This window comes from Anser cygnoides, chromosome 1 (assembly GCF_040182565.1).
Source record: "Anser cygnoides isolate HZ-2024a breed goose chromosome 1, Taihu_goose_T2T_genome, whole genome shotgun sequence".
Taxonomy (NCBI): domain Eukaryota; kingdom Metazoa; phylum Chordata; class Aves; order Anseriformes; family Anatidae; genus Anser; species Anser cygnoides.
In genome coordinates this window covers 32,844,536-32,988,714 of record NC_089873.1, presented here as the reverse complement: position 1 = coordinate 32,988,714, position 144,179 = coordinate 32,844,536, and the positions used below count along the sequence as shown (strand labels likewise).

General features: G+C 38.4%; 1 protein-coding gene, 1 long non-coding RNA gene and 1 other non-coding gene across 10 annotated transcripts in view; 2 read left to right on the top strand and 1 right to left on the bottom strand.

Annotated features, from left to right (window-relative positions):
* Positions 1-26,060: 26,060 nt before the first annotated feature.
* TRNAH-GUG (transfer RNA histidin (anticodon GUG)) lies at positions 26,061-26,132 on the bottom strand. Its single transcript has one exon. It is a non-coding gene; the product is annotated as a tRNA-His (tRNA).
* Positions 26,133-32,666: 6,534 nt separating this feature from the next.
* ADAMTS20 (ADAM metallopeptidase with thrombospondin type 1 motif 20) lies at positions 32,667-129,330 on the top strand. Of its 8 annotated transcripts, none has more exons than XR_010829265.1 (39): positions 32,675-33,040; positions 33,221-33,567; positions 46,794-46,956; positions 52,187-52,449; positions 63,037-63,120; positions 63,821-63,945; positions 64,829-64,869; positions 65,175-65,280; positions 66,330-66,476; positions 67,120-67,261; positions 68,457-68,561; positions 74,903-75,048; positions 76,444-76,625; positions 76,725-76,861; positions 78,104-78,221; positions 82,095-82,190; positions 83,403-83,569; positions 83,685-83,814; positions 84,893-85,019; positions 85,693-85,903; positions 86,444-86,608; positions 87,274-87,438; positions 89,214-89,336; positions 90,687-90,794; positions 92,006-92,170; positions 92,367-92,657; positions 92,976-93,137; positions 94,489-94,665; positions 114,176-114,343; positions 117,502-117,675; positions 121,539-121,709; positions 122,570-122,770; positions 122,903-123,032; positions 123,186-123,280; positions 123,368-123,462; positions 123,883-124,016; positions 124,666-124,734; positions 126,810-126,914; positions 127,583-129,330. XR_010829265.1 is itself a non-coding variant. In XM_048065929.2 (39 exons), exons 1-39 carry the CDS (start codon positions 32,950-32,952, stop codon positions 127,670-127,672), a joined length of 5,715 nt encoding a protein of 1,904 aa, XP_047921886.2. In that variant the 5' UTR covers positions 32,676-32,949; the 3' UTR covers positions 127,673-129,330. The 8 variants fall into 8 exon arrangements, 5 of the variants coding, with proteins under 5 accessions (XP_066848157.1, XP_066848140.1, XP_047921886.2 ...); XM_048065929.2 differs by having other exon boundaries at positions 32,676-33,040; positions 78,104-78,197; positions 124,643-124,734; XM_048065928.2 differs by having other exon boundaries at positions 32,677-33,040; positions 124,643-124,734.
* Positions 129,331-143,498: 14,168 nt separating this feature from the next.
* The window catches only part of LOC106045638 (uncharacterized), a 4,913-nt gene continuing 4,232 nt past the window's right edge, over positions 143,499-144,179 (top strand). The window contains exon 1 of the long non-coding RNA XR_001212896.3: positions 143,499-144,100. This is a non-coding gene — a long non-coding RNA (uncharacterized lncRNA). The remainder of the gene's footprint in view (positions 144,101-144,179) is intronic.

The following is a 144,179-nucleotide window of genomic DNA, read 5'->3' as shown; positions in this document are numbered from 1 at the left end:
AGATTAAGAACATCAGGGTACCACCTGCCTTATGCTGAACCAACAGAATGCCTTAATAAAACATTAGGAGATGTGGAGGCACTTTCCAAAGGGAAGTGACCATCTTTTGTTCTTCTCCTGCTTTAGGTTATCAAAGAGCTTAAAAACTCAGGCTTGTCCATTCTCTTCCTCCAAGGCTTCCAATCTTGTGATTAATCTAGACACCATGTAGGGAGGACCAAGCAGGTCAGGTAGCCAGAACAATAATGGTGTTCTTTATGATTATGGATCATGCTGGAAACAAATATGTGACTTGGTGATAATGTGATGGAGTCTTAAGGAGACCAGTAAGAGCTGTGAGGGTATGACCCGAAGAGCTCCTTACCTTGGCACAAGGTACCAGCAGAATTACACAATTTATAGTTTCAGATAAAAAAATATCCGTGGCCAGATATTCTTCCCATTACACTGCAGAAAACCACGTAAAACTGGTGAAATTACAGCAGATAAAGTGAAGTTCCCTGTCCTGATACGTGTGTTAGTGGAATAAATGAAACCTTTCCATATTTAAGAAGACACTAAACAGTGAAATCAAATATTGTTACAAATACTGAATTTCAGAGAGATCAGAACAGCTAAGTGTAATGATAGAAGTTAAAGATGTAGATTCACCCCTTGGTCTGGTAAGTGTTACAAAGGCCATTAAGTTCATTTTAGGAAATTACTAAATACCAAGGCTAAATAACAAGAGTTTGACTGCGCTTCTTGAATATTATATAAGATGGATCTGAGGACAGATTCCAGGACATTGAAAGTACAAAAGAAGAATCCACTAAGAGGAAGACAGCTGTCCTCAAAGCAGGAATGACTGCCTGTTGGACAGGTGGAAGGCAGCTGAAGGCTCTCAGCATCACAGATGCAGAGGCAATTTTAATGTCAGAGTTTGAGCTCAGTTGATTGCATCTTCAGAAGAAGGTTGGAAGCCCATTAAAAGTGAAACCCATCACTGTCAAAGGGATCAATATAATCACATATTGCTTTCAATGCATTGTAGAGTACCTTATAGATATTTTTGAAGACACAAAACAGGAATGTTTAAAAGAGAAATGAAACCAACGATTTTCCAAATTAATTACATGAAAGTTGAAAGTCTTTAGCTTTCAAGAGTAAGCAAAAAAAAGTTTTAAGTTAGAACAAAGTTAAAAATGCTGAGATTGGGCTTCTTTTTAAAGCAGCCAAACCCAAATATTGTTACTTTGGAGTCTGGTTTCTTTGCTTATCAGAAGTTGCTTCCTGAGCAAGTTTTGCAACGCAGAGTGACTTTGTATGCAACTTTGTCCTTAGAAGAGAAGCCATGACTCTAGTCATGGGAGTGGAGTCCTCCCACTAGTGGGAGGAGTCCTTTATGGATTAATTACATGGAATGTACTACTTTATAGGAAAAAGAGCTGTCTTATACTGTTGGCCTTATAATAACCATTGCTAAACATAATACTGTACACTACAGCACACTGTAGAAATACTAATGAAAAGTTTAATACAGTGGCTTTGGATTTTCACTAATTCACATTCGTTTGTTATTTTTAATTCACTAGCAGGAGGAGCCACCATGAAAAAAAATTAGCTTTCAGAAAGAAAGTTTTTCTGTCAATGCACAGCAGTAAAAAGATTCAGAGAATGAGGATTTTCAGATAGCACAGTAAATCTCTTGAGTTCAATAAATTAAATATCTCAACTGAAGGAGTCATGCAAAGCTTGTGTTGTAAACATTTCCAATACAATTAAAGAATTTATCTTATAAAAATTTAGTTGATGAACTTGATGAAGAGTTAAACATAGAGAAATATGTTATAAAAGTCAGGGAAAAGACAACAAAATGGTGTAGTGGGTTGCTCCATGAAATGTGCTGTAACGTATAAATAAGCGATGTACAGAGCCTTTCTGCGTGTTTATCAAAGCCCTTCAAAGCACCCAGAATAAAGAGCAAGCCTAAACAGTTTCTGGAAATTGAAATCCCCTTGTATAATGATCTGACTTGCCATCAGATGCTACAGAAGCCCAGCCAAAAAAAAGAGTAGATTCTTATGTTTATATTGTTCGGTATCTCTTTGACTTCACTATGAATTAGTTCTCATTTTTTACTTCCAGAGCAAGTCAGCTCAGCTATGCTCAGAGAGTAATGTGAACCATATTGAGGGCAAAACCTGCATGGATTTAACAAGCATTGGAGCTATCTAGGCAGCTTGGAGCCCTGAATTAAAACCAAGTTCAGTACATCATACATAATTTCCTTGATTTATTTGAACTCTATTGTTACTGTTAATAGTGCTCCTTTGAATGCTAAACTGCTTGCTTGCTAATGACAAAAATATAAATTGTACATTAGGGAGGGATGTGGCACTAATAAAACATCCTAATTTCTTCCCTATGTGATGTTGTTTCAGTATTTGAATTATTTGCTATTTATATGCCTTTGAAAATGCCTTAGCAAAACCTACAGGTATTGAACTAACGTTGTGTTTTGCTGGCAGGAATTGCTGAAAGCTCCTGTGGATGCTCTCTGGTAATGGCAACATTGCTTCTTCTGGCATCTAGCTCACCAGGCTGCTGCTTTTAAAACGTTATCTGCTGAATTACAGCAATGTGGAGGCAAAAGCCCGAACAGTTGCCCATTTATGGAAATATCAACAGAGAATTGGTTGGAATCAGAGATTTTTTTGAACCTGGACAGTAGAAGAAAGAGTCTAAAGTCTCATGTGCTAGAGTATGGGAGTTTGGGAATATCCTGCAGGAGACAGAAAGAGCAGCTGAGGATAAAATGAAGGAGTTGGAGGAGAGAAAGAAGGAGTAGAGAAGAAATTTCTCAGAACAAAGCGGGCAGGAAGATGCTAAGCTTGGGGACGGTCAGAAATGACCAGGAGGTTCGGTATCATTCTTCAGTCAGCCCTTTCTCAACAACACGGTTCCCCTAAATCCTCTCCCGAAGATCACCAAGAGGTATGTTATGCAAAAGTAGATGTTTTTGTTTTATCATGTTGTGAGAACTGCTTCCTCAGCTCTGCCTCACCCTTCCCCGTGCAGATAGCCCTGGTTGCCCTTCCAGGAGGGAGGACTCGTGGAGTTTGGTGACCAAATGCAAAGAGAGCTCAATGAATGCAAAGCCTCACCATTCCTCAGTTTAGCCTCTCTGACAGAACAAGACAATCTCTGTACCAGTAGACAATTTAGGTCGAATCCTGGCCTTGCTGAAATGACAGAATCCCTGGTGAATTTATGGAGCCAGAATTTTTCATCCTTGTGTTCTCTTACAGGACTGTTATATAAGGAGAATTAACTTACTGCCACAGAGGTCAGAGTAGGTCTCAGTGTGAAACAAGTTAAATTTAATAAGTAAAAGGAATAGGAAATCTTCCTTATTTATTTATTTATTTATTTAGTTAGTTAGTTAGTTAGTTAGTTATTTTGCTCATGTTTTTAAAAGGTCTGGCAATTTAATAAAAAAATTCATTTTGATTTAAGAAACAAATCTGTTCTACATAATAGCTCATCCTGTTTCTTAATAATAAATTGTATAATTTACTGTCAGAAGACACTAAAAATATGCTGTAAGCACGGTCAAATAGAATGACCCAAAATTCCAGAGGTCTGGAAACTGTTGTTAGCATAAAGAGCTGTGTTCATTAAAGTACTTTTTTATACTTGCCCAGAGTACTAGTATATATAATACCCATCCATGGAACAATATAGAATTTAATTAACAGCTTTTGTTAAATTGAAACAACGTGTATATAAAAAATCACTCATTCAAGGAAATACAAATATCCATTTCCAGAAACTGGCATTTGAGTCATACATGGAGCTTAAAATTTGGAAATTGTTCCATGAATCTTATCTGCAATGCTGTTCCCTGCCAGTAGTTCCGATCTGCTTTATTTCAGTAGATCTGCTCACGGTGAAGAACTGATTCCTAATTATTTCAGCTAGCTACAGAATACATGAAGCAAGGGAGTGCTGAACGTGAATCGCATCAGCAGAATCAGATCAATATTTGAAAGCAGACTATGGTGTAAAGGATGGAAACTAATTACTGCAGGCAGCATATTTTGCTATTTCATTGTAGGCAGCTGTGTACCCTTTTTCTGTTTTCTTTGAAAATTTGGTAAAATCATAAAGAATATGGGAAAAATCCTTTCTTCCCTGTTTCCCATTAAAAAAACTTGTCCGTGAAAATATAATAAAATAAAAATTAAAAGAAACCCGAGTGTAAAAAAGTTAAAAGGGAGGTTTTGTCAGGGTAGATCAAACCCTGTTGCGCCTTACTCCATGTACAAGGCCCGTTCAGTGAAAGCTGCTGTCTTTAAAGTTATAGCTCTCTGTTACTCTAACCCTCTCACAGACTTTGGTTTATAACCAAAATCTTGGCACACAATTTGGCAAAAGTTAACACTGTGTAATCTGTCGCTATTTATAGCGCTTGCTGTCCTGCTGTCTCACTGATTGTAGCCTATTGTGATGCTTACATACATTTCTTACTTTGTGATATGTAAGGGAACACCAAAACACTGCAAAGAGTGAGCACCTCAGAAGAGCTGTGCGTACTTCCCACTTGCAGGAGACAATGGAACGGTTCTGCCAAGCCATCACCTCCCTTTCTTTTAAACCCACTCCAGAAGGGTTTCTTCAACTAAAATGCGACATAGCACTAACAGATGACAACCACAAACAAAAATTCTAGTCAAATCCTCCTGGTTCACCTGTTCTATGTTTTCTGAAGGCAATAAACTCTTGCAGGAGAAGCACGTAGGTTGTTTGGGGCCTTCTCTGAGCATACTGTTACCAGTTAATAATTGCAGAAAACAACAGAGGAAAATTCTATCAGAGATGAACTGCTGAGCTTGCAAAACTGAATGACACTAAAGTTGTGAAGTTCAGAAATCCCCATGAAAATAAAACAGCTCTCAGGAAGCAATAAGTTCTCTTTCCAGAAATTAGTGATGCTAGACTAGGCCAAGAGAACAGCAATCTAGGCTCCATTAGGTCTGCGATAAACAAGAGACCAGCCCCTAGAATAAATCAAAATAACGTCAGCAGAACAGAAACTAATGTCAACAGAAGCAGAGTATGAGCATTTCTTGAAACTGCAGAGATCTGTAAGGACTGGGAAAAAGAATGACATTTTCCTGGAAATAGCAAGCATATAGAGAGCTACAGCCAAGTGTGAGTAGATTATTTAACCTGTCAGGAATGGGACTCTGCTCTACCCCCTGATTTTCTTCGCAAGCCACATGGCAGTGTGTTGGATCAAGGTCTGTGCCATGCTGTAGCTTCACTCACCCAGAAACGTGAGGGTCACTTCTGTGCTGGTACAAACCCAGCTACTATGGAGCCAAAAGCTGCTCTAAAGCCTGAGAGCTTCCAAAAGATTTTCAGCATCAAGGGTAGCTGCATCAAAATGTCTCCTCCTCTGTCAACAACATGGGTCCAGCTATGTGATTGAGCTCAGTTTGAAATTCAGAAACCTAAATACGGTTTGGAATAGGCACCAGTCTTTCTGTACATCTAGACTGCTCAAAAAGATGCAACTTTCTTTTGCTAAAGCATTGCATCAGTGAATAAATGATCCCAGAATAAAAAGGAAGGAAGCAATGATGATGTCTTCTGCACACATGTCTCTCCCATCAAAAATGACAAACTCGTTTTTGTTCATTTCTGCAGAGCTTCAGCTTCTGCACTTATGCTTTCAATTATTTACATTTTTTTCACCATGCTTTCAAATATTTATTATCATTTAAGCTTTTTCAGCTAAAGAGTTAAAAGATTGTTTTCACTCTTCTAATGCAACTTAATTCCTGTATTGATCTTGCCTTGACAACCCTGAAGAATGGAGTCTGCTCATCCCCGGAACAGGTACAACACAGGCAAAACCACTGCATTTATTTCCACATTGCCCTCCCAATACATCACAGCTGTTGCTCGAAGAGAGTACTTCTAGGAGTGAAACAACAGTTTAATCTCCATGTCCATTCAATTTCTGCCCTCTGTAAAGAGACTGCCAAAAAAGTTGCCAATTAGTGCTAATTGTAGGGGAGGTTTTTGTGATGTGCTCCCTTGTCCACTGAAAATTGGATTACAACCATCAACCTCATTTCCTATGCTGCCGATACGCTTAATTCAGGTCACCAGCACTTCTCCAGTTAGCCTTTTTTAAAATGTTGCCTGATCATACATGAAGAGAACAGAGGTTGAAGACTCATTGTTATCTTCACTCTCTTTTCTCCCAATGTGTTAGATTTATCTGGGGGGGTTATGTTCGTTGAATTTTCTCAACCACAATGCATGAAAACAAAATAAGACTTCAAGAGCCTTTCGGTTCTCATGTGGTTATGTAATAATACATTAATATAAAGGATTTCCATTTTTAGACATCAAACCCCTGACAGATGTTTTTGGATCTAGTTGCCTTTAGTTAGTCTCCATTATTATGGCACACTTTGATCTGGAGCATTCCTTGTCTGTGATCAAATGCAAAATGAATTCAGATTCATTCCCTTTCATCTCATGTGAGCAAGACGTGTGAACCATTTACTTAGCTCTGCGACTCTGTATGATGAGTATTGTCTTTTCCACTGGTTCCTGGTGGGATTTTTTTCTTTTTTTTCTTTTTTTTTGGTAGATGAACCAGCTCCTTTATATGATCTTACAAAAGACACTGGCAGAATGTCACTTCACATTTGTCAAGAGCAAGCCCCACAATCTCTTTAACAAGTGATGTTTTACAATGTCTTGCAGGAGATTTTTGAGAACTGATGTTAATTAGCCTAGGGAAAAAAAAAAAAGGAAAAAAAAAAAAAGATAGCAATTAAGGCATCAAAACTGTCTTCAGAAAATCTGAAAGGTGTTACCCAACCCCAGAGAGGTAGACATTACAAAGTCTAACACTACAAAAGACTCCTTAACTCATCTCCATGTAACAAAGCATTGTAGTAATCAGACAAGAAGGATTGCCCCCGCTTAGCACTCCTAAGGCTCAACAAAGTGTGCTGAAAGAGATATTCAGTAATACTAGTTTCTATGTTTTCTCAGGTTTACACTATATCAATATCATAGCTGTACGCATTTCTTACACCTTGATATTGTTTCTACAAGGAACATGGGAAAGAGAAGTACGTAGAACAAAAATTGTGTTGGGCATCATGTCAACCATTTAAATTCCGAGCTTTCAGTGTCTGTAATATCTTCTGTAACCCATCAGAACAACTAAGTAATGTTCATACAAGTTTTGAAGAACAGGTTCCTACGTATGTATTTTGTACGTATGATTTTTTATACGTGTATTTGTAAATTATAACTGACTCCTATGTTTTACGCTCACATACTTGAAAGCAAAATACTGCCATGGACTACAATCCCACAGCATATAAGTGTGCATTTAACTTCAGCAATTTAAACAGTCTTACAAACATAAGAGATGTCTGCTCAGCACTCACAGCAAAGATATATTTAGCCAGAATGGGATAGTTTTAAACCTGTGGGCCTGGGTGCTGCTAGCAGTTCAACCTCTGCAGAAATTTGTCTCAATAACCAAAATCAGCCTAGGGCTCTGCAACTCCTCTGTCCTTGTAAACTAGAAATGGAGAAGGGTAATATGGCAAATAACAGTATCAAAATGGATTCTAATTACTTCAAAACATGTAATAAAATCCACTGACCTTCTTGCTAACAATGACAATTATTTACTTAACAATTCTTTACTTGAACATCTGTGTGATGCTTAATTTAACTCCCAAGTGGTACTGATGATATCACAAGTTGTTTTTATTGTCAGCCTAGTGCTTTGAAACTGCTTCTTCAGAGAAAGCTTCTTTAATGCCATATCACATAGTAGGTTAGAAAGGAGGAGCAAAGTTTATGAAATTTTGTGGAAAGATCAGTGACATTGATCGTTGCTGAACTGACTCAGTACACAAAGTCTGCGTAAGACTATCTTCATCTTTTCAGCCTCTCTTATGTCCATGTGGCAGCTGCTTTTGCAAGGACAGAGAAATTTCTGGTCAGTCTTTTGGAGTGAAAGGAATTAAAAAGCAAGTGCAGCAGCTGGCTGGATGTAAGAGCAGAGGCAGGGCTGGGGCTGGGCGCTCTGTGGGGATGAGCTGCAGTCCTCCTGCAGAAGCAGTTTCTGCACATAGGTTACTCAATAGCAAATAGTGAGTTTAGTGTCATAAGCAGAAGCATAAAACTTTTATAAACTATCTATTGTTGTCCTTTTGGGCAGCATTTTAGCAGATGGATGCTTGGAAAGCACAAATGTAATTTCCAATGTATGTGAAAAGGGACAATAAATATGGAGAATTATGTAAACTTTTGAAAATTCACAGGTTTTCAAAATAGATGGTTGAAAGTATAATGTGAACGAGCTGATAATATAACCTTTTCCCACCTGCCATGGTCCAAGAGTGTGCACTCTGAGCATTACTGTTGTGTAGCTGATGTGGACATCTATCAAGCAGTGGTGGCAGCGCCCTTACAAATGCGTGGGCAGTCCAGGGCATTTCCAAGGCAAAACTCTATTTTCACTTTCTTACTGCTTTGTAAAACTTTCTTCTGTTTTGGCAGAAATTCAGCTCAGTGGAGTTTTCTCTCCAAGTTAAGCTTTTGGAGGGGACACTGAACAATAAAAGTATATGTTGGGGTAGTATGCAGATATTACGAATGGGAATACCTAAAGATATAAAGAAATAAAAAGATCCATGTGGAATGACCAGTAACTCTTATTGGCACTTGTTTGAAATACTTTTCATAATCTTTTTTTTCCCCTCAGTCATGTAGACTAGTATAAATCCCAAATTTATGCTGGTGAAATCTTAACATCACACAACCTTTAATCTTATTTCAGAATTTATTATTGTCATTTTAGTTATTGGTGGTTGGGATGCAAAGTCAGTGCATGCAACACCTGCCATCATTTCTGTCTGCTTTACTGATGGCTGAAAGTCCTTTGCTGATTTTATTCTTCCAACTTTTTCTGCTTCTGGTGTGATGCATACACATAATTATTATTAATATTGGTTCTATATTGCCTCTGGATGGCAGTAAAGAGACTGATGTTAGAGAGATTATTTTTTCACACAGGGTATTTGTAGGCTGCATTGTGCTGTACGCTATGCCAGGCACTTTGAGTTCCCAAATGTTACAGTTCTGGGATAATAGGAAGGCAGTGAATCTTAGTCCCAAACTGAAGCATTCCAGGCTTCAAGAAACGTTTGTGACCTCAATTTTCTTTCAGTAAATCCCAACCTTTCTGGCTTGTGCACAATCCTGCAGGTTACGGCCACATAACTTAATGCCTTTTGAAATCATTTAAATGTCATGCATGCTTTCTCCAGCAGTACGCACACAGAATAAATTGAAACAGTCTGAAAATTAGCTCCTGCAAAGGTGCATGAGCCTACACCATCTTATTTCTTAGGCAACTGATGGAATGCTTCGACAGTCGAACAAATGGTCCAAAAGATGCCATCATTTAAAAATTCTGTATTTTGAACAGCGTTACATCCTGGAGAAATGAATACACAAAAGCTACTTTGCAGCTGTGGAAAAGATTGCAAATAGTTTTGTTCTGCCAACAACTGCCAGCCAGAAAGGGCACGCAGCGTCACAGTTTGCCGTTCTGTGTGGCCACGGTTATGTTTTCTGTATGCAACAGAAAAAGCGTTATGCACTTGTAGGCAAATTTCACTCAAAATAGTAGGGTTCACAGAGGGCCCATAGTTTCATCCCATGAAGGGTGATAAAAAGAGCTGTAAACCAGGCAGACAAGGGGCCTTTTGGTGCTCATGAGCGTACCGGAATTAGTTTGCTATTTTCTTCCAGGATGTTGGGCTTTCCCCTTCCTCACATTCAGAGGGCAGAAAGGAATTCAGTGGATGTCAAATATTACCAGCGCAACCAAAAGAAACCTCCAAGGGACTGGCAGGGGGATCAGCCTGTTAGCAGATGTGTGCAGCACACTTGGAGATGCCCTCCAGAAGCAGTGCCACAGATCCTTCCCCATGGCCTCTCCAGCATCCCCTGAAGCTCACGGTGTGCCTGAAGAGGCTGCAGCAGCAGGCAAGAATTTCGTATTTCTGTGTTATAAATCTCTAAGGCCAATCCTTCATTTCCATCAGGTACTGCCAGTGAGTATTTCCCTGATGGCATTGCATATCCCTGTTTCTACACAGCGTGGTGACCCCAAAAGCAGCTTGGGCTCAAGTGTAGAAGTCATTTCTACTCAGGACTGTCTGTAACCTGCCTGCTGAGCTTGAACTCACCTAAAGAAAACATCTAAGAGAAACTTCACATTGGGTGTCAGTGCAGACAGAACTAGATATCTCGTCTACCTAAAATTACTTCTAGACTAGACTTATGTTTTTCTGGCTGTTGGCTTTGTAAGAGCTTGTCTTTTTGAAGAAACTCAAACCTGCAGTGACCAAACCAGGGAGAAATACAGGTAAACTAATGGAATCCTGAGAGAATCCTTTCTGCAGCTCCATTTTTGTTTCTGTTTAATTCCCAGCAGCCATTTTTTTTCAGAATCTTCGTGAGGAAGTCCTACAAAAACAGAATATAGTCCCTGTCTTCTTAAGGCCTGGACTATATCCATCTGAAAACTTTTCCTCTGTTAAATGTGCCATATCCATCAACAAATTTGGAGCCCTTCACTTTGGCTCACAGTGGAATTAATCTTCTGGCTCTGGTACTCGTACACAAAACTTTTTCTACTTGTGATTTTTTTTTCAATGCTATATAGTAAGCATGTTCTTTATAGTCACCTCTGAAAATTTGCTAACTGGTTTTCAGTGTCAGCAGGTAGGAAAAGTTGGGGAAATGTTTTTGTCTGTCTACTTGATGACCTGCAAATCTATCAATAGCAGCTTCTGACAAAAATAAAAGTAAAATGCCTTTTACACCAAAGTTGAGAGAAGATGGTTGTTGGACTACCCAGAGATACCACTTTAAACCATGATGATTTTTGTAGTCCCTGTATATAATGTCATACAGTGAATCAAACACATGCCAATGTATCAGAGAGCTGATCAACTTTCTGAGTTTCTTTCCTGCTGCAAACTTGAACAGGTGTCTTGGACAACACGTCTTTCAAGTGTTGTTGGAGTGGGATCATTAACTTACATTAGGATATTAGGTTATCAGGATTTTAGGATATTAGGAAAAGGTTCTTCACCAAGAGGGTGGTTGGGCACAGGAACAGGCTCCCCATGGTAGTGGTCATGGCACCTGCTGGAGTTCAAGAAGCATTTCGGCAACACTCCCAGACATAGGGTCTGAGTTTTGTGTGGTCCTGTGTGGAGCCAGGAGTTGCGCTCAACAATCCTTGTGGGCCCCTTCAAGCTCGGGATATTCTATGGTTCTATGATACATTCAGTATAACATACTTTGGCTATTCCTTTTTATTTTTTCTGCTGCCACAATGTGGGCAGCAAGATGTCTTTTGTATTGATGCCTCACTGCAGGAAGAGGAAAAACAAGCACATATCAGTGCCTTCTTGTCGATCATTTAAAATAATGGTACAGGAAAGGTATGACAAGAAACATTGACATTTGTATGGGCAAGTTTGTTTTTATCATTGCTATGCTAAAATGGTGAAAGTTCTACCAGAGTTCCACTAGTTTGTCCATTTTTCATAAACTTTTAGCCTGCTGCATTTCAGTCCTTAACATTCAGAGTCTTCTAAGGTTTTTCCTTCCTTTACAGAAGCTATTTCTCTGAGAACTGAATTCAGACAGGTTTACTGTGCAGACTCCTGGGACTGGAAACTCAAACTTGTTCTGAAAGCCTCTGAGTAAAACACAACATCTCAGGGTCTGGTAAGTCGATGCTTTTATCACTTATGTCTGTCTCTAAGCAAAGAGAAGTGCACTGATATTCAGGAGAGAAAAAAGTAGCACACTATGATTCCTACATGTGTTTACCAAGCATGACAATTAGGCTAATCTTGGGTATTTTTCAGCTGTCAGAGAAACACTCCAGGATTAAAAGAGATGTCTTGCTAAAATTTTTATCTACCACATTTGGAAGGGAGGGGAAGTGGAGGACATAACTAACTTCGTATTGTTATACTGGAACACAGAAACACAGCCATTGAAATGAATGTTTTGGATCTTGGTTAAACACATTCCTCCTGACAGTGCATGCCTCACATAACCTTTAGTGCCTCCAAGGAGGAGTGTGAAAGTGGTCTCTCTCAGATTGGAAGTACAAACTAATATAGCACTCTAAAGAATGTAAAGCCACATACTTAACTCTCTCTTCACTTTAATACCATTTATGAGATCCTTGCATACTATGCTAAGTGATATAATAACAAGGTGTTGATGATTTAGTTAAAGACATTTGTGGGAAAGTTATATTCATCTTGTGTTCAGACAAAGTCTCCAGCTACGTTAACAGGGTTTTATTGTGGGTCACAGTATACGAATGGTAAGACTTTAAACTGAGAATTTAAATTAAGTTTGAAGTTCTGGACAAAGATCAAATACAAAGGCATGTTGCATTGAAGTGTAAGACTTTAGACTGAGAGTTTAAAATGTGAGGTCCTCATATCTGGACATGTTTCATGGCTCTGCTACAGATTTCTTGAGTGAAGCTAGCAAGTCATTTAAATCACGATGTGTTGCAGTGTTTTGATCTCTGAAATGAGGACAATGACAACTGTTCATCAGGAATGTCATGATGACTAATATCCCATCGAAGCATTTTGAAGGCTCTGGATGGAAGTTGCTCTACAAATATACAGTATTACTATTGTAACTGGGTAATTTACTCTCAGAGGTTGCTACAGTTATAATATAGATATCACTTTATGTCTTAAGTCTTTGTTTGCTGTGGTTATTTTTTGGTTATTTTAGGCTGCAAACTTATATATCCACCTTATCCCAGAAGCCTGAAGGAAAGCCATTCAGCTGTTAACAGAATATTTTAAAAAATGATTTCTTTCAGCTGTTAAAGAAATTGAGCAGGAGTATTTGGCACTTGGCTTCTAATATGCATGTGTGGTAATCGCCACAATGAACTGCTGCTTTGTTAAAAATAGTTTGAGATCCAAATTCAGTTATCTGCTTCATAAAGAAGAAGCATATTCTTCTTAACTAAGGAGATGGAAAATATAACACACACGCGCACGTATTTGAATAACTAAAAACACATTGGCAGCTCCTATGGGAATATATGAAAAACGTAAGGGTAACTGAAATAAATAAAGTACAAGTAAGACAAGCTAAATCTTTTATACCGTGGATTCCAAACTACAGCTGTTGTGAGAGCCAGCAGCCCTAAATCTTCATCCCCTGGCTGCTTTGCACCAGCCTATCCATGGAGTGTGCTTCGCTCGGGATTTTCTTTATGGAGCGAGAATCTCTCCTGGCATTACGATAATTGTGCTCCAGCTTTCTGGAAGTGGAAAGGAAGAGGTTAGAGCAGGGCTATGCATCCTTAAATTATGTTTTTGCAGGCAATGACAACTTTGCCTAAAGCACAAGACTTCTGAGTCTGGTATCGGTTCTGCCAAGGACCAAGCGTTGCCCCACTCCTCCCCAGCATTGTGCAGCTCAGAGAGGAGCATGCCATTATTTTGGCTCTCATCCCCTTGCCTTGTCTCCTGAGCTGCTTACCTGCACCAGAGTCTTGTTTCCATAAACTGTTGTCTCAAAATATAGTGAGGATAATACTCTCTGTGGATACAGTCACATAGTCCTGAATTAAGGAGAATTGTATCTCTATGCCATTGACACGGCTGACCCATAGTTTTCCTCCATTTAAGCTGATAAGATTATGCCAGTTTATCCAGCTGGAGTCTGAGCCAATGAGTTGAAAAATATTCTCCACCCCTGTGACTGATCGTATCTGATTTCTTTTTGTTAATCAAAGACATCCAGACTAACGTTAGTGTAAATGAAATCAGAATGGCATTCAAGACTCCAATTTTTGTTTTAACCAGTTACTACACAGAAACGTAGTATGCTTACTGCCCAAGTATTGCTGAATGTGACTGCTGTAAACCAGATGAGATTTACATACCGACAGGTGGGATTCGAGCCACGTACTCTAAAGCTGAATTTGGGCAGAAGTCTGACTCCCAGCTGTATAGACAAAGATAAATGTGCCCCCTTAGCTTGCTTGTTTTAAAGTCTGCATATTTTCAAATAAGGATATTTTTACCATGAATATCTACATTTATATATACACAAACTCATGCACACATACACGCACATTTTTTTGCTTGTATTCACAAGTGGTTTCCACATCTCAGGCTATAACAACATGAATTTCTCACTAGCACAGTCTTTTGTTCATACATCCTACCTGTACTCCGCTGCCTTGGCAGCTTGTTTTGAAGAACCCAGGCCTTAGCAGACGAAGATCAGTCTCAGCAGTCAGACAGAGCACTGACACTGATGTGCGCAGCTTTTCTGTGTCTCGATCTTGACAGATCACGTCAGTCTCTTGGTCTGTGGAGATAAAAAAAAGACAGGTCTGGCTTTTATGTCCTTTTGTAAGAAGCGGGGAAGAGCCAGCTAGCACATGTTTAACAAAATCATGCAGAAAGCCATGTCTGTTTTTCCTAAAGCCCCTATTAGTATAAAGATCCAAAGTATGAAATATTTATTTACTTACTTTCTGCTAACATAAGTAGCCATGGTAGATAAGACTTGTATGATTGCTTAGAATTAAGACTGTCGAAGGCAAATTTTACTGGATCCTGTTTTCATTGCTCATTACTTTACCAGACCTTGGATTGATTATGTTTGCAAAAATTCAGATAAGACATTGTAGCCATCTCTGATTACTAGATTACATGAAAATAAAGTTGTTTTGTACTCGCTGAAAAAAATGCTGTTTACTTAAAAGTTTCTTGGAGGAGAGATATGCTATATATAATAGTTTATTGGCCTTCGCATTCTCACAGGCTTGGCAAATTATAAAGCTCTGAAAATTCAGATTGCAGTAGAGATTTACATGGTTAAAGAGCTCAGTTCCTTATAGGTTCTGTCCACATGGAATTTGCTTTGTTCCCTTGCAGCCCCTGTGCTGATCAGACTGCATATATAGCATCCTCAACTTGCTATAAGTGAGCAAGCTGTGGAACACCAGATGAGATGTTCTGGCACTGGGTTTATTACTGTGCAAAACAATAAGCTGCAAAAAGCTAAATTTAACCAGAAAAAAAAAATCAACAACAACAACAACAACAAAAACAGATCTGCCAGGAGCCACCAGCATAAGCTGAGATGTCTGCAAGGAATTCTGTCTTTGCCATGGGGACCTTTTTCCCCAGCTGAGACCTCCTGCGGGCTCAGTTCATGATACAGACAAAGGTGCCTATGGCCATGCACTGCTAGGGATGGTAAAACCAGCCAGAGACACCCCGCTTGTGTTAGAGGACCTGAAAACAGGCATTGGGGCAGAGGAGACAGCGGCTATGAATTGGCAAAGAAGCAGTCCCCTAACGGTAGTGTGATTCCCTGTCCCCCGCTGGCAACACCTGGTGCAGAAATCCTGGCTCCCTGGAGCTCTTTCTCTGGCTCTCCAGTGAAATTCCTCCTTCTTCCCCTTTCCTCCTTTTTCTCTCCTGAGACACAAGTGAACTTTCTCCTAACTTCATTTTTTTCAGGCAGCAAAATTTAGTTTTGCTTCCCATGCTGAGAAGCTTTGAGCTGTTTTTGACTTCACTGCAGGAGAATCAGGAAAATGATGAAAGAAAGCAGATCAGAATAAAGCACTTTCCACTAATTAAATATTTAGCCACACTTTAAAAAGCAGGATACTTGTAATGAATTCTGTTGTACTTTTATCTTGGCATATTTTAACACTACTACAGGTTCATGAAAACTAGCTTTAATATATTGAGTGGTCATAATTAAAAAAAAAAAAGAAAAGAAAACAGGTTGTATAATTTCATCTTTCTTACGCCGCTGCAAGTAATTTTGTATATTATATAACCTTTTATTGTCAATCAAACTGACTACAAAAAGCTCTTTTTAAAGAAGAGATATACTTTAATAATCAGCTACATGGTGGCATCTCTTGTAGCAGCTTTGGAAGCACATTTTAAGCAAGTGTAAAGTTATATTCTGGCATTTCTTCAGGACCCTGTTTCTTCCTGACAACGTTTTATTTTACAGAAGTGTAAAAGAAGTGACAGGTTATTGTGTATGTAATCATGGTTACTTTTTAACTTCAAAAACTGCTCTCTGATCTTAAAAGCTTTTAATTTGTTCATAGGCACAGGTTTGTACAAGCCCTGTGCAACATCTGTGCGCTGTTTTAATGATTAGGTGTAGTGGTAACTTGCTCCCAATCCAAAAAAGTTTAATTAGATTTGAAAAGTGGGTTAAGCTCTTGCCTGACTTTGACATGGACGTTCACACTTTGAACCTGGTACTGAAAGGTGCTATGGTTTTCATGGAAAAATGTCCCTTCCCAAATCCTGCTGAGACTGGTGGGTTTCAAGGTGCTCGGCATCTCTGAAGACACGGTCAGTGACTTGTTGAACTTCACTCAGCATACATGGGATAAATATCTGGGAACTCTGTAGTTCAAGTTCTCTGTAGTACAAGTCTCGCGTGCACTTTGGTAAGGTTAGGAATTTTCAGTGAAGATGCTCAAATATGTACCTGATCCTTCAATGATATTAGGGGTCAAGAAAATAGAAAACATAACTGTGTAGGCCCATGTTCCCAAATATACATTCTCCACTACTCCAACATGCACTATATCACAAATACTCCTCTTTAAGAGGTATTTTATTTAAAAAGACCTAAACTCTGTGACTAACAGCATCACAAACATCATCACAGTTAAAATACAATGTTTACGTATTGTCGTGTGCACAAAAATTTACATTTCATTCAACAGATGACTAAATACAACTAAAACTAATAATATTCATCAGTAATATTTTTAACTTTGTAGTCAGTCCAATGGCATTTAAGGAAGCCTATATGTACTTCAAAATAACTTAAAATTAGTTAAAGTGTTTCCTTTTCTGAAATTCATATCAATTTCCATTCATTCAAAAAATCTTGAAATAATTAAGCTTGTTCTCTGCATTTAATACTTAAGTAAGTAGAATGTCTTTAAATAGTTCTTGATATACATTTCTTTAAGAATTATGGCTATTTCCTAATAACCAATTTAACATCTTTGTAAGAGCCTGAAACACCTCTACGTTTTTAATTTGTAGTAGAAGTAAATGTCGGATAGTTAGGAAGGATGGAATTAATTTTTAAACAATGACCAAAATTTGCTGCTTTGGTAGAGCTATATCTATTTATGTAACCGGAACATTTGATACTCTTTGTGTTCAAGCAAAAATACATTATTATTCTGAAAAATACACAGGTGCCCTTAGGGTCATTTCACACTTCAGTCATTCCCTTGTCCTCAACATTAGTTGCAGAAGTCCCGCTGATGTTGCCAGGAGCTGCACTGACCCCGTAAAATTTCTTCTTGTGCAGCTGGATCCGGCCTACTATCCAAAATCCAGAGCAAGGGGTGAGGTTTACGGTAACACCTATTTATAATTCCTGCTTGCTCCAGAAAGCACGAGCAGGGAGTGAAATGGGATATGTCTGCCCAGTTAGGTGATCTGAAGCCCTCAGGCGGGTGAGCGCTTCTGGGCTTTAGAGGACAGACATGGTATGACCTGGGTCTGTGACCAAAATGCAGTCCTCTGCCACCCTTGTAGGTGTCACTTGCAGTTTCACGTTTAGTCTTCTTTGCTTTGGGCTCACTTAGTGCATGGCATAGTTTGCTAAAAAGTTTAATTCCTAACATTCATCTTTCAGCTGCTCTTATTCAGGTGCCTTTTGGCATACCCCAGCAGGAGCAGATTTGAACTGCAGGTCAGACTTGGATGCAGCTGAAGCTAGAGCAACCAAGGTAATCTCCCTCCCTGCACTAAAATGGCTAGATGAAAGGAGATATTAATAAAGCAGAGGTTTAATATCAACATTCAGAAATAACAGGCTGTTTGCTCTGCATTTCTATTTTTTATGATGTAGCTCTCTTTAAGGATTAAGGTTTTAAAATTTAAATTAAAAAAAAAAACTAACCTACAACAGCAGTGATGTAGGAAAATATATCTATTCGCATTGCGTGGAGATCATCTGGTCAGTATTTCTACCAGAGGGTGCTGAGAATAGCCCGTTGTTGCTGGATGTGTCCTGCAGAGAGCCTGGGAGCAACGTGAGGACTTCTTCAATGGTGCCATGAGTCCCGGCTGCTACGTGCCCCCTAACCCAGCACAGCCCCCTCTGGCTGGGTCTCAGAGCTGCTGCTCACTCTCACTCTTAGCTGGCCCTGCAGCTTCACGTCCATGCACCAAAGCCTTTCTGAGAGGTGTGTGCCACACAGCGCTCGCTCTGGTTGCTGCTCTCCGGTCACCCCGTGTGAGGGTTTTCCCTCTCTGCTTCTGGGCACACAGGAGAGGTACGAGAGGACAACAGGGAGTGCTTGGGTCTGGCAGGGAATCAGCTGCTCCTGGTGTACACGGTCACACGTCCCTTCTCTGTGTTGGTCTCTAAGCACAGCAAGCTTTCAAAATGCCAGGAGATTTTCACTGCAGAAATACCTCTGAGTATTCATTTACATGAGCGTCCGTAGCTCCTCGGCTCCACACAAACGCTTTCACCTCCAGAAGCTTACCTTTCTGAGTATTTGCCAGCAACAAACCCGGCAAGCTCCAAATACTAACACAGCACAGGTCTATGTTTTAAGTCCCCGGGAATTAGGAAAGAGATGCTTGCTGTGCTTAGCCCGCTCGGCCTGCCAGTAAGGGCAAGGCAAGTGTCCTGTGGCCGTGCTTGGAGTCCTGCCCTCCGGCCCGTGACATGAATGGCTGGTGGCTCTTTGCCTCTTGTCACCTCCACCCTGGTGTCACCCTACCTCACTCGGCTTTCTGTCAGATCACTGGGCCAAATGCTGCAGGAGGAGATCTTCCCTTTCATCTCCTGCTGGGCTCTTTCCTTGGCCAGGACCCTGTTTGGATGTGTGACATTCAGTCCACTTCTACTTTTAAACCCTTCTTGTAAAAGGATGTTATTTTCTAATTCTCTAGCTTTAGGGTCTTTCATTTAAATTTGAAGCCTTCTGCTGCTCCCTCCGTTTTTATGACATCCACCAATATGACAAAAAGTCAAAAGTATATAAGCTAAAGCCCACAGAGTACTTAACACAATAATACTACCTGCAGAAATTACAGTCTAAAAAAGAAATCCAACATCATTTTTTCATAAAGGTTTTTCAAAAAGACCATGAAAAATCTACCTAATATATTCAGATTTAGTATGTCAGGCAAGGAATATATCTGTTGCCCTGTAGGATTTTTTTTCTATGGTTATGCAGATCAAGTTTTAGATATTTTATCACCTATCTGAAAGGAATGAAGGGTCAGGTAGATTCTGGTTGTCTAACAGTTCGCCATAGTCGGTCATTGCTGCTAATTGTTTTCATCTTTAAAAAAACAGTAGGAAAGACACAGGTAATTGTATTTTACTGTCCCTCTGCAAGGTATTACATGTCTGCCTATACACTGCAACAAACAAACTGGTATCAGACAAATTCAATAAGCAAGCATACTGCAGTGCACGGGAAAGTTTGGTATTCACTAAGTGTGGAAGCAGATAATCATTTTCCAACAAGGAATGAGATACAGTAATAATAGTAGTATTGTGTAAGCAACACGGGTTAGTTTCTACTTCCAGACACATAATGTGCTGGCCATATTTCTGAGCGAGCCTTTTACTGCGCCTGCAGTATTATATAACGCGTTACTGCGTGCACACAAGAGCATATTGTTGGGGCATTCACTCATGCAAGCGGCGTGTGTCAAAGCCGGCTGCTGAAAGCTGTAGAAATTTCCATGTATTATCAGTAGTTATCTCGTAGCAAATCGAGAACGTAATCTTCCCTAGCATGCTTTCGAGAAAATTGGATGTAAAGTGTTTCAAAACCAGAAAGACTGTATTCAATGACCACAAGCTATGAGTATTAAAAACTATTTAACACTACGCATAGTGTACAGCCTAGAGTCAGCTGTGAGAACAGTGTGTGTGTGCATGAATACATTTGTTAAAAAAAGAGTACATTTAGCAGCAAAATCCTCTAGAAACAGAAGTTTAAGGGAACTTGACTATTGAAAACAAAGCTATATTTCTTAGAAAATGCATTATGCATAAAGAACTGTTACAGGTATACCTGCTGCATTTTTAAAATCTATTTCTCTGTGAGGATATTTACTGAATGGGTGGCCCAGTAAATGAACTGAAAGGAAGTTAGGAGAAAAAAAAATCATAAACTGTATAAATGAAAATATTGTTTAGAAAAGGGGAATAACAGAGCACATGACATTACCTCACCAAAGAAATATGATTGCATATTTTAAAGTAACATTTTCTTATTGATGGCCTGGAGTGCAATGAATGTAGGAAGAGGAGTGTAACCAGGACATCATTGCTGACCCGGTGGGAGCAGAGAAGTTTGCAGGCACTTTGCAGACTGTGTGCAGACAGATCCACTGAGTAAAAAGACAGAGGGATCATGGAGTAATGGAGACTTCACAGTATCTTTGCACTCATTTTGAAATGCAAATAGTAGAATCAGTATCAAAACTAAAACCCCAAAATAAACAAACAATACTGATATGTATACTGACTTAATTGTATTAATTAAGACAGCTCCCGCATTTCTTACATGCTTCTGATTTACTGCAACTGGTTGAAATACTTGTGAAATGAATCAGTAACGCATATTAAGGAGGTATGGTGTTTTTCTCTGTTGTTAATCTTCCTGATGAGGCTGATTTGTTTTTTATTAAAAGTCTGAGTGATGCCACCACCTGCTGACTTGGGATCACTGTATCAGATAAGGCACTATTTCCTTCTACCACCTGCTGGATGGGATACAGCTGGAATTCAGCTGATGTTTTTGGATACTGGTGACAACATTATAACTCCTTCTGTAACCAGTATTTTAATCTAGGTGTTTCCCCAGGATTCTTCTGTTAATTTTAGCTAGTTCAAAAGGCTGCATTGAATAAAAAATTTGGACTCTGATGATCCAGATTTTAAGAATTATGCTTTCCTATCTCTTAATTTACTTTGGTTCCCTACCAAATCCAAGTATTGAATTTACTTTAGATCTTCTACTTTTTTTTTTTTTTTTTTAATCAGTTGGTACTTGTTTTGCATTGGGTTACTTGGCTACAAGATGTCAAGCCACAGAGGATGGCACAGTACCTGTAATAATAAAATCTCATTATTTATAAAGTAGGATGTAGACTGTCCAGGTATTCCAGAAATAGAAGTAGGGTAGCCATTTAGAAATTACCATAACTACTCTTTTTGTCTGAATAGTTTACAAGAACGCAAACGTGACATACCTCCACATGCACACTGATTTGACGTGGCCAGTCTTAGAGAACGGCTGATTTACAGGTAACTCTCTATTTAAACATAGAGGTAGTTTTGTGTCCAGAAGGAAGTGTGCATTTCAGCAAAGCAATTTTCCCTGTAAATGGTTTACATGCAGTTGGATAATTCTGTGAGTTGTATTACACAATGCACAGATCTGTATGTCAGCATATCTCCATTGCAACTTTTAAGAAAACCTTATTTTATTAATATTGAAAAGCCTTTTCTCAGTAGGATAAACCAGAAGTAGAAAACATGCAGTTTGTCTATAAACATTTAATTCACGTTTTCTGTGCACATAAATGGCGCATCGTCTTCTGCAGTTTGAGATGATCAGAGGATGGGGTAGTAGTAAAGATCTTGACTGATATCTCTATGCTAGGATATGTTTTCAAGAATAACTAGCACTAAACAAAGTTTCAAGAGTATCTAACAAATTTCATAAGTTTCAAGAATAGGCAATTAGCCAAAGGCACAGTTGCTCTTGTTTGGCAAAGGTGCAACTTAACAGTTTTATTTCTGTAGGCAGTCAAATTCACAATAAGAAATGCTCTCAGACTTTTATTATCTGTTGAATAAGGCTGCTCATAATTGTTTAAAAGTGTCATGAAAGAGCTTATCATTATGCATGTGTGGGAGAGTAATGCTAAAATCACAGTGGAACTACCTGGGGTTTCTAATTCTTTAATAACAAATACATCATTGAGTACAGAAACTTAATATATCTTTGGTTTTAGAAATGAAAATGTTTAAAAGAAGAGGGAACTAGTCTTAGGAAGGAAAAAAAGAGGGAGTGAAAGTGTCTTGTTGCTAGATAGCTCAAATTCAAAGTGGTTTACAACTGACCCAAATATTGTCCATTTCGTGACTCTCCAAGTTCTTAAATCAAATGTTCTGATGATTCTGCCTCAGGGCTTAGCAAACAGGATCTACAACACAAACCCCTTTGTTTGGCAGGAAAGTTAGGCCATCAGTAATAGGTATTTGGATTTTGCTAGTCACTAATGTTAAAGTTTGTGTCCTAGTTACAGAAGCACAAACACTCTCTCTGAACACTGGTTTTAGTGAAATGCCCTGGCTTTGTACCTCTCACTTGTTGGAAGTGACTTTAAAAGTCTTACATCAAGTTGAACAGTGGCATCTCAGAAAAATAACATAAGCTCTTAATAAATCACTTTTTGAAGCACTGAGGAAAGTATCCTTGTACCAAAATACCAAAATACCCAAATCCCATCATTTAAACATTTTTTGCACTTTGTGACCTGTCCATCCTCAAATCTGTTCACAAATGTAAACATTAAAGGAAAATATTTCAGGTCCTGTGTGGCAGTATACAAAAAAATTAGCTTTTTGTTCAGGGGCTGAAACAAATTTTTATTTTAATTCCTTTGTTCAGACCTGATCTAAATATTTTCCTGACATTCTTGACTAGAAAATGTGAAAGGGAAATCTGGAAAAGCTTCTATTTTGATGCCATTTCTTTCAAGCTTTCAGAAGTAAAGCAGGGGACTCCAGCTATAAGGAAAGAAGTTCTACTCCATAACCCAGGCTTACAGACCTCAACAAGAATGATGCAGGATCCTGGAGTTTATTTTCTGTCGCTGCCATAACGAGATATGAAACCATGCAACAGAAAGCTGATCTAACTGCTATACTGTAACAGATTTTCCACTAGCGAAATGGAAAGTATGTGGAAAATACATAGTGGAACATCATCAAGAAAATGGGTTACAAGCATGCCCAGCTTACTCTACTGCATAGCTAATGGAAACATCAGATCAAATCTCCTTTGGATGAAATAGGATTAAACATGGGCTTTCCCTTAGATCAATTCTGCAACTGATGGCTGGGATAAAAAAGCTCTCATCCTTCATTAGTTTTGTAAATCTAAAACTAAATTCAGCAAAATCATCTAGTGAACAGAAATTTGTTTATCAAAATAAAAATCTCAGTGTATTCTCCTTGAATTTGTAATCAATTAGTCCAGTTGGGGCATCACTGCTTTCTGCAAAGACAGCACATACAACCTGACTACTGGGAGATAACCCTTCATATTTAATAAAGACAGAGATACAATATTTCCAAGCCTTACAAAATAATGGGTTCCAAACCAGGGTGACTGAAGTAACTGAAATTAATTGATTTTGGTAAGTGTCTTAGTGTACATACTGGAGAAAATGTCTTAGTATACATAATGGAGAAAAACAACAACAACAACAACAACAACAACAACAACAAACACGACAAACTATTAAATGCACATGTGATGTTTCTATCAAGGAAAAACACTCCTTTTATAAAAGGAGGGTTCCTGTACCCATAATTCAGCTTTGAATATTGAGTGTGTACAGACCAGATACAATAAACACAGTTCCACACATACAGTTTTTTATTGCTTTGCCACTGGAGCCCTCATCCATTCTTTGTCCTGGTAGCCAGTTTTTCTTGTGACTCTTCAACTCGGAAAAATAGCGTATGAGGAGAGGTTAAAAAATCATGTATCTGAATGAACAGAATAAAGATGGTAGCTGGTGGTGTGCCAATTCAGTGACTGTCACCTGGCAGAGAGCTAACAACTCTGTTCCTAGAAGTTTCTTGCAAGGCGTGAAGCACATACTGTCTCCATGAATGGTCTGTTAATGCTATAGAAAATTTCACCCTCCCTTTGTCTTCAGCAATTACGTATTCAGAATTATATATTCTAATATACGAATGGTATTCTAATATTGAATGATAACATCTTGCCCAGCAACATACAACTAAGGCCCATGAATCTGGGATGTTGCTGTAATATAACGTCAGAACAGTGAAGTTAGTGCAAAATAAGCTCACACCCTGTCAGAACTGCAACACAGTGATATGAGGCGGTCTGATGATGCTCTTGTAGCCCTAGTGATATGCTCTTACTAACCTTTTTTATTTCTCTGTACAGCCATAGTAGCACAGTGAATTCACTTCAGATGTTTCTGAATCTTTCTCTTTGTGCAGCTCTCTCATGTTGACTTTAACACAAATTTTTGACTTTGAGGAGTCTAATTCCTACTAAAGACAGCATTTCTAGAGGGTGCGGAATAACACTGCAGGATAACACATGCAAGCACTGGTTTGAATTACCACAATGAGGAGCTTTTTCACTTGCTATTAGCAATTTGATGTTCACATGGTAGTGTCTTGCAGTATTAAAGCTACATTCTCTTGTGGAGTAATTTTAGGGTGCTGCCCAGAGTGAGACTCTGGAAAAGGCTTGGTAGCTAGGAGAGTGCTATGTGAGCCAAATTATCCCTTGCATAACTAACAGGGTTGATACAAGAGATGAATTGGGCGCTATGTCTCCTTAGTGTAGGAATACTTTCTCTCGAGCCAAAGTAACAGCTGCAGTGTTCTTGTGACTGAAAAAAAAATAAAAAAACTTGTATTTTTGGCAGAGTGAGTGCACATGCTTTTGTCTTCACACTACAGAAATGCTTATTTTTCTGAATGATTTGTGTGGGGTCACTTGTGAACCTCAGGTTGGAAGTTTTTTTTCTTATGCACTCACCTCCATGAGTACGCGGTGACCTACACTTGTCTGCCCTGGAAAGCTGAAATTCCTCCGGCTGATAGTGACAGGTGCACTGTGCTGACGGAGCTCCAAGACGGGGTGAAGTTCAGAGCAGGATTCCTGCCCCGGGGTTAGCAGAAAGCACAGAGCACTCTGCCAGCTCCTGTCCCAGGACACTGAGCCCGTGTACTTCCACGGTGATTGCACAACCCAGGGTGTGATACCATGTAGCTGGCACACGCTTCTTCACTTTCCTTTCCAGCTCATTTGTAATGATATCAAACTGCCTGTCTTCACCTGTAATACAAAGAACCTATTTGAATCAATCCTTAAATTAGTAGCTATGACTGTCTGGCATATATTTTATTATTTGCAAATAATAATTTTACCAGTAAGACAGCATTTCATTTTCTCAAATTGTCAAAAGACAATACTGCAAAATTATTCCCATCAAAAGTAATGCAAAATCCCAATAAAAGCTATGGGAAACCAGTTCCAATTACACAGTATGGTATGTCTTATCACTATGGCAGTCACTATGTAAGCCTGTATTTCACAAGATGAAACTTGGCAAAAGGCTGCATGTTAAATAACATAAGAGTAATGCACTTCCACTTACCTTTGATTAAGGGAAGAGTAAATGTGCAGACATTAACCTTGGAGTAAGTGATCACTGTTGCACAACTATTATACATTGTTAACATGGATAATAACAGAAATGCATACATACCATAGGGCAAACCCCACCATCTGAAAATCTTTTGAATCATGCTAAGAATGAAACAGATTATTGCATCAATCTGTTGAAATAATTTGTAATATTGTTCAAAACCCCTATAAATTTCTACTGGACTCTATAAAATTTCATTGATTTCACAGAATCATCTAGGTTGGAAGAGACCTCCAAGGTCACCCAGTCCAACCTCTGCCCTAACACCAACAAGTCCTCCACTAAACCATATCACTAAGCTCTACATCTAAACGTCTTTCAAAGACCTCCAGGGATGGTGACTCAACCACTTCCCTGGGCAAAAACTGTCAGAGCCCGTGTGCCGTGGTACCGCCAGGGCGATGCCGTGACTCGGATTCGAACCGAGGTTGCTGCGGCCACAACGCAGAGTACTAACCACTATACGATCACGGCACGCTACCGGGGCTCTCGTTTCTCTCCTGTTAAATTCTCTGGGTTTGTGGGCTCATCTACACACTCACACTGAATTGCTCCTCAGTACCCTGGTGTCCTCAGCACCCGCACCGCACACAGGGTAGTGCCCTCCTGGGTTGCCAGGCTGGTGGAAGTCACAGTCCCTCCAGGGAGGGAGGATCAGACCATGCCAGGGTAAGCCCCCTGACTTACCTAAGAGCTTCTCCAGCAGCACCCCTGCTGTCCTCACACCCTCACCCATATTTATACACTGCTTGAATCTCACAGACCTTGGCATCCTGCTCCCAAGACCAGAGAAGACCCTAGAGCTCTGCTATCCAGGCCACATTTTTAATAAACTTAGGCCCTTTATTAAGACCCCAAGGCAATTAAGCCTCTATTTTACTTGCATCAGTGGCAATAATTCATTGTGACCTTTGTGCTGTCCTCCTGTACCGTGGGGTCTCCTAGACAGATGCCCTCGCGCAGCCCTGGAGCTGCAGCTGGGCTGGTGGGTGGGCAGCCCTCTGCAAGGGGTCAGCAGGGCTGGGCACGATGGCATGGCATGTGCCTAAGGAGGAGAAAGCAGGGTGGAGAATCAGACTAACGTGGGCTTAAAGTTATTTGGAGCGCGCCCAGAGACCTTGCTAAATGGCTCTGATGGTGTTCTGATGGATGATACTGCCAGCTCCAAGTCTCACTGGAGAAGCCAAAGCTGCCTGCAGTGGCAGTGGCTGGGCACACAGAAGAGCCCAGCTGTCACCACGCACAAGTCACCTGCATGAATCCATCCAGACAGACGTCTCCATCCAACTGGGCACAGCAGAGCTGTGGCACCGAGCAGCGCTCCCTTCGGTGCTGAGTGTCTGGGCACAGCCAGCCCGCTCCCGGTGACAGTGGCCTCAGCGGCCTCAAGCAACGGGGACTCAAGCCACTCCTGAGCTGGTGCCAGGGATCGGGTGCCTCCATGGTGTATGTCCCATCACAGTACAAATATAACCTCTGGGACTTCTCAGGACAAGCATCAGTCAAGGTGATGAACACAAGAAGTGACTGAGCAGATTTGTGCAACGGGCTTTGTCTCTTGACAAGAATGGTAAATAAAAAGCCTGGAGGATTGATTTAAATTGTACTTCATGAGACAGAAAAATGCCAAGGTATAGTAATGAGGATGTAGAATACATACTTCATATAGTCTCCTTCTCCAAATAAAACTTGTTCATCTATCTTGTTTTTAATAACAATTTCACTTAAATGCGGCCTTCGCCTTTTCTAAACAACTGGCTTTTATCCTGCTACTATCTCCCACTTTATGACTTTCAGTCAAACCGCTTACAAAAGACCACTTTAAAAAAGCGGAGGCAAGGACAGCCAGAATGATTTAATAGCTAATCTGTGGTAGAATGTGCTGGAGCTAAGGAGGAAATTCATTAACCACTAAATGTGCATTTTTACAAATCCCACTCTTTTATCTGGAAAGCCTTATCTGCTGCAGTGCGTTAAGTGTACACTGCAAATATTTGAATAATCATGACATAATTGCGATTCAGTTGGTCCACGCAGTCCCACTGAAACCCAGAGGAAAGCAAGTGGTTTCAGCGAGCACACAATATTCTTGTATTTCATTCATTTGCAAAGTAATTGGCACAACGTGCTTCATTCCAAACATTTCCACTGAAAGAGATAAGTGAAAAGAATAAACAGTGTAAATAGATGGATTTATTTCACTGATGTAGGAGGCATTTTAAAGGCAACTGTTCAATAGCAAGCTTTAATGTCAGTGCAGATTTAATTAAGTCGGAATACATTACATCTCTGAGGACTGTGTTTGCAGTTGTAAACCAGCACAGTCCCATGGCCTTAGCTGGAGCTTTACCCATCTGCAACTTCCAGCCTTGATAACATGCCAAATATTTTCAGTTGCTTCTCCTTTCTATTTGTTCCATTTCTTTGTAGCTTTTCTCCTGCTTTTTTCCCTCATATCTCTGTTCTTTCAATAGGGCTGATGATTCTCTTTTCCCGAAGTGAAGGCACTTTGGTCTCTATGGATTTCTCCAGGATCCTTTTAAATGTGTTTAATAGAATCAAAGATTAATTTGGGCAGGAAGGAGCCTCTGGTGGTCATCTAGCCCAAGGTCCTGCTCAAAGCTAATTTCAAAGTCAGATCAAGTTGCCTGGTGACTTCTTGTCCCGCTGAATTTCAAGTATCTACAAGGATGGAGATTGCACCGCCTCTCTGGGTCCTTGTTCCAGCACTCAACCCCTCATTTATAGCTTTTTTTTTTTTTCCACATATCCAGTTGGAACTTCCCTTGCTGTAACTTCTGAACATTGCTTTTTAATTGTTTAAGTGTGCATCTGTGAGAAGCACCTGGCTCTGTCTTCCCTATACCTCTCCATCAGGTGCTTGACACAACTAGATACTCCTTAGCCTTCTCCTTTCCAGGCAAAGCAAACTTCATTCCTCTGCTTGTTTCAGTTCCAGCCAAGCTTGGGCCTTCTTAATTTTGTGTGCCTGGCTGGTGCTTCCATATTCGCTAGGGGTAGTTCGTTGTGACTTTCTGTAGGCTTTCATTTATTTATTTATTTGCCTTTGAGTTCAGTCAGGACGTCCCCATCAGCCACGCTGGCAGCCTGCTAAACCTGCCTGTTTTCTTTATAGACAGGGATGAATAGTTCTTGTGCTTTGAGAAGTTGTTCTTGCCCATTGAACAGCTTTTCTGGTCTTCTTTGCCAGGGAGGGCAACCTAGATCCCACCTGCCTGGTTTTTGAACAAAATGAAGGTTTTTCTCCTGAAGTCTCCTTTTTTCCAGGCTCTCCCCAGTATCCAAAGCCTCCATCTGCAGCCAAGGTTGCTGTAGCGTAGGCTGCCATTGACTGCCCGGCCCCTCATCGGTTCTTTCTTTTGCAGACAGTAGATCCAGTAGGGCTGTCACCAATTATTCTAAAACCAATGCTATTTTTCAACTCACTCTTTCATTATGTATTTCTGCAGTTGTTCCTTAAAAAAGCTTCTGTAATTCTCCAACTTTGTTTCATCCTCATGCCTCACCATTATACCCCTTAATGTCATAGCAAACACACTATGTCTATGCCTTGTGAATTTTCTGACGCACTTATGTTTCCTCTTAATAAAAATATACCCCTTCCTTTGATATACAGGGTTATATTTACTTGTCACAAGACTCAAACTGATGCCATATGGGCAGAGGTCAGGTTGAATGACCGCAGCTTATTGCCCAAAGCCATTCAGGTAACATGAATACTACTACAACTGCCTAAAAAAATCCTTCTTTTTCTCCTTTGCTCTGCACAACTAACCCATCTTGTGATTGAAAATCAGCCTTGTGCATAATATCTGTAGGGCTTCTCTTTTTGTTAAATACAGTGTTCAGTGGTTTCTGAGAAAGACGTGGCTTCTACATACAAAAAGGGTTTAGATTTGAATGCTTGGCATGATCTAAATCACCAGACATCTGGAAAATGTGACTGCATAATCTGGCCACTTTTTCAAATTTATTTTTTCTTTAAGACAAAAATTTGAAAAAATAATTGAAAAAATCGGCCCAACTGGCACTGGATTTTTACCAATAGTCCCATGGCACTACCAGGAACTACTGGAACAATGTTTGGCAATCTAAATAAATGTTGTGAATTCTCAATTGCTCTAAGAAGTCCATCTTTAGACAGAAATGGACCTTCCATATTTACTATAGGAGTGTTCCATTCTAATGGGGAATACAGGAAAAGTTAAGCGTGTTAAAACGGTATCTAAGATAAGTAGTTATCATTTCAGAAATACTCACATTTTGAAGTAAATGTTGCCTTTTCTAAAATACTAGAAATACATACTACTCTAAATTTCCAACAAGACTCAATATTCTCAAGATTGTGCCAGACAAAAATACCAATATGCTTTGGAACAATCCAGATACCTCTTCTACAATCCTGGACTCCAACAGAGGAAATCTGACTTGAGCAGTGAAGGTTCTTCCCCTACTACTCACCTTCATTCAAAGCCTGATCATCTCATCCGTTCTTCAGGAGAAGAAAGCATGTCCTCCGACTCCATTTCCGTCTTACAAGATTCCTACAGTAACAAGTGAACTAGATTGCAAAACAGCATGAAGACATAAGAGGAACTTCAAGCTCAAAGGCCATTCCTGAGGCCGTTTTTCCTGTGACAGAACTGTCATTGACTCCTCCTGCATGCTGGTAAGAACAGTTGAAGAGGTTTGGCAAGCTCCGTTCCACCTGTGCAGACACTTCCAGCCATACAATTAGCACCATCTTGACGGCACTGAGTTGAAGGAGCTTGCAAACAAGATGGTATTTCTGACACACATGGCCATACTCTTCCCAGCAGTGCCAACATTGGTAATGGTGGCCAAATTAGTATGGCTTCCAATTAGTAACTATCAACAATAAAGAGAATTGTGTCTTCGCCTTTTTCTGGAACTTTGGTGCCCACAAAGACGCTGGCTTAAGTACCAGTCAAGTCACTGCATTTTAAAGCAGCATATAGACCTCTTTTCTCCACTTTTCTAATGCTGTTTCATATGATCTGATGAAGATTTATTCACATAGCCTGATTTAAAATTTAGCAGAGGCACTTTATTGGGCCCACCTCGGAGATGCAGCCTCCCAAAGTTGTTCACATTATCTTGGCCACCAGCACACCGATAAACAAGCTCATTGAACACAGCACTTACCAAGGTTATAAACAGCTCTGTATACCTGACTTACTATTTGCTGAAGGAGACCAGAAAAGGTTGAGACAAAGCACTTTATAAAGAGAAGACAAAAGGAATATTTGGGGAAAAAGAGAAAAAAAGTTGTATGTACAGTGCACATTTTCTGGAGAGCATTTGCGGCTGAACACATGGATCTCTCAGCGTGCATTGACTAGACCAGTTTCCAGCTTACAAACCTTAGTCACGATAGGTATAAGCATTGTTGATATTTTCATCTAGATTTCAGAAGCTGAAAATGATTCTTCCATTCCATGTATATTTTTAACAGTAATTGGTCATCAGATAAATGCATTCTCCAGCCTGGAGATTTTTTAGTGCGAGGCTAGACTTTTTTACCCCAAAGATATAGGTTTAATCACAACTGTGAAAAATAGAGTTGATTTGAGGGAGTTTTGTAGTTTGAGTTATGTACAAGGTCGGCCCAGTATGTCCTTGTGGCCTTAAAATCTGCAAAGCTATTTTCTGCAAAGGATTTATGTATCTGTATGTATGTGGGCTACATCCACAGAACTTAGACAGCAATGCTGAACGCTGCAGCATCCAATATTTAACTTGTTTGTATTGCACAGCAAAACTGTTTTTGTTCTCGAGGCTGTGAAAATACCGTCTCCCTGTCATCCTTTTCTGGAATATTTAGTTATTCTGAGAAAGGAGGAGCAGCTTTGACAGGAAGAACTGAGAACTTCTGTGGCTAAATCCCTGTTGCAGCAGCAGTGTAATCAGCAAACTTTCCGGAATACCTAAGATCAAATCTAGTTTAAGAAGGAAGACTTTGAAAAAATATTTAATTAAGCTTCTCAACATAATGAATGTACAGAATGTTAGTTATTAAGCTGTTAATAAGTACTGACATTGTTTATACTGCGTATAATATACAGTATAAATACTGTATAATTAACACAGATGGGGTTGCACTCCTTTGAAGGGTTGTGGCTAGCACTAGGTTGGCACAGGCTTTGTGTGAGGAAGGGCTAGATGTATCTGGGGCCATCTATCCTGGGGTAGCCCTTACTCAACAGACTCACTGGGCTCCTCAAAGTCCTGTGTGGGGGTCAAGATGACTCTGCCTTACCCCAGGCATCCCACTGCCTCTAGGAGCCACTGGGACAACCTCAAAGTGCTGCTGTAGAAGGTACACAATGATGCGACCCACACATGTGAGCATGGGGTGGGCTGGGGACCTTCCTGCCCTCTGGCTGATAGTGACTGCTAGTACGGTCTCCAAACAAACCATTTTCAGCAAGGTTGATAGTCCATAATCTCCACATAATGGATGCAGGGCCTTCCTGAATGCTGCTTTAAGCAGTTTTATGAAGACTTTGCTCAGACAGAATAAGCAGGGGATTCGGCATTAAAGAAAAACAAGTCGAGTCTGTTGACACCGCGGTGTCAGCCTGCGCTCCGTGCCGAGATCCCCTTCCTTCAAAGCTGTGCGTGAGGAGGTCCTCGCCCTACAGGTGTGAGCAAAATCTCAAACAGGTACCTCAGAGGTGGTCAGCGGGGTGCATGTGGGCAACCACAGAAGCTGATGGGCCACCCCCTAACCGCACGGAGCTCCCTTTGCCCTTCTCAGGGTGAACTCGGGACTGCCAGCCTCCCTGATTCTCCTTCAAAAAAAATAAACACAGCTAGCGTTTGCTCGAAAAGCCCCATTTTTCCCTTTCAGCAACACCTTTCCCTCGCCGGCCGGCCGGCCCCGTCCCCCCTCAGCCGCCCCGCGGGGTGCGGGCGGAGGAGGCGCTGCGCGGCGGGCGGCTGCGCTCCGCCATTGGGCCCGGCCTGCCCCGGGGGCGGGCCGGGCCCCGGGGCCCCGCTTTGAAGCGCGGCTCCGGGGATGGCCCCCGCCTGAAGGCGGCTGGGCAGCCTCGCCTCCGGCGGCTGCGGCAGGGGCGAGGGGAGGCGGAGGGAGGGAAGGAGGGAAAGGCCGGGCCGCCCTCGCCCACCGAGGAGGAGGAGGAGGAGGAGGAGGAGGAGGAGAGGGAGCTGGGGGCGGCATGAGGGAGCCGAGCGGTGGCAGCGGCTGAGGCAGCGGCCCCGGGGCGCGCCGCGGGCGGAGCGAGCCATGCGGGCGGCGGGGTGGCTGGCGGCCGTGCTCTGCCCCCTCGCCCTGCTCGGCGCCGGGTCGCGGGGGCTCCGCTTCCACCCCGGGCAAGGTAAAGGAGCGGCAACAAAGGAGGAGGCGGCCGGGGGGTGCCGGGGGGCTGCGGAAGGGGCCGCGGAGCGGGAGGGAAGCTTCTGGAGAGCGCTGCGGCTCGTCCTGTCACCGGCAGGGAGCGGGCGGAGGTGGCTCCCGAGCTGCCCGGGGAGGCTGAGTGTCCGTCTGTCCGTTGCAGAGACCTTGGTGAAGCGGCTGTCCTCCTACGAAATCGTCACGCCCGTTCGGGTGAATGAGTTCGGCGAAGCTTTCCCTCACACGCATCACTTCAGCAGGAGGAGAAGGAGCTTGGAGGGTCCACCGGAGCCCGCCGCTTTCCGGACGCACTACCAGGTCGCTGCCTACGGGCAGGTCTTCCAGCTCAACCTGAGCGCTGATGCTGCCTTCATCGCCGCTCAGTACACCACGGTGCACGTCGGGGCCCCGCAGGGCCAGGAGACCCCAGATCTGCGCCACTGCTTCTACCGCGGGCACGTCAACGCGCAGGAGGCGCACATGGCCGTCTTCAGCATCTGCGGCGGCTTGGTAAGCGGCTCGGTTGCTCCCTCCTGTCTCCATTCACGCTCTTTTCCCTCCCTGAAAGAAGTGTAGTGGGATGCCTTCGCCGCGGAGCCGAGCTGGAAGTTCTCGGGCGTCGTTCCAAGTAGTTGGTCGCGAAATGTCTTGGCGTTGGCAGCGTGCGGTCATGATGAGCCGCTTCTGGCGGGATGTACAAACGCTGCTTTCAAAGGATCTGTTGCTGGCCAGCGACAGGATGGTTGATGTAACTCTTGACACTTATGGCATTATAATGGAGGGAAAAAACCATGCATCAGAAACTCAGTAAGCTATTGTTTTAGTAAAATGCTGCTGTGAGTTGGCATCAGCTATGCGTTTGCAGCTAGATGGATGTGATGTGGTTATGAGTGAGAAACAGTGGTGCTTGAGATGATGAGAGAACAACTAACGTTGGTACTTTTCTTCCTGTGCTTTCAGTCACCCTGTAGCCGTGTGTCATGTTCCAGTAGATGCACTGCAGTGCTCTCTAATTGTGTTTCTATTAAAGTGAATGGGAAGTTTCCCATTGACTTCGCTGGGAGTGTGACTGTAAAATGCTTCTTTACTTAACTGAATTGAGCAAAGGAATCAAAACTCTATTGAAGTGCGTTCTTTACTCGTACTTTGATAGCATTCCTTGTGTTTTTTTTCCAAAGGTATAATCAAGAAATAGTACCACACAGCTGTCTGTCAAAGCCATTGTACTGTGTTGCTGCATTTCATAGTTTTATATCTAGAGACAAGACTCCCACGTGCCTGGTGATAGGATGAGGGGGAATGGGCTGAAGTTGCGTCAGGCGAGGTTTGGGTTGGATATTAGGAAAGAATTTGTTTACTGAAAGGGTCGTTAGGCATTGGAATGGGCTGCCCAGGAAAGTGGTTGAGTCACCATCCCTGGAGGTCTTTGAAAGACGTTTAGATGTGGAGCTTAGCGATATGGTTTAGTGGAGGACTTGTTAGTGTTAGGTCAGAGGTTGGACTGGGTGACCTTGGAGGTCTCTTCCAACCTAGATGATTCTGTGAAGACATGATATCTGGTGCTTTACCATACTACTGTTTATTGAAATACTGAGGACAGCTACAATGGTTGCCAGACCAGCCATTCCTTTGCAGTGCTTTAAAATAGCTGCACACCTTAAAAATACAATGTTGTAAACTTTCCGGTGAATGGCAGTTGAGGTTGAGACAAGGTTTTTATTGTAGCCGATGAGGAATGTAAAGGTGCAAGACTTATTTCTGGGAAGTGAAAAAATCTAGTGGTATCATATTCTAGTCTCTTTCTGGTAGCATATAGAAGATAGAATGGAATTGGCTGGATGCATGTGGGCGAGAGAGATGCATATTAAAAGAAGGCAATACGTGTGGTGGAAAAGAGGATCAGAAGTAAATGGTACTTCCAAGAGACACCTCTACTGTCTAGTGCTTATTCTTGGATATGTGGATAGATGCCATCTTGTCTTCGGGTTTGAAGCCTGTAGACTTGGACTGTTCTGTGGAAATTACTGAAGAAGCAAGCATTCTAAACCATTAATTCTGAATTCACCACAGTTTTGCCTAAGTATCTTTCTTTACAAACAGATCTCATTGGTTCATCTGCTTTGTACAAAACCCAACTTGAACCTATGCCAAAGCCTTCAGTATGTTGTACACCTAGCTCAAAGGGAAGTAGAAAAGAGGAGGAGTCACAAATAATTGCAAATAGGTTTTCATGTTCTTGTTCGTTCATATACCATGGGACTGGAGATAGTGTCATACCCTATAATAAACATGAGAAACTTAAAATCTTCTCTTTTCATGACTTTTATTGTCTGTTTTAATCCTCTCCCTGCAAATAATCTCTTCTTATTGCTTGAAGGGGCTGCATGTGCTGAAAATCATTTATCTGAAAAACATGTACCTACCACACTTCAAAGCTGTCCCAACTGCCTACTGCTTCATGGTTTTCAATTCTTCAGTGCAAGACCTTCTTTGCTATAGTAATTCGAATGTCTCACTTCTCTTGTTTTTTTCCCTATTTCAGTTGTACTACGGTCTGTACCATGCATTCTTCCACTTGTAAATCCTTGAACGCCAGTAAACTGAGCCTTTTCCTCTTCTAGATGAACCTTGTAAACTTTCACTACAGCTTCCAGCTGGACTTCATGTCCTCCATCATTGCCTGGCTGTCGTTACGAGTTCCTTGTCTGAACCACCACCAAAGGCCTTGCTATCCCAGAGCTTGCAGGACTTTCTCTTGCTGCTTGTTTCACCTTTTTCCAGGCAGACAAAGCCATTGTGGCCGCCTTTCTGTTGCTAATGAACCTGGTATGGTTTTGAGAAGATGAAGCAGAGCCTTGCATGGTGGCTGGTGCACTTCTTGTGGTACATGACCACAGCTCCCAAAGAGGGATTGTTTGAGTGTGAGGAGATGTTGCTGATACCTGCACAGAGTACCCTCCTAACCTCACTTAGAGCTTTCAGCTTACTGTTCTTCATCCGTAGTCAGGCATTGGGACGGGTTGCCCAGGGAGGTGGTGGAGTCACTGTCCCTGGGGGTGTTCAAGGAAACGTTGGACATAGTGTTTTGGGACATGGTTTAGTGGGTGACATTGGTAGGGTGATGGTTGGACCAGATGATCCTGAAGGTCTTTTCCAACCTTAATGATTCTATGACTACCAGGGGAGCTAATTTCTTTGGAAGAGAAGAATGGGCATAAAAGCAGGGGGACAGAGGCCAGGTGGGTTTTCTTTTTCTGTGAAATCTTGTCTTCCTGGAACACATTCTGCACTCCTGGGTACAGCTGTCCTCATGTTTAAGGACTGTTGTAATGGACTTGTTGTAAAAGTTAGTGGAAAGATCTTTTTTTCTTTTTTTTCCCAGTGTTTTTAAAACGTGTTTGTTTTGTGCATTCAACAAATGTACCTGCAAAAATAGGCTAGTCAGTCATTTCTCTTTTATCGAACTGCACTCTGCTTTGTGAATAAATGCAAAGATTTAAGTGATTTAAGGACTACAGATGAGGTAAGATGAGGTATTTATTGTGAGATACTAGAAACTAGACTGTAGTGACTCAGCAACCCTGTATGATATTTATTTGAAGTAAAATCCAGTCTCTTCTTAGGATACGTTTTCTCCCTTGCTGAACTTCGGTTTGGCGTATAGAAATTAAAATAGACGGGGTTGCTTAGAATTATTAGGTATAATTGTATCTTCCAAACTTGCATCTATGAGGCAGTTGCAGTAGACCAATGCTGTAAAAGCTAGGGATTAAAAAAGGATGTGGACTTAGGAGAAAAAACAAACAAACAAACAAAAAAAAAAACCAGGAAAACTAACAATGGAATCTTAAAAGTTGCTCTGAAGATCTGCCTGAGAGTGATCTGAAGTTAAACTAGGTGCTTGCACTCACTGTATCCTGTAGGCGCCTTTCCCCAACCTCTGCACTGCCTGCATTGGCAGCTTCACTGCTGGTTCCCAAGTTCCTTCTCCTCTTGTTTGCATTCTCAGGTTGTGTTCTCCCCCTCGAGCTCTGCTTTCCCTTTTCACCCTCAGTTAAGCCTTTTTCCGAGTGTGCCAAGAGCATGTACAGCCCAGAGTACCCGTGGAGCTTTGCTTAATGGCTCCTGACACCCTGTATGCAGTTTTGTTGTGTTACATTTCAGAGCGTGCCCTGGGTTCAGGGATGCAAATGGCAAAGGGAGGTTAGAAGGTCAGCGGGGAGCCTGTAGTAATTGCTAGGAGGGAGCCTGTAATTAGGGAAGTTTGGGAGGCTGTCAAAGGCAGAAGGTCATTTGGAGTGATGGCCTGGCTGCCTCGTTGAACATCTGATCACATACAGGCATATTTCTTACATCTTGAGAGTAATTTTTGAAATTTCAAACTCAATTTCACTTTATTTTCCTAAGTTCTATATCTTTTTTGCTTTTACTGCATTAGTCAACTTTAACTTCCTACAGACATGGGAAACAGGATCTGCTGAGGATGTCACTGGATTCATGTGGACTAAAGTGACCTCTCATACATTATCCAGACAGCAAAATCAGAGGTAAAAATGCTTAATTTAACTTTCAAGAACATAGGCTACAAGTTGATTGACAAATACCAATGAGTAAAGTATCAAGATGTGAGGCAGATATCATGAGTTTTAACTGGAATGTTACCAGCAGGCTCAGGAGAAGAAAAAAAAAAAGAGCTTTTTGAAGTTATTTTGCTTTTTATCCCGAATGCTATAGAAAAAAATGTTTAGTCCCTTGAGAAGCCTGGTATTCTTCCTTGGAGGTCAGGGATGTGTTGCCAGACTCTGGGGACAGCTAAAATTTGTTTTTGTGAACTGGGAGAGTGCCTAAATGCCAAAGGTATTTGATGTGATTTTACTCTGAGAAGGGAAATTAAGTGAGGAAGAAACCAACATTTCTTTGGGTGTGCAGTCTCTGGGGTATAGAGAAATGTCACATGCTAAGTGACTGGCAAAAGTTAGGAGTACATGTGAATTTTTTTTCTTGCATGGATTTGCAGATCAGCTTTCTGTAGTCCAGGAAGGCAGGGCTGCTGTGTTCTAATGTAGCTTCTGCAGAGTAGTGAGGTCTGCACGACAAATTTCTTCCTCCCTTAGGAGTTCAAGGAAGCCCCTTTTTTGAACATCAAACTTATATTTTTGCCATTCTCCATGTAAAAATGAACTGAAGTGAATCTTCAGAATTTGCTCAGTACAAGAGGCTGTACTTATTTTTTATTATTGGGGATCACCGGATCACCTTTTTGGGAGATTCTGAAAACAATTCTGTCTGCTATGTATGACTACAATGGTCTTTTTTTTTAGGGAAAGTAGGCAGCTCTGGAATTTATTTTAATGAAATTCTAATTGGTTTAAAAAATAAATTGTGCAGGAGTTAGAAGCTGTCACTAGTGTAGTCAGCATACAGTTTCTTGTGGAGTTGTAGTGCAGGTGACGTACTCCTTCCCTTTATCGTTCTGCCCTCCACAGTTTTGTGCTGTGTGGTACTAGTAGCTTCAGCGAGTTAAACTAGTGATTTTTTTTTTCCCCCAAAAAAAAGAACTTTTAACACTTGTAACTGAAAGATATGCTTACCCTAGGGCAACTTAATGTTTTAACTTAGTGGCTGCAACTTCAAAAAGTTACCATGTAAATCTGAAAGGCAAATCAGTTTCCAGCATTCAGGTCACATTTATAAATCTTAGCCACATACTAGTTTCTATAGATTTTATCTTCTTAATGTAGAGATTCCATCATAAACAAGAAATAAGTCATGTTAAAGTGTCAAGAGAATCACTTCTTGTTTGGACAAACCAAGTCTTATTAGTGCTGACAGACTGACCTGATGACTTCTACTTGATAGTTCTGGTTTCACTTGTCGTATAGGTATACAAGGTGAGTCAGCTAGCCCTGAATCCCTGCAACGTAACAACAACAAATTGCAGTGCTACCACTACAGTCCCTTGCACTTATTTCATCTCTCACAAGCGCGAAATGAGTTTAGGTATAAGGAATGAACTTCAGTAAAAGATAATTTTTTTGTTTAATTTTTTTTTAGCTAAACAGAATGAAAGCGTATTAGGAAGTAGGTTGAACCCCACCTTCTCTATAGTGTAAGAATCTACATAGCAATGGAGTAGAAAAATTTCTTCATTTGAATCTTTCTTTATTTTTATTTTTTTCTTCTCTGCTTTCCTCTCTGATTATTTCTTCTTTTGCTATGGCTTTTGCATAGTCTTTTGCTATGGACTTCATTTCATTGCAATTTTTGTCTTTCTTACTTTGGCTTATTTTCCTGTTAGCTTTTCTCTAACCTGTATGCTCAGAAGCAGGACCATTTTGTTGTTATTATTTTTATTTAATTATTTGACTTGTGTGACGTTTGATCCTCAGTTGCCCGAAGTCTTCCCAGTCTTGCTCTGTTGGCCACAGAGTGGATGATGCAGACCTTTTTACTCTTGCTGTCTTGTCTTTTCTTAGCTTTGTTTTCCTGCATGAAGGCACTAGAGATCTTTTTTACATACATTAGAGAGCGGACCATAGTACTTGAAGATGGTCCTTTATCCCTGACTAAATTTCTGCTTGCGTGTTTGCCTGTTTTGGCAAAATAACTATTTATTGCACAATTCATTAAAAAATAGTAAGACGGCTTAAGTTGTGCCCCCCCCCCCCCCAACCGTTAGACATCAAAATATTCCCAATACATTTTTTCCCAATCTGTGAGCATCTCTGCTTCCAGAGATGCTCTGCTTCTACCCAGGAACCAGCATAGATCAGCAAATACAGGCAGAATTAATAAAACTTTAAAATGAGAAAACATATGGGGAAGGGAATTGTACAGCTGAAGGTCTGTCACAGAAAATGTTTATCAGAAACAGTAGGCTCTGAGTATGTGTGTGTCTGCTCTTTTGACCAGCCGTTCTGCAAGAACTGTCCTTCATCTAGGCATGTCCCAGGCAGCTTAGCATCCTTGACATAAGATGTTCAGCAGTCTCTGTTCTGCCTTTTGCCCACATCCTGTGTCTGGTAGCCTCCTTTCCTGACAGCTTCCTGAGTGCATTCTGTTTGTCAGATAAATTGTTCTGGTGGCAGTGGCCTCATGGAATTGCTACTTTTTACAGGCAACAGTCAATCTTTCATTGGTTTGGGTTTGTGACACAGGTGGACTTGCTGGAAGGCTGCGTGCAGCCACAGAAGACTGGATTTGCTTATAAAAATGTTTTCATTAAACTCTTGGGAAGCATACAGAGGGTGTTGTGCATGAACATACTCGGTTGAGTTAGGGGAGGAGGAAGGACACATCATGTGGCCCTCTGTCACTAGAAGAACTAAATCACTGTTCAGTGAACTGTGTAAACCTGCTTTTTCTGCATTAAACTAATGCTTCCACCCCCTGGGGCAGGCAACAGTTAACTGTCATGGATCTCAGGAGATTGTGCGTGCTTGGGGAATATAAATGGGCTTTCCATGTGAGATATCGGATCTGCAATATGTTCAGTTCTACTTCCATGATCTACTTTCATGTAGAAAACGGCAAGGTTATGGTAGCTAAGTTAAACCATGAAAAGAGACTGTATCTTCTGGGTATACGTACATTGACAGAAGTTCTCCAGGTAACTACTGTGTGATTGACTAAAACAAGGTGAAAATCTAGCTATAGCTGTGTGTGCTTGAGTGATAACTGCCTGGTGATGTATGTGAGGTTGAGGTTGAAAGGTCCCTTTGGAGCTATTCACCTCCCTAGGAGAATGAAAGGTGGTTCTGTGTGTTCTTAAAACTAGAAGAAGCTAGCAACTTCTTCTTAGAAGAAGAAGCTAGGAACTTCTTCTCCCTGTTCTTCTAACAGGGATAAATCTCAAATGCAAATTCGCTTCTCATTCACTGAGACAGGCAAGGTTATATAGTAGTTTCCTTCCAGACTCTAGTGTGGAGGATCCCTTAGGTCTGTGTTCTAGGGAAATACTTAGCTTGATGATAGCTTATTCACGTGTGTTTAACTAAATTTGTGTATACGTACATTTCACTTTCCAGTTTCGCTGGATATTACAGAATAGCTACTTTTCTATAATGAAATCTCTGTAATGTTTCTGCTGCAAAAGCTGTTACATTGTTAAAAAATTGATTTGTCTGACTAGTTCACTGTAAATTTTATATAAAGGTAACAATAAATAAACTGGCCCTCTCATTTCCTTCCACTCCAATGAATCTTGGTAATTGCTGTGATCCCTGCAGGCTTTTCTGCCTGCTTTTTCCAGCTGTCCTTGAGATTGTTACTATAACACTCTCAAGTTCTCCACTATTTAGCTAGTCTGTTACTCCAGATTGTATTTAGAAACTTCAGAAATGCCATTTTACTTGGCTTCAGCCAGGCTTTTTGTTGTCTGGAATAGTCTTACCAAGAGATGCTCAGGGTACCTACCACTGGGTTTTCCACTTCCCACATGTATAGGCTTTCCCCTAGGCTGTTATGCAGAATGGAAATTGTCTTTTTTGTGTGTTCCTGAGTGGAAGTAACCCACTGGGGGGCTGCTAGGGTACTGGATCCAAGACTACAGTTTTCAGTATGGTTAGATCAGGCATGATCTAAACACATTAGTAGGTAAGAGCCCTTCAGGATTTTACGTGGAACTTAATTATGTAATTCCAAATTGGAACTTGTATTCAGCCAGTGACTAGGGACCTGTCTTCTCAGACGAGGATACTTCTGAGCAAGGATGGGTTGCCTTACTAATTCTGTTACAGGTGTGATTTAGTACGCCAAAGGTATGATTTCTATCTGCTAATGAAATCCTAGTGTCACTGAATTTGTGAAGAAATGTGAAGTCAGATCATACGGTTCAACTGATGATCAAATATTTTTCCCTATTCTTTTTGTAGCACGTTATTCTATCAGTCTTTAAGAGCTTGAAATGTAATGCTGCTTCTAATCACTCCTAAAAAGGTGTTCCACCAGGTAACATTTTTTCATTGCTAGGTAGATTTTTTTAATGTTGTTTTGCTGGTATATTATTTATTATTTTATTCCTATTTCCTTTATTATATTATCTGTAGTTGTAATAAATGAGCTGGCAATCACTACATCTTACTGTGCTTCTCGTTTGTTTTCTGGTAAAAATCTCTCTTCCAGATGTTGGCACTGTACCATGATCAGATAACCTCTAACACTTTTTTTCTTCGGTGAACTAATTAGGCTATTCTTCTCAAGTCTTTCATTAGAAAATGTTGTAACAGTGGAACAGGCAGAGAAGGGCGAAGGGCTTCTCACATTATTTGGAAGAGTTTTGAATTAACACAACACTGAATGAGAGAGAGAAAATAATACGAAAGAAAGGTATTTTCTAACTTTGACTGAGAAAGTACCTGTTCTGTAAACTACTTGCAGGTTTTTGAGCTGGAGCTGAGAAGCCATGCTATGAGGGCATGAAAAATACTTAAGCATAGGAGCAGAGCTTACCTGGGAGGGAGTCTGCCAGTTTGGAGTCATGTTTTCCAGAACTTCAGTCATTCGTTTAGCATTTTTCTGAAATCTTTCCAATTTTGCTGTTGGACATATTAAGATTAATTCCATGTTTCTGAAACCTGCTGTATATCCCTTATGTCTTCCATGTGTTCTTCCAAGTTGCCATTATACACAAGGATGTAATTTGTATATATGGGTATGGTCCGTACTTTACCCATAAATCCTGCAATACTTATTTCTACTACTCCTGGAATAGAGCAAACGCATTGATTAAGACTATACACTTTTAAGCCACTTTAAACCACTGAGACATACCATACAGAGTGAGTAGCTGCCTTGATCCATTGAACCTTGATTCAATATAACGTGTCTAGCTCATCCAGAAGATCTTAAATCCAAGAAATAAATTATCTTTCTCATGTGGGCTTTCTCATAAATTTCCTCAAATCTGTGCATACGCACACAGTTCTGCGTAGTGCTCACTCTTTCCTACTTTCTTTGGACCACTTATTTATGATGTGCAAGAGACTGTTTTCAATTTTGTATTCCACTTCCACCGAAGAGATCTTTTAAATGTACTTTTCCCTCTTTATCTGAGAACAGAAATAGAATGTTTAGGGCAGATTTCTTGTTACATGATTTCAGAGGCATCTGTGGCTGATAAGTAAATCCAGTTCATTTCTGATTTCATTTCCTGCAAATGCTTGGGCTCCTGTTTCAGCAACCTGCCTCTGTACATCTCAGTGACTTTGTTTGGTTTATTTGTTTTTACCAAAGTAATCTTCACTTGGATCTTACAGCCCTCTTCCTTGCGAGCCTAACTCACAGTAATGGCTCCATTTGTATCTGCAGGATCTGCCACCAGATCACCAGAAGAAGCAGCGCTTTTGTGAATGAAGGACTGCACACCAGGCAGAACAACGTATTTGTAGACCTCTGTGCTAGGCAAATGAGGAGAAAACCATGTGTAGCTAATCAAAATCCAGCTTTAGTCTAAGAATTGATATTGGTGGTTTCAAGCTTAGCTTCTCTTAACTTTTTCTTTTGACTGGGTTGCTTTCTGAGATGCTGGTTTCCACTCATTAATCCGACTGCAACCACATATGGGTAGTGCTGTCTCCCAGAGCTTGGATTTTTGTTAGTTTAGTATTGCACTCCAAACTTATTTCACTGGTGACTGTTGAATAAATTGTAATGTCTGCTTGGGTTTTAAATTACAGATATAATGCGCTCTTCTGATGTTAGAACACTTTTTCTGATCTCTTATCCTTTGTGTTTTCACTTGCAATATAAAGAGTTCTCTTGAACTTGCACAGGGGATGTGCAACAAAATAAAGTTATCGTGGGCTGCTGCTGGGAGGTGTTCCTAAACAATGGCAGTAGTTATTGCTTGTGTATCCATATACTGTTGATGAGGAGAAAATTAAGGAGAGAATAAAAGTTTTTTGCATTATGGGTTTTGATCAGCCATTTTGTATACGACTAAACAGTGGTCCTGGGATACTGGGCCAGAGCGTGAACAAGGGAGAAGAAACCCAGCACTGTTTTTCTAAAGTGGCTAGCCCAAACATCTGGAAAGTTGGAATCTCCTGTTTTAAGGACATTATTATGCTTTTGGTATTAATCTGGTTTCAAGCAAAAAGGAAAAACACTAAGAACAATTTTGAGGGCATGAAATATAATGGAGGATTCCTCCCTTCCAGCTGTCTGTCTGAATTTTTTGGATTGTAAGCGTATGATGTTTTGTTTATTTCTTTGCTATTTTTAACAAAGGAGAATTTGTTTCTTTTGCTTTCTAGGCATTTTCTCTATTTAATGTAAACTAGAGGTAAACACAGTTACTGCTACTTCTGAATATCTTTTAAGAGGGAAAATTGCCTGCCTTTTTTCCCTAGGCAACTTCAACGCGTCTATTCTTAGGACAGGATTCTGGATTTCAATTAAGAAGATACTTGTATGAGTTCTGACTGAGATATTTAAACTATAAGGTAATGAAAGTTACGCCCAGATGTTGCTAGGCATTTGATACTGTGTATTTGTTGTTAGGCCCCGTGGGATAGGCAGGCATTAGAGCACCTTCTGAGGTGCCTGATAGTCTGGTTTTGCAGTTAGCTTTTGCTAACAAGGCTTATTTTTTATTTATGTATCTATTTTCAGGAGAAATGGTCCTCTGTTCCCAGGTAACCCTTGCTGTTTTGGTTGAAAAATAATTTTCCTTGATAGGAGGCTTAGATTTTACTTGGAGAGGGGTTGGTGCACTTTTCATTGCTGCTGCTGAAATGCAGTGTGGGAGTGCACAAAGAGGAAAGGGGAAAGGCAGGAATGCTGCTGTTGGAATATCAGCAATGTTAGACTGACTTAGGTTAGCCATGATGCCTCGTGATGACTCTCTCCATGAACTGGACAGGTCAATGCATTCAGAAATGTAATTCCGAATTCCTAGGTAGTGTACCACTCACAGCATTTGACTGAGTACAGGATCAGGAATCTGAGTGGAATTTTCAAAGTTATCAAACTCACTCAAAAACGTCTTAGCAATTTTTTTTTAACTTTTTTTTTTTTTTGAGTTTGAAATGGTAGAGATATAAACTCTTGTTCTTGCAGCTCTTTTTTTTTTTTTCCAGTGGAAGTTTGCTATTGTGGAAGATGAGTTTGAAAACGCAGCACAAACACTTTCCTTGTTAGTTCTGTGCTATTATTCTCATACTTGGTATGTTTCTCATAGCTGAAACCATTTCTTTGTAAGATCTGAAAGCCTGTTAATTGGAAAAGCCATTGACATAGCCAATAAAGAACCTGCTCTAGCTGTTAGGGGTAGAGGGAAATAAAATGTACATGTGGGAATAAAGCAGCAGCAGTGAAGTCTTTGCTTTTATTAAATCTTAAAAATAATAATAATAAAAAAAGACTCTGTTACCTAGTAATAGGGCTTAGGATATGCCAGGAGAAAAGAATTAATTAGCGTGTTAGTGTTCACAAATCTAAATTTATGCCACTTGGGTGGTTCGGACTTGGACAGTTTAAATAAAAACATTGATGTGAGTCTTAGCATCCCTTCTTACTGCTTTGCCCCTTAGGGATAGGATCCCCACATCTGTGCCTGTCAATTTGCCCAGAAAGTTGCACCCACCTGGGTCTAACTGACAAGCTGTAGCATAGCTATTGCATAGCATAACTAACGGTCTTTTAAAAACAGAAAACTGGCCACTGCTAGAAGGGCCCTGAATTCAAGGGGATATTATAATTCAGGTGTAATGCCCTGGGGAAAAAAATATATTACAAAAGTAGTCTGCAGCAGATAGATTATAAAAGCCTACTACCGTAGGCTGCTGCTAAATTGGTTTTTTCCTCCTTCTAGCAACTAGCCTCAATTGTGTTTTATAGAACTATGTCCTCATTTGTTGCTGCGTAGTTTCTAAGCAAACCTTGTGCCTGTCCTCGCCTCTGCTAGTTACACATCTTTTGTTTCACATCTTTTCATAATCTTCTGAAATATGGCACTAAAGCCATAGGAAACCATAAATTTTTGTTAGAAGTGCAGAGAGAAGGAAGAGATTCCACGTTAGGATTTTGTAATTGAATGGATTATGGGGTGGTGGGAAAAGGAGCTTAATTTTTGTTCTTTTCCTTTGTATGTATGCCAGTGCTTTGGTTGGTAATCAAGTTCTTTTGGTTCCCAGTACATAGTTAACCATGTGTGTCCCCTAGGGAAAAAAAAAAAAAAGAGAGAAGAAACATATTTATGAAACTGTCAACCCTGAATTCCTGAAACTAGTTTCAGTCTTTTAAAAATACTGAAAAGAATATCAGGTTAACACTGTTGCTAATATGTGGACAAAATGCAATTTTAGAAAAAAGTATCAACGATATAAAGGACAGAAGGCCTCATCTAGAACTCAGACAACACAAATCCTGAATTTCTTGATGGCTTCCACTCCCCTCTGCACAGTTTCCCAGGTGATCTTGCTTGGTTATACCTACATTGTTTTGACTTCTCTGATCTTCTTTGTTTCATTAACTATGTAAGGCTTATGTAAGTTTTATTGGTAATACGTAAGGTGGTCTTTGTTGTGGTTTACACTGGTGGGACAAGATTCTCAAAGAGAAACTTTGCCTTACTTCCAGCTTCCGTCTCTGCAGCTCCTGCTGAAGTTTCCTCCGTCTCAAGTGCAAATTTATTTCTGTTATTCTGAAAATATTATTTTAGTTTACTTCCATTAAAATTGTTTTTATATTGGTATTTTAGTGCAAAATAATTTTATTACTTCTCTTACTTTCAGATGGGCACCTTTAAAGCACATGATGGTGAATATTTTTTAGAACCTCTCATGAAAACGGATGGAGGTGAACACGAAGATGAGCATAACAAACCACATCTTATATACAGGCATGAAGAATTTAATAAAAAGTATCAGAAATCCCACAAACCATGTGAAGTTTCAGGTATAGTCCTACTTTAAATTTCAGTGTGACTTTTTCAAGTGTCTGTGTTCTGATATTTAAAAAAAAAAAAAAAAAGAAAGATTGTTCCACTAGAACTTATGCTTTTCTTTCACATAGGCTTGGCAACAATTTTTTTTTTTCTTGCCAGTGGCTAGTTTAGATGTGGGAGAAAATGGGTATGTAGAAGTGTATCCTGACTTTTCAAGAACTTCTCTGTGGATTTATTTTTACACCTGTGTGTCATATGTAAACATTTAAGGAGCAGATCCACAGGAGTTTATGTTGCTTATATTCACAAAAGATAATGAATTTATTGCAAATCTAATGGATAATATAGGACATCTGTCCTTAAAAATGGAAGTATATAATATTACCCATCGATACAGGTGTTTTTCTGTATGGATATTTTAATGTAGTCATACTACAAAGCAATATTTAGCTTTATTTAAACTATGTAGAAGCAAGGGGGTATAATATACAAGCATACTGTTAGGATGTGTCACAAGTGAATGTGTCACATTCTAAATACTGAGATGTCATCTGCTTTGAGATATTATGATGTAGAAGCCTTTGAAGGCCCTGTCTGAGCAGTGTCCGTCTGAAGCTTTGCTAGTAGTGCCATTTTAAAAACATTTTTGCTGTATCTGAAGCATTTCTTATTTTTTAAGTCTAGCGAGAGATTAAATGCCTTCTTTTAATAGATGCATATGGGCTTCATTTAGTGGGCATCAGAGAAAACACAACTGGGTGGAGACCCAAAATAGGAGAAAGCAGCTTAAATTTGGTTCAGCTTGGCATTTAGAAACATCCTGTCTAATTAAAATTCTCCACTTTACATGAGACTGAAATCTGCATTTCTTGCATTTTGAATCTACTTGCATTTCAGGAATGTTTATGCAACGCTGAGTACATCTGGAGAAAAGGAAATTCAGAAAGTCTCAAATATTACTTTCTTTTAAGGAATATCTGACCAGCTGTTTTCAACCATAAGTTGCAAAAATAGTGGAGTAGCTTGTGGCTAGTGTTAGAATTTTGGGAAATTCTTAGATCGCATTTTGTACTCAGAAAAATATGTTGAGAATTCTGCTTTTCTTTAGAAGATGGCTGCTTTCTGGCCTTAATTATGGTCATCTTCCGTTGAACAAATTCTGCTGAAATGTATTTATTTTCTTGAGTCTGTTTTTCTGGAAGCTGTTGCTACCTGTTTATTTGTGGTTGCTATTGCAGAACATGGAGTTAGTACTTTGAAAGCCAGGCAACTATTGATTAAAAATATATATATATTTTTTTAAATTATGAATGGTATATACTGAACCAAAGAAGAGATCTTTAAGGTTGTGTTTTTTTCCTATGCTGCATGTGATAGAATATGCTTAATATAAACAATTTACTGTAAGAAAAGGCTCTCCCAGCATTAAGAATATGGTCATTTTCCCCTTTTCATGTATTGTATCAGCTACAGAAGACTGTAAGCCAGGGATTACTGTAACTTATTTTGAGGGACGGTGGACATTGCACAAATATATATGGAGAAAAAAGCTTGTGTGGTTATATTTCTCCTAAGAGATTTGTCTCCTTTAATGCTAGGCTTGCCTGTCTATTTCTTTTTCTTTTTTTTTTTTTCCTTCAAGGAGAAACAGTATATCTAGCAATACTTGTGATCATGAGAGTTGGTTGTTCTTTAGTTGGTGGATTTTGACAAGGGGATGTGGAGAGGCTTTCTATTTGGCAGTATTATTTCTAAGTTAAGCAGTGGATGTTTGATCAGGTTGTGATTTATAACAATAATGACAATAGTGATCCGTCTCATCCCACTCCAGACATTGTACATCTGCATTAGTCATCCTTAGCCCCTTTTTAACTTTAAAGGAGAGAAAGTCACTTATATTTACTATCATTCATGTGCTTATTTTGGACATGTTCTTTAGGGTAAGATGATTTGTTACCAAAAAATGTGAGTTTCATTGCACTGACTGTAAGGAGAAGCTGGATGATTAGACATATATGTTTAATATAGTCAGATGAATTCCATTATCTGTGTTTAAAGAAAATTAGTATTGGATATATCTAAATTTTCTTTGAATCCCTCATCTATTTTCTTTTGTTTTAAACTGTTTCTTACTTGTTCATCGGTACAGTATCAAAATGTTAAATCTTTCATCTTGACTTGCCATATTCTGTTTTACCTTTACAGTATTTCCTAATTTGTGCATATATTATTTGTTTTCTTAAAATATATTACAAGAAGTACTGAAAGAAGGATTGAAAGAAAATAAGATTGCTTATGTTACTGTAGCAAGTCAAGGTCAACTCTTCCTCCATTTCTAATATTCATTTGTCAGATCTCTATGGAAATTACAAACTTTCCTAGACTTCCTATCCCTGCATGTAACTGTTTGTGAAATAACGTCTTCCTTATAACCATACCCACAGTTGCCTTTTAACAATTTAAGTCCAGGAGGTATTCAGCATTTTTTCGGAGTTGATAGTGTGTTCTTTTCCTTGCAGATCTGAAGAAGGTCTGCTAGTAACATACTTCTCTTTGGAGTAAACATACCCTTTTTTCTAAACTGTTCTGTATGGATCATGTGTTCAGGTTTCTTCACATAGTTGTATTTTGCTGGATTTTTCCAGATTTTGTGTTTTGTATTTGGAAAAAAAAAAAAAAAAAAAAAAACACGAAAAAATATTAGTTTAATAAAGAGTTAAGCTATTCAAATTAGTTTACTTTAAAAAAAAAAAAAAAATAAATCCCAAAACACGAGGTTTTAGCAGAAGCAGAGTCTATGCTGAGCAGCATGGAAGGAATACCTTAGATGCATATGGACAACGTAGCAATTTATACATTCCAAGATAACTTACTCTGTTGTTGTTGTTGTCTATGTCTGTCCTGTCCCATCCCCCTCCCCACTAACCCCAGAAAAAAACACTATTGTTTCAACTTGTCATTGACTGTAATGTTTGAGATCCTTTGCTTAAAAATAAAAATATGTTATTTAACTTGTCACTTTTCATCCCATGCATCTCTGGCCAAATGCAGAACTTCTCATTTCTTTCCCTTGAATTGCAGCTTTTCTTTTTCTAAGCCACTGCCTCCGTTTTTCTAGATCATTCTGAGATCTGATGCTGTCCTCCAACATGTGTAGTACTCTTCCCAACCTCTGACATCTGCACATCTAGTTTTTTACTTTGTGAATAAAATATTTTGAATAGCAGATATGCAACATGTCACCTTTGAAATCTCATTTAATACATCTTTTTAGTTTGGAATCAGGCCATGGTAATTACTTCTATAGATGTCTAGCTAATCTTTTTCACACTTGTTTCTAGTTTCTTTTTAACTTGCTGATGAAAAGTTAATTGGAAACTGTGCTATAAGCCCTACTCAAGTCAGGGTAAGACATCTGTTGCATTTCCTTTATTCATAAATTCTGTTTCCTCAGTACAGGGAAACTAGAAGAGTTTGTCACAACGTTTTTGATAAATATGATAGCTATTACTCATCCTTTTGTTTATTTATAAGCACAGTTATTTTTATTTGTTCAAGTACTGAAGCTGTCTTGGCTGGTCTGCAAATTTGTCTTAAACTCTCATTTTAAATACGGGTGCTGTTTTGCGCTTTTCCAGTAGTCTAGTCTCAGACACCTTCTGTACCTTACTAAAGATGATGTGAATGTGAGACTGCTTCATCTAGTTCTCTTTAATCAGGCTCAGTCAGTCTGAAAATATCTAAGTAGGTACTCACTAACACGTTCCTTTTCTATGCCAGCCCCCACATTTCTTTTGAATTCCCTCTTTAATTGTTAGTGCCAATATTTTTGCAATTACTGTGCTTATATTTTGTGACTGATTCTCAGGTGACTACTCAGCAAACTTAAAGGTGCTTGCTGTTGTCCCTTTACTGCCATTTTGGACAAGAGGAAATGGCCTCAAGTGTTGCCGGGGAGGTTCAGGTTGGAAATGAGGAGACATTTCTTCTCAGAAAGAGCAGTCAGGCATTGGGATGGGTTGTCCAGGGAGGTGGTGGAGTCACCGTCCCTGGGGGTGTTCAAGGAAGGGTTGGACGTGGTGCTTAGGGACATGGGTCAGTGGGTGACATTGGTGGTAAAGGGATGGTTGGACCAGATGATCTTGGAGCTCTTTTCCAACGTTAATGATTCTATGATTTTCTGGCTGTATTGTGCCCTGACTTTAATGGAGACAGATAGTTTACCTGTCAAAAGTAGCTTAAAGTTTACTGATGAGGGATCTTCCACTGAAATATGGAATGCATAGATTTAAATCCTCTCCAATTGAGAATGACACCGAGTCAGGATCTTTATAGTCAGCACTGTAGTCCTTCTAAGTCACTGGAATGATGTAGTTAGTTACTGGGACTATATTCTATATATTCTATATTCTATGGTTATATTATGAGCCATATTCTTCAGTAGCTGCTCATTAAGAAGACGTCTAGCCTCCAGAAAAACAGTGAAGACTGCTTCTGAGTGGCTTGAAGTATCTCAGTAGGTGCTCAAGTTCCTGAGAACAGTTAGAATTCAGACGTGCTTCTCAGCTAAGTATTTCTGTGGGCTGCTGCTGAGGTGACTGTGATCAATGCATGGGTTTTATCAGGCATCAGAAGTCCCTGGTGGCTGGAGTACATGCTATAACTGGGAAGTGTTACAATACTAAAATGCCTCCAAACTATATCTTTTAAACCCTGATTCAATATGATGAATATTAATGAAGCTGTCAAGGAAATCACTTTATACAAATTTAATGATACATAAATGAAAAAGTCGACAGGGACTTGAATTCAGGACTCAGGTCTAGTCTTTGTCATGGCTTGCTATGGTTGGTTTTATTGATGTTAAAGGTTTGTGTGTAAAAATGGATATTTTAATTTGCTCTTTTCTTGCACTGCTTAGATTGTAGTACGTATCTCCTTCCAGCCTGCCTGTTTGAATTACGCTGTATTCCAGGAACAATATTACCACTGTCTAATTCTTAACCAACTTTCAACAATTAATTTGTATATGGAGGGAGTAAATGCTAATGATCCAGATAGCTATTTTGGTGTTCCTATTACAGCATTTCATGTTTAATTTATTTTTTTGTTCTTGTGCTGGTTTCATTGGAAGTAAGCTCATAATTACAATTTTTCTTTGTCTATTTTAGGCAGAGTTTTACCTGTCTATTTCTAAATTTAAAAACTGCATTCTACATTAAGTCTTTTTTTGCTTTACAGAAAACAAGCTGAAAGAAAGCACTTTACTACATCCAGACTTCAGCAATTTAAATGAAGAGAGAAATGTTTTACAGAAGTCCCCAAGTATAGAGTATGCTTTTAAAAATCTATCTTTAAAGGATGGTGGCAATAATTCACATTCCCGGAAAAAACGTTTTCTTTCTTATCCACGATATGTAGAAGTGATGGTTACAGCTGACACCAAAATGGTTCGTCACCACGGGCAGAATCTACAGCACTATATATTAACACTGATGTCAATAGTAAGTAAAACCAAAGTTCATAATTATTAGCAATTTTTGTTATTTCTGTTCTGGTGTTTTCTCTTTTGCAACTCCCCACTCTTCTGATTTGACTGAATTCTGTATTAAAAATAAAGATTCCATAAACAAAAAATGTAAAGCCCAAATTTCAGATTCTTCATCTTTCCAGCTTAATGCAGTAAGGTGTGTAGGTGAAATACTCTGACCCATTTCCTGATTTGCTGTTACATTAAAAGAACTGTTAAGCTTCAGTGAGTTAAACATACAGATTAATTACAGCAGACACAGAGGTTAAAAGGCATTGTGAAAAAATGCTTGATTATAGTAATCCTACTTTTTCAAGTAACTTTGAATTAATATGGGTTAGATTTTGAGTTGACATTTGGTTCAAGGAAGAATTCAACACAGAAAGAGCTCAACTAAAAGTCACCTCTTGTATTGGCTCTGAACTCAGTACAACATGCTCTGTAAAATCAAAAGGTTTACTATGACATCTGTTGAACTGTTTTTCATTAAAACATGTGCGAAAACACTCTCTATAATTTGTGTTCAAATCTCTAGATTTGTGTCCTTGCATAAATTAAACTTCTTTAGTAGATGAAAGTTGTATCTTTTTGTTGGGCTTGCAAATGAAGATACCTACACTTAGGTTTCTGTGGAGGTATCTGGTTTAAATAAGAGAGCTGTTTGCTTGATCAGTTATAGACATCTACTTTTGGATGAACAGAATAGCTCAATAGTTTCCCCGGGGCTCAATTAATTGGCACTGGATACTTCTATGAAACAAATTAAGATGCCATAGGATATCCACCTTGGCCCCAGCTGCTGCTTCACAAAGGTGTGCAGGTCTCGTGTAGACTCTGTCATACGTGCTAGTTCTTTGTAGGGATAAAATATCTTAAAGCATCTGAAATGACACTAGATACAGGTATGTAGGCAACTGAACCGAGTTCTGTTCACTCTCATGACTAGATGACCAGCTGACAGAGGTGCTGTCACCTCTTACACAGATGTAGGTATCAGAGTTTAGAAGTCTTAATGCGCCACATTGATTTTTATTTTTGATTTTTATTATTTTAAAAAATTAGGAGGGTGGGGGAGGGGGATTTTCAAAATGTAAAAACTGTTTTCTCCCTATTGTGCACCTTACAGTGCAATTACAGTAGCACTACAATCTCTTGTTAAATGCTGCCTTCGTCCTGTGCGGTTGCACACTTTATCTCTGTCTTACAAAGAAAATCGTATTTTTGAAGTATGACTAACATCTGTATCATACTTAAATAATTTTTTTTTGTAGAGCTTCTTATATAACTTCAGAACTCTGCTATCATTGCACAATAGCAGAGTTGGATGGAATCTTCTTTGATCATTTTATAAGAAAAATTATGAAAATTAAATGTGTGCTGAATCTCATCTCAGGTTTTTAGTAATTCGGTATAGTCTTTGAGTTTTTATGCTAGCATTGAAGGTCTGAAAGGTCATGTCTGACCAAAAAAAATCACCGTTGGAAGGTGTTTTTTCCTTTTAAACTTACAGCACAAATTCAGTTTGAAAATCATTTAGAAAGTATTGGTCCTGCAAATGTCATTATTATAAAATGACTTTTTAATACAGAGTTGTACTACAAATCAAAATGAAGTGGTCCAAACATAATTTTAAAATAGAAGCTGTTTTTCTATAAAAACCTTGCAGTTAGATGAAATGATACATTTAATTTTTTTTTTTGTTGTTTAGAGCAAACACAGTTCCTGCATCTGTAGAGGTCATTCATTCAGCCACTATGCCTTATAATGTTTGTTTCCTGTGTCTCTTCACTCACATAATTGGACTTCTACTAACTAAATAGGGTATTCACTGTATAACTGCTTCTAAAGAGAGCCTATATAAGCTGTTTTTAAGATTAGCGTTTAACACGTACATGATGAATGAAAAAAACACCAGTTCTTTGCTATAAATCTTGTGACTTCATTCTTGCATGCACCTGTCAATACTGTAGAACTAGGGCTTAGGTCATTTATTGCTGGCTTTGAGGTAATGGCACACAACAAAAAGGCACCTTTAATGTGAATTTAATATCTTTATCTACTACAGTTTTCAGCAAGATGTATAATGAGCATCTTTTGGCAGCTATTAGTCCACATGCACATCTGCTAATTCTGAAGGTAATCTTGAAACAGAAGCTTGTTTAAACCTTTGCGTAGAAATACTTAGCTTTTATAAATGCAAAACTTCTTGGAAATACAAAATTGGATCCTAACTGTGGAAAATTTTTCTTCACAGTTGAGTTAATTTTTCCCACCAAGAGTACGTATCCCAGCTTAGTGTCCTCTACTTCTTTAAGCATTTCAAATAGTCATAGAATCACTGAGTAATGTAAGTTGTAAGGGACCTCTGGAAAGTCATCTGGTCTAACCCTTTACACACATACATGTTGCTTTGTCAAACGAATCCAATATATGCATATGAAGATACTATCTTCGCTATCTTTTCTTCCTTCTCATGTATGCCCCAGCATACTTGTGCTTCAATAAGCTAGTAATAAATGTGGAGAATAGGAAAACAGGTAACTACCACTCTTTGCTATGTAATCTATATCAGAATTCATCAGTAGGCAAGTGGGTATTTTCTTGATGCACAGCCTATTCCTGTTTGAAATAGAATCCTTATTAGTCTTATTTCATTACCCACAAAGGGAAGAAATGAAACTATTAAATTTTATCCTTTCTACCATAATACAGATAGCTTTGATTATTAAACTTAACTGGTACTTGTGTCTGGTCAAGCAACTTCTACTGTTACAGGAAATTGTCAGATTGCTGGCATTTTAAATGAATCAAGCATTATATTTTGCTCTTATCATTCTGAAACTTCTAAGGATATCCAGTTTTGGCTTGGATTTTAAAGAAACCTAAAGTTTAAGTGTATAAATCCCATTAAATTTTAATGAAACTTAGATATCTAGCTCCCAGAAGAACCTTTCAGATCCTGGCCCATTTTTTTTTTTTCTTCTTATTTTAAACATCAACAAAACCAGAAAAGTAAACTTGCTGCTATAGGATATTTTTTTTTTTATGGGTGGAAAATAAGAACCAAAATGTACTGCTAAATATTTTTAGGGTTTTAAGTGTCTTGTCACTCATCCAATTCAACCTGAAAAGGCTTAACTCTCAGCATGCGAGTAATCCCATTGAACTGAAACTGGAATGCATTTAAACTGGAATGAGTATTCATAGTATTTACTCTGTCTTGGAAATGCTTTTTACTGCTGGTTGAAGGATGTATTTGAAAGTACAAAGAATAGCTTTGCCATGGAAAGGCTTAGGACTTTATCAAAATTTTTATATTGAAATACAATAAACAGTGGCATTATTTAATGTGAAGTGATTAATAAAAAAAATCTGCATTCACTTAACTCCCCATGTTCTTTCTTGTTCTTCTAAATGTTGCACCAACATAGCAGGTTCTGTCTTAATAGATTTCGTGGCTGGAAGACTCTGTCTTAGGCATTTAGGTTGCAGCAGTTCAAAGTTCCTAACAGTAAAGTGAGATCTTAGAAGTTGAGATAATTCATTAAAATTCATTAAAACCCTGGAGTTTACTATAAAAACACCAGAAAATTGTCACATCAGGTTCCATAATACATTTTGTGGCACTGTCTTTTTGTCCATCAGGCACCTTAGTACTGACCCATTTAAAGATATTTACAGTTTAAATAGTTATTTTGGAGTCTTCTTAGTCTATAATTAGCCTGCTTGCAGCAAGACCTGTGTAATCTCTTGTCTTTCTGAAAATAAAATGTGACGTGAAACCACCTGGGGTACGGCTCTGTTGGCCAGCTCACATTGTGGACTTGGCTGCTTGTCTGGTCGTGAGTGCCAGGGCTGCAGTATGGCAGGAGGGCGGCCGCACATTCACGGAGAGGATTGAGACAGCGTCAGTTTAGCTCATTTAGCTTGCAGGGGGTTTGTGGAATCATAAAATGGTATTATTCAATGGCAAAACAGTACCGTTATAAAGTAGTATTAAACCCTGCTATTTCTGTTTTCATCAAGTTCCTGCGCCTCTCTTTGTGCAGGGAGGCTTTTGCTCTTCATCGTTTTGTTCTTTGATCTGAATAAATCTGAAAGATTACACAAACTGCCATTGATAATACTACTGTCATTTTAGTAACATTTTATGCCTACTATAATTTACTAAGATGTAAAATGTAAGGCACTGAGTAACAGCTCTTAACAGCAAAAAAAGAAAAATAAAAAAAAAATGCTTCTAGTTGTAGACTTGTTTATATAATTTTTCTCCCTTCTGACAGCATAGTGGCAGCATATCATCATCAGCATACACCCTGAAACATTTTCTGTGTGGAAAGAATCCGTGCCTCAGCATGCTGCCCCCTTTCATTAAAAACCAGCTGAATGATTTTGTCCTAATATATACGGAATGAGTTTAAAGAATGTTTTTAGACTTTCACAGCAGTTCATGCTATGCAACTGTTAACATTTCAGCTTTCCATAACAGCATGGGAAAATATCCAGATGCAGGTTAGCATTTAGGAAAAGCTAACGTTATTGAATCTAGCATATAGTCATAATTTTTAAAATAGGCAGTAGACTGAAATAAATTGTAGGTTAATCATATTACTTTTGTATGAGTTGGCATCTGAATGACAAAATACATTTTTGAGTTCAAAATCTTCTGATGAGTGTGTTTCTCTACTGCTGAAAGGCTGCTACTCTTGTATTTTACTCTTTCTTTTCACTCAGGTCAGTGTATTGCTATTAATGCTGCAGTAATGTTCAGTGCTTTACATTTCGCTTATCTTAAGATAAAGAGAGCCAGCACAAAGCCATTTGTTCTTGCTTAAGCTCATTCCCATACAAACTGTATCTTGACATACAGATATCTCTCTCTATAAAAAACACTTTTTTGTTTTCTTGACTGACTACCCTTACAACTGTTCCAGCTCCAGGGTGCCTGTTACCAAATGCTGTAGTGCCTCATCGTGTAATGCTGTATCTTGAGGTCCATCGGGTAACACAGAGATGGAAATTCTGCAGCACTTAAGCAGGCACGTACTGCCATCATTATAATTCACTGCTGTTATGCTCTTTACTACTATTGTTAGCTAGTTCTGTTGTTGTTAATTAGATATTTAATAGTTAGTTTAGTACTAATCTCTGTGTTGTTCTCAGCAGGACAGTGTTCAAGGTCTACCCCTGTGGTGAAGCCTTAGTTCTGTTTAATTGTAACAAAAGCCTTGCTATAAGCCACACATGACTCATGTATAAGAAGGAGACATTTTCCAAACAATACCATTGTCTTTTTGTGTGTGTGTGTGAAGCTTCTAAGGGGTAGAAAAGTCTGGCCAAGGAACAAATAATTGTTCCCTGTGAAATGATCTTTTCAGGTAGTTTCTTTCAGATACTAAAAGGAAGGATGCTTTGACATCTGAGCCATGTGTGGTGCCATTTGATGTGATCTGATTATAGCCTTGGTGTCTGTTTTCATCAAAAGACTGTAGTTGGTGATGACTAGGTTACCATTTGCCACGTTTCTGCAGCATTAAGGGGATATCTTTGCAACTGTCTTAGTCCCAAATTACGGATAAGACAGTGCCCAGGCATTCCTGACAGGGTGACTCACCCTTTAAAAGGGATGTGTTCTTTCTCTTTGTCTCCTTCAGAGCACAACAGGGAGTCTGCTGGAACCTCTGCTTGAATAACTCAGGGGATGGTAGATTGGAGAGGCCGGTAGGAAATGGCAGGAAAGAATGGTTTCTCTGAGCTGTGTAGGTATATCTGTGCAAGTTTGCGTGAGAAATCTCTACCAGTGTTAGGTTCCTCCAAAAAAAACAACTTTGTATAGGAAAGGTGGATGGAACAGAATAGGAGTAACACTGGCAGAAATAACACAGCTTTTTCTTATTCTCTCTCAGTGAAGCAATAAATGCTGTGATGACTTCTTTATCTCATGACTTCAGACAATTCTGGGGTCTTACGAAATATATGGCAGAATCAGGATATGACAATGGAAGAGGTGAAGGAGAAATCTCCCAGGTCCTGGATATCTCACATCCTTTCAGCACCACAGTGATAAATAAGAGATTGTTGGAGCCTGCAGAAGACATGTGAGCTAAGAGCTGATACCATGTTTCTTCCAAGTGATATGAATGTTTGTGTTCTCCTGGTATCATGGTTGCGTGTAGCAGACAAGAAGAGAAAAAGAGGTCTTGTGATGCAGTATTCAGGGGAAAAAGATCTGAAGAAATTCGATTCTGTTTAGATATATCACTTCTTTTCCAGCATCTAGAGGTACTTGCTCATGTTCTATCCCCTTTTCTGAACTTGATGGTTTGCAACAATTCACAGTTCCAGTGTAATGGACAGCTACAACAGGGACAGAAAGAGAAACTAAACTCTGCTGTGTCACCTGGCAGCCACAGCTAAGGTGATGACATAATCTGACTTTAGTCTTTGGCAATTTCATGAAAATGAAAACCGTGATCCTTCCATTGAAGGTTAACTACCTTCATTCTTGCTTTTTTTTTTTTTTTTTTTTTGCCTTTCTTTGTTGTGTGGTCTGAGCTGCTGTTCAGTGATGTAGGTGCCCATATCAAGAGTCTGAAAAATCTCTTGAAAGTTATTTCCCTTTGTCTTGGCTGTTATCTCCTTCTTTTGTGAAGCCTGGATTTAGATCACTATAAAGCAAGTGGATCTGGAAATTGTAAAGAAATGGTGTGTTCTGTTAAATTCCTATCCCATTTCATCATCCTTTTTTATGAATGCTTCCAATAAGAAAGCACTGAAAGAGGTGTCCCTAGAATATGGGGGCCGGGAGCACGTATCCCTGTACTTCTTACAATAAAAAAAGAAATAATATCATATTCCAGGACTTTGATATTCCTGCATTGATCTATCATTTCAAGTCTCAGCTGATAATTTTAGCCCGTATAGTTGCCTAGGTAAATCTTTTGAGATTGGTTTGTTGTTTTCAACTCTCAGAATTTTTCTTTTACCATGCGTTCAAACAGCTTGCAGGAAATATCGTACATTGCTGGTAGGAGCATCTCATTACCAGCACAGAGTCTTGCTCCTTGATCTTTCTAAAGCAGTGGTAGTAACAACTAAACCGTTGGAGGTCATGAAATCACCCATGAGACAGAGGATCCGTACTTTTGCTCGAGCATAGGGTTACTGAGAGCAGTGATAGCTTTTAAGTTTATTTAACAGGTGCTTATGTGCCTCCAGTACAAGAGAAAGTATGCTTCAGATTCTGGCAAGAACTGCTGGCCTCAGATATCTAAATGTCAAGATTTCAGATCTCACCTGTGCTCTAAACAGAGGTAGCCAGTAAGTAACTCAGATGTTGTGTGCATATGCAGTTAAGGTCCTACAACAGATGCCTTTCAGGTGTACAATGAGATATTCTTTTCTCTCATACTTAGTCTGATCATACATCTTCTCTGAGGTAAGAGCAATTTGCATTGCCTTTTGAAGAAGTGCTTTGCTCAGATGTTTTACATGGATGTTGTGTCAACAGGCAGACAGGAAGGCACCTGGCTGGGTTTTGTGCTGGTTTCTTTGCATCTGTTGTTTTCAGATTTTGCTAGTAGATAACCTCAACAAACACCAATTATACAACAGTAACAGATTTTTCAGAAACCTGTTACTGTATCTGAGGAAGGATCCATCGACTACAATAAGAAACAAGAACAAGAAATGCCAAGTTTTAATCCCAAGAAAGCTCCAGCTTGGACTCTTTGTTCAAATCCTTCTTGTCACCCAGGACCAAAAATGAGTCTTCCTCTCACATACTTATAGTACTGGAGGCCTTTATGAAACTGAAGGGTAATGCTGCACTGAAAATTATGATAGTCCCAGTTTAGGCACTTGTGATATTATTTCTCGTCAGCTGAACTTAGTTAAACCCCACCCAACCTCAATCACTTTGACTGTTGTAATGGAAATATATTCTTGTAGAACCGGACAAATCCCGTATCATTAATTGTTCAATGTATCTAGTGTCACTTTACTCTTTACTTGGTAGCTCTTGACAGCCAGTGAAATAGAGCTGTTCCCTGAATTTCAGAGCATTCTGTTCCAAACCAAGGCATTCTTAACTAGACTCATTTACCTACTTAATTGAAAGATGTTTACCACATTTCTATAGCAATACCTGTTTCAGCATTGTACTCGAGACATAAAACAGTCTGGCTTTGTTACCTGTTCTATAAAAGATCTTTCTATTAACATTGTATGTGTATGGTGTTCTTGTATAGGTTTGTGCTGTAACAAATTCTCTGATTATGGTGTAAGTAGCTCTTATATCAGTTTAAGTGATAGGAGAGTCAGTCCTCAGGACAATTTTCTCCTAGAGTGCATTATAAGCCAAAGACTCTTGCAGGTCTCATCTCAGATTCCTCTCTGACATGATTTTGGAATGCTGTATCAACCAGTTTTCTGTTTCTTCTTTGCAGAAGAGAAGTAAAACTTGAAAGAGTTGGGCTGGAATTAATCTCATACATCTGTTAGTTAGACATCTAGTCTCCCTCCATTGTTAAGTGGATGAAGAAATGAAATAATTTATTGTACTGTTTTGTTTGAAAATACATATATCTAAATATGTATCTTAAGATAGGCATGTCTAGATGACAGTTCATCTGTTCTTCTTCTCCATTAACTGTCGAACGAGGCTAGGCAGATAGCTTAATGTTTGTTAAATGAGATGAATGTGATAATGGTGTTAGGTTATTTTAAGAGACAATTGATTCAGAAATGTACCTAGGCTGTTTGTGATCATTCACAAGAAGGATAAATACATAGAAATATCCTCACTAGGTTTATTGAAGTGGATCTCAAACTATTAAAAAAAAAGAACAAAAAGCATTTGAGGCTGATAATTTGTGGTAGTTCAAAGGTAGTTTTGGTAGTAGTTAAATGGTAGTTTATTCCGTTCAAACTCAGGTAACATCCTCCACATACATTCTTATTTTTAAATCTATAGTGCCTGAGCTCTACCTGTACAGGCACCTGTTCTTTCATAAAGGTCTTCTGAATGTTTCTATTCCTAATTGAACCGTTCAGCATGTGCTCGAGAGATGCTCCACGGAATAATCGGACACTTGCTGGTTAGTAACCAAGGATGCAGTCCATATGGAAGGAAACAGACAGATAGCTGGGCTTCTCTGAAATATGTTTTCCACATGGATTACAAAACTCAGCCTCCTTCCCTGCTATTATAGAGTCCTCTATATCCGGCTTGTGTGCCAACAAAGGCATGAAGGACAGTGCTGCGCATTGTACTCGATCCAGTGTACAGAAAGGGATGGTATGAGTCATGGAGAGCCAGGGCTCTGTCAGTGCCAACTTTTAGCAGAATTACTTGGTCTCAGGTATGTAGGATTCACCGAGAGCAAGGTTGTGATTTTGCAAGCTGTTTGAGCCAGTTCAAGTGCAGGCTACCATTGAAAGAAGCCTATTCTTCTGCACCGTTCCCTCCATCAGCACTTGTCTTGGAGAGGCTGCACCAGGAATGAGATCATGGCAATCAACATAACGTGATAGAAGAAAAAGAAAAGAAAAAAATACTGTTTTCAGCTACATCAGTTCCTTGATCCTGTTCCTTTTGTGGCCTTGCAGCCTTAGCACAAGCCAGAGGGGTGGAAGGTCAGGGCTTCTGTGTTTGATGGCAGCTTTCATTTAGATAATGCTGTTATTCAACAGCTGCTATCAGCCAAATGGTGGAATCCATATGGATGGGGTGTCTCAAGCAGTTGTTGAGAGTGAATCAAGATTTTTACTGCCTTTATGAAGAATAACTTCCCAAATGGTTTAATTTGGTGTATGGAAATGGCTTACAGTTTTCACTCTCTGGGACAATATTATACAGAAAAATACCTGTTGGTTATGTAAATACAAATAAATGAGTGAGTAAAGAAACCTTTGTGCAGTGTGTCATGTATGTTTTCAGTGCAGGCTTACAACTCAGTCCTGCCTCTATGAAAAGTAGAGGCAAAAATATATTGGTTCAAAGTTGCTTTCTGAAGCCCTCTAGTATTTTGGTATTAATTCTAAAAATGATCTATGTAAACCAGCTTATATCTATCGTGGTCCCAGTGGCATTACTCTTTTTCTGTCTTTGATATTTTATCAATAAACTACAGGTCTTCCAGTGTATAATAGGTGTACTTGCTACACTAAGCTTACCAACATACTAAGTGTTTGGAAATGAGAATGAAATTATAACTCTTTGGATATTTTAAAAATGCATTTGTAGCATTTAGGAAAACTTTTGTCTTTTGTAGGATAATTACCTTCTATGTGGCGAGTAGTACTGGAAAACATCATGCGTGCATATTCTGACCTTCATGTGTGTAGTAAAAGTGAGTTGTTTTGAGGTAGCATCTTAGTTTAAAGCTGGGCAGCTACTTCAGGTTCATTACCAAACCCTTGGGTAGAAAGGTACAGAAGGATGCCTGAGACATCTGTTGTATAGAAACGAGTTATTCTTTGATAACTTGTTTGCATGTCAGAATGATATGATTTGTCAAATGAGTTTAATATCTTGATCTTCTGACTTCTCCCTCTTTAGGTTGCAGCAATCTATAAAGATTCAAGCATTGGAAATCTTATAAATATCGTTATTGTAAAGTTAATTGTAATCCACAATGAACAGGTAGGAAAAATAAAAAATAAAAATATTTCTAATAGAATAAAAAATATACAAATTTGCATTATAATTCCAAACTTTAAAGTATTTTAAATACTTTTTTTTTTAATTTAACTGTATAATTTTATTCTAGAAAAGGAGAATAAATATTAAATGTGCTCATAGCACAGTGCATATTTAATGAATATATACAGAGGTTAACTGCAGAGCCTTTATTTGATGTGTGTATTTCACCATCTGTCTATAAGCACCTCCTGATGACCTAAACGGGCCTAAATCAGATACTGTATGAAAGGTTTTGACATAACTATTCATGCAAATGCAACTGGGAAAGGGCAACTTTTAGAGGGTTTTGACTACAAGTTTTCAGCACCAACAGCTGTAATATTTTAAATTGTAAGAAATACATATTTTTCAGGTATATGTTTTTTATATTTATTTATTATAAATGTCTGCTGCCCTATTTTTCTGTATCTAACACAGGATACATTAAGAAAAGGGTCTCATGGCTGGTGACTTTTAGCTAAGTTAAGAACCTGATTCTGCAAACAAATCTGTGTGGGTGAGCTCCTGTGTGGAGTCCAACTCAGGACTCCTTTCCACTCACAGTCATTGTTTTGAAGATTAGGGGCACAAACGACAAAATAATAAGTGCAAGCATGTGAATATTACAACCCTTTTTATTTCTTGGACATTTCTTGCTTAGGAAGGACCAGCTATCACTTTCAATGCAGCTACCACACTTCGTAATTTTTGCTTATGGCAGCAAGCACAAAACATTTTGGATGATGCTCACCCTTCTCATCACGATACTGCTGTTCTTATCACTAGGTATGGTATCTGAAATAGCCAGAATTACTCAGCTAGCTGAGACAAATGCTTCAGTTTCTTTCTTACGTCATCATTTTTAAGTGTCCCACAGACACTGTTAAGAGTTAATTGGAGTCAGTAAAGAATATCTTGCATTTCCCTAACCACAGATGATCAATATGTGAGCAATTAGGCTTGCAGTGCTGTGTTGGTAATTAAGCATTTGATCAAGCTTATGTTAAAGATAACAGAAATTATTTTGACCTGAAATTGTTACAAGGAAATGAGTTCTTCAACCATTCAACGCGGAAGTTGCATATAATGGACTCAGCTAAAGGATGCAGTGATGCAACTCTTTATAGTCGGGGCATAATTAGAACCGCCAAAAGCTTACAAATGGAAAATGTTAAAATATTAGTGTTGTACACTGATTTCCTCAGTGGAGGTTCTGACATTCATTCACTGAAGTATATTCTCTCTTTTTTCCTTTTCATTAATTTTTTACCTGTTGTTCAAACTGGACTCACTCCAGCACTTAAAACTGTATGATATATTTCCTGAAATAAGTTGTTATTTTGGCATCTGCTCCACTGCATAAGGTATTTTCAAGTAGGCTGGAATCTGCATGTTTTCAGCAGCATTTTATACTTGTGAACATAGTGGAGAAATAGCAAAGTACATCGATTTTTATTCTTTGCAAGCTAGATAGCAAGTAATACTGTGAGTGTTGTATCATGAATATAAATTCTTTCACAAGAATACAAATTGTTTGAATGGACTGCAAGATTAAAAATTGAAAATTGAGATTTGAAACTGCTGTAACTAATATAGCAACAGTGAAATACTTTACATTAAAGTACATTTTATTTGCTCCAGTAATTTCAAATAAATCTTTTCTTTCAAGGGAAGATATCTGCAGAGCTAGAGAGAAGTGTGATACTCTAGGTGAGTTATTCTTTTTTAATCAGTATGATTTTACAAGAGAAAATCTGTAATTTTACTTTTTTTAATTTTACTGTAGGAGATAAACAGGGAAAAAAAAACAGAAATAGATGTAAAATTTAATTGAGAGACAAAAAAAAAGTAATCTTTTCAATACTGTGATCTCAGGTGGAAGTTGGTTTAATGTAAATTTGATTGCATAGTTCATGCATGACTTTCAAGTCTTGTGTTTTAGCATTCATTTATAGAGTCATTCCTATGTGAAAACTTGTTCTATTAAGCTTTTATATAAGAATTCAATTTTGCAGGTTTGGCAGAGCTAGGTACAATGTGTGACCCACTACGCAGCTGTTCTATAAGTGAAGAAAATGGATTAAGTGCTGCTTTTACTATAGCACATGAACTTGGACATGTGTAAGTACTTATTTCCCTGCGGGTAATTTTTTTTATTTCCTTTTGAATACTACCAGTTTCCAGTGATGGGCTCTACTTTTCCAAGAGTGAGCAGTCTGCTACATCCTTTTAGAACTGTCATTGTTCTCGCCCCTTGCAAAGTCAGGTCTGCCAGCCACCTAGAGGTAGAGAATCCATGAAGTTTATAACCTGGCCACTTGCTAAATCTGGATGATTGGAGATACTGGCCATACAGCCATCTTCTGTCCTTTTGTCATATCAGCTGGTTGGGACACTGGAACAGGTATCGCAGATGTGAAATATAGTCCTGTTAACTCCACTTGCATTCTAGCCCCAACAGGAATTTAAGGAAAGACATTTGTTAATATAACGCAGAAATATTCTTCCTTCTCTTTGATCCTTTTAGAATACAATAGAGTAACACAAAGAGAAATACTTTGCATAGAAAAATAAGAGATGACAGCATTTTGTTTTATGAAGCGAACCTCATCAATGATGGCAGAAGGGTGCTATACTCTAGCTTCATGAGGTGGAGGTAACCACAGTGTAGGTAACAAGGGCATTTCAGAGCTTGGTAACTAGCTAGTTGATTTTCATAATCCTGGAAGTTCACTTATAGACATGCCATTTATCATCTTATTTAAACTGAATTACAAAGTATGGTGAAGTATTAGCTGCATAAATATGACGTTGATGTGCTCTGCAGTTTGTTATTGAACAGTAAGAGTTATGATGTGAATGTTGGGGTAATCTGTTATGGTCAGTCTGGATATGACCTGGATATTCAGTTCAGTAGATGGGTTGGTCATTTAAAATGTCGCACTCCCAAAACACTGGGATTTTTCTGGTGAACTAAAGAATTACGCAATTGTAAAATTCTTACTGGGTTCAGCATTATTGCCATAATGTCAGATAGCCATAATAAGGGAGACCCATTACTATGCTAAGGCATTTTCAAACTCAAAACTGGAGCTTTTGCTGCTACAAGAGAAGTGTTTCAGTTAATTATTGCTGAATTTGTTTTGGAGTTTTTTTGTTTTGCTTTTTAGATTCAATGTGCCACATGATGACAGTTTTAAATGTAAAGAAGCTGGAATTAAACATCAATACCATGTGATGGCTCCAACTTTAAATTACCATACAAGTCCATGGACCTGGTCAAAATGCAGTCAAAAATACATCACAGAATTTCTTGAGTAAGTACCAGTATAAATGCTGTGCACTTTTTTTTTTTTTTCTGTTTTGTGTCAATCTGGAAAGCATTTTAAAAGTATTGCTGAAGTACCACTTCTGTGTTGTTGTTGGCTTTAACAACTGACTTGTAGGGCCTCAGTCCTCCAGAAGTGACAAGCGTTTAACTCTTTGGATGATGATTAATTCCGTGGCTTCAGTAAAGTTACCCTCAAAATGTAAAGCTAAGAGCAATTTTTTTATGTATTTTTTTAATATCATGGCCTTGGTTATTGAAAAAGTCTTTAGTATGATTTTAATAGTCAGGCACACTTCATTTTAGGGAGTTTTTATTTCAAAAAATGTTAAGTTAGGTATAATTTTAGTCAGTAACATTTTTTATTGTCAGATTGTAAAAATGAGAAGTGACAGTCAGAAAACAAAGACCCTAAGCTGTGTTTGGTAGATATAACATATAATCCAGTAAAGAAAAATCAAGTGACCTAGTTTATTTTATTAATTACAATTAATTAATATCTTTATATAGTCAGGTGTGCGTACAAACCCATAACTGCATTGAGATATGCATGTGTAAGCGTTGTGTAAATATGCTCCCAATGAATTAATTAGGAATGATTAACTCACATTTTGTTCCTGTTTGTACAACAGTACTGGTTATGGTGAATGTCTTCTAGACAAACCTAGTGGAAGAATATATGATCTTTCCTCTCAGCTGCCTGGATCAATGTATGACGTCAATAAGCAGTGTGAGCTTATGTTTGGTCTTGGGTCACAAGTCTGCCCCTATCTGGTGAGTGAACTAGGCACAGACTCATTCTTAATAGGTACTAAAAACTGCTGAAGGTTAGGCTTAAAAATGAAATCTCAGTCACTCCATTTTTGGAATAATTTTATCCTTAAATATGTCAAAGTGCAGATTCTATACTGCTGAAGGGAAATCATTCAGTGGAAAGCGTTTTCACATTGCAACCACTATATTACGTTAACAGCTTTCTTACCTGATTTAAGTACTTTTATAAATTTATAACTTTAAAATTTATCTATTAATTGAAATATTTTCTCCCAATGTTTGGTCCAAATATTTCCTCTACTTTGTTAAGTATTTCCATACATGTTAGAGTGTACATTTGATGTACTTCACCAAAAATTCGTTAATGCAAAATTGGCATCTGGAAAGAAAGTAATAATATAAAGAATTGAGTAGATAAAGATTGAAACTTTAGTTGCATTTTGAAAACTTAATGTGGCCTGTTTGCCAGTACAATATATAATGACAAGTATAGCGTTATGGCTTCATTTGTTTCTGTCAAGATGTCACACAGAGATTTTGGACCAACTTGTTGAATACCTGTACTTGTATTGCATGGCTTGTTGGAGCTGTTTAGAGGAGACAATTTAAGATCAGATTCAGACTGAATTAAGTGGAGCTGTTGTTGAGGTAAAGTACTGTTTAGGAAGAGTCAGGCTTTATGGGAATATTATAGAAAAGTAAAGAGGAATTCAAAGACCTAGGGATGGTTACTGAAGACTGCTTTGTAAATTTAGTAAACCGTAAATGGTATTTGTCCATTAAGAGTCTTTTTAACAATCTGAAAAGAAGGTTTTCATCTTAATATTCTGGCCAGCGACTTTTTAAAAATAATTCCAATAATGTCTTTATCTGGACATTATTCTCAAACTGTGCTGCATAGTATCAACCATAATCTCATACATGCTTTTTTAATTAAATCATCTAATGAATTAGAAAATAGTCAGCTATTCTTTCTGATCATGTCTGTTTCAAATATTCCACATTCCTGCCTAGTGTTATACAAAATCAATTTTTTTTGGGGGGGTGAGGGAAGAGTTATGTGAAAACTAATAGTACTAATAGCAAAAATTAAACTCATATTTTATGAGAAAAACAATGCAAATATCCCAACTGATATCTGAAGTGGTGTTACAGGCACAAAAAAGGTAATCTTTTTTTTTTTTTTTTTTTTAAGAAACAGTGCAAACGCTTATGGTGCACAAGTACAGAAGGAGTTCACAAGGGATGTCGTACTCAGCACATGCCTTTGGCTGATGGAACGGTTTGTGGTGTGGGAATGGTAAGCCTTTGTTTTTCAGAGCTTGCATATGGCAAAGTCGTTGGTGGAAACCAAACATCCCAAAAGCATGTTCCCCCAATTTCTCTAGTTGAGGCTGTTTCACTGAGCCAGAGCTAACTAAGTATGAGTGACTTAGGTACAGGAGTACACTTTTTTGGACAAAGAGTTTGTATTAGACTCCTGGCTTTAGTAGATATTTGTGTATTATGTTTGTTTCAGACAAAATGTGAAAGCACGTATCAGTACCTTTTCATCTATTCCAGTAAGTACCTTAACAACACATAACTCACACTCATATTCTGCTTTGCCTACTGTAACATAATTCAAGATACTTGGATCTGTTCAGGGCTAAAAACCAGAACTTCTCATCCATTTACACCATAAAGTGTTTTATTCGACCTGGCTGTGTGAGGGACAGATTTTTTGAGACATAAAAAGGAACAAATTGAAGCTGGACTTCCTATGTATACTCTGCTTGTTGGTTTATTTCATAGAGAGTGTTTAGAGGATGAGACAGCAGCTCACTAATTCCTTATCTGGCAGGTGTGGTTTTGGTGTTGTTTTTTGTTTTTTCGAATGCCGATCTTGATCTGTATCCTCTGAGAACATAGCCTGTCTTGGTCTTGGCAGGGAGTCATGAACAGCTAGTTACTAGATATAGTCAAGGCACTTAAAATACCGTGATAGAAACAGAAGTACTGGTGGATGGTAGTCGAATCCAGTGTTAACAGTGAGGATTTGAGGGTCTTAGTTTTGGATTTACATGTAGCTTGGGACATGAACAGAAATAAGATGCTCGAGTTCTTTGCTGACCTAGTCTTCGGCCTCTCCCTGTCTCAGTTCACTACCAGCAAACAGAAATATTTTCTCACCCATCGAGGGACTGTGAAAATAAATATTTAAATATTTCAGAGATTTTGACATGCTCAGATATGACAGTGTTTATCTTAAGTCTGGCAGGTTTATTATGCTGAGCTGTTTGTAATAGTAGTGTGCTTTGCCAGCTTCAGGGGCTGTGGGAGCAATGTTAATTTTTATCTTTTAATAATTTTATACATTCAAATATGTTTTTTAAAATTCTGGTCTAATTTCTATGTGTAATAAGCTATATTTAACTCAGTTATTACTAAATTTTCCCCGATAACTTTTAATCTTTAAAGATTGCTTTTTTATTTTTTTTTCTGTATTTGATAAGACATAAGAAGTGAGAAATTTGAAAATACTGTCCTAATGGTTAACAATTTAGTGGGTAAACTGTCTCAGAAATCTCTTCTCTCCTGTAAAATTAGGAAAAGTTATTTGAAGGTTGCAATGGAAGCTCTGCTTGTTTATGCCTGATGATATGATATATAACATTAAATCCATTTTTCAATCTGTGATTGATCAGAAAGGAAGTTCATAATTTATATAAACTTCGTATGTAACATTTAATTCAATTGACTCTAATTTGCCAACATCAAAGCGCTTCTTTTATGTAAGAATACAAAAACCTATTTTATGCAATTACTGCAGTGAAACCAAACAGTTTTCTCTAGGAAGTGAAGAACTAATTACAGTCATTACCTCTGAAAGATGTAAGAAAGAGCAGCAATTAATCTGACAAATTGTCATCTGTTTCTATCTAAGGGACAGTTCTTTTCAAGCTCAGTGGGTGAGTTTCTTTTGATTTTAGTGAGATTAAGGCATGGTGACTAGTAATTGTAACTAGTATTTGTGAGCATGCTGAATACATTTATATTTGGTGCTTGTAGCATTTTTGCTGTGATAAATACAAAAAGATCTATTTAAGGCATTTGCAGTTTATTTTATTTGCAGTTTATTTTATTTGCATTTTAAGCTTAGATTTGACACATGAGTTCACTTTCACAGTAATCTTTTGTTTTTCTTCAATTTGTGTGTCTGATTAGTGGATCTTGCTTTATGGAGTGCTCTATAACAGTCTGTACTTTATGTCTGTACTTTCCCAAAATATAAGAAGGTATGAATTTAATATTATCAGAGACTCTCAAGAGAATGAGCAAACTGCTCTTTCTGAGCTCAGTGGAATATCTTTTTGTCATATGCAACCTGTCAGCATGCAAGCTTTTTGAAAGAGATTTTTTTAGTACGTACACTCATCTGTAGAGCTCAGTGACTTCTTAATTTATGTAGTATCGGTAATAGGTATAGGTAAGATTTTCTTGTACGACTAAAGGGAAAACTCAGCCTAACTTACTTCAGGGTCTTAGTAGAGAATAAATAAAATATTTTCTTGGGAATTTGAGAGATTCCTGTATTAATTCTATAGTTTTAATATTATTAATTATCTAGAATTAATATTACAAAAATAGAAACCATTTACTACAATTTGTTGTCTAGTAAAACTCATTTGATTTGATCAAACTGTACTTTGTTCATCCTAGAGTTATCTACAAAAATGAATTGTTTTTACTTGCTGGGCTTCTACCAAAGGTAGAAAATTTCTCTCCTCCTCCTCCTCTTTCTATACATTCTCATTACTTAGATTTGACAGCAGCCTGTATGTAGCCATTCTGCTGTCTCTGAGAACGGTTTTTCATTCCGTTGATACTCGTGTTGTGTTACATCACTTCAGGTGCTTTTTGTTTGCTTTTTTGACTTCACAGAGATCCATAAGAAGTCTAAGCTTCTGCTAGGTCTTCTAACATCACACAGAACTTCCCTGAAGCAGGTGATGCAGTCTTTAAATTCTTTGGCCTAATTGGTATTTCAAAGAGAAAATAAGTGTAAATATATCTTGACATGCTGTATGTGAACATTTACTAATTTTGCAGTGGTGAATTTCTGCAGACCATGGGAATACAGTAGTCATTGCTTGAAAATGTTTCTGGTGTTTTTTTTGTGAGAGACATCCAAAGGTATTCATTCCTGGATTGTCTTCCTAAAGGCAATAATATATATAACTTTAACATACAGTTATTATTTAAATTTTGTTTTAAGTTAAATGTTATTTTTGTTGTGTATTGAGGCACAATGATATGAAAAATATTATATGGTTAGTGCTTTTTTGTCTTGTCTCTGTAATCAGAGTTACCATGGGAATATCTTTGGTATTAAGAACTATGCTGTATGATTAGTCTGAGGTAGGCTGCTCACTGGATCCCACAATGAATTCAGTATATCACAGAATCACAGAATTGTTTGTCTGAGAGGATGTTCTTATTTTCATCCTTGCTCATTGCTCATGCTCATTCATGCTGAATCTGTGTAACTTCTAAGGTTCGTACTCTTTTCCCATTTCTATGTAATTTGAGTCTACTTTAAGAGTGCTTATATTCAGACTTCTGCTATAGGCCAGATGCTGCATAGTGAACAGATATTATGCTTCTGCATTGCCTTTAGTGTTTATCTGTTTTGTGCCACCAGGTATGCCTATTTTCCTTTCACACATTCAGCCCGCTACAGCTTTCTCTTCCCGTTCTATCCACTGGCTTAGTCATTCTCAGAGCTCTGTCTGGATATCAGGAGTGAAAAAATCATATTTTTTAAGCAAAAAAATTAAACAGAACACTATAGCTGGATATTTGGAAAGCAAAATACAAACTATAATGTCCACTTCTGCAACACTGTCGTTTTCATGTCCCCCTCATACTTTTCTATTCTGTTGAATTGTCTTCTTTCCTTTTAGAAGCACCAGCAGCTACCAGCAACATCTCTGGAAACATGTTGGTGTTTCAAAGCAGATGAACTATTTTTTCCGAGCCTTCTTTTCTGCATGGCTACACAAGACTCAGATTCATGAAGCTATGTCCTCTCACACTGATTGTCATTTCAATCTTTGCCCCAAGGTCTTCAAAAGCCATGGCGGTAGCTCTGGAGAATGCAGGCAGCAAGAGTGAACTTGGAGTCCTTTTCCTGTTGAATCATACCAAGCTCTGTATGAAGTCCTTGATTTCTGAAGAGCTCTGGTGCTGTTCCATGTCCATCTGTCACTCTTCTTGATTCAGTCGAAGTTGATCTAGCCTGACAACGCCTTTTTTTTTTTTTTTTTCCTAAACTTTCTTTCCTGGAAACTTAGAAAGCACAATAAGCTACGAGATACCCTGGAAGTACCTGAAATCAGTTTATCCTATCATAGTTTAATCCATAAGTATGCGTCAAGCTACTTATTGTAAGCAGGCAATTAAGAAATATGAATATGGGTACCTGTGGGTTCATTGATCCCAAACTTGAACCATTAACCCTCCCTCTCCTATCTGCAGATATAATAATTACATGTGGATTTGGGTCAGAATTACTGCCTTTTTGACAGAAAAGCTACTCTTGACCCTAGCTAAAGCAGAGTGGCCACTTGCTGTAATCAGTATGTTTGGAATTACAAGTGATAGCCATTTCACATGATGCATGCATTATATGTGCCATAACAAATGTAGGAAAAAAATGCTAGTGATTATATTTAAGTTTATGAGAGTTCTGTGTATCATAGCGTTCTCAGTGAAGCAATGATTCAAGGAGGCAAAGAGGAACATCTGGAATGCGTCTGGTGCCTGAGTTTTCTACTGTGACTTCATCATGTTGCTTCTGTAGGAATGTAGCAAAATAATAGCTGATACAAGTTTGTTGAATAAGCTATTAAAATCCCAGATGTGAACATGTGCTTTGCATTTTTATGGATCAAAATAATGCTGTTGTGGGTATAAAATTTCGTTTTACAACTCTGTCTTTTTCTGAACTCTCCCTTCAAGTTATTGTAAATGTTTTTGTGGATGGGAGAAGGATGTAAACTCTAGGTCCTAGTCACGTATTTGGATGCGGTATTTCTTTTGTGAAGTGGGGCTTAGAATCCTCAGACTATAGGAATCCTCAGCCTGTATATGAAAAATTATTTCATAAGATGTTAATGACAATTATTGGAAAGGCAAGATCTTAATGTTTCTTCATGTTTACCTTGCTCTTTCATATAGTGTAGCCGTATCTTTTATGTTAGTAGTTGCTTTAACTCCTAAAGGTACTAGAAGGTTGAGGTATAGAGGTACCCTAAAGGCATCTAGAAAAAAGTAATAAAAGGTAGCAGTAAGCACTGCAGTGATATGCAGATACCCACTGGAAGCATGGTGTCTTTTTGGAGTTAAGTTATAACATTAGTCTGAGCATTAAGTGAGTAATCTGGCCAGTTTGCTGAATCATTTAAATAGTAATTTAGCAAGATAGATCTAGCTTTTGTTCTGTTTTCGCTTTGTGCTGGAAGTCATCTTAAGTGGTAACATTCTTAGTTAGAGGAGGGCATTCAGGGCTTAAAAGAAATGGCCAATGCTCAAGAGTCAATGCAACAATCTGGCAATTTATTTGCAATATTTGGCAATTTAATCCAATTTTATTGCCAAATTAGATTAAGAGTTCAGGCATTATTCAGAACGGATAATCTGATTCTATAACAAATTCCTGTTTGGAGAGTAAGGCCCTGGTCCTCATGGGGTGCTTCAGCTGATATTCAGCTGATATAGCTGGAGGGACAACACAGCACAGCATAAGCAATCCAGGAGGTTTCTGGCATGCGTTGATGGTAACTTCCTTCTCCAAGTGACAGAGAAGCCAGTAAGGAGAGGTGTGCTGGTGGACCTCATGCTCATCAACTGTGAAGGGTTTGTTGGGAATGGGAAGGTCAAAGGCAGCTGTGGCTGCAGTGACCCTGAGATGGTGGAGTTCAGGATCCTGATGGCAGGGAGGAGGCTGAATAGCAAGTTTACAACCACAGACTTCAGGAGAACAGACTTTGGCTTCTTCAAGGATCTGCTTGGTGGAGTACCATGGGATAAGGCTCTAGAAGGAAGAGGAACCCAAGAAAGCTGGTTAATATTCAAGAATCACCTTCTCCTAGCTGAAGAGAAGTCCATCCTAAAGAATAGGAAGTCATGCAGAAATGCCAGGGGGCTTGCATAGATGAACAAGGAGATCCTGGCCAAACTCAAACACAAAAAGGAAGTGCACAGAGGGTGGGAGCAAGGACAGGTAACCTGGGAGGAATACAGAGACGTTGTCTGAGCATTCAGGGATAAAGTTAAGAAGGACAGAGTTCAAGTGGAACTGGACTGGTAGATGAGGGGAGAGCACTGGATATTGTCCAGCTGAACTTCATTAAGGCCTTTGACACTCTCCCCCATAAGATCCTCATAAACAATCTGTAGATGTATGGGCTGGGTGGGCAGACAATGAGGTAAAATAACTGGCTGAATGGCCAAACCCAGAGAGTGGTGGTCGGTGGCACAAAGTCTAGTTGGAGACTAAATGTCCAGACCCAGGTTAAGAATAGGGATAAATTTTCTTTCATATATAGTAACCTTTTGCTTGACTTACAAATTTTGCTTTGTTTGTCAACTGTGCAGCACTGCCGCCACGGAATTTGTGTGAGCAGAGAAATGGAGACACGTCCTGTAGATGGAGAATGGGGACCATGGGGACCTTACAGCTCATGTTCAAGAACTTGTGGAGGTGGAATCAAGAGCACCACCAGGCTGTGTAATAGACCGGAGTATGTTTTTTGCTGTTCTTTTACATTAGAGCGTAATGAAGGTATTACAACGTAATGGATTCATTCAGAACAAAATTAAGGTGTTATGGTTGCATGAATTTGTTCAAAGCTCCAATAAGCAAATGCTTTTTTCATCAATGTTTGAAAAGAGGGATAAGTCTAGAGACTCCAAAATGCAGGGAGTGTTTAGATTTCTTTTGTCTCACATGTATCATTCACATTTATAGGTAGATCTGAAGACTTAACTTTGTTAAAGTCTTTTTTTTTTTTTTTTCTAAATGTCGAGGGTTTATTTAAACTTTCTGATACTTTTTATGGACTGAAAGCTGCAAAATGAAAATAGATGTATTGCTAGGTAATCTTTTTAGTGAAACACTTGATTTGTTTAGATTTGAGGCTCTTTGACAGCATCACCACCAGTAATGTTCACAAGGAACCCTGGTTACAGCAGGGTCATTTACAACTTCCCTTTATAATAAGAAACTTCCACTGACTGAATAATTCCATGTGGGTTTCATTCTCTGTAACAAAGGTCAGTGAGAACTTTACCCTTAACTTCTACAGAACAAGAGCTGCAGCTATGGTTATGGTTTTTATTTTTACGAAGTCATGTCAACTTGATATTATCGGCAGGATAAATGAACCTCAATCAAATCACCCCAGATTATTTTATTTTTTTTCTGATGAGTGGACTAGATTCCTATTAAATATGGCTATGTCAGTCTTAGTATCTGGTAATATCAATATGCCATTGTTTAATTTATTTTCTTTTCCTCCACAAGAATCTGCTAATACTGAAGTAAAGTGTAACAGGGTTTTAAGTCAGGAACTGTATGTTAGACTTAAGAGTAAATGGGCTGTTATCCACAATTCTCCCTTTTTAGGTCTTTTGATCCTCAAACTGAAACTGACATTAAGACTAAAGAGAAGAGTGTACCAGTTCTTAATTTTATCTTCTTTCTTTGTCACTCTTTAACATAATAATTTAAAATTACTGAGGGAGGTGCTGCTTCTGTGAAAACAGGGTTGTAATCCTGGCTAAGTTAATGGAAGCATTGAAGTTCATTTGCCTTTTACCAGGCAAAATAATAATAAGAGAAATAATAAAGCATTTAATATAATAGACAATTAAGATATTAAGACATTAACATCAATAACTTGATTACCACCACCCCCAGCAGTAATCTTTTATGTGGACTTTTTTATTTTCTTCATATGGGTACAAATGTTTACCCAGTGCAATAGAAGATGAGGGGTTTTGGGGGGGAAAGTCAATACCAGACTGACAGAATGTTGCATATTCCCTTTTAGATCAGTAGGTCAAACCACTTTTCATGGAAAACACGAATTTTAGAAACAGAGAGAGATTGTTTTACATTTAACTGTTTTTATTAGACCAAGAAACGGAGGAAAGTACTGTGTTGGCCGCAGGATGAAATTTCGATCATGTAATACCGATTCATGTCCAAAGGGCAAAAAAGATTTCCGGGAGCAACAGTGCTCTGAATTTGATGGCAAACACTTTAACATCAATGGTCTTACGTCTGCTGTTCGCTGGCTTCCAAAATACAGTGGTAGTAAGTGATTATATTTTTTTTTTTCAATTAACAAAATAAGAATGTTATTTTAACTAAAGTCCTAAAACAGTCAAGAAACCTGTTGGATTTTCTTTCCAGTTTCTATGAAAGATCGCTGTAAACTTTTTTGCCGAGTTTCTGGAACAACTTCCTACTATCAGCTGAAGGACAGAGTTGCTGATGGTACTCCCTGTGGAGCAGAAACCAATGACCTTTGTGTTCAAGGCTTATGCAGGGTATTTAAATCTAAACTTACTAATTATTAAAATCAATTTTAACAGATGGTTAAATAATTACTAAATAAATATACATCCAAATAACCATTACTGAAAGTATGTAAAGCAAGCTGTTTTGAATTTACTTCAGTTAATTTTAATCCCTACCAAATTAAGATCTGGAAATGGAGGCAATTAAGTGAAGAACATAGAGTTGAATCTGAACACCCACAGTCTTTCCTCATTAAGCCTGATGTGTGAGAGGGTTAATATTGTCCACATGAGCTGAGAGAAGCTGATCCAAAATTGGTGTTAAAGGGAGTAAAGAAGCATGCTGTCTGTTTATTGCCATCGTATTTCTGCTAGCAAAGAAGTGAAAAACTAAAAAATCCGAGGGTAGATGGATCACACATTTATGGTTTCATTGCAAAATCAGGTGGAATGAACCCCTGAAGGGGATCATTTCAGCATTGTTTGCTTAATAGCAGTTAATAGAAGTGCCACAAGATTTTGTTAGAACACGCATATTATAAAAAATCAAGACTTTTTTTGTCCATCCCAGGTAGAATCATAGAATCATTAAGGTTGGAAAAGACCTTCAAGGTCATCTGGTCCAACTACCAATGTCACACACTAAACCATGTCCCTAAGCACCAGGTCCAACCTTTCCTTGAACACCCCCAGGGACGGTAGTTTTGCTGATTGCAGTGAAACTGGCTAAATTCAGGATGAGGAGAAAATGTAACCTTTTTTAGAGTATATATCAAGAGGAAAGGGGAAGTCCTGTTTATGACCATGTAAAAAAGAAAAGATTAAGTAAAGATACGTAAATGAAGTGTTTCTATCCTAGTCTACATATTTTCCTTTTCTTGTTTTGCAGTAATGACAGACTCTAATAGAATTGATGTCTATATACAAATACATACTGATTTTAGGATTCAAAGAATTTTTAATGCAAATATACCTTAAAGTTTATACTCTGTGTTGATATTTTTATACAAAGTCTTTGCACGCTGTTATGTATTCTTGTACAGTTCTTGGCATATTAAGTGTATTTGGATTATACATTCTTAGTACAACACAACTGTTGTGTTTTGCCTGTACATCACAGCACCCAAAAACATAAAAGGTTTTTCATGAATTGCCAAGGAAGACTAGATATATGCAGTGAATAAAAATGTTTTAGGGGAGTGGGAAGTTTACATTGTATGTTTTCATTGTTTTACGTTGGGCTGAATGACACGGGATTGTATTTTTTTGTAGCAAGCAGGCTGTGATCATGTTTTGAATTCCAAGGCAAGGAGAGACAAATGTGGAATCTGTGGTGGTGACAATTCTTCATGTAAGACTCTTGCAGGTACTTTCAACAGTGCTCGTTATGGTATGTTTTGCTTTTCTTTTTTTTAATCTTAATGTACGTTTCAGTATGGCTTAGAGATTGTATTGTATGTTTGAGGAAGTGGAATTTCAGTGTATGTTCTTTAGGGCCTCTGCCAACAAAAAAAATCTCTGATTGTCAGTCACACGTGCCCTCTCAAAGATGCAAAAGGAAGCGCTGTCACACACTGACCCATTCAAGGGGCAAAAACCAATCTGCTCTAAGGTCAAAACAAAAGACATTAAAGAAGATATGATGAGGGCAGAAGTACTTTAAAAGGAAGAATGCTTCCTGCTGTGCACATTGTGATCTCTCTTATCTGGAAGTATCTCCTTTTGGTTGTGTAAGGAGATATCACGAGGGCTGTGGTGTGAGCAGCTGGTGAGCTTTCTTTTTCCCTATAGTGAAAGCCTGTGAAATGTGACCCTTTTCTTTCCAGAGAATATGGGCAGCAACATTTATGTTCTTTTCTCTTCATTGGCATGTAAGGAATGAGAAAGTCTTCTGGAAAACTCTGGTACTTTATATTTCTTTGATTTAATTTCTCTAATAGAGCTACCGATAGTTCTTGTATATAGTGATAGTTCCCATTCTGGGAAGTATGGAGAGACCTTCATATGTATGTAGCAGTGCAGGTCAACAGTTAGAGTGTAGAACATAAGGACAGAAGTCTCTGGATTAATATCATATTCCAAAAGGCCTCTTGATGCAGCTTCATTGGTTGAAAGAGACCACAGGCGAAGTGAAAATGACACCTGGAGAGCTGCCAAATAGGATCTTCACAGGACAAAGGAATTGCTGGTCAAAGAGGAAAGTATGCCCAGTATCCTGTTGGATTTTTTTTTCCTGGCAGAGGGCTTGTACCATGCAAAATGTACCAAAAAGCTTAAGGGTGGGCTATAAGTATCCTTCCTGTACAAATACATGTAACTTTTCTTGTGTTTGTCCTGAGATGCTGGAAGAAGACACAAACAACTATTGTTATTGGAGACTGGATTTCTGAATGTGTGGTCAAAACTCTGAAGGAAAATAATGTATGACTTTGATAACTCTGAGTAAAGGACTGTCAGTCTTTTTGTTTTCAACCACTATGAAAGATCTTTTCATTTACAAGTATCGCATGAATTATGTCACAAATACATTTAATACAAATAAGCAGTATACTGAAACTGCCATTCATTCAAATATGGTTGACATTAACACTCTATTGTTTATCAGCTTTGTGTCACCTCAGATTTATTTGCTCCGAAGTGAAATTAATTCCACAAAGTAATAAAAGTTTAGTTTACTGTATTTTTTTAACAAAATGATTCTTCTCAAAAAAAAAAGGAATCCCTATCATTTTATATTAAATAGTAAATTATGAATAATGGAAGCTCTTTTTTTCCTTTTTATAGTCTATGACATAAGGTAGTCTGATTTGAAAGCTACTGCTTCATTTGTTTTCCCATATACTTTAATTGACATAATGTAGAACTATGTATTCTGAGGGAAAAAGCTCAGTTAGGGGTTCATACTTATATTGGGAAGCTAGATGACTGAATTCACTGTGAAGAATATGATTAAACAAATTTCCCACCTTGTTACCATAGAAAGGATGGAGGGTCCTGAGTTCTTTCCGTACATTCCTTGAACAACTGCTGGATGGAGCCACTGCTGGATGTCCTTCAGTTATTGTGGACTCTCACTACGCTGTAATTCAATATGCTTTGTGTTTTGTTCTCTAAGATTCTGCCTTTATACATATTGCCATCTTGGCTTTTTTTTTTTTTGCTAAAAATACTCATTTGGATATTTCTGTGGCTTAGCTGGTCTTGCACAGGGCTTGAGAACAAAATTCAGTATGAAAAAGACAAAAAAGATCAAAAAAGATTTTTTTATTATTTATTTTATTTTTAGGATCAGGAAAAACTTGTTTTAATATTTTGGTGGGGTTTTTATACTCAGTTGAATGATTTACATTCTGTTTGCATCTTGGAGTTATATAAAAGAACACACTGAACTATACTACTGGTTAGTAAGCTATAACATAAGGGATTATCACTCAGCTGCGCTCAGGCAGGAGTGCAGCACTGCAAACAAGAGGTTGTAGCTAGCCGGCCACCAAACTCTGTTCACGGGAGGCCTATGACATCCCCAGGCTAATGACTGAAAACACTGTCTGAGGAAGAGTCCTGAGTTAGGCATCACTCAGTAAAAATGCCAGTCTGTGAACCTGGTCTTTTTCTTTTAACTGTAAATGGTCCTGTTCCGTACTGTCACAAGCCATTTTACTGAGGCCGAATTTGGGATTAGACAAAAGCAGTCAGTGGTACAGGCTCGTATTCATACAGTTATGATGATGATTGTGATGTTGTCATTAAGTGTTTAAACAGCAGTGAAACAGTCATAAGACATTCATTACAATGAAACGCTAATTTGCTTAGCTCCCAGTTTAGGAAATGGTCATCTCATTATGTGCACATAGTTGTTATGTTGTCTATTACTGCATCAGACTAGAGTATGTGATGATTTCCTGGAAAATTGTCTTTCTCACTGCCTTAGTACATGATCTGGTGTCCTGTCCTATATGCTAGGCAGTTTTATTTATAGTTTCCTCCCATATTTTTTCTTCTGTCTTCCTATTACCGCAAGGTTTTCAGTGTGTGTGGTGAGGAGCTTTTTAGTGTGTTTTGGTTTTCTTCCCAGTAATTTTGAAAGATTACCAAACATTTATTCAGAGCAAGCGGCATGGCGATTTGCAATTGCAGTGCTGCCCCCAGCTGGTAACCGTGGTGGACCTGTGATTAGATGAAACGTTCATTTTAAATGCATGACATAGTTTTATTAGATTAAAAGCACTGGGAAATTAGCGAATTAAGAAGTTGAAAGAGGATATTGCCATTTAATTTGCATCCCACATATGAGTCAACTAACTAAAGTTAAATTCAGTCGAGTCTTTAAAACACAGCAAAACAAGTGGCAAAGTTAGCAAAGATTATATTAATGTTTCAGATTGCATGTTTGTGTTTATTATTGTTTCCTATGTTTGCCATATTCAGTTGTTCTTAGACATTGGGATCCTTTTGAATTATAATCAGTATCTGTGAGAAACAACTTTTTTTTTTTTTAAGCTTATATGGATATCCAGATCAACAGTTCTAATACATAGATCTTTATGCATCTATTTTGATACCTCTTGGCCATAATTCTCATTGGAGGTATTATAGGAAACAATCACTCATTATCGAAGCATTTATATTTTAGAGGGCACACACTAGGGTAACACTTTGTGTAGGAGAACGTGGAGATCTGGCATGGCCTGTTTACCCAATACACCTACATCTACTGCAGCGCTGCACTATTTGAGTATTTATGACTTGTTCTTTAGAGTGTTGTCATGTCTCTTGTAAGGCAGAGAAAAACTAACCCAATTGTACAGACAGGGAATGGAGGTACCTGAGTTTAAGTGATTTATTCAGATATCATTCAGAAAGTTTTGTGGTTAAACTGTGAGCAGACACCATGTTTCCTGAGTCCCACATGATATACTGGACTGCTCCTTAGAGTACTGCTAGCTCTCAAGAGATTTTTCTGAATAGGTTTAACTCATGTTATTGTCAAAGAACAGAATTCACTTTGCTGAACACAGGAATTATTTTTAACTGTCTCGAGTTATGAAAATAAATTTCAGTTCAACTGATTAAAAAAAAAAAAGGAAATTTAATATGCATAAAAATACTCATATTTCCTTCCTAAAAACATGAGGGTATTAAGCAGCAGCAGTTGCTGGTGCACTCTAGGTTTTTCTGAATAAAACTAGTTAAACTTATGCTCCTATCTACTAGTACTTAAGTATTTTTGTCTGCAATTAATTTGTGAATAATTGCATTGCAGGTTACAATGTTGTAGTAAAGATTCCCAAAGGAGCAACAAACATCGATATTCGGCAGCACAGCTACTCAGGGAAACCAGAAGATGACAACTACCTTGGTAAAAGCCTCCGGTGCATAACACTGATAGATAGTTTTTGCGCTTTTGCCAGAGGTCTGCTCTAAACACACAGCCAGAAGTCTTTAGAGTAAATATGTAGTCATTATCATCATTTGCCTGATTCTCTCTGTAGATGTTAGTTTTAAGAAAAATGAGATGATGATAGGTTTCTAATTCCTAAATGTGTGTTCAGTTGTCAGAGAAGGAGAATTAAAGCACATTGTATAATTTTGTCAATTTTTGACTTTGTGGTGGCCATGTTAATTAAATCATCATGAATCAACTAAGGAATATTGCAGGCATTTGTGTTTTCAAACACTGGAATCATGTGGTTTATTTAGAGATGAAGCAGTCATCAAACATCAGTTATTTCACGTTTCTGTTTTTTTTTGTCATGTCTGGGTATAAAGATCACATTTTAATAAATTTCTTGATAAATCTGCAAACGTGAGAGAAACAAAGAACAAGTGAACTGTACCAAGTGAATTGTACTAAAAATCTTGGTTGTCTTATTTCACAATATTTATGTTACCTCTGAAGTGCCTGAGAGTATATTGATGCATAATTTCCTTCTTTCTTTTTTTATTACCATGCTATTTGATAGACTTCAGAGCATTCAAATTTTTTTTTTCTTGCTGCCTGATGCCCTGCTGTTGCTTGTGCATCTCACAGGATACACAAACAACCCTCACTCCCTGACACATAGCATGCCTTTACTAAATATTTTACTTATTTTTACTTTGTTATTCATCTTTATTGTTATAACAATTGGTTATTATTTTTATTGTAAATGCATAATAGTTTATTTTTACTTTTAAATTTACTTTTAGTAAATGACTATTTAGTTAGCCACTTAACTAAAAATACCTCTAGCAAGTACAAGAATGTGGACTGTAAAATAGGACACAAATATGAATAATGTTTGTTCTCTTCTCCAGCAGAATGTAACACTGTAGTTAGCTTTTAACAGAACAAATATTATTATAGTTAAGTGTTATTGCAGAGAAAATCCATGACAACTGCTCAGGTGAAAGCTACTGATGATTGGGATTGAATTCATGAACATTTAGAAACTGTTCACTAGAACTGTAAAAACTTACACATGGACTAAAACAAAGTGCTGATGCAAAGACATTTTTAGGAATTTTGATTGATAGAACCTTTTAATCAAAATTGTTGCTTTACTTCCAGTATTCTTTTTTTTACTTACAGCGTTATCTGATATTCATGGAAATTTCATTTTGAATGGAAATTTTGTTGTAAGCATGTCAAAAAGAGAAATCAATATACAAGGAGCCATTTTTGAGTACAATGGTTCAAATAATACAATAGAACGAATTAACAGCACTGATAGAATTGAAGAAGAGTTAACCTTACAGGTGAATGTTTACTTTTTTTCATAAGCTTAAAAATTTTCTACATGGTCATTGTGTTCATTATCTTATGTCACGCTCAATTTCACTGAAAAACAGTTATCGTTTTATCTCAATTAAGGTTTTGTGTGTAGGGAATTTATACAACCCTGATGTGCGTTATTCATTCAATATCCCAATAGAAGACAGAAGTGAGCTGTTTACGTGGGATCCTTATGGACCCTGGCAGGACTGCAGCAGGATGTGCCAAGGTACTGTGAATTCTTTTGTTAGCAGATCCAAAGACCTGATGCCATTTAGGAAGGGACTAGTCTTAAGCACTCAGATTTTGTCACCTCTACTAATGAAGAAACTCAGCATTCTCAGTAAATTTTAGGCACGCATAGCATTTAAGTGCAGAATAGCTTCTGATTTTGTTTTCCTGTTTTCAGTATTTATGCAGCACAATTCTATATCCAAAATTACATTTGTGTTCCTTTCCCTTTTAGCCATAGGAGTGGTTTATAGAAAATAGTTGAATCGAGTATAATGTATCCTTAGTAAGTGGAATTGTATATCTACTAAGATGTATTAAGCTTCTCTTATCATATTTCCAGATGGTGCCTGAGGGGTTGTCTAGTATCTTTCATATCTATTTCTTCAGCTTGTTTTGGTTATCTGCTATTTGGAGTGAAGCTATTTGGGAATATAATTTTAAACTGGCATGCTATAGGCCATTATAATGCAAAAATGGAGCCACAATATGTATGCAGTGTATATATGAAGTGTACGTACTCAGATTTTTGATAAATACTTTTATACAGGAGCTAGAAATGCCTGTACTTGAGACAGAGAATGGTGAGTTTCTTTGGATTTTGAGCCAGGCTGTAGACATACTCATGTGTTAGGGAAGCAGAGCATCTGTCAACTATGCTACTTCTCCAAACACTCTAGTTATTTTAGGTACTCCGATCAAACTTTCTCTTTTCCTGAAAGAAAGGATCATGACCTCTTAGATAATATAGTGGTGTTCAGTAATTTGGTAATTAGGAAAGCACAGATATGATGCAAATGGAATACGTAGCCTGATGAGTAAATTTGTTGTTGTACTTTGTATTAAATGTAGTTTTCTGGAGTTTGAAATCCTCATGAGACCACTGCAGTGTAGCTGGGAGATGGCAGTGGTGGTGGGCATGACCAGGACAAGTCTAATGTTTATGCAGAATCTCCTGTATAAAAAGATTAGTGCTAATGGGGTGTCTCAGTTAAATTCCTAAATGATTAATGTAATCCATTACTGTAGAAATGCTCTCTTATTTCAGCCCCTTTTTCACTTTTCTTGTTTTCAAGGTATTCGAAGAAGGAGAATGACATGCATACGTAAAAGTGATCATGTGGTAGTATCTGATCAAAGATGTGAATTTATACCTCCTGTACCAGATGTCTCAGAAGAGTGTAATACAGAATGTGAATTAAGGTACAAAGAGGTTCCTAACTGATGAAACTACTGTGGTCTTTCCTATTTTTGTTGATAGAGACTGAAACAAAGCAATTGACTGCTTTATTGTCCCTCCCACCACCTCTTCTCCTTCCCTCATTCCTCCCTTCTCATATCTTTCCCTCCTTTCCTCAAATCTATCGATATAATGGGTTTATACTTTAGACTTACACCTTTGAAATTAAGTATAATTAATGTATTTTTTCTAATTCTTATTCATGAAGTTCAATGTCTTTTGCTAGGATTGTGAATCTGTTCTCTATATTCTGTCACACAAAAATTGTATTACTGGGTACAATATATTTTTCACCAGAATTGTACCCTCAACTGGAACTAATTTGAAACACAGACGTGTGTTTTTGCACTCCAAAAAAGCCCACACTGAAGTGTTCAGAAGATGAAGGATTAGAATTATAGCTTACATTTTTCAAAGTCTCCTGGGAGATTTAGACAAAAGGACCTTTAAATTTCAAAAGATGAGTCAAATTCTTTTATATTGTTCTGAAAATTCCAGTCATGATACAGATTTTGTAGTTTTAGCCGTTGCCTAAAATTTGTATTACAATTTTAGGTACACTCTCTGAGTGCTTAATTAACCATAGTTTTACTCTTTAAAACATAGTTAGCTTTCTATAACAGTTTATCTTTGTAGGTGGCACAGTATTGGCAAAAGCGACTGCACATCAAAGTGTGGCCCAGGGTATCGGTCTATAGAAATCCACTGCATGAAGTACTCTGTTTCAAAAGGACTCACTGCTCCAGTGGATGATAGGTACTGTGCCGATCAGCAGAAACCACCAACCAGAGAGCCTTGTCATGGTGACTGTATGTTGACAAGTTGGCACTACACAGAATGGTCAGAGGTAAAAGTTCAAGACCTTATAATTGTTGCATTATAGTTCTAGTTAGTGTTCATAACAAATCTTAATTTCTATATATTTTTTCAGTTTAAATAGCTAAAAGAAAATAATAATTGACAAATCCATTGTTGTTGGAGGAGCTAATATCAATCTCTCTATTTTGGTAACTGCTGGATGTAATTCCTTGTATGTTTATAAGAAACTGTAGCTGTCTATAACAGTTCCCAGCTTGTATTTGGACGTCAGCAGAGAAGATCTGGGGGTTAAAAGTATGTGTTTTATTTGAAGTTTTAATAATTTAGTTCTGTATGGATTGGAGTAAAAAAGTTCAGCTTTCATCTTCGTAAATGAGTTTTATCTTGGAACTGCTAAACAAGGTGCCAAATTTATCTCAAGTTGACATAGTAACAGTCTGTAACTTAGATGTAGGATACATCTGTCTAACGTAATCTTTAATGTCTCACATTTAAGACCGACAGTGCATTTTGACCTGCATTTATGATGCTGTGTTTCCTGTTTCATAAAATCTTCTGAACACTGTAGTGTTCCAGGAGCTGTGAAAGAGGTGTCAGAACCAGAGAAGCTTTCTGTTTGAACAACTTGGGTCGTCATCTTCCTGACAGAGAATGCCAAGAACTTCCACGAGTTGTAACACAGAGTTGCAATGAATTCTTATGTCCAAGCTGGTCTGTTAGTGAGTGGAGTGAGGTAACGAACCATGTAAAACTTATTACTCCTTTGGGCCTGGTCATTGATATTAAAATAAGCTGTTTTGAGTGTTTGTTTTTTGTTTTGGTTATTTTCCAAAGTAAAAGCTCTTTAATCCTAGGACTGTGTTGATACATATCTCAGATGTACAATCGCGTGAAAACTTCTGAAAAGCACACCTGTAATTAATTTCTTCTCTGAAATTTTGTTACATTAATATGAGATAACACAACTGCTTAATCTATTTAGTCATACATATACCTTCATTTTTTTCTGAAGCAAAGAGAATTATCCCACCAAATGAAAAACAGAATTATATCCATTTTATTACAGTTTTTATGTATATAATACAATGATTGATAGTTTAGACATGTTCCCTGTGATATGTGCACTCACATTTTAACTATTTTTTGTTCTGATGGAAATAAGTGAGCTGTACATTGTTTTGTATTGTATAGCTTTGGAAACTTAGTGTTATGTATTTGCACTGATATTTACAAGAAATACAGAGTTCACAAAATAACTAGTTTTGTTGCATGATGAACACTTATGAAATATTTTTGTCATTTATGTGACCTTTAAAATCCAACAGATTACTACAAGAAAGTGAAGCAATTAATAGAGATTCACGTCTTTACAAACAGATGACTAATATTATTTTACAGTGCCCTGTGACATGTGGCAAAGGAATGAAACATCGGCAAGTATGGTGTCAACTTAATGATGAACAACTGAGAGATGACTTCTGTAATCCAAACGATAGACCAGGTTCAGTAACACCATGTGAACTTCATGAATGCGCATCTTGGCAAGTAGGGCCTTGGGGATCAGTGAGTACATCAGGATTCCTGGCTTTTGTCTTGTATTTCAGACTATGAGTGATCACAAAACAACACCATTTAAATATTTTAATTGGACCTTAAGCAGCTACTTGAAGGTGAATTGGTTCGCACATTTGTTTGTTCCTATTGACTATCTAACCTGTAATTTAGAAACACCCTTATGTAAGTTAGGTGCCTAAAACAGACACTGACTCTGAGCCTTAATATCAAAAATCGCCAATGCTATTTCACATGAATGTATTTAATTTCCAAAATAATGAAAATGTAGATAGCAAAGCATTCAGATGAATGAGACAGGTAAAAGACCAGATATTTATAGGTGTGTCAGCATATTTAAGTGATAGCTTTAATTAAGACCATAGAATTATATATGCTAATAATAGCAGACAAAAAGATTTAGTATTTGTTTCCTTCGTTTTGATCTTCAATGATGAAAGAGTTTCTATGTCTTAATGTGAGAGTGCTGTTCCTTTGTCTAATGATGCTTATGTATAGCAGAGGGGCTTCAAAATTCCAGAAAAAGTTGAATTAATTTTTGAAGGAAGCTTTTGTCACCAAATAGATGAGCATTAATTAAAAAATAATAAGGTACTCAATGCTGTGGAGCTTTCTCATGATCAAATTGCCCAAGCCAATAGAAGTATTGGATTATTTGGTGTTTCTTGTTAGTGAGAACTCATAACTGAATAGCAGGTAATATTTATTTTTTACATATAACCAGTCAGTTAAATACATAATAAATAAATCCTTTGAAAATTAAGCATGTATTTAACTTACACATTTCTTTTGTATAGAACTTTTCTCATGTCATATTTGTTCATGTTAGAGATAACCATGCTGTTGTCTAACATAGAATCATAGAACCAAAGAATCATAGGTTGGAAGGGACCTTAAAGATCATCCAGTTCCAACCCCCCTGCCATGGGCAGGGACACCACCCACCAGACCAGGTTGCACAGGACCTTGTCCAACCTGATCTTGAACACCTCCAGGGATGGGGCATCCACAGCTTCTCTGGGAAACCTATTCCAGTGTTTCACCACCCTCATAATGAAGAATTTCCTCCTTATATCTGATCTAAATCTACCCTCTTTCAGTTTAAAACCATTCCCCTTTGTCCTGTCATTATCTGACTGAGCAAAAAGTTGCTTTCCATCTTTATGCATCTCCATAAGCCCCTTTTAAGTATTGAAAAGCTGCAGTAAGGTCACCCCAGAGCCTTCTTCAGGCTGAACATCCCCAGCTCTTTCAGCCTTTCTTTATAATGTTGAATTCCTTTTGGGTAATCTTCTGGTTATAGGATGCTGGCATCCTGGCTCCCTACAAGCTCAATGCAAAAATGAAAGAGGAAATTAAATTTCTTTAATTTCTTAAAAATTAACCCACCCCGCCTTACCCCAGTTTTTATTACTGAGCATGATGTTTTATGGTATGGATAATCCCTTTGGTCAATTTGGGTCAGCTGTCATAGCTGCATCCTTTCCCAGTCTGTTGCCCACCTCCAGTATACTAGAGGGGACAGAGTGGGGAAAAAAAAAGGACACTGTGCAAGCACAGTTGGGCAATAACCAAAATTTGGTTTGTTATACTATTTTAGCACCATATGGTCTGCTGTGAAGAAAGTTAACTGCATCCCAGCCAGACTCAGTTCGCATTCCTATTCCTATTCTATGCTAGAGAGAGTTTTAAATATAAAAATTGTAGTTAAAAAATTAATTTGGATTAAACATAGTGCTATTTCAAGTGTGTGAAATTATTAACAGTGTACTGTAACATGTGGACGTGGATACCAAATGCGTGCAGTCAAATGTGTTACTGGGACTTACAGAGTTATTTTGGATGATGACAGAGAATGTAATGCTGCTACTCGTCCTAGAGATAACCAAGTAAGTTAAAAACACTTTTCAGTCGGTTGTGCATTTTAGTTAAAATAATTTAAAAATGAATGTGGTCTAGTGACTTTTTGGTGAAACTTGCAAGAAACTATTTCTAGAATGAGGAAAAAAAAAACCTGAAACTGTCTGGTCTTTTTCTATGCTTCAAATTTGGCCTTGGTAATTAAATAAAAGAAAAGTAATAAGGAGATCGGAGATTTGAAAATCTGGCATATATTGACGGGGTCAAAGACCTTTTGTTACTTGTAAATAAAAATCTTTGAAGACCCTAACATAGAACAATGTAAGGTTGACTGCTTGTCGTAATGTTTAGTAATCACACCTAACAGGCTTGATACTCTACTCTAGAATTCTGTTTGTTCTTAAAAGAAAGTCATGGTTACTTGAGGAAAGCTTTGATGGTGGCAGTAATGCTAATTTGAAACAGTATAGACTTGAATTATATATAGTTCAGTATGGTATTAATATGGTTCTCTACATTTCCTCCCCATCTCTGTTTGCTTACTTTTTCACTTCTTTTAATTTAAATCTATTGTTTTTTAGAAGAAATGTCTTTAATACAGTCAATGGGTTTACCTCTAACTGAAACCAATTATTGTCTAACATGCTATGGATTAATATGTTGATCTGGCTACCAGATTGATTCTTCACATTTATATCCAGTTAGGCTGGTAACCACTTACCTCTCTGAGGGCAAGCTCTGATTCTGATCTGTTTTTTAAGAATAAAAACCATAGGGTATTGTGGTCCAGAATAACCTGGTCACAAGTCACCAGCCCTGTGAGGGCTTCTTGAATAAGTTTTCAAATTATAAAAGCCAAACAGATTAAGTACAGATTAATTTCCACTCCACTCCACTCTAAATTGGTTGGAGTATGCTTCTTATTTTGAACTGTGGTACCTGTTTATCTGTTGGCTGAAACTGAAGAATTTCCTGGTTTTGGTAACTGAAGGTATAAAGTGGCACAGCCACTTTCTTCATTCAGTTCTGTACCGCAGGAAACAGAACAGTCATGTTCATGCCCCTTGTCTCCAGCAAATTACCTGATATAGTTCTTTCTCAAAGCACAAATATTACCAGTTATCATAACTCATACAGCGTTAACATTAAATAGTCTTTGCCTCTCAATTTGAAATAAAACAATTTAATAAAAAGCTTTGATTATAATGCCAGAGGAAAGTAAAAGATGACATTTACTATTTAATTAATGCTGACTTATTGGAATAGTAGCATCTATCTGTTTGTATGAGCCATCTGCTTTATATTTGTTTTTTCCAAATCTCATACTTTGAAAGCTTTGTTTGTTTGTTTATTTATTTATTTATTAATCACCCCCACAGGAATGTGAATTGCCCGCTTGTCCAGAAACTACAAAATTATGGACTACGTCGCTTCCTCTAATCCATGTGGGGAAGGTGACCCAATGGAGATATGGATCATGGACTCCGGTATGTAATGTAAAAGTGATCACAGCTGCCAGAGCAGTCTTCCCTTCTGTCACCCATTTTTCCATAAAGGCGTCATTAGTATATCTTTCAGACTGAAATCTCCTTGAGACGATCTTTAAAGAAATTCTCTTTTTTTTTTTTTTTTTTTTAAGAACCTGTTTCTTTAGAAGGAGATAGACACTCCCAGCAAATTCTGTGTGTTTCAAATCTAGCTAGGGAAAGTAAAAGAAAAAAAAAAGGATTTGGGGGATGGGAGTTCTGAGTAGAACAGCTTTGATATGATTGAGAGTGTTCGAGGAAGTGTGTTTCAAAACAGTTTTGATCATTGTCTGAACATGGAGAACATCTTTCATTTTCATAAAATATGATTTAAATCTTGTATGTGAATAGCAATATTAAATAGTTTGGGTCTTTAAAGATCCAATTTCATACAACTCGTAAAATAAGTGTTACACAACAAACTAATTTATACACAAACTCTATTTAATCAGTGTTTGATTTTTGATTTTCATACTAATGAAAATTAGTTTTATTTGACAGAGATATGAAAATTTAGAATCATCTGTAAAAATATAGGTGTTTGTTAATCCCTTGAGGTTCTTAATCAAGAATATAGCATTTTTATCTTTGCACAAACTGTTTTAACAAAATAGTAGTAAAGAGTGCATAGACTGGGGCTACTCAGAAGCTGTTTACTAAATCCCCCTGCAACTGTTCATCTATAATAGCATCAGAAGGGGCTCAATTTAATATGCTGATATGAACTAAAATGGCAAATGAATTGTGAATATCATTTTTTATTATTATCAGTTGATGTAAATATTGCATCACTGTGAAATAACTAAAATGTTCTGGAAGTTGCTCTCTAATGTGTCTGGTTCTGGTTCTGCTCTCTAATGTGTCTGTGTATGGTTCCATATTATAGTTGAAATGCTACCTGTTAGATATGCTGAATTACTTTCCAAGAATGAAGGCTATGCACTTTAGTTCCAAGCCAACAGGAATTCTTAAGGCCTACAACATCCAGCAAAATTTTGCTTTCCTTCTTGAGTGCATGGCTCTATACTTGTATATTGATTTGAGATAAAATCTGTTTCTCAGTGTTTAATTCTAAAGTTAAGCTGATACGAAGCTGTGTTAGCATTTTTGATGCTTGCATGATCTTTTTTTGGCCTCATAAAGTGTGGTGAAAATGGATTGTTCTCTGACAGTGCTCTGCATCCTGTGGGAAAGGTGATCGTGCTCGCTATGTAAGCTGTAGAGATGCTCATGGAGGAATAGCAGATGAATCTTTCTGTGCTCATTTACCACGACCAGCTGAAGTTTCAAGTTGCTTTAGCCCATGTGGAGAGTGGCAAGTTGGAAACTGGTCCCCTGTAAGTATTGCTTGGAGTGTTTTTTTTTCATGTTTCTAGTTAGAAATTGGGACTTCATATTCTGTACATGTATTATTGAATTTGCATCCTTTGAAACAGTGAAGTATATGTTTCTTATTGTCAAAAGTAAGTAGAAATGTCTTTGGTTATTAGTTACCAATGTTCTATCACAAATATTGGGTTAATTTTTGGTCAGTGTACAGTTACGTGTGATAGTGGAACAGTAACAAGACAAGTTATCTGTGTCAACTATCATCAACAAATCAACGAGAATTACTGTGATCCTGAAGGCCGTCCCTCTAAAGAACGAGAATGTAACATGCCACCATGTCCACCAGTTTATCATCATACTCCAAGAATACATGACCGTCCAAGTAATTTTCCAGAAATAGGTTATCTTCCAATACACCATCCGCAAGACAATACAAACCAGTGGAACCATCCTTCTGTAGGAGGATATCAATGGAGAACTGGACCCTGGGGAGCAGTAAGATTTTTTTTTAATATATATATTAATTTGTTATCTCACTTTTGTGTAAACATTTCTAGAAACGTTATTGCAGTACGGGTTTGGTCAAAAGAAAAATACATTTATTTTTTAAAAAAGTACTATTATGAAAAATACATTTGATCTGAAACATAATTTTTGTGCAATTTCAACTTTAAAATACTTCAACATGGTAATTTTTATTTGCAAATTTCCAGTTTGGAATGTTAACATTTTTTATTTTTTTTAAGTTGTAACCAACGTTATACATTTTTCTGATTACGCAATGGTGATATATATCTTTACATGTTTTGGTAGTGCTCTAGTACTTGTGCAGGTGGATTTCACCGTCGGGTTGTAGTATGTCAAGACGAGGAAGGAAGAAGCGCTAGTTACTGTGACGAGGCAACAAAACCTCCAGAGTCAAGACACTGTGATTCTGGACCCTGCCCACGATGGAACTATGGGAACTGGGGAGAAGTAAGATCATTTCACTTTCAAGTGGAAACGTTATTTACTAAGCTTAGATATAGCTTAGATATAATAATTTGAATGTGAATGAAAACATTTTTTTTACTTATTTAAAAATAATGAGTTTCAACCTGTTTATCTAAAATTTGTTCTTTGATAAAATACAGAAGTCTAGCATAACTATGGGTAGTGTAAATATACATCTAAAAGATGTAGGTATTGTGTGATGCTAAAGGTGTACAAAATAATTGGAAATACATTATTGTATTTTTAAAAAATACTATAGTGATAACTTCAGAAATTCTAGTTTTATTAACACATGGCTGGTATTTCTCAATCCATTAAGTCATTAAGTACTTGCTGTAAAAGCTTATAATTGAATGTTGTAGTAGTATATTGAATCTTTAAACAGACAGAATTATTTTCCTTTATAAAAAGATGAACTATATGAGGAAAAACCACAATGTAATAGCTAGCCTCAGAAAAAAAAAGTGAGCACAAGAAGCTTAAAAGAAAGGCTTTTACTTCAAATTCCATAGGCGCTGACTGGAATACCTGCAAGCAGGTATACTTATTATGTGTATGAAAAAATGAAAAAAAAACCCAACCCTCCCACCCCCCACCCCCCCCGCCAAAAAAAAAAAAAAAAAACAACCAACAACAACATAAAAGAACTTCCCCCTCCCTTGATTGTTGTAACAGATGAAAGGTATGAAGATAAGATGGTGCATCTAAAAAGTGTGCCAGGGTTAGAATGTTTTAATGCAATGTTATACGTTGTTGGGCAAAGAACGGTTTCTCCATTCTATGTATTGTCATTTTTGACCGTGCGTTCCTGATCAAACGCTACAGAAGGAGTTAGAAATGTTTTGTCTGACATTCATTCTGCTATAACCTCTTACGGTTCCTACCCTCTTCTCTTACTCTTGATACATCAATATCTAGATTTGAGAAAAGAAGAAAAATTGGGTGAATTTTTATGTATTTATTTATTTTCTATTTTGGTCAAATCTAGTTGTTTTGTTCTCAAGTCCAGTCTCAGTGTCATGTTTTTTCATGTTTATTCTCACAAATAGCTATTTTTCCTTGAAAGAGTAGATTTTCTGTAACTGAAACTTTTTGTATTTTTTATAGTTTGGTAAATTATAAAAATGTAGCTTTGTAAATGTTTTGGTGAGAGAATAATTTTCTTATTATATGAAATTAGAGTGTAAGTTCTTATTCTTGAGTTGAGCACCCAGGGAACATGAAAGTAGACATGGTAGATAGTAACATGCATCGATTATTGCTATATTGCTTTACATCAATAGTTTTTGATGACCCTTAACAAAAAATCTGTCTATAAAATTTTATGTTTTAGTGTACTCAAACGTGTGGAGATGGAATAAAGACAAGACTGGTGATTTGTCAGCTTCCTACTGGCCAAATGTTGGGTGATCAAAACTGTGAAATTCTAGACAAGCCACCTAATATGGCACAATGTAATGTGCATTCTTGCCCTGGTGATGTTTCATGGCATCGGGGACCATGGAAATCGGTACGATAGCATTCACTAATATTTTTCGCTCTTTGTTCTTTCTGTCACTCTATTTCCCCTTGCCTTTTAAAAATTATATTATTATTTTATTTGATAACAGTGAAATAATAATGCATGTGGAAATATAGTTGCTGTATTTTTATTAAGCAATTGCTCCTGCTGTCATTGAATTAAATGGGAAATAGCCATTTATTTCAGTGGGAACAGTATTGTGCTCTGTAAAACATCATAGAGAATATTCTGAAATTTACCAGAAATCATTATAGCTAATAGTGATGCCTATTAGGTTGTTCTATTTTGAAGGATTATGATTTGATCTGTGTTTTAATTTAAAAGTATATGCTGTAATTTATACTGTAGCATTATCTACATATTTATATTTGTAAAAAAAAAATCAAAAAAGGCTTTCTAGCGCATAACTTTTCACTAATAGAATATTTAAATATAAGCTATCTCACACATGTATATTACACTCTGTCATCAAACAACATATTACTCCATATTACGTGTACATTTGTGTATAAAGGTTTATATTTGTGGTTTTAAAACAGTGACTAATTAAAGTTGTCTGTGTATAATTATGTATGTAACTATAATATGTTTTTGTCTATATGTCACTGTCTATTAATGTATAAAAATGACCACAGTAATTACCATTAATCTTTAAAATTGCCACTAGCAGATAATTAACATGGAGAAGTAATCATAGTATACTCTACAATAGAGAGTACATTATATTTCCCAAGCTATGAATTTGACAACAATATTTATTAGTTATTGTGCTCAATTTTAAAGAGATTAATGGCAATCAAAGGAGGTTGGATCCAGTTCTGGTTCCGTTAGAAATCAGTTCAAAACCTGTCATTAACATCACTGGGAGACGGACTAGGATAGCAGTTCCGTACACTTATTTAAAATATATATATAATTTGGTTCTTTGAATTATCATGGAGACATTAAAAAAATATTATCCAATTTCAGCTTTAAAAAATTGATTAGTTTATATAATCTAATTTATTGCAAATACATTTTAAAATGAATGTTTGAATTAATAATTTACCACAGTTATCTTTCTTCCACTGTGCAAACAGTTTTGGGTTTGTGTTTAACAGACACAAGAGTTTCATCTTTAGCCGTTATTCAAAAAATTAGTGGTGACTTACTAATACTTTATTAATATATTACTTCAGGTGCTGAGGAGGCAAACAGGGCATATGGCACATCGTTGCCTTTGCATTAATAGCTTACCTATAAGTTATTGCAATGTGTTGTAAGTGGCATATATGGCTTAGCTTTGCAAAGATTTTCTGATTGTTTTATATCACAGTTAAAGCCAATGTAATCTTTCAAAAACTAAGTTTAGAATGGAATCTTACCAAGGAGAGAGTTTGTGGCTTCTGTTTTATATGCGATTGCAAGTTCTGCAGGTATTCAGTAATAACTTTAATTTCATGAGAAATTTCATCTGTGACGTGGTGTTGAGCAGAAACCAACCAAGTAGGTTCAGGAAATAAAAGTAGGCTCACATACTAAATACGGTGTCACTTTTCAGTAGTTTAGCTAGTCTGAACACTGCCAACACACAACCTTCAGTTAATTTTTGTCGCTGTTTAAATAGAACAAACTTTCTTCATTGAGGACAACTACTATAAAGTAGTAGAAGCTTTAGTCACATAAACACTGATGTACCTTAGCACAACTGGCTCTGTTTAGTCTTCACCTATGGGTGGCTGACCAGCTATGTGACAGTCTGGCCTTAGATGATGGCTCTGCCTGTCCCATGCCTTCCTGGAGTACAGTGTGCTCTCATATAGGGTGCTCTTAATGGTACATTAACATAAATGCTGTGCATTTAGATGTAGTTTTGTCTAAACCATGACTGAACTAAAAGCTTTAGCTTACTGATTATTTCAGCTTTTACAAAGCCTGATAGTTTCCTTTTGATTTTTGTGTTCAAGCAGAAATGGATTCACAAAAAGCTCAATATTAGCAAAGACTAATCCAGAATCCTTAGAGTGCAGAACCTGAGCCACAACATTGAAAGACTGTTCTCGTTAATCAGTTTTCAGTGTCTTTTATGTGGAAGTGCGAACCTCCGATGGTGCTTGCCTTCTGTTTAGAACGTAACTAAAATTACACTGATCATTTTAATGATGAATTTTGGTTAGACTTTTGAAGAAGTTTAAGGTTCAAATCACTGAAAGTTGGCCATGTGCACTGCAGTAGCTGTCCACTGTTCTCTCTTGAAATCTAATCAATTACGTGGGGAAGTACCAGGTATTTGACCTTTGTTAGTCTTTGAATTGCTTCAGACCACGATGAGCTGGCATCTAGGGATTTGTAATGCCTGGCTGCTTGAGCTTGTCCAGTTCTGCAAAGGAAAGGAAACTGATTAAAATGACTCAGAATAAACTCTTCAAAATAATGTTTAATCTGTCTTCTGAAGCTGACTTCAGTACCCATTTCCTTATCTGAGTTTAATCATATCATGCGAAGATAAGGGAGTCAGGCAAGAGCATTTCCAATGTCTGCTCTGGACAGAAAGGCTTTTACTATGTCCAGTACAGACTTGTAAACCATTTATTGTAGGGCTTTTTTAACAGTAAATATTGAGAATTAAAATTGTGCAATAGAAATAATGATCCCAGATGCATAAATTTGTGTGACTACCTTGTATTTCAAAAGAAGCAGCTTCTGACCACTTCAGATAATTAGCTAATTATTGATTAACTAATTCCATACTATTGATGTAATAAATCTTACAAAGGCTGCTGGTTAGAGCAGATACAGAACGACAAGGTGAGGTTTGCAGCACGTTAATGTACAGTATCTTTCCCCCTTCAGTGCAAGCTGGGTACTTCTATTTTAGGATAATAAGCTTGCTTATACTTAGGGATAGCTCTAACTCAGACGCAAGAAAATTTACTACCATGTGGAAAAGAATGTTAGTTCAGTTAGTTCAGGTCTGTTCCAAAAATCAGCAGTAAAAATGTTTTTGGTTCTTCATCTTGATATTCTAGGCTGATACTTTGTACGGATATTTTTAGAGTTGTGAACTACCATTAACAGTACAGCATGAGAGAAGTAGTAAATTACTTATGGCTGAAGTCTAAATTAATGAGTCATTATCTAATTAATTTTAATCGGATTCAGAAACTTTGATTGTTTGAATTCCCGAAACTTTATTCAGTCCAGAATTTTCATATTCATGCTATCCAAGCCAGAGAAGCACTCTGCAGTTTTACAGATGGCTAAGAAACACAGCCTTTTGCTTGTAAGTTGAATTCATTTGACCTGGAGGTCACTGAGAGACTCTGGCAATGATCTTTTTATCTTTAGCTTACTTTTTCTGCCCTGTTATTTTTTAGCAGGAACTGAATTCTGCTCTTCTTTTGTTCAGCCTTTGTATCAAATTCCAGAAAAAATGGAGTGTGTTTACACCGTCCCTGCATCCTGAGGGACTTTGGATGATTGCCTTGTTTGTAAAGAACATTGGTGTCAACTCCTAATGTAAATGAGGTTGATAAAATATTGTATGAACATTCCTGAGTTCAAATGTTTTAAGATAATGTTTTAGCCTGATTGGTTTGTATCTCAGTACACTACCTCATTTTTGATCCATGAAAATTATGATACATATATATTTTGATGTGTACATATCTATAATGAGTTTATAAGTTATTATTTACTTCAGGTAAATACATTCTTTGCTTACTTTAATGGAGTTGCACCACCAGTAAATCTGGCCTGTGTGTCTTGGGTATTTTTCTTTTAGGCTACTCTGGTTTCATTGGTGAAGGGATTGAGGCAATGATCCAAAACTACACGAAATAATGAATAAATTACAAGCTACAAAGTATGGAAACCATATGTCACGTTATATAATGTCAAGAAAAATTCCATAGCATTCTGACAGCTGGCTGAGAGTACTTTGTTCTAATACAGATTTTTATTGTATTCCTTCCTACTTTCCACAGTGCATTGTTGGGTTTTTGGTTTTAGTCCATGCGGTAAGACTTGAGGGATTTTGTATTAATTTTCATCGTAGTGGGTCAGTTTTTCTGACCTTAATGTCAATAAGTTATTTTTTACCCCAAGCATGAAAAGGGAGAGTATAACAAATTTACCAAGATACCATAACATTTTAAAACTGAACTGTAGTGACTAGATTTAACAAATTTCTCCTAGAAGTGCTTTAGGATAATGTGACTTTACTTAGTTCAAGAATATGGTTATTTTATTTTACTTTACTTTACTTTATTTTACTTCATTTCATTTCATTTCATTTCATTGAACAGCATCTCCCATATCTACATGCTTTAGTACTCTTAGCCAAACTATTGTCTCTTACCTGACAAAAAGTTATGTGGGAATATAATCGAATCAACAGTTAATCAGTTCAATGGTTATGCTTAGATACACCAAACCTACGGTGCACATGGTCTTCTAAAGCTTTTGTGGATACCAGTAATGTAAAGTAGGTATACTAGAGAAAAAAAATACTATTTTTAGCATATAGTACACAATAATATTAAATGTAATTTTCTTATGAATCCAGTAATTGACGTATTTATCACACTCTAGTTTTCCGAGACTAAGGACATAGAAAGTGCTGACTGGTAGCTGATAGATTGACCCACTCTGCTGCAGAAGGTGCCTGTTACAGCAGGTTTAAGGACTCCCCAGCTGTAAGCTGTCTGTAAACTGGAAGCTGTTCACCTGCCAGGTGAAGTGCAGTACTTGGCTGGGAAAGAGTTTGACGCAGTAGCAAGTTAAGAGATTTCTGGTGCCAAAGCACTGACCTGGTACCCAAGCAAAATGTGTAATGTGAACATACTTTTTGTTTTACTCTTCCTTCTGCTGTTCAGTAACTGATGACTTGTTTGAACAATTTGTCCTGAAACTTTGCCATATACCAGTTGTGCAGTCAAATTGTAATTGGAGGATTATTTTCTTATTTAAAGTTTTAAAAAATATTTTCTGTAATTAAAGGGACCTTAAATTAAAAGTGGATAAACAAAACTTTCCTAGGAATATTGCTTTTGCAGAGTGCTTTCACACCTGTTCAAACTATTAAAATAACGAAACACTGACAACAAGCTAGTCAGCTCAATTATTCTTTGTTTTTAGTTAAGAAATTGAGTGTCACAAACAAGTGTTTCACTAACAGTTCAAATTACATTGAAAAAGTCCCGGGGGAAAAAAAAACAAAACAAAACAAAAAAAAAAACAGTTTAGGAATATTAGGTTGTTGTTGTTTTCAGAGTTCTTTCAGAACAATATAAATCTGGTTGTGCTGTGTCTTTATGGTCAGTGTTACAGGTAACGTTTGACCCTTACAGAAAATGATTATATTGTGTTTGTGTGAACTGTTGATAAAATAAGGATTTTTTCCTTACTCTTATAGTTTTTACATAATCTTGAAAGTATTATTTGTGATTTCATATAAATTTAGGCATAAAAAGAGTGGATCAGCTCAACTTCTAAGTTAGCTTTAAGTGTCTGAAATTCTTATGAACTGCCCTTCAGACACATACTGTAATAGTCTTCAAAGTAGCTGTTCTTCTAGTTTTTCAGTTTTCTCTTGAGTTATTTGCTTCAGAAGAATTTCTGTTTAATTCTGTCTTTGCAGTAGTGGAAGAAGTCTATTATTACTTTTAAGAATATAAATTATTTTTTTTAAATTGACATCCCAGTTCCTTTCCAGTGATGTTATTGCCAGGCATCCTATCAATCTCTGCAGGAGCAGAAACAGCCTAAACATGCATAAGTAAATATTTATTTGTTTTCATTTTAATGCAAAAAAAAAAAAAATGCTGTGTATGATAAGTGCCTTCATTCATTTTTTCTAATGTGTAAAAAGTATTTATATCTTTAAAGATAATCTTTTATATTAAAAGGGAATTCAGGATCCGTGAACTTGGTTTTCAAAACCAGCTTCAGTCTTATACCTCTACTTCTGCTGCTGCCTAATGTCGAACTTCAGAATACCTCATTACCAGTACAGCATGTTTATTTAATATCCCACTGGCTGAAATCTTAATGTTAGCATATGCTATTCATTTTTAAAAATTCTGGAAATGGGGAGTGCCTTTTCAGAGATAACTGATAACATATGTCACTACCCAAATAATGTCATGAAACAGGCTTGGGACAGTGGATTTCATTTAGGGTAATTCTGATAAAAATGAAAGAAAATATTTGTTTTCAAAATTCAAAAGCAAATATTTATGTGTACTGTTCATCAACTTTAGAGCACATTTCTCCATTTTGGTGCTATGTTACCTGTATAGCTTGAAATAATAAATAAGTTATAATGTATGTCTGATAATTTAATTTAATGACTGTGACTTGTGTCTGTGAAATACAGTTGCATTTTAACCCTTCTTTTTGATGCATGTTGTGTGGCTTTGTGCTTATACTTAATGTGTCTTTTATTAACGAATGCTGATGTTTAAAGTCCTTAGGAAAAAAAAAAAAAAGAAAAAAGAAAGGAATTAACTACTTTTGCTGAAAGTGCTTTTTTAGCATCGAATAATCTTTGTGTTGCACTGAACTTCTTATGATATTTTAATGACATTGTTTTCATGGAGTAAGCACCTTTAAAATTTCCCTCTGTAAAAGATTAAAGGTTGCTGTTCCATAGAATTTGTAAAGGATCTTATACTTGAACAACAAGAATAAAACAAACTTGTTTCTGATAAAATCAGCAATTGATGCCATTGCTCAATTAGACCGAAATAGGCTGATGACTTCTGATCTCCTATGATACATGTCATTTAATGCCTTTTGCTGGAGCTGTCATTTTACAGCCCAGTCCTGCTCCCACGTAGTCAGTGACAAAAGGCATAGAAAACTGAGGATCATAACACAATGCTCAACTCATATAATCTCAAAGAGAGAACATTTTCTCACATTCCTAAAACACTTTTACATAACTTTCAGACCTTTCATGTATGAAGAGGACAAGTAAGAGGGGAACACAGTCAAAGTAAAAAAAAGAATATCATGAGAGGGGAAAAAAAGGGTGATCTTGGTGATCTTTAACGCCATTCCTAAATATATATAGCCATTCACTGAAAGTGAGTGTAAAGCTACTCATATATTTATTTCTTTTTGTAGTATATGAATTTTCAGAGAAACCTCTGGATTCTGTGTGGCCAGATCCATAAAAAAAATAAAACATTCTGAGCTGCCTGTGGCAGCTATGTGGGGCAGTTCTGAAAATTCCAGTCCATGCTCATAAACATTGCCCCAAAGCGTTTTTGAAATCCAAATTTAAAAATTACTAAACATAGATTGAAGTGTTAGCATTGTCTAAAATTTATGGAGGTTACTACACATTTTGGTTACCTGGCATCTGTTAGGAAGAGAACAAGATGTTCCATAGCTCCCTATTAGGAGAGTTCCTAGTCCTTTCTGTGAAAACAAGTTATCGTGGGAGATAGCCTGCTCCACTAATGCTATATTGATCAGTGTATGTGCTAGCATGAATCTAGCTATGGCCTTTGCACTTCATTGAGAGCAGGATTAGATTTCCTGCTGTTGCAGTCCTTCAGAAGCTTGGGTATATGCTCACATTTATGCACATAACTGAGTAATGTTGAAAAGATCGGTCTGTAAGTAATTGAAAATATACAGAAGAATGGCTTAGGTTGAAAATAAACTGGAAGACAACATGCAAAGGTGGGTAAAATGTTGTATTTCTTATGTTCTAAAATATCCTTATAAACATCTATTTTTGCCCAGTTAATATTTAAAATAATGTGTTATTTTTCTTAATTCTTTAGCTGATATTTAATGACATTCTTTAGAAAGAGTTATATTTTTGCATGCTTCTAGAAAGTTTAAACAAATTGTGACAATACTGTATCATTGCAGTATATATTGCTCTGTTTCCTTTTTTTTTTTTCAAAGTTTAAATTAAAATAAATAAATGAAAAAAAGTGAAGTGGTAGATTTTGTAGAACCGACAGACAGAAAAAATCCATATGTATTTGGTATTGCTTTAATTTCTGATCTACTGTTTTGCTGCAGCTAACATTATTGAAAATGATAAACCAGAGACTGCAGTTAGTGGGATCCAATGTTCCCTTCTGATCATGTTTACCTTTTTGCAAATTCAGCTTAAAGTAATTCGTCTGCTATAGTAAGACTTCATTATGTCATTATTTCTGTAGTTTGTAGGTTGAAAAGACCCTATGTCTTAATGTAAAAAAGGAGAATCCATAAAATGAAGTTTTAAATTGTGAAAAGTATAGAAACAAATCATTTTATCTGTGCAATCACTCTGTGAAAATGTGGCTCCCACACCAGAGATCCTCTATCATATTAAAAATATAGTCCATCTTTTACTGTGAAAATCTATATATCACTCTCAAGGGGCAAACATTACTTTTCAGTGAGAATGCAGATCATGTCATTCCCATGCCTTTGTTCAGTCTTCCCAAGCTTCATAAGAGGCAGAAGGCTATATCCAGACTCCCTGTGATGCACTGTTAAATTGTCCTGTTGTTGGAAGTAATAATGGATCAGTTTGGGTTTTATTGTTGTTTTTGTTTTGGTGGTTGGTGGTTGTTTTTTGTTTTATTGTTTTGTGGAGGTTTGTGAGCACAACTGCTGGATGGACACAGGTACATCTGTTGTTCTCCCTTTGGAAAATACGTCTGGGAATTTATCCTTTGATTGGAAACAAAAAAGAAAAAAAAAAATGGTGTTTCTTTTGCTCTCACCATATCTCCTATCTCCATTTCTGCCTCCCTTCTTTCATGATACTTGCACTTTACTTACAATTTGTCTCCAGTGCTGCTGCCTTCATCTAGTTGCTTAAAGGGGTAACTTTTGTTACATTCTTGTGGAAAAAAGAAAGAATAAGACTTGTTGAAGTCTAGCCACACCAGAAATTTTCCATCTGCAATGGTGCAATGTTGAACATGCCTGCACTAAATATTTTCTGGGAGTTATCTCAAAGAAGGCAGAGAACAGAATTGCTGTTCAGTCTTGTAAATTTGCCACAAATTTATACCCATAGATTAAGATTTTTCAGAAAGACCTAGTGAGGTTCTGTCTCTGTTCCTGTTTGCCATTGATTTCAGAAGGAGAGGTAAGGCAGAATTGTCTGGTTTTGGTTTTTAATTTTCCACTGTTCTTTTGTTTTTACTTGTTGGTTAGCCTCAGCCATCTGTCTCCATTGTATATATCATCAACTGAAAGGTGATAAAAGTTAGGTACATGTACCAGATACGCTGTTGCAGGAATGCTTAATGGGCAATGCTGTTTGTCAGTTCTCTTCCCCACCCTCTTTGCTTCCCCCCAGCAAATAAATAAGCTGATCATAATTCTCATTGTTTTAATATATGTTCTGATTAATTACAGTGATAATGTTGCTTGAATGAGGGGTGATGGTGAAGTTCTTAGCAGAAGTATATGCAGACCCTTCAGTGACATGTAAGGCCTATCCAGACCTGCACATGAGGTAGCAGAGCCTGCCAAATGGCTGCTGAAAGGAGACAGAAATACCCATTGTTTTTCTGATTCTCAGGTGGCAACCAGATGCAATGGACTCAAATCAAGAGCAAGTAAGGCAGGAAGAGTAACTATACAATTGAATTTTTACTGTAATAGAGAGAAGATGAAATAGAACCCATAAAGGAAGTGTTAAATGAGTTACCAAATGTGACGTGTCATTACTGTTGAAGGCGATCACATTAATCATCCACTTGTGAAATAGTGACTTTTATTTTTAAATTTTCAAAAATATCAAACATATGTTAATAGCAACAGAAAATATCTTCAGTTAGCACAAGGCTTGTTTTTGCATCTCACTGGTGTTGTCATATATTGGTGCTAGCATGTCTGCCGCTGGGTGTCCTTTAGGTTACTGTTGTGTATAATAGTGAGCTTGTCTTCCAGGAGAGCTGAAACCTGGAAGAAAATAATATCTGGATGACAAGTCACGGCATCTGAATACAATTTGGGACTTTGACTCAACTATTCATGTTTGAGATCTCTGAAGTATGACAGTGGTCTTATTTTCTGTGAGACATTTTCCTCTTGTAGCCCATTTTTGCCACTGCTTTGTTCATCTTCCTTTCCTCTTATCCTCTTCCACTGTGCCACACAACCTTCCATCAACACACTAAAATCCCCATAGTCTCTGTGAACTGGCTTTTCCACAACGCAGAGTACAACACAGTTGTTCTCCAGTGCCTTGATTATACTCTTATGGAAAATGGGAAGATGGTAGCCTCCACAATATAAGCCATGTTGACTTGTCCAAAATTGGAGTGAACTTTGGTTTATTGTTATGAAACTGAGACTTGAATATTACCTGTGCCTAGATTTTCCCTTTCAAATCACATGATTATGGTTTTTTAGGCTCTACATTGAACTTATATGAGAGGCTGCTGTTTCATTAGTCCTCCTCAGGCTTGAGATTTTTACCTGGCATCAGGAATCTTCACATTCCTTGTAGCAACCGCATACTGGAGTCACCTCCAGATCAGACATATCTTTCTTTTGAAAGAAAATGGATCAGACTTTGTCTAGAAACAAAATCTTGTACTCCTTGCATGGGGAGAAACATCTGTTCAGAACAATGTCACCCAAAAGATTCAGATGATGACAGTTCATATCTGAACGTGTGTGATTCTACTGTGCACATTCTCACATACTGGTACTCTGACTGTAACTATACAATTTATTTATTTATTTAAGAAGCAGTCTCCAGAACAAACAGCAAAGCAAGGAGTATTCTGTCTCCTCCTGTTCAGATGTGACAGGTGTTTTTAGTAGCTTAGGATGAAGAACTTTGTGAGCACTGGCAAACTCCTTGGAAAGCTAGGGAATTGCATTTTAAAAGCCAATCTAAATGTGCTTACATCACTTACTAAATCTCTACAGTAGAATTGTCCTCTATAAATTCTAAACTAATTATTTCTTAATACATCTTACATTTTTAGAGACAAAATGTAATTTGAAAATGCCGGATGAGTAGTTATGCAATATGTAAAGTATGATCAGTCCTTTACAGAAAAAAGTTTCTGATTTCTTTTTCTTTACTGAAGGCACCTGGAGTAGCACCTGTGGAATGTACTACTTTGAACACTGAATTATTATCTGAGTATTCCCTTAAAAAAGACTTGGGTATAAGTGAGTACCCAACAGGATCTAAAGGTATAGGTAGAATAAAAGCCAAATCCTGTAGTTCCTAAGACAAAGTGGCAGCTGTTTTGTCTGTTCTGTTTTTCTTGTGTTATTGTACTAACTAAGATCCTATTGGAGGGTTTAATTGTACGTGGTATCTAGGTAAAACAAAGACAAGGTTGCTGACTGGAAAAGCTTACAGTCTCATTACGAGATGTATGTAGACAAATTGGGAATAAAAGGCACAGTGAAACCCTGCTGAATAGGACCTGGTAGGTGGGGAGCTGAACTTATTTTTCAAATGCTCTGTAGTTGGCCTCAGAAATGATGCCAGGCTTTAGGCAGTGATGGACAAAATGGTGGTGTTCATCCTGAGCAGGAAAGAGATGGCGGGGCCTTTGTAGATGGACCTGGTTTTCTGATTTGGTTGTGCTGAGCTTGAGGTAATGGGCAGTGCTTTGATGAGATGCCAGAGACATAGGCCAAGTTAAAAAACTTACTCACAAATCTAACTAGAATAAATAAATGAAATTCTGTGGGTGATCATTAAGTGGAATTTCAAGAGTTCTGGTTTTGATTTTTCCAACAGCTGCACAGAGTATGGTTGTTCATCTGCCATCTAGGCAGATTGCTGTTTTGGTGAGAGGTATCCCTCATTAACACTACAGCCAGTTGCACAAGACAAAGAAATTCAGACCACATGGTGGCAATTCTAAATACTGTCTAAAATGCCTCTGTAATACCATCAGTAGAATTGGACTTGTGCAGACAAGAAATCAACTTCCCTTCAGCATCTGTCCTGATGAGACTGGCTTTAATATACTGAAAAAGGTTTGGTTTGTGTTTTTCTAGTTGTTTTGTTATTTAATTGGGATGTCTTTATTTGTAAGGATATATTAACACACACAATCCTAGTAGGTGCCTTACAGATCCTCTCATAGCAGTTTTAGCTTCCTGCTCTCTACATCAACCCTAGAATGCCCTTCTTTATTCCTTCTTCATCTCTTGTTTTTCCACATATCCACATATATATGTGTATATACTTAGTTTCTCATTTATATCTACCTCCTAAATACTTATTTACTCTACTTAGTGTTGGTGAGGCTGCACCTGTGTCCAGTTCGATCCTCCCTCCCCCCAGTACAAGAGAGACAATAGACATGGACATAGTGGGGAGGGTCCAACATAGGCCATGAAGATCTTTGAGGGTGTGGAGCACTTCTCCTGTGAGGAAGTCTGAGAGAGCTGGGGCTGCTTACCCTGGAGGAGAGGAGGCTCAGGGGAAATCTCATCAATGTCCATAAATACCTGAAGGGAGGGTACAAAGAAGACAGATCCAGGCTCTTTTCACTGGTGCCCAGTGCCAGGACAAGAGGCAATGGGCACAGACTGGAACACAGATTTCCTCTGAACCTCAGGAAGCATGCCCTTTACTGTGAGTGTGACAGAGCATTAGCACAGGTTACCCAGAGTGGTTGTGGAGTCGTCTTCCTTGTAGTTCTTCAAAAGCCCCCTGGACGTGGTCCTGGGCAGCCTGCTCTGGGTGTCCCTGTTTGGGCAGGGGCTGGGGCAGGTGGGCTCCTGAGGGCCTGCCAGCCTCAGCCAGTCTGGGGTTCTGTGATACGATTCAACATGCCTAAGAAGCAATTATTCAGAAACTGGGCATTTTTCTGTTATCTTTCAGATTCAAGTTGAAACAAAATTATCATCTTAAAAAGAGACAGACAAAGGTTGCCTTTCCATGGAGCAAAGAGCACTTAATCCTGTCAGAAAGGATGTGGCCATGGACTGTGGACAGGTTAGATGACCTCAAAAAAACTGCTGCTGTCTTTCTCTGTTCTCAGCCATCATATTCAGAGTTACCTGTTAGGCCATACTGTGGTCATACCCTCCAGAGTCCTGTACTCCCACACTGGATTCGGTTTGGAGTCCACTGGTGTTCATGTCCATGACACATACCATGGAAACCAAAGTATGGATGATAGGAAGTTGCTGTGTGTCTGGTTCCTACCCTGTTATGCAGCCAGTCCTTCTGAGCCCAGTTTCAACCCCTTTCATTTCTCTAGTTGCAAAGGCAACTAGCTTTTTAAAACTGTGGTAGGGCAGATCTACAGACCACAGCTGCAAGGAGGACTTAGTTTAATCAAAACAAAACATTTTCTCAACATGAGAAGTCTGATATAACACAACTTTTCAAATGAAGCTGTGCTCAATGAGGTGACAATGTCTTTAGTGCAACTTCTGTAGTTAGCATATGTCTAAATCTACATGTAAAAATAAATAATACACATGCCTCTTGGAATTCAATCCACTTTCTGAGAGTGGTGGATTATTTGTTCTTTTGTAGGCATGGTCCTTTCTGATTGCTTGAGCTAATGGCACAAGCATATGTGCTCGTTTTAGTGAAAAGTTCCTGATTCTGAATCCAAGAATTCAGTAGGACCCCTTCTCAGAGTCTGTGTTACTTCTTAACACTAGTCTACAAATGTAAAGGGAATGACAGCTTTGTGAAGGCTTTCCTCTGAAGGCTTTCATTTATACCTGTTTCATGCTCAAGCGTCACACGGACCTCTGGGGAGATGCAGCTAGTAGAGAGGAGGCAGGCACAGGAAGAGCTAATTCTAATACAGCAAAGGAAGTGTTGAAACAACTCACAACTGAGTAGTGCTCAAAGGCATGTTTTATGAGTGTCTTGTGCAATAGTGGTCCCAGTCTACCTCTAATATAATTTTAAAAGAGCCCAAACAGACTCTTGGGCCAACCAGAGATCATCAAAATGCGGTTTGTCAGACAACTCAAGCAACTACTGTGTTTAACCCTATAGGACTGGAATTTTTCTGATCTGTTATCTTTGTCATGTTTTAAATTCTTCCTGTCCAGTCATAGAAGTGCCTGCCAAAAAGGAAAAAAAAAAAAAAAAGGAAAAAAAATAGAAAAAGAAAAAAAAAGGAAAGAAAAAGAAGATAAAAACCCACACTTTCTAACATTTGTAATATTTGTTATCATGTTTAGTGTCAAAGCACTGCTTTTGGTCACATTTTTGTGTTAAGTCTCTTTATGGCTAATATGAATACAAAGAGACCCTGTTATATGCTTCCCATTTACTGGTTTGTTCTTCAGTCTCTCGAAGCCCGGTAAGCTCCAGCTAAGCTACACAAAATGCTCCCTTAAAAGAAAAGGTTAAGAAAATTTAGAATGAAATCCACCAAATAATCCAAAGTCTTCAACCTTGAAATGAAATAATACCAATAGTAAAAGCATCAAAAAAGTTTTTTTTAGTATGGTTTTTGTGAAACCACATCTGTCAGCTGCAAAGAGAGCCTTAATTTGGGAGGACCTGATCATGGCATGCCTGCCTGAGCATCAGTCTGTGCTGCGGAAGGCACCAGGAGTCCTGTCAGGCTGATCCTCGTAGAATTTTACTGCTATGAAAAAAACAAACAGATGAATCCTAGTTACCAGTGTTATGGAATGACTTTGAACAATAGTAATCAAGTCCAGCTTTTTACTGCAGTTTTATGTTTTTAAAAGAACCTGACATATGGGAAATATTACTTTAGCCAATGTTGAGACAAGTGCTAGAATTTCTGTGTAAAATGATTACAGGATGTTTTTTTCAACTAGTATTTAAAAAAAAAAAAAAAAGTTCATATTTATTTTGAGATTTAAAGTTCTTATGGATTTTTTTCTACACATGCAATCCACAGAAAATGTATGGAAAAAATGTCCTCTCCATGAGCCTCCAATCATGTGGAATGTGGTACAAATGAAGCCACTTTACAGATGTCTTGAATTGTAAGGACCAAGTTGTTGTTGACCACATGCAAATTTATTGAGTAGAAGGAAGTCAAGCAGCAAGAGAGTTAAGTGCCATTATACTTCTCCCAGTCAGGAGAGCTTTGCCTTGGGAAGATCATTACCAGAGCATCTCAGAGAACAGAGTGGGCACCAAGCAGCGAGAGGACCAGATTCCACAAATAGCGTGTAGTAATGTAGTAGGAGCTTCAAATATATGCATACAGGCTTGTGGAGGGCAAAACTCACCCTCCTAAGGAATGCACTGTAGTCTAGATTCAGTAAAAGGACATGAGTGGATACCAGAGCACAGAGCGAGGCCTTTGTCCAGTGCAGGTGAAAATCCAATGCTTTGTACTGATGCCCTAGGTCAGTGTGTGCAATATGCAACTCTAAGGAAAACATAGATGATGGCGATGGAGCTCAATGCAGGACACCTCACTGTAAGCTGCTTGTAGATGCTTCTAGACGCTTGGGATTCCCAGTCTGGGATCTTGCACAGAACCTATGTTTCTCGTTTAAAGAACTGAGCAACAGCTATGATCCATCTTTACAGAAAGCTAGAACGCTCATCCCTACTTCATATTGATTAAAGCTTTTGATTCATCATTTGAGAATTCTTTGGTATTTACTCTCTGTGCTGGAGGACAGGCAACCCCCACCGGGCCAGGAGTCACCAGTGAGAAGCTGTGTTGGGCAGGAGCAGTCTTCATTTGCCTTGCTGAGGGTGGGCCACTGTCCACTAAGGAGCACAGCTGAGCCTGCCTGCATCCAATGCCCAGGCATTTTGGGGAGGAAACAATCCTTCTAAGAACTATTTATATGTATTATCTATCATCCAGAATGTGTCCTCTTTCGGGAGAATACTGTACCTACAGAGTAATATGCCCTCTTGAATTTTCCATTGATGATCCAAGGATCATCTACATCCAGAGTGAGGATTTACTTTTGAACTTCATTTACTTTTGAACATATTAAAGAAAAAGAAATGGGAGCATTTCTCTTTCTTTGTTTGCATTAACTATTGTCTATCAGTGTGTTTTGTAAGGTGCCTGCTGTGCTACCAGTGTACACTTAAGAGGAATTTCTTTTTTAGCCTGACAGTGTGGAAAGGGAGAAAAAACTGGTTTTAGGATATTGATCATCCTTATGGGGAGGTAAAGAACTGAGCTGGTCAGTCTGTTAAAGGATTGTGCATGGTTGTAGAATTACTACCAAAGAAATTTTTTAATGTCTTATACTGTGGCTCAGGGCTGCCTAAGTGCTTTTGCAGCTGACGTGGATGCAAGACTAAGGATAATAGTCTTGAAATCGGTTGTCTAAATTTCATCCAAGCCCCACTGAAGTTACAAAGGATCTGATCCACAGATACTTAAGTTTCTCTTCCTCTCACTGGAGCTGGTGGGAGATGCTTGCTGCAGTGCATATAAGAATCTGTCCTGTGCTGGAGGTGCCAGCAGCTTCTCCAGGAGACACAGTACCCCAAGAGCCTGACTCAAGCAAAGCTGCTTGCAGTTACTTAGTTTTGTGGTTTACTTGTTTTTAAATTTGCACGATCATATTTAAGCAGAAGTTTACAGCTACTTACTGTCTGCTGTTTTTTTGTTTTTTTACTAATGTTTTCATTCCTTCAGTGAAACAACAAACATGCATTAACCTAAATGATTTAAACTTCAGCATTTCTTCATGTCTTTTTCAGTTAAAAATAATATATAAAAAAAAAAGAACAAAACTTCAAAAAGCTCATAAGTTGAAACCCATAGTATCAGAACACTAGTGAATTACCTCTTGCATAATGAAGTTTCTGTTTTACTGTAAGATCTGTAAAACAGGGGGTTTAGATACATGGAAATACAGGATCAGATCTGTAATTTGACGAATATGTGAAAGAAAATGATACCAGATCTGTATACTGAAATGCTGTTCCTGTGTTTCTGGAAAGCTTACACTTTGCCCATAAGGATTTACTGCACTTTGCAGATTTTTTTCCCATAATCCTGGCCTGTTGAATGCACCTTTTTAATTTATTACATATAACATTACATTAACATGAAGTGAAAAAGCTCCCTGGAAAAAGTATTATTCAAAAGTGGATAATTTCCTCCTATGAGTTGGCAAAATTCTGAAACTTACTGTCTCTCAAAGCAACAAAAAAAGAAAACTTCAGATGATTCATCAGTTGCATTAACTGGAAAGCTAAAATGATCATAGAATCACAGAATGGTTTGGGTTTGAAGGGACCTTAAGGACCACCCAGTTCCACCCCCCTGCCATGGGCAGGGACACCTCCCACCAGCCCAGGCTGCCCAAAGCCCCATCCAGCCTGGCCTTGAGCACCTCCAGGGATGGGGCATCCACAGCTTCTCTGGGCAGCCTGTGCCAGGGCCTCACCACCCACGCAGTAAAGAATTTCTTCTGAATATCTAATCTAAATCTGCCCTCTTTTAGTTTAAAGCCATTCCCCCTTGTCATATCGCTACACTCCCTGACAAAGAGTCCCTCCCCGGCTTTCCTGCAGGCCCCCTGTAGGTACTGTAAGGTACCCAGTATATACCCTTTAGGTATTGGAAGGCCACTATAAGGTCTCCCTGGAGCCTTCTTTTCTCCAGACTGAACAAGCCCAACTCCCTCAGCCTGGCTTTGTAGGAGAGATGCTCCAGCTCTGTGATCATTACTGTGGCCCTCCTCTGGACTCACTCCAACAGGTCCAGGTCCTTCTTGTGCTGGGGACCCCAGGGCTGAAAGGAGCACTCCAGGTGGAGTCTCACAAGAGGGGAAGAATCACCTCCCTCAACCTCCTGATAAATTGAAAGGTGTTTCTTTTGAGAGCAAAAAGATTTAATTTAGAAACATTTACTGGAATTGTCTAGCACACAAGTAAAAGGCAAGTTGTCACCAAATCAGCACCCTTAGCATTTTGCAAATATAATTATAGTTGCAGGAAAAACATGCTATCCATTGCATTGTGTGATAAAAGAAATTTATTACTTTATTCTGCAATGACTTAGTTTTAAACACATTGGTGGTTTAAACCTTTAATATTACACATATCAATGTTTACAAACATATACAAATCCCTTTATATCGAGGGCAAGAATTTCAGCTGAGATTCTATTTAATGAGATGAAGTTACTCTTATTGTGAAAAATGTTTTTGTATTAGCAGGCTAATTTGATATAGTTGCTTGTTCTGTATTTTAAAAGCTTATCTCTAGCCAGGTTTTTTCTGGTTTTGTACAGAAAGCTGTCTGTTCTGAGCTTCATTTCCCGAAAATAGAAAATTATGTGTATTTTAAAGTGCTTGAATGTAGTAATGTAGTGTGTAATGCTAGTGACACAGAAAACAATGTAAGATAAAAGGCAGAGAAGTATCTTAGGTACTTGGAAATGAAGTCAATATTTATATCTTCTTTTTTTTTTTTTCATATCCATGTAGAAATTAAATTTTGAGTTGAGTATCAGTTCTGTAGCTGATTGTAAAGGAAATGTTTGTCCAAGTGTAAAAGTACAGGGTAAATTGTAGAACAAAGTAGATGTGTTCTCTTTCCAGACACAAAACGAAGTGTCTCCATTTATCAAAACTTTTTGTTAGTATAACATGAAACAGAAATGTTAATTAAAAAAAAATAAGAAAAGAAAAAGACTTAAGTGCTTGCTTTTAGAAAGTTCACGATCCAAAATAAACCAGCTGAGTTGCCACCTCATTTATAAATGCTTCAGATACTCTTTGACTGAAAGTTCCCTGGGACCTGCAGTTCTGCTTTGCAGGTGACAGGGATAGCCCTGGTCTGAAGAGTTCAAGACCAACCTCACTGCTGCCCAGGAGGTGAGCGGAGTAATGCCTCATTCTCCAAAAGAGAATGATCTGTCAGATGCACTCTACTCATGGCAAATGCATACTGTTGGGATGGGCTTCACAAAATATGTCTGCAGCTCCAGTGGTTTTATGTCAGAGTTGGAGATGTCCTAGAGCTAGCCTGGCATATTGCAGCAATTTTCTGAAAGAAACAGAAGAGCCAGGGGAGATCAGGGGCAGGGCCAAATCTCCAAGGCCTGCTCTGTAAACTGGAAAGTCTACTTAATACATCTTCTCTGGCCTCTGTGCCACATACAGTGAGATACCCAAAGCTCGTGGAAAGGAGGTGTCAGAGCAAGCTTGAGTTCATAGCCTAATAGTTGGAAACATCATATCCATGATTTTGCGTTTTTCTTTCTTTAAAGCTTATATTAAGCATGGTAAGCATACTGCTTACATGAAAATAGCAATATGCTTAGTAGAAACAGAAGGCTGATTGTGAGACTATAATGTCAAGCTGGCATGGTAGACTGAGCTCAGATATGCATCAGTGACTATTTGAATGAAAGAGCAATGTGTGATAGGGATCTGATCAATAATGCTAGGTACAAGAGAAATGGCATAGAAATTTCAGAAACGTACAGTAGATATGTCAGAATATAGAAGCTTATTCATAAAGCTGTAGAGTCCATTTGGGGCTCCTCCACAGATTCTTCTGGTTTTCTTATTACTCTGAGATTCTTACTGAAGTAATGAAATATACTTCTCTTTTCAGTGTTCTGTTTCCTGTGGAAAAGGTTTGAAGTATCGTGATGTGCATTGCTTTAATAGCTTCCAAGCTAAAATAGAGGAAGGAAACTGCAGACATTTAAAAAAACCACGGACATACAAAATCTGTAGAGCTGGAAGATGTCCTGCTTGGAAAGCGAGCAGATGGAAAGAGGTATGTGAAATCTGCTATAATTATGTTCTTCTCTTCTATAAAAGTACAAGGCAATATCATATTCATAACATAGTGTTTCAATAAAAATGTGTCTGCAAGTTTTTACATGCAAATCACAAATTTGAATATCTGTAAGAAGTTCATTGTTTTTCTTTCCTTTTCTTTTCCTTTTCTTTTCCTTTTCTTTTCCTTTTCTTTTCCTTTTCTTTTCCTCTTCTCTTCTCTTCTCTTCTCTTCTCTTCTCTTCTCTTCTCTTCTCTTCTCTTCTCTTCTCTTCTCTTCTCTTCTCTTCTCTTCTCTTCTCTTCTCTTCTCTTCTCTTCTCTTCTCTTCTCTTCTCTTCTCTTCTCTTCTCTCTCTCTTCTCTTCTCTTTTCTTCTTTAATAATTTACAAGAAATATCTCTGAAAATTGAAAGTATTTGGTAATCCGAACCTTGTACAGAATAGTTACTTGCAACTTTCCTTGACTTGAAAATTCAAAATATCAGTAAATTTTAGAAGCTTACTTCTCACCTACAGTGACAAATTCAGTGGTACTGCTGTTATTGCTGTCATAGTCTGAATATTGAAGTAAAGCCAGGTTTGTGGGGGGAAGGAGAAGAAAAACGGATTGTGGACACAAATACGTGATCCCTCCACCCCACTTTGATCTTGTAAAATATCTCTCACCTTGTTAGAATTATAAAATCACTTAGGTTAGAAAAGACCTCTAAGATCATCAAGTCCAACCTAGTTAACCTAGCACTGCCAATTCTACCACTAAACCGTGTCCCTAAGGACATCTTCTGAATGCCTCCAGTGATGGTGACTCAACCACTTCCCTGGGCAGCCTGTTCTAATGCTCCACAATGAAGAAATTTTTCCTAATATCCAACCTAAACGTCTCTTGGTGCAACTTGATGCCATTTCCTCTTGTCCTATCACTTATTGTTATGGAGAAGAGACCAACCCCTATCCTGCTACAAACATCCTTTGAGGTAGTTGTAGAGAGCAATAAGGCCTCCCCTGAGCCCCCTCTTCTCCAGACTAAACACCCCCAGTTCCCTCAGCCGCTCCTCACAGGACTTGTGCTCCAGGCCCTTCCCCAGCTTCGTTGCCCTTCTCTGGACACGCTCCAGGGCCTCGATGTCCTTCTTGTAGCGAGGGGCCCAAAACTGAACACAGTACTCGAGGTGCAGCCTCGCCAGAGCAGAGTACAGGAGGACAATCACTTCCCTAGCCCTGCTGGCCACACTGCTTCTTATGCAAGCCAGGATGCTGTTGGCCTTTGGCCATCTGAGCACACTGCTGACTCATGTTGAGCAGGATACTGACCAGCACTCCAGGTTCTTTTCCACCAGGCAGCTGTTGTGAAATCGTGTTAAGCTCAGCACATGGCGGTATTTTGCATTTCCCTCAATATTTTCCTACCGTCTCATATAGGAAAATGCCACTTTCCATTTAGAAGTCTGTTCTAAAGCTGATCCCAGCTGATGCCTTGTTTTCTTTTAAATGCAAATATATATATATATATTTATTTATTTAAGAAATAGAAACCAGATCTTCTTTTCAAGCAAATTAACCTAAATGGTCATTCTCTTGCTATACAGATCAGTGAATAATTTCACGGAGAGTGAAATAGCTCTTTTCCATTTTATTTTCCTTTTAAGTGAGGTCAATGGGTAGTATGTTGCTTTAGCTCAACCAGTATGAAAGAAAACCAAAATGTTCCAGACAGGTTTTGGTTTTGTGGTTCATTTGGGGACTTTTTTGTTTTACCCTCCTGTCTTAATCAGTGTAACATTTCTGATCACAATAGAAATTCCTACTATGGAAAAAACTAATCAGTCTCAGATAATTGCTACTAGCAGACCCAGAACACCCTAGAGAGGGAGAGTTTAAACATTTATCTGTCTAATGAAATGGGTGCAGTAAGGCCCTGGCTGCTGCCTAAAACAGGGGCTAGAGGCAGAGATTGTACAAAAGTCAGGAATGTTCTCCAGAGTTAACTCATAAACATGCTCTTATGCTTATGGTTAAATAGGTGTTTTGCTCTCTCTTTAAGAAACTGAACTAATTCACATATCCTGATAAGACTGATACATGTAATTTCACACATCAAAGACATTGGTAGGCTATTACACTCAGACTGAAAAACAAGAATAAAAACCACCTGACTTTAAAGAGAGAATATGAGTTAATACCCCAAGCATTAAAGACCATACCTGAGTGATAAGGAGTGTTGAAGGATACACAAAGGTACAGAAACAGATGCTCTCTAGTGTTATAACTTTAACCATTTGGTAATTCTGTGATTTCATTAAAAGACCCATACTCTTAACCTTTTATAGGGAAACATGGAAACTTTGGATATTACAGGAGGAGGTGATGCAAGCTCTGTTCCAAAATGGTGGTGATAAAATGCAAGCTGCCATTTATTACTAGTCTCCACAATTTGGCCACATCTGATAGAGCAATATCTACTTTATGATTAGGTTGAGTCTTTAGGTATGTTTTGGGACCTAATTGTGCTTCTTACTGGGGTAAAAGAGAACATCTATTGCAGCAAGTCTTTGTATTAAGTACTGCTTAGTAAACTACCATTGTAGTTAACTCCTTTTGGCCAGGGATAAGGAAAAGAGACATATGGTAGACAGGTTCTGAACCTTTTTAAGCTCATCACGATTTAAAACCTTTAGTACTACCTGCAAAAGAAAGACAATAGCCTCATAATGCTGCACCATTTGCAAGATTTTTCTAGAATGAAATACTGAGGTTCTTTCTCTTTCAGTTTGATATTTGCATTTTAAAATAACAGGCAAGACTGACATTCTTCAATTGGATAATGAAATAAGGTGAACTCAGGACTTTGAACTGTTTGATCCTGCAAACCCTTAAACTTCTGTTTTGCATATGCATATGCTGATTGTTCCTACTGTGAATTAAGATAAGCAGACAGATCAATCTAGGCATGTTGGATGTATTTATTTTCGTATACCTTACGGGCTTTGATTTTAATTGTAATGTACATTTTCATCATAAATTTATTCAGATAATATGGTGGGGTCTGTGGAGTGTATTTTAAAAAATATTCTAATAACACTCACTAACGGCAACTGCACCACTTTCTGTTGACTGTCTCATTTCACACTGACATAACTAATTTTGATCCATTTCAGTGTTCTGTATCTTGTGGAGTGGGGATTCAGCAAAGGGACATCTACTGTCAGCTGAAGGGCCTGGGTCAAGTGAGCGAAGCTGTGTGTAATCACGCTGCACGGCCCACTAGCCAGAGGCGTTGTTGGCTGCCTGCCTGTATGCAGTACCGCTGGTTGGCAGATGAATGGGAAGATGTAAGTAAGGCTTTCAACTTGTATGAAGTAACTACGAGTGATGTAATGAGTTTTCCTACTTTTTTCAGCTTTGGATACATTTCTAGTAGCCTTTATGTTGCAGAATAACAAGTGAACATGCTGGATATTTTAAAGGTCAAATTTGCAAAACTGCTGTGGTAGGTCCCTAATGATAGGATTGTGTCATTTTATTACAAAGGTCTTTATATAATGCAAAAAAGTTTTAATAAAACTTCATGATGAAATATGCAAAAAACACATTTTAAGAGGAGAAATACAGATGAAACATCAGCTGGAAGTAAAAACCTCAGCAATAAGATTTTTGGGAATTATTTTTTTTTCAAGAACTTCTATATGGCAGACTAACCAGAAAAGAAGAAACAAAAACAAACATGTCATACTCAAGAAAATCTAACGACTAATCTATCTTCAGGAAACAACTTTTTTTTTTTTTTTTTAATGTGATGACTATTTCCTACATGCAAAAATAAGTAAGTTTTGTATCCATGTATGCACACACGCACATATGGACAGAGGGAGAGAGAAAATAAAACCTAGATAAATACGTGAAATGGTGTACAGGAGAGCCTGTCTCTTACTGTAATGTTAAACAAAAACTCAGTTTGTGCAGTTGCAGCATCTTTAATCTGCAGTGTTACATTTTTTAGGACAACCCCCCTGAAACTTTGAATATGAAGACTCATGTGTCAGAGATGCAATGCTGTAGAACTGGCTACTGCTCGTATGTAAATTATTTGCTGGTGTTTTGCAAAAACCTGGATAATAGTCATGCAATTCTGGCATATATTCCTCTGTTAAGCCACATTGAGAGAAAGGTGACAATATAGGTTTCTCCCAAGTGTTCACTTCTAACATGACTTTGTTAAAATTAGGAATTAGAGTAGAAATGGCTCAGAATGTCCTTTTATCAGAAATGCAGATTTTCAGAGAGTGAGGGTGAGTTTTCCTTTCCTATCAAACGCTTGTATATTCCAGCTGGGTATTATGAGCTCTTCACTACAAATGCATTGTTTCACTACATGATCTGTCTACTTCCTAAATTTTTCCACATTTTTACTGCTGTTTGCTTGAAATTCCCATGTTCAGTTACCTTCTCTCACCAGCTTCCTACATAACCCTGAACATCTAGCACTGGTAGTAACTCTTCAGGTGTTTATCTGTATTCCCCTCCTGGTGCAGTATGTGCTCAAACTCAGAATATTTTCCCCAGCTGTCTCTGCTCTGAGTGCTCGTGTGTCATTTCCTTGCCTCACCAGTCACAGCATATGAGAAAAATTTCCAGATCTAGCATTGGTACAGCTTATAGCTGGGAAGCTGGCTATTAGCAGCAACCAGCTTTTTCATACCACATAGGCATTTTCACACTAAAAAGAAGAATCTCTACTGGAACAATATATAAGGCATAGTGAAAAGTAGCCTGTCCTCATTACCTAATGATTGGGTTATTCCTCATGTGCCTAATATTTTGACCTACTCCATGCCATTAAAAGATGACATGTCTCTGTAAGCTACACCAGCCAACTGTATCCACACTGCACCCCTGATACAAGTCCACACATCTTCACTCTCTGAGTGACAGGATTTTTTAAAGGCTTAATGCACATATGGCTTCCACTGCTGAGCCCCCTTCTCTTGTAGATCTTCTGAACAGGCAGGTAAGCTCGCTCTCTGGTTTACATCCATTATTCTCTCTGATTTCCCACCATCCTGCTTGTGGCCTCACCTTTTCAAGAAAGTAGGCAAGCGCTCAGATTGCAAGACTAGGAGATTATAAGCACTTAATTCCCTAATCATGAGTCAATACTTGAATTTCTCCTTCAGGTATTAAAACCTTACTCCTACCTAATGCAAGTGAATTTTTGTCTTTTTTTTTTCTCCAAAAAAAGACCACTACAAAGAGTGATGAGAAGCTGTTCTCAGATGTAATAAGGCTGTTGTTTTTCCACATCAGTAACATGATACCATTGATTGTTTTGCCTATTAATTTCTTGCTCATGTGAAGAGATAGAAGGCTAAAGCTTTTCATCTGAATGATTGTTTACCTGGGTCTCAGCTTGTTTAGAGCTTTCTGGTCAAGAGTGGTTTGTAAGCCTAGGTGTATATTTTGCAGCTTCTTTCAACAGTGTATTTATGTCAGTGAAATTTCTAAAGCAGTTGCTTGGGGCTCAGTGCTGCTTGCTCATGAAGTTTGCAGGTGACACCAAATTGCGGAGACGGGTTATATACACTGGAGGGCAGGGCTGCCATCCAGGGGGTCCAGACATGCTGGAGGAATGGGCCGACGGCAACTTTCTGCATTTCAACAAGACAAAAGCAAAGTGCTGCCCTGGGAATGAAGCAACCCTGCAGCAGCCCAGGCTGGGGAGGAGCAGCCCTGAGGCCTGGTGGCAGCCGAGCCTGGCCCAGCCGTGTGCCTGGCAGCAGTGACGGCCTGGACCGTACAAACAGGGACATGCCAGTATATCAAGTGAACTGGTATCTCTCTCATCATTTGTTAGACCATGACTAGCTTCTACATTCAGTTTTGGTTCCCCAGTTCAAGAAAGACATTGATAAATGGAAGGCTGGATGGGGGCTGAGCAACCTGCCCGTGAGGAGAGGTTGAAGGAACTGGGCTTGGTCAGCCTGGAGAAGAGGCGGGTTGGGGAGACATATCAGTGGCCTTCCAGTATCTACAAAGAAGTTGCCAAGAAGATGGAGCCAGGCTCTCCACACAGCATTGCATGGTGGGAAGGTACAACAGGAATAAAGTGAAGCCAAAGGTTCGAGCTGGCAATTATGAAAAGTTTTTCCCCCATGAATACAATTCGGGCAGTGGAATGGACAGCCCATGGAAGATGTACAGTCTCTTAAAGGTTTTCAAGGAAACTTGATAAAGTTAGAGGTTTCCTCTCACAGAGCTGTTCTACCCTACATCTATTTTCTGTACTTCAGGTTGCCACTTTGAGTCAATAACAATAAAATTTGAATTATACATTTGGCCTATACATCAGACCTTGATGAGTCTCCTAATTGACTGTGGTTGGGTCCAAATCCATATTAAGTTATGCTCAGAGTCAAAAGTACCAAGTAGACAGTGGTATTGATTAATGCATCTGCTCAGACTGGAGTTTGTGTATTTGAGCCTTACATCTTTATTGCAGCCAGTTCAAACAGGTTAGTTTAAGCATCCGGAGCTGGGGACATGCTGTTGACCTGTATTATTACATAGCCTGTACCTCTGTGTTATGTAGCCTGGACTTTTCTGGATTCAGGTGGCAGCAAGGTTCTCAGTCCGTGCTGGCAGAGCTGCTGACGATACTCAGTCTCACAAACCTGCCATGGAAGGAGGTCTGAGGACATCTGGGGCAAAAGCACAGTCTCAATAGAGACTGCTGCCCCAAACTGCCCCTGGTTTTACTAATAGGCAGTTCTGCTTTCTTTTGTTTTATCAGTGTAATATCACGTATGTGCCTCCAGGGATTATTTATGTTTTGTTTCCAAGACCAAGTTATTCTTTCCATATTTCACTTAAATCCTATCTTGACTGTTTCCTTTTCATGCAGAAGAGCTTTTTCACTCAACCTATCATCTTAGTCTGACATTTTTATTTTCTGCTCCATCTCACCCAACAATTACAGTGTCATGCCATTATGTACTGTTGTTTTTGCAGCTGATTGGAGGTATCTGAACACTGAAAATAAAGGATTTTGATTCAGTGAGTAATTTGGTCCAACTCTGATAACACGTCATAAAATTTTTTGCTATCTGAATTTTAGTGATATGTGACAATTGACAAATAGCTTTATTCTGTAAATGAGCAGTTTAGTTCCACATACTGTGATTGTTTTTCTCACACTCAGTGCTCGACATCATATAGAAGAGAGGAAATACACCGAAAGGTTAAGTGTGTGGATGAAAACCAGATCCAAGTGGGTGAAAGCTTCTGCGATCCTGCCACAAAGCCTCCATCAACCAAAAACTGTAGGGTAGCTCCCACTAAGTATGTTGTGCTTACAGGAGAACTGTCACAGGTAAACTAATGATATTGCTCACACATTTTCATGTGACGTTACACTGAAGAGTATTATACTGCTGCAAAATGTACTTCATGAGTGCAGAGGAAAAAAAGCATATTTTCATCTGAATGAGGGTGCCCCAACTTTCTTCACAGTGAACCTTCCAGTCAGTCATGGTTTATTGTAGTAAATCTGTCTGACTACTACCAAACTCTGATTAGTAAGGGCTATGGGATACCAAGTTATTAGAAAGAAGCAGTGCTTGGTTTTAGAGAAGCTTATGCTGTAATGAGGGATGCTAAACGATGCGAAAATGAGTGGTGGTGGGAACATGAACAGGAAAAGGCAGTGCTAGGGACTGTTTGCTAAGTGTTATGATTAAGGGAGAGTCACCATAAATAATACCATACGGGGTGAAAGAGTGTTATCTTTGCCACTTGACTCTGACCGTCATCTGGTAGCCTGCCTGGGAGCTATGAACACCTGCCAGAGGACAGCTGCCCTTACCACCAGACTCCTCTGCTAGCTCCAAAGGAAACGTCCTTACAAACTGAAGCAAACAGAAATCCCTTCCTTGATTTCAGTGAAATGTGGGATCAGTCCCTCGTTTCCCTTAGACTACCTACATGTGCATGAGAGGGAACTGCTCTGGAAACTCTGTGAGCTCTGAGAAGAGCTGCATGGAACTTTCCCTTTCCTCGGGTGTGTAATTACGGTAGACCTTCACTTCTGCACGCTGATTAACTGAGATGTCACACATAGGATTACAGGCTTTTGCCAAAATGAGGATCAGTGATGACTTATCTGTAGCTGCAATGCTGTGGGAAGGTTCAGCTCTGCAGAAATAATGCCTGTGCTTGGGGATTTTATTTTAGTGTTCAGCCAGCTGTGGGCTGGATTACCAGCAGAGGATCACATACTGTGTTGGAATCCATTCTGTTCAAAACAAGCATGCCTACGGCCTTCGAACTGTGGCGTACCGAGAATGCCCAGTAACACCCTCCCCATACATTTATACGTGTAATATCAAAGGATGTTCACAAGGAGCTACCTGGAGAGTGGGGAAGTGGACCAAGGTGAGTACAGATGTGCAAGCTTATTTTTGATAGCTGCCTCATACACAAACCGATGCCAAGGTATTTGCTGACAAGCTTATGTTAATTATTTTCTACCTTCTAATCTAACTTTTGATTGCTATCCTTATCTAGTGCTCAGTGACTTGTGGAATGGGAGTAAAGGAAAGAACAGTAGCATGTACGACTGAAAATGGCTTATCCAGTGACTTGTGCCTGACGCGTTTAAAACCAGATGCCAGAAAGATCTGCCATACAGAAGAATGTAAGTGGAAGCTGTAATTTTTAGGTGAACTTAATGTTTTCCCAGGTTATTTATTTTAAAGCAATGAATATATTTGGAGGATAATTATGGAAAAGTCCTAAAACTAAACTCTGTTCAGGAAATATTAATATGATTCAATCCTTCATTTTGAAGGTGAAATACTTTCCACCTGCAAAGATATTCAGATTAAAAAAGGGATTAGAAAAGATGGTGAATACCTACTCAACGTTAAAGGAAGGATGATAAAGGTACTCTTAATATTTATGAACATATATTTTTATTAAATAATACTTTCTAAGAAAGATTTTGCTAAAGGATTATATTTTCTCTGGCAGATTTATTGTTCAGGCATGCATTTAGAGAATCCCAGAGAATATTTGACGTTGGTAAAAGGTGAAGCAGACAATTTTTCTGAAGTATATGGATTCAGGTACAAATATGGTTTTGTAAATTTTATGAAGTGCATTTATATCTCCCAAAATAAAACAATCAAATAATACTTACCTTTGCTAAGAAAAGATTAATATATATATATATATATTTTTTTTCCTTTATTTTCTGTTTTGAATATCTAGGCATATGAACACATGCAGAAACGTGGATACTTCCAAGCTGGACTTGAGATAATTGCACTAAACGATTATAATTTTTTTTCTATCTTGATTTTAGTAGAAAATGATTGAATCCACATTAGTATTTCAGCTGAACCAAGGCTAATGGCTGAGCTTCTTGTTCAGTAACTGCTGGTTAATTTTCTATATGTGGCATAGTTCAATGCAATTATTTTTCACTATGATGTTCTGTTATGGAAAAATGTCAAAAGGAAAACTAAATCTTTGCTGTTCTCTAGGTTACAGAATCCATATGAATGTCCTTTCAATGGAAGCAGAAGGCAAGACTGTGCCTGTCGAAATGATTACCTTGCAGCTGGCTTCACAATTTTTAGCAAAATAAGATTTGATGTAGACTCCATGCAAATTACAAGTAAGCATTTTAGTAGTTTTAGCCGACGTGAGCCTTTTTTGATACTGTGCATGGTCATGATTACCAAATTTTCACTTCAACTCACTTGTGGATCTAATGATGCCATTTTGGGGCAAAGAAAATTCTTATTTTCTTTAGGAATTCAATATGAATTAAAAAAAAAAATAGAGAAACCACTGCTACTTCCTTTGTTAGTTTGTCCCTAGTGGTCAAGTGGCATGAATATTACAGTTTCATATTTAAGTGATTTTGTAAATATTTTGTTCCCATTATTCCATTTCCTTTTAGCCACTGGCACATTTTTCTTGGGAAAGTCTTGTCATGCCATAGTTAATCCCTCTCAGACTGTGGTAGAAAGGCTAAAAGGACGGGGTATCTTGCAGCACTTTGAAGCCTCTGTCTGAAGGTGGCAAGCTGAGCCACAGCCAGCTCACGTGGGCTTATGTCCAGGTGCACGTCAGTCCTCTTCCTATCCCCATACTGTCTCAGAAAGCAAACTGGGCTTGTAGGTTGTGGCATAAACTAGAATTTCAAAAAAGAAAAAATAAAAGATTGTTGTTTCACACAGTTTTCACCTAATCTTCTAATGCAGCGCTTCCAGTGTTGAGTAATTTTCTGTTTTCTAGCCACAGATTTTCTTTTTGCTCAGACTATACTTGGGAGAGCAGTTCCATTTGCTACAGCTGGAGATTGCTACAGTGCTGCCAGATGTCCGCAGGTATTTATGATTCCTTCTCCCCTTGAAATGTGCACATAGAAGAAAAAAAAGTCTGCATGACTGGTTTAGAGCTGTAACTCTAAAGCACTTAAAATCTGTTCTGTCTGGTCTGTGTATGACTTTATAAGTGTTGTTTTTTTTTTCTTACTGCTTTCTCTCCTGTTTCACCATCTCTTTTTTTCTGTTTCTACCACAAATTGTTTACTCCATGATTTGCCTCTAGGCCTGTAGCTGTATCATTTTTTGTACTGCTTTCATGTATTGCTCTCCCTCCCTCTTGAGTACCTGGATGTGAGGTATCCTTTGTTTTCCCTTCTCAGTCTTCATTCTCCTTTTATTTAACCCTGCAGTTTTTTTCTTTTCTAATTTGTTTCTTTCCTGACTCTGCATAGCTTTGAAGGCTACCAGAGAAATCGATCCTGTTTAGCACATGAATTCAAGTTATACATCTATTGGTGTGTCTATGTTATTGTTTTAGTTTGGATTGGCTGGTGCTTCTTAAGTGAATCTCTCTATTGTCCCAGTTTACTGTTTGTTGTTTTGCGCCATGGAGCAGTCTTGGGACACATGAACCTCCAGATGAAAGTAAATCAAAGCTCCAGAAGGACCCTAGTGCATGCCAACTGCTAACGAGAATTCAGTCTGTGGGAATCCATGAGAGTTAGCCCAGTGTAAAACTCTGATTTGTGTACTGTGTACTGTACACTAGGTTCTCTGACCCAATTTTTTCACTTTACAGGTTTGCTCATACTGCAGCCTACTTGTTAACACAGCCATAGCCCTAGTCTGAGCAAGTCAACCTAGGCTGCCCTTGGAGTCCACTGGCAGAAATGGGATTCCCTAGAACACAGTACCTCTAACCTTACCCTGTTAGACATTTTATGGTTACCATCCTCTGTAAGCGCATATTTCTTTCCACTGATTATAAAGAGAGTTAAGACTCACTAGCCCAGCCTTGCATGGAGGTGAATCCCTGTTTTCTGTCTAACCTGGGTGCCTAAAATTAAGACAGGCTATATGCGTGGATGCATTCAAGGGCAGCTAGAGACCTACAGTTTAGGGGCAAATGAAGTGCCTAAATTATGCCTAACCTTAATCCCTAACATGAAAACAGTTGGAGTTCATTACAGTATTGGATACCTTCAACCTGCAAACTCTTCAGGCTTAATGCAATACATGTCTATCTGCAATGTGTAACTTTTGTTGGAAGTCATTTTGCTCATGTGTTTTTCACTGATACGTTTTCATCTGTGACATACGCATTGAAACTAGTGCTCTGTGTCTGTGTGTAGATAAAAAGCCTCAGTTACATCACTCTGTCCTTGAAATCTGCTCCTGGTCTTGAGTTTACTACATGACAGAGAGCTGTTATGCTGTCATTGTAACTGCACATAGCACTTTTCATTTATTTTTACAAAATGATACCCCTGTAAATGTAGTTAGTTTGGGCCTGTTAATTGTGGAAAGCACTTCACACTATTTGAATGAATATCCCCCAGCTGCTTTATTTGTTAATAGAAATCTATAGAAACAATAAAATACAGAAGCTACAATATGTAATGAAGATTTTATCTTTCCTAAAACTTTGATCTTGTGTTTTAAGCAATTTTAACTAGGTCTGAATACAGAAATTCAGGCCTTCAGTGAACTGGAGGGGGGTTTTCAGACTACAGTGTTGCCTAAAGCAACAGTTAGGCTCTTTGTGGAGGTAACATATATTTTAAACATACCGCACTTCTGTGTGAATGCAATTTAATCATTTTCTGTACCCCAGTTTGTTTACCAAGGTTAGTTCTGTTAGTTCTGTATTCAGACTCTTCAAACAGATACTGCAGATCAGCCGGTTCACAGGTGCTACTTACTGCAGAATAACTTGTTCATGCATCTCTGTGTCCTGAGAGTCAAAAATTAGGAAATATGTGATGTAACCAAGCCAGGTTAAGCATGTCCCTTTGAGTACTTAATATCTAGATATACCCTAAGTTATATGTGTAGCTATGCCAAAGTAAAGTGTTTTAGTGTTTTGAACTCTGCTCACAAGCTCTGTATTTTACCTTTTGTTTTTGTTTTGTTAGGGACAGTTCAGCATTAATTTGGCTGGTACAGGTCTGAGATTATCCAGTACAGTTAGGTGGATTGCTCAGGGCAACTATGCAACTGCTGACATACACAAATCTCACGTAAGTCAATGTTGTTTTCCTTTACCTACTATTATGACTTGCAATATTATACCTCAAGAGGTGCTGCTGATGATTCTCTAGTGCAACACTAGTTATGAATCAAGCGTAGAGCTCAAGGTCTCTGATCTGTCTAAATTTTCTTTCAAGTGCAGTATGAGACCTAAGCCTGATAATTTCACCTTAAAAATCTCATGGAATCTTTAATGACACCTCCCAGAATCTAATCCAGATCAACACTGCCTACCTAGCCTTCCCTTACTGGTTTTAAGGGCCTATTGCCGTATTAATTAGGTTCATTAAAAAATTGGAGATACCTAATACTGCCTCATAAAAAATACCATTTTATTGAAGATACCTACTACAGAAGATCCTTACAGATTGCTTACCTCCAACTTGATTCATATGGGAAACCAAAAGACCTGTTGAAAAAGAAGAGTAAAGATGCATAGTTTAGGAAAACATTGGATAGTAAGCTGGGAAAGAAGGTATACAACTATAATGATAAAGGATCTCTGTGCCTGTTCCATTAATCTGATGCCCTCTTGATTTAGTGTTTACAGGTTTGATTTGTCAAAAGGTCTACTGTGTGCAAACCTTGAGGATCTTTTTGTACAACTATGATTACAGTTACTTCTCTTGATTGATTGCTTTCTCTGTCTCATTTCCAGGATGGTACTAAAATATACGGAAGATGCGGAGGATTTTGTGGGAAATGTATTCCTAACACAATTACTGGTCTCCAGCTTCAAATACAGTGAGGACTTTGGTGTGGTAAGAACATCAAAGCACAACATCTGTCATTTAGGTGCAAATTGTAGGTGCTGTGTATATATGTATTTTTTTAATTTTCATCTCTGTAATGCTCATGACTGTAATGCTCACTGCTAAGAATTCCATTCTATTTTCTTCAGTGTTTATCTGGGGAGGTGCTACCTGTTTGTGAGCTAACAAGTGTGTAAATCACAATCATAAACCTTCAGGTTTTCATGGAGAGGCATTCATTCAATGTATAGTAGGTATATCAACCAGTAAATTGCACTGAGATTGCTAGCATGGGTAACACCTTGAACTGTGCCATAATTGCAATACTGTACCTACAACTAATTGGTGCAATTCTGCATGCAGTATTCAGTAAAATTCACACTGTACTGATTTTCTTGATCAGCTACACTAAAATGTAGAAAGGAAAGAAAAGTCATTCCTATATAGAGAAAAGAGGTAATAATTTCGGATCTTTCAACTTTGTGAAACCTGTTAGGAATTTCTGACAATAATTTACAACCAAAAAGTATATAACCAGTGTATTTTCTCCTGAGATCAATAGATCTGTGTGTTTCTCTGTCAGTAAAAGCATTTTTCCCCATACCTGTCATTATATCTATTGTGGTGCTCAAATACTAGCAGCAATGCTGAAAAGTGTGGTTTAACCTCTGTAGTCTCTATAGCACATGTTAAACATCTAGGCTTATTTTTTTGTGGTTACAGGAAGAGATAAATAAGGAGAAAAATTGCTTGGAAATCTGATTTGAAATCCCTGCCTCTCAGCTAAGAATGCTGTAAAAGGAGCGTGTTCTGTTTACATACCACTTGTATGTGATTGTATGTATATGCATTTACTTAAACCCTTTCCATATACCCCTTATTCCAATAGCATATTCGTAATGGCTATAGTGTGCCTCCCTTTTTAAATTCCAACTCAATACAGTTTTCAGTAACCTTAAGAAAACTCTGGGGCAGAGGCAGCATCAAGCACACAGTGTGGCTGGTGTCCATCTTTGACTCTGTTTGATATTTTTGAATGGCTATAAGTAAAGCTCTGACATCTGCTAGTTAAAATTATTTCTTCCAGAAAAGTAAGTGTACGAGAGAGTTATACAGTTTTAAAAATGATCTAGGTGGTTGATTTGTTGTTTTGGATCGCCTTACAGTCCAGAACCGTAGAAGTATATGCTTATAAAGATAATGTGTTTCAGGGCCAACACTCAGGTATTCTGAATAAAATTTACTACCTGCATAATAACATGTATGATGTACTGGAGAACTATACATACTTTTTTTCTGACAATGTGCATTCTGTAAACCAAATATCTGTTTTGCATGCCAGTAAAATTGTTAGATCAAATGGCAGCTATATCATATTTCTACCCACAAAGAGTTAGCCATGAATTAGCAATATGTATTAATTAAAACCAAGACTGTACCACATAAGTCTAAGCAGCTACTTTTAGATAACACATGTAGGTAATTATTTTGTGATCTCTGCATCAGAAATGTATTTTTGCACTATGTGCCTTATATTAGTTGTAAACATTAATAAGAATATAAAACATTATTTTCCTAGAAATGTTTACATTTATAATTAAAATCTTGTAATTTATAAAGTATTTATGTAATAAATATGCTTGTGTGAATCGTACTTGAGTACTTTTGCTTTTTTTTTTTTTTAAATCAAATACAGCACAGAACGTTGCAAAAATATATAATCTTGTTTATGCATCGAATAACTACAATATTAATACTGCCTCACCATTATAGATAAAGACTTATACTGGAATAACTGTCACACAGGCAGGTGGTAGTCATACAGACGTTTTCAACGGAAGCAAATGCTACTTCAGAGGTACAAACTCCACATCTGCATTCTCTTTCCAGCCCCTACCCCCCTGTTCACCTATACATTTTTTGGGGGGTTGCCCCATAGATCATTCACTGAAATAATCTAGGTCAGTTCTTCTGATTATTTTATAGCATGGTCCCTCAACAGCTACTTTGGCATAAGGTGAACTGAAATCTACCTCCATCTACAGGAGGATCATTTTCTTTTCAGCCCTGAAACACTGGTCACAGGCTGGGAAGTGCTCAGCTCTTCTGCTGCAGAATCTCTCTGAAAATCCACTACCAGATCAAGTGACTTTAACCCGATATCCAACATAGCATATTCTTGGGTAATGGTAGTGATTTTTGAATAAAAAATTATTTTCTATAATTAAAGTATATCCTGTGACCAAGTTAAACTTTTGCATGAAACAGCATTGCATCCTATTATTTTTTTCATCCTTTCTTTCCTTTTTTTCTTGTTTTGGGATTTCAGCCCTAGTCTAGGAAGAAAGTACTTTTGTGCTCTGTCATTATATTTTCATGTTATTATTCTGATTTCACTGAGAAACAGGGCTTAATCAATCCATTTAAACTTCCGATAATTTTCATCTTGTGGGCAATTTGAGGGAAACATGAGCCTGATGATTGGCTCTGATGAATTTGGAAACTTGGTGATGCTGACAAGTTAAAAGGTTTAATAAAAGGAGAATCGTGGGTTGTACTTACAGTACTGTGCTTGTATTCCCTTTAACTGACGTGCCCACAAGCCTGCATCGCAGCCCAGCTGGGTGCCAGCACAGCCGGGTGCTCGGTGAGAGGCTGAAGGCTCCACCAGGTGGGTCTGTGCCTGCCGAGCTGGCACCACTGGTCACAGACAAGTGATTCTCCAGCTTTGGCTGATGTCTAGGAAAGGAAACATTGAACTGTCCCATCACTCATCCTTACAGTAAAAAAATAAACTAATTGAGGAATGATAATAGAGGACTGTAATGATGCTTTCCCCGGATGTCCCCTAGACCACGTTCAATCCCATCAGCTATTAGGTGACACAACTTGCTTGTGTATGCACACACGCACATTGAGGGCTTGTCTGAATGTTGAAGAGGGACTATATGCAAAAAAAAACCTTGTTGCTCACATTCAGCCCACAAAATGTCTCTCGGTGTGCTATGAAATGGTGGTGTACTGCCTAGGACCTGTGACATCTCTTCCCAGAATCTTTCTCCTACCCTTATTTCCCCTGAGGTGGAGCCAGAAACCCTGGCTTTGTCTCCTCTAATGGGTCTCCAATTTGAGTTGAATTCAAAGGTCTGTTCTCTCGCCCTTTTGTGCCCCTCTCCCTGCAGAGGAGCAGAATGCACGCAGAGGTGTGTTGTACAAGCAGCCCACCCCATGTTCAGGGGAACAGCTGTGGCTGTGATTCCACCACGTTTGTGTCTGTGTGGATTTTTGATGATGGTTATATATTTTTCTTGTCTAACTGAAAGGCTCTAATATCCAGGATGTACTTGAAATAATGAGGGAAGCCTTGTGGTTTGTTTTTGTTTTTTTTTTTTCCAACTCTTGTAGCCTTGAATGTGGTTAGCATAACTTCTCAGATTTGTTTACTATCTGAAATAAAAATTACGCATGACTAGGAGGGGTTTTATGTCTTAACAGTTTTATTGTGGTAACACATGAGATCCCTGAGAAATTCAGAATCTGAACAAAATACTACAAACAGATTCCTGAAACTTGATGACTTGGTGTTCTGTGGCTATCAAAACTGCACATGAATTAGAAGTGAAGCAGAGATATGCTAAAATACTTTAACCTCACATTAAAAATTAGAGAACCAAAAAATAACATACAAAAACAGTTTTAAAGCATGATAGTTGAATTTTAATAGGAAATAAATATTAAAATGAGCATTATATATATACATTGCAGTTGAGATTCCATGCTCACCATAAATCCATGCTGAACCTATTTACTTATTTATAAATTAAAACAATTCCCAGTTGTACTCTAAAGAACCCCACCAGAACCTTTTCCAAAAATTAACTTCCGTGATACAACAGAATTCCCTATTTCATTTGTAGATGTCGTACTTGAGCCATGAAGTGCCACAGGCTAGCCTTAAATGCATTTATATTTGCTCAAGTGTTGAACAATTCTGAAGTATTTTGCTCACTTAACCCAGGTAAGAGTAGCCTGGCAGAACTGATAGGAGATAACATCCTCAAGGCTAAAGAGTGGCAGCCCTGGGGAAGAATTTGCATCCTACGGACCAGCTCCTGGTCTTGTTCTTGTAAGGCCTGCTCTGCTCTCCTGGTCATCATCTCCTGAGCCTGTATGTTTTTTTCAGGATGGCCTTGTTGTGTTTATGCATTAACGAAAACTTTGAGGGGGGTCTCATCAGCCCCCTCTCTCTCTGGTGTGCTTTGGAAATACGCGGAAAAGATCATAGAAGAAGTAAGGTATTGCTTTAAAAGTTCATTCCTGCTTCACAGTACTGGCTTAGAGCAATAACTATGATAAGAGCAGAGGAAAATTACCTTCTGCATTATATTCAAACAGAAGAAAAGGCTATCTGACTTGGAGCTGAATCCAACGATTAATCTTCTCATCCACAGAAGGTGGGTTTCTTTTGCACAATTAAGTTTATTTTGCAATACCACAGCTTGAGAGGCTTTTCTGGGCTATGTTTATCCTGGCCTTAGAGAAGTAATCTGTGCTCTGTTTCTGATAAATTTCTCCTTGTGTTCACTTATGACAGATATTCCTTTGAATCGGCTGTATAAAAATACTGTAGCAGTAGAGCAGAGCAAAGATCTAACTGTATTTATGTCTATATTCTGTCTTTAAACATGAACAGCTGTGCATACATTCATCTGTCTCATGTCTGACTCTGTGCTGCCATCCAGAACCTTTTCCTTTTTAATAAACAAATGTTTCCTTCTTTAATCTGTGTGTGTGTTTTTTCTCTGTTCCTGCAACAAAATTTTCTTGTCTGCATATGTTTTTCAAATCTTATTTGTATAATTAAACAAAGCATGCAACACAGAGAGCCCACTCGGCAAATGGTCGCTCTCTACTCTCTCTCAGAGCAGCTGAAATAAAATACACTATTTCTGTCTTGCACACCATTACTATTTTGTTTTGGAAAGCAAAATCCTGCATTTATGAATACTGAAAGACTCTTTTTGAAATCCCTGTATGGTTTTATTTTACAGTCTGATTTACAGAAGCAAGGAACATTCAGGGAGAGCTCATGAATTTTCCATATGCAAAGGGCTGGAGTGATTCATAGCAGCAACAGATATTCATGCCTGATGGGATTTAATCCTTTTTTACACTTCAGTTGTCTCTGGTGGTTGTTCATTGATCATGATGATGATGCTCCGGGTCAGTTCATCACTCTCTGTGAGTTTTTTGATGTTCCTCTGGAGGCTGGAATAATTAAAACTGTGGTTGTACAGAACATATTTACATTTGTGCTAGTAAATACAGGGGGCAGCGGTTTTTTTTAATGCTTTGTGTTTAAAATGTCCTGCAGAAAAGTCTTACTGTAAAAATATTTATTTAACACCTCTGTAAAGAAAACAGCAGCTCTGCTACTATTTGTGTTCCTTGAAGGTCTGCAGCTCAAACAAGGCCAAGACAGCAGCCACCAGTAGCCCCTTTCATCAGGGTTTACAAGGTATTTAGCTAAGAATTCTTTTGCCCTTCCGCTATTGCTTTCTGTCTTGAGTTTATTACTACTCTTGCCTGAAAAGGAACATCATCTCCAGCTCCTCAAACAAATCCCTGCTAGCAAATTCTGAGAGAAAGGAAAAAGAGGAATCAATTCATGGTTGTTACCTCAAAGGGAAAACACATAAACTGTGGGTTTGGATATTTTTTTTTTTCAGCTAACACAAAAACAGTACCAGAAAGAGCCCAGTTAAAAATAAATAAATAAATAAATAAAATAAAAGAGATTATTTTACTTCTAGAGTTGTATCTTCCAGCTTTAAAGATTCATTGCAATTTCCTCTTACATGGTTGGGTATATTTTTGGTACTCCTCAGCCAAATATTTACTCGGAGGAATTATTCTAAGATGGATCTATGGGGGAGAATGCAGATAGGCAGGCTTAAAAGAGGGAGATTGTCTTTGGGTTTGAAGTGCACTCTTCTGCAGTGTGTTTGCCTGGCCAGCTGTCGACAGCATTGCTTCATAAGAAATTCAACATTCAGAATATTTTCGATGAAGCAGAGGAAGTGAACTCTGGAGCACTGCTCTGAGCAGCAGCTTATGCCCCTGTTTAAGCAGAGGCACACAGAGGACTTTTTCTCTAAAATGGAAACAAGCTTCTGGCTATCTGAAAAGCTTACCTATCCCATAATCAAACAAAACCCCCACTATTGTTACCAGTGCTCTGCGTGGTCTGCTGTTACTGCCCTAATAAATTATATATAAACAGTAAGAATCATGAAATTTTAATAAAAATACATCTACAGGCAATTCTCTGCTATGCGGTGTCTTTTTCTTTCTGTGTGTTTTGTTCCATGTACCACAAACACTGTTTCATATCCTTTGGATGAACCTGACATTTCGAGCTGGAACAATGTTCTTTGGAGGAACTAGTTCTTCAAAATGCTTCTGCTTTACTTTTGGAAAATGTAAGATAGCATATTCTAATATTATTGCCCAGGGAGCAGATATTGAAACAACCACCCCACACACGTACACTCCTTATCAAGCCATTGCAATGGTGTTTTCTGTGTCAGAAGAACGAAAGAATTTGGCACGAGCATGAAAAGCAACTTGGCAAAGAGGCTTTTTTTTTTTTTTTTAACATGGTACAAGATTTTATGTGTGCTCGCAGTTCAATACAATAAAAGACTGCTGATCCCACAAGTCACCATACCAACGTGTATTTCTAGCCCTTTATGGAACCCCAATAATACGCAGCACATAATCCTATGCTGGTGCACAGATCTAGTGGGGGGGATCTAGCTCCCTGCACTTCAGACCTTAGGCTGTGGGGTTTGTTTTGGTTTGTTTCTATACATATCTGTGTGTGTCTGTATGTAAATGTATATACACATATATATGTATAAATATTAGTGTTTATACACTAATATATACACTATATATTACAAATATATATACACACACACATACTAGGAGCTACTTTTGCAATGAAGTTTGTTCCTGGTTATGTGTCTTCCTCTAGTGTTTTGTCCAGGACAAAGCACGTGGTTATTTTTCATACATATTTTTCAAAATATACTATTGCTAATAGTAAAACGGGAGAAATGAAGTAACACATTAACTCTTTTTGTTTGTTTTTCATTTGTTCTATATATTTATTTTTAATCATGAGTTGCTATTTAAAATTTTAATTTCTCATCTTACTAGGAATGCTGCCAATTAAATTCCCTAGAGCTACTCAAGAGCTACTCACTCTGAAAGGAGGAATTACATACAAATCTGAGGGCATATTTTGCTTTAAAGATATATCTAGTTGTACACTGCGCTGCTAATTTACTGTGCTTTAACAATCTGAGCCAAAGCTAAATGATGTGATCAGTGTCATCCCAAATATGAGCTAAAAATATTAGCACATTAGATATGAGGTTATTCAAATGCTTTCCTAGCATGCAGGAGACTCAGGCTGTCATTCCTACATAGCTCCAACTAGCGTAAGAGAGTCTTAAACCTTGATCTTCTTCCTAAAAAGAGTATGCTCCTAATTGCCGAATTTCAGAGCATATCAAAGAATCTCTCTTGCATGTATATATTTGCATATGTAAATATATGTATAAAGCTTGTTAGGCTGGAAAGTGATTTAGTTTTTTTTGCACTGGGTTGACCCAGTCCTCGCTCTGGCGATGTCACATTGATTCTTTATCACCAGGAAAGGGCTTGTCTGTGAACCGCAGGAGGAGGAGTCTCCTGTGTGGACTTCAGTGGTCAGCTTAGATCTCACACCTTAGCATTTCCTAGAGGCAATGTGGGTAGCTTGTGCTCCAGCCATACTGGCCTTCTGTCAATGTCACGGCCCTCATTTTTCCCCAGGTACTGTCAAGGAACATCCTGCATGCAGCTGCGGCTCTCAGGGCCTGGCAGAGCACCTCGGGGGCTGCACTGAGGTCCCTGTGGTGTTCCACTAGGAGGGATCTCCTTTCCTCCCGCTGAAGTTCAGGAGTCACCTGTCTTTCAGCCCGTTGGAAGGAGCAAGACAAATAGAAGGTGAAAGGTGTCCTCTTCAAATGTCCCATTGTCTTAGGGCTTTTGACCGTTCTTAGCATTTATTGTCTGTAGCAAATTTCACAGGTCCATTACAGAAACAGTAAGAGGGCCCAGCAGCTCTCAGTGGTCTATTTTATAAAGTCCTGTACAGCCAGGTGCCTCAGGGCCGAAGGACAGTAATATATTGAACAATGAAAGATGTAAGGCGACATACGCTGTTGAAAATTGGGAAATAATCTGTTTCACAATTTCCTATCCTGGTCACTGTATACCTGCATTAGGGTCAAAGGTGCTTCTTAACAAGGAAATGTGACTGTCAATTCAGACAAGAAACATTAAACAGCTCTTGCCTGGCATCAAATAAAGTCTTGCCTTTGAGGTTATAGCTACTCTACTAAGCAGAGGCACAACATAGATCACCTCCGTGGGTGTGTAGGTACGAGAGCCCCCACCAAGGCAGGGGTCCCTGCTTACTGCTGGGAGCCCCTGTCAGGGGCAACTCCAAACCATGTCCACAGCTCATCTGCGGGGTGGTACAGGCCCCAGCAGTGCCAAGAAACGTGGCACAAGCAGTGAGACAGTGTTGGGAAAGCCCACAGCAGCTCCCCTGGGGTCCAGTTTAGCTGTGGAAAACCTGAGGTGAGAGCCAAGTCCCTTCTTGTCCCTCTCTCACGCAGCTTATGCTCGTCACCTCGGCTGCAGCAGCAGCCTTTGTATCAACCTCTCCCTTTGGTGCAGAAACCTCTAACACCCCAGGCAGGGATGAAACACTTGCTAATGTGTTCCCATGCATGGAGCTGTCACGCTGTTTCACTGCCACCCTCCCCTCTTCTCATTACAAGCACAGCTAAATTGCATTGCTAATTTTCCCTGGGTGCGTTTTGAAGGAGGAGGATGCTCATTTGGGGAAAACATCTTGAATTTTTAAGAAGTTGCAAAAGAGTCTGTAACTCTGGCAGATTGTGAGGGAGAGGAAATTTGTGGTTTTGAATAACATAAAGTGGCGCCAGCTCCTCTACATTTATTCCAGGGGAAATTTTATTAATGGTTGGGAAATACAATCTGACTCCAGATTTCCCTATCTCAGACCTTTCCGATAGGCTGTCCTGCCTAACGCAGCAGCAGCATCGGGGCTTTCTGCAGGGTACCTGCAGGTGACACAGAGGGATTGCAGTCATGAGCCCATGAGGGCTTGGCACCTCAGTCAGAAGCCCACAGAGTGGCGTGTTTGCTCGTCACGAATCCCTTTTACTGTGCTAGGCCCTGTGCAGTGACCCTGGAACGAGTATACCCTGCATTTTGGGGTCAGGGTGCTCTTTCCAGCAGATGCTGCATTGGGTCTGGGTAAGTAGGGGTCTGAGCAGTGTGCTTACGGAGACAGCCCCTTGCCCCTTTGCAGCTCTGCAACCAGCACGCACCGGGTAGAAGCACAGGACAGGTCACAAGTCAGGGTTTGGGAACATCTGGTTCACATTTATCCAGAAAAATTTCCATCAGACACCAATGGCTTGGACCGATGGAGAGAGGGAGCGTATTTCTCAAGCATCTTCAGACTAGGCAGAGTTTCTGAACTTGAAGCAATAAATTAAGGCTTAAGGAAAACATTTAATACCCAATGGCTGAAACAGGCCCATTCTCTGAGAAGACATAGCTGTTTATGTTAGAAATCTGGTTTCTCTTACATCTCTGTTGTGCCAACTTTCGTAAGAATCTACACTTAACCTTTGGGAGAAATATTCTGCCTGCAAATGGGAAAGTTTGCTGAGCAGCACAGTAAAACTGCAGGAACTCCAAAATGCTCATTTTACAGTATCATGCACACCAATACCAGTGCAGTACTTAGAGCAATCGCTTCCTCCCTGTTTCTGGAGCACATATTGGGTGCACAAGTTGAAATCAGAAGCTTGCCAGATGTTACCCTAACGTCCCACAAGATGGTGACAAAATAATTCTAATTACATAACACTTTGATTTGTGGTACATGCAGACTTAGTGACTCCAACTATTTTCTTACCATGCAGTTGCATTAGACTCTGCTGATATAACATACTTTGAGCGTATTTTAATGTCTTACTCATTTTTAAGAGGTTCGTTCTTTCAAGTGCTTTTTTGATTGTATTTTAAATTAACTTCAGGACTAGATAGAGACTTTCAGTCCTCCCACATTCGGAGTCACAAGTTCCCTACATGCTGGAGAAGGAAAAGCGGTTTTATTGCTTCTGATCTATCCCTTTGCCAGACTGCTTCCCTTCTCCTCCTTCTGTGTGTTTTGTGTGTGTGAGATCTCATGTTTCATAAACTCCTTCCTTTCTGAATTAAACATGAAAAAAACTGCGGTAAGTGAGGCATAAGAGAAGGGATCATTGCAGAGCAGGTACATGCTCTCCAGAGGCAAGGCTGGGAACAAACACGGCTGGGAAGATCTGAGGCTCCTGAAATGGGATGGCTGGAACTCCTCTCCCTTACCCTTACTCACCCAGATAGATTGTTTATTAGAGTTTTTTATGGTCAGTTTTGGCTGTTTGCTTTTTTGGGGCAAGCAAGTTGAGAAGCCTGAAAGGGGCCCGAACTGCAGAATTCATCTCCGGAAAATCATGCCCTCAAACTGGGCACTGGAGTGGAGATGGAGCAGGCATCCAGGCATCCACATCACCAACTGCTTGTCATTTGGGGTAACTGTATTGTCCTATATTAGAAACAGTTGCTTCCCTGGGTCCTATTGTTTTAGAAACAATAAAGGTGACAGAGCTCCTTTTTTTCCTTTTTCTTTTATAGCCTGTCAAAGGACAATAAAAACAATCTGTAAATATACTGTAAATATTAGCTCTTTGTTTTGGTGAAGACAGGAGCTGATTTTCATAGACTGAGTGGCTCTGGCTCTTCAGTTGCCTGAAGATTGTAAAGAAAACACATTCCCAGCTGTAGCTGTGGGTTTCTATCAATAGATGGCAAGATCAGACTAGTCCTTTGGCTACAACTTACAAATGCATTTCGGTGACTTGAAAGCCACAGGACCAGATTTTCAGAAGTGTTTAGACATCTAATTCACAGTGATTTAAATCTGAATTTGGTGCCTGAATACGTTCAATTTCTGTCTGGAAATATCACTTTAAAATGACTTAAGCATTCAGGAGCCAGTGTTAAATGCAAAGCTTGTGTGATAATGTGCAGAGATGCCCAACTCGTTCTGAACAAGCTCGTTTGGCTATTGGAAGTGGTGTGGCCATGTGAGCACGGCAGCCTGCCCAGGAAAATCATTCCTGCTGAGGCATGTACTCAGATCATCTTCAAAATCTCACCTCCTGCCTTCAAAGGTATTTGCTGTAAATTTCTTTCCGAAGGATTTTGACCAGAACCAATACAGGATGACAGCACTTGCTATTTTTAATACTACACGATTCAATTGGATTTAGTGTAGCATCATTTAGCTTCTACCCCGTGAGACTGGTTGTAGCCAGCTGGAAAAGCACTCTGATGGCAGTGTGAGCAGCAGCAGAGGGATGGTTTGGACTCAGGGACAGCCCTGTTCTCAGCACCAGTAGTTTACCAAGACTTAGGAAGATTTTTTTTTTCCAACCTTAATTCTAATTTTAAGGGTTATTCTCTCTCCCTGCCAATTTCTCTTTCTCTCTCCATATTCTTTGTAATGTCCATCCTGGACCTTCTCAGTGATGACTTCCCCCACTGGTGCAGCCTCACACCGTACATTGCTCCACACCTCCGCTATTGTCTGATGCTGCATTTGACACCTGACAGTAGAAGAAACCCTGCCTTTCTCTGCTGGCACAGCCACATTGAGCAAGTTTGTACTGTCTACACCCACTTTTAGCAGATTTTTACATATAAGCACAGTGAATAATAACAAGCACAACCATGCTCATCTGGAAGTGGGCTATTCACGCTTGCTGTATAATTTTCAAATAATAAGCTAGATGCCTAAACCTATGTTCAACATATAAATAAACATGACCTAATTTTAAGCATCTGCCATTCCCATGGCCTTTGCAGACATAAATTAAATGTGCAGTCTTTGGCACCCAACTGGGAAAGTTTTGGTTTATTTTTCCAGGGGCCTTCAAGAAAGCTTATTTGTGTGCCAGTGCTTTAAAGGCATAAATACAGTGACTCAAAAGCAGGGCCTTTGGGCTTTACCATCAATCCTGGGCAAAACATCAGAGCTACTGATAGAGTCCTTTTTGCAGGAAAATACTATCAGCAATGCCAGTCAGCAGAGTTTTATGGAAAAAAAGCTCTTGTCAGATTCACCTAATATCATTTTTCACGCTGTTTTAACATGGGTGTTTTAACAAAATGAGGTTGGTTGATAAAGGTTTTAAAACTGATAAAATTTATTTATACTTCTGCAGGGTATTTAACATGATTTATTGTGTGTTTTTTTTCATTAGTGGAAGAACCAAAAATCTAATTGTAGAAGAGAAAGCATCCTCAGATGACTCTCTTTCTAGTCAGATCCCAGTACAGGTTCTTGGCTTTTTACAGCAATGAAGGGGAAAAATCATTAAGCTGTGAATGAAAATGCTGCAGAAAATGCATGCCTCCCCTGCCCTTAGTTGGCCATCCAACCAGATCACATTGCTTATCTCCTCATATAGAATCATAGAATTATAAAGGTTGGAAAAGACCTCCAAGATCATGTAGTCCAACCATCCCCCTACCACAAATATTACTGATTAAACCATGTCTCTAAATAACGCATAATTTAGTTATGAATATCTCCAACAATGGAGATTCCATAGTCTCTGGGCAACTTCTCCAAATGTTTGACTACTCACAGAATGGGAAAAAAAAAAAAATCTACTATCTGACTGGAATTTCCTGTGTTGCAAATTCTGTGTTGCAATTTGTGTCTACTGCCTATAGCCCAAGAAGAGCATGGTTTCTTCTTCTCTATATCCCAACTAAATTTTTGTAGACAGCAGTAAGCTTCCCCCAAAGCTGTCTCTTGCTTGTTTACTAGGACCCCAGCTCCTTTCTGCAAGGCTGCTCTCTAGTCAATTGACACCCTGCCCGTTTTGGCTGTTGCATAGAGTTATTCCAGACATGGGACTTCCCCCTTGCTTTTGTTGATCCTGCGGGGCTCCTGGCTCTATTCCTTCAGTCCGTCCTGGTCCCTCTGAATAGCAGCCCTGCCCTTCAACAAACCAGCTACTTCCACAAATTTCATATCTGCAAAGCTGCAGAGAGTGCACCTCATCCTGTTGTCCAGGTTATTAATAAAGATATTGAACATTATTGGCTTCTGTGTTGAACCTTTAGTATGCCACTACTGACCAGACACATGATGGATTGTGCCCTGCTGCTTACCACCCTTAGTCCTGCTGGTCACCATACACCTAGCCAGCTTCCACCTATCCTGTAATCCATGTCTTTCATCCACATCTCACCAGTTTGGTTATAAGGATACCATAGAAAATCTTGCTAAAGTTAAAGTAAGCAATATGCCCTGCTCTTTACTTGCCCACACTGCCAGACATCTCATTACAGAGGACTAGCAGGCTGGTCACTGTCTGGTTGCTCCCAACCACCTTCCCATCCCTCATGTGCTCAGAAATGGCTTCCAGTAGGATCCGCCCATAGAATCATAGAATCATTAAGGTTGGAAAAGACCTCCAAGATCAGCTAGTCCAACTGTCCCCCTACCACCAATTTCACCCACTAAAACATGTCCCTAAGTACCACATCCAACCTTTTCTTAAACACCTGCAGGGACAGTGACTCCACCACCTCCCTGGGCAGCCCATTCCAATACCCACTCCATAAACTTCATGGTATTGAGGCAAAAATGACCCCTTTAGCCTCAGAATAAAATTAAATTCTGAATATTTCTCTACACCGGAAAGAATCTGGTCCTACTTTACAGGTACTAAAGAGTTTATAGTTAGTAAAATCCCAATTTATGGGATTTTAAGCCAATTACACAGGAAAGTTGGGCCAGAATTAGGAAAAGACATGAATGTCCTCTGTCACTGCTTTATCTATAAATATGACCAAATATTTTGGGGGCATTATACCCTTCCCCTCTTGATAGTGTGATATTTAGTCCGTTTACTTCCAATGGATGTCACTCCTGATACAACAAACCTCTATCACCAGAGGTATATTTCAGCTGGAAACTGCTAAAAAGAGAGGAAGTAGAGGACAATAACAGTCCGCAGGGAGGTTATGAACCAATTTTGCAAGCAAACATGCAACTGCAGCCCCCAAAACCCAGTGAAGCAGGGTGGGCTGAGGAGAAAAACATTTCTCCAAGCTGCATGGCAAGAAAGAGTGGTTCATCTTCCTCTTCTGTGCTGTGCATCCTGCTAAAGAAACCGTCCTCCCCCTCGCTGACTGACAGGCTGGGTGTGAAATGTAGGCCACTCCACTATGTCCTGCACCAGAACTGGGGCAACTGGTGGAGGAAAGGGAGGCCAGAGTGGAGGCAGGGAAGCTGTGGCCTCTCCAACTGCCTCATCAGGACCCGTCAGAGCTTCTCTGCAGGAGCCCTTTGGCACAAGCAGAAGGCCCAGTGTGAAGCAGTGGTACCATTCCCTCCATGTCTTCGAAGCTGAGCTCTGCCATCACTTCTTCCACTTCTCTGGAAGATGCCTTCTGCCGATTCTGTCCTGAAAACCCGAAATGTTGCAGCACTTGGGAACACGTAAGAAGAAGAAAAGCTCAGTGCTGGATTAAAGCCACTTTTGGCACAAGATAAAAGACGCCCTCTCTCTCTCGTGCGCACACACATACACAGACAGGAGAAAAAGCTCCCAGGGGCACAATCAATTACAGCTCTCTCTCTTCTGGACTGTCAGAGATAGTTGCTGGCACAGGCCCTGCTGGAGTATAAACCAAAAGGGATTTACAAAAACAAATCCTCAGCTGGTGTATATACCTTGTACACCCGCATGGCCCACAGCAATTTGTAGAACAGGAGGAAGAAGACTAATATATGATGATACACAAGCACAATTAATATTTTTCTCTTAATTGAATTTCCTCTGGCCTTCTGTAGTGAACTGACTGAAACAAAGGCTTTGCTGTTTCATGCTGCTCATGAAAAGTTCAAAATTTTCAGAAATCTGACTTAGTCCCAAGTGGGACAGACAGAATCTTTAGATATAGCTGGATGTATTCATGCAGATACAAAGCAGGAAATTCTACAAAGGCTTAACTTGGAAAATCCAAATTACAGTGTGGGAGACAGACCTGCTGATGGTGTATTGGCTTGTCCATTTTGCGGCTGCTGGTAGTGTCTGTAAAACTAGCCAGAGTATGGATAGAAAAGTCATAGAAGTGTCACACAGGAAGGTAACCTGAAAAAGTCACCAGGCCTTCCTTGGCAAAATCAACAGCATGTGTTTTATCAATTACAGCTGGGGAATACAGCTTGAGTGCAAATATTTGCAACCAAAACAGAAGTAAATATTTGTTCTGTGATCAGGTAACCAGTGCTGGGTCACTGTGACAGCCACATAGATCCAGACTAATATGGTTAACATGAACGATGGGGATCTATGCTGCAGTCATGTAGGAAAATGCTGTATTGCCTTGTTCTGGATATAGAAAACATTAGGATAAACGGTAGGAATATATGGGTTCAGTTTAATGTTAGAAGGGGATTAAAAACAAGCTGAGAGTCTGATGTGAACCTGTTACTTATTTATTTTTGATGTTACACTCAATGCATCTCATACCCTTTTGAAATTTTCAGTTCTGGCCTCATGGCAGATTTCTATGATGTAACCACCAAAGTGCCAGGAGTAGGTGAAGAACAGACCGATTTGGAAGCCTGGCTTACGGTGCGGCAGGCACCCTTTCACCTAGGGGGGGCCATGGAGCTGCTTTGGGTTTTAGGAGCTCAGGAGGCCCCAACATGGGCAGTAGGAGTGCAGTAATAAATAAAAAGCTCAGCCTAAACAAGTTTCAAGTTTAGATTAAAAGCCTAAATGCAAGTCTCCAGCTCTAAAGATCTGGGGCAATAATTTGAGCCACATGTCTGATTACATTAATGGCATGTGTTAATGTTTGTAACCAAGCGCAATCTTCACTGCAAGCAGCACCTCAGAGCCTGTAAGCGGCAGTCTCTGCGTGTGGGGATCAAGGGCAGGATCAGGCCTTCTCCTTCTGGGCAGGGGCTAGAGGTTTCAGCGGTTGTAGGGAGGAGTGGCTGGGGCTGTTAACAGCCTGCTCAGTGCTGGGCAGACATTTCGATGGGCTGGGGACACAGGCCTGAGCCGCCATCTTGAACGCAGGCCGCACCGTGCACCTGGGAGTGCTGTTACCCGTCACCCTACTCTGCTGTGACCACATGGGCCGTGCTAAAGAAAAGCTTGCAAAACTGCAAATCCAAATCTAAGCTAATGGTTAGTTAGGGGTAATACATGCTCTCCTGGACACGGCAACTCGGTGTGCCTCTTCTTGTGTGATCACCACAGAGTGTGG

Excerpts from the sequence above, each read along its gene's own strand:
- ADAMTS20 (XM_048065928.2), top strand. The coding sequence starts at position 32,950 with ATGCGGGCGGCGGGGTGGCTGGCGGCCGTGCTCTGCCCCCTCGCCCTG. Across the intron at positions 68,562-74,902 it reads CGGTTTGTGGTGTGGGAATG|CACTGCCGCCACGGAATTTG; the intron begins GTAAGCCTTTGT and ends TCAACTGTGCAG. Across the intron at positions 85,904-86,443 it reads ACTACACAGAATGGTCAGAG|TGTTCCAGGAGCTGTGAAAG; the intron begins GTAAAAGTTCAA and ends TGAACACTGTAG.